The sequence below is a fragment of the Onychomys torridus genome, chromosome 17 (assembly GCF_903995425.1).
Source record: "Onychomys torridus chromosome 17, mOncTor1.1, whole genome shotgun sequence".
NCBI lineage: Eukaryota > Metazoa > Chordata > Mammalia > Rodentia > Cricetidae > Onychomys > Onychomys torridus.
Genome location: NC_050459.1, coordinates 61696753 through 61837119, shown reverse-complemented (window position 1 = coordinate 61837119; position 140367 = coordinate 61696753). Strand labels below are relative to the sequence as shown.

At 49.9% G+C, this 140367-nt stretch overlaps 6 protein-coding genes across 7 annotated transcripts; 1 reads left to right on the top strand and 5 right to left on the bottom strand.

The window, feature by feature from the left end:
* Nucleotides 1-3975: 3975 nt before the first annotated feature.
* Ap1m1 (adaptor related protein complex 1 subunit mu 1) lies at nucleotides 3976-25039 on the bottom strand. The gene is made up of 12 exons (XM_036166509.1): nucleotides 24814-25039; nucleotides 18443-18599; nucleotides 12831-12898; nucleotides 11671-11801; nucleotides 11296-11443; nucleotides 8617-8743; nucleotides 7367-7509; nucleotides 7033-7104; nucleotides 6586-6744; nucleotides 5036-5161; nucleotides 4715-4790; nucleotides 3976-4556 (listed from the first exon to the last, which is right to left on the bottom strand). Exons 1-12 carry the CDS (start codon nucleotides 24853-24855, stop codon nucleotides 4534-4536), a joined length of 1272 nt encoding a protein of 423 aa, XP_036022402.1. The 5' UTR covers nucleotides 24856-25039; the 3' UTR covers nucleotides 3976-4533.
* A 2243-nt stretch (nucleotides 25040-27282) lies between these two features.
* Fam32a (family with sequence similarity 32 member A) lies at nucleotides 27283-32806 on the bottom strand. The gene is made up of 4 exons (XM_036166875.1): nucleotides 32671-32806; nucleotides 32457-32598; nucleotides 28320-28373; nucleotides 27283-28111 (listed from the first exon to the last, which is right to left on the bottom strand). The coding sequence occupies exons 1-4, from the start codon at nucleotides 32742-32744 to the stop codon at nucleotides 28043-28045; spliced, it is 339 nt and encodes a 112-aa protein (XP_036022768.1). The 5' UTR covers nucleotides 32745-32806; the 3' UTR covers nucleotides 27283-28042.
* Nucleotides 32807-63589: 30783 nt separating this feature from the next.
* Cib3 (calcium and integrin binding family member 3) lies at nucleotides 63590-72901 on the top strand. Of its 2 annotated transcripts, XM_036166929.1 has the most exons (6): nucleotides 63590-63648; nucleotides 63823-63857; nucleotides 66245-66356; nucleotides 70092-70239; nucleotides 71518-71713; nucleotides 72880-72901. In XM_036166929.1, exons 1-6 carry the CDS (start codon nucleotides 63598-63600, stop codon nucleotides 72899-72901), a joined length of 564 nt encoding a protein of 187 aa, XP_036022822.1. In that variant the 5' UTR covers nucleotides 63590-63597. The 2 variants fall into 2 exon arrangements, with proteins under 2 accessions (XP_036022822.1, XP_036022823.1); XM_036166930.1 differs by lacking the exons at nucleotides 63823-63857; nucleotides 66245-66356 and having other exon boundaries at nucleotides 63598-63648.
* Nucleotides 72902-75023: 2122 nt separating this feature from the next.
* Hsh2d (hematopoietic SH2 domain containing) lies at nucleotides 75024-84247 on the bottom strand. The gene is made up of 7 exons (XM_036166897.1): nucleotides 84223-84247; nucleotides 81438-81551; nucleotides 81003-81149; nucleotides 79052-79141; nucleotides 78107-78272; nucleotides 77489-77614; nucleotides 75024-75597 (listed from the first exon to the last, which is right to left on the bottom strand). Exons 3-7 carry the CDS (start codon nucleotides 81125-81127, stop codon nucleotides 75115-75117), a joined length of 990 nt encoding a protein of 329 aa, XP_036022790.1. The 5' UTR covers nucleotides 81128-81149; nucleotides 81438-81551; nucleotides 84223-84247; the 3' UTR covers nucleotides 75024-75114.
* Nucleotides 84248-89243: 4996 nt separating this feature from the next.
* On the bottom strand, nucleotides 89244-108965 carry Rab8a (RAB8A, member RAS oncogene family). Its single transcript, XM_036166406.1, has 8 exons — nucleotides 108769-108965; nucleotides 101342-101402; nucleotides 98824-98884; nucleotides 95677-95754; nucleotides 94363-94452; nucleotides 93874-93939; nucleotides 92561-92611; nucleotides 89244-90403 (listed from the first exon to the last, which is right to left on the bottom strand). Exons 1-8 carry the CDS (start codon nucleotides 108890-108892, stop codon nucleotides 90311-90313), a joined length of 624 nt encoding a protein of 207 aa, XP_036022299.1. The 5' UTR covers nucleotides 108893-108965; the 3' UTR covers nucleotides 89244-90310.
* Nucleotides 108966-117787: 8822 nt separating this feature from the next.
* Tpm4 (tropomyosin 4) lies at nucleotides 117788-136239 on the bottom strand. The gene is made up of 8 exons (XM_036166481.1): nucleotides 135993-136239; nucleotides 131897-132030; nucleotides 127355-127472; nucleotides 126482-126552; nucleotides 124474-124549; nucleotides 123893-123955; nucleotides 123743-123812; nucleotides 117788-118673 (listed from the first exon to the last, which is right to left on the bottom strand). The coding sequence occupies exons 1-8, from the start codon at nucleotides 136122-136124 to the stop codon at nucleotides 118591-118593; spliced, it is 747 nt and encodes a 248-aa protein (XP_036022374.1). The 5' UTR covers nucleotides 136125-136239; the 3' UTR covers nucleotides 117788-118590.
* Nucleotides 136240-140367: the final 4128 nt, after the last annotated feature.

Here is a 140367-nt window from a genome sequence, read left to right as displayed (position 1 = left end):
ACAGAGTCAGTTCCAGGAAAGGTGCAAAGCTACACAGAGAAACCCTGTCTCAAAAAACAAAACAAAAAAATTACAGTTATGAAGTAGCAATGAAAAAATTTTATGGTTGGGGTCACCATGACATGAGGAACTGTATTAAAGGGCTGAAGCTTTAGAAAGGTTGGGAACCACTGCACCAAAAAATTAAAAATAAATTATCGGCTACTTGGTACCTGAATTTCACCTTAATTTAAAGACAGAAGTCGTGCTCTGCAGTGGTGCACGCCGTTAATCCCAGCACTCAGGAGGCAGAGGCAGGGGAATCTCTGAGTTCGTAGCCAATCTGATCTACAGAGTGAGTTCTTAAAAAGTCAAAAATCGAAACAAACAAAAACGTGCTGAGCATGGCGTTTCACACTCCCAATCTTAAAAGAACAAGCCAGGGCTGAGCTGTGCTTCACTTGGCAGAGCATCTGCCTGGCTTGCGTGGAGCCCAGGATTCAGTTCAAAGCACTGGGTAAACTGGGTATGGTGGCACATGCCTACAATTCCAGCCCATGGGAGGTGGACGCAGGAGGATCCTGAGTTCGAGGTCATTCTTGGCTACATCAAAAATCTGAGGCCAACCTGGGCTACATGAGACCCCGGCTGTTCTTGCAGCGGGTGGGGGTTGAGCTCCCAGCACCCACATGATGTCTTGCATGTGATGCACGAACACACGTGGAGATGAAACACTCACAAGAACACCCAACCAGTCTGCAGGTCACCCATCCCCCTCCTTGTCTGTGGACTGCTATTTCTAACCCGTGTGTGCCCTCTAGTGGCTGTAATTGGAAGTCTGCACATCACAAGGATAGAGTATGCCTTTCTCCCCAGGGACAAAGCAGAGACAACCAGGCCTTGGGGACACAAGCAGGAACCAGGGACAGCTGTGTGTGTGTGTGTGTGTGTGTGTGTGTGTGTGTGTGTGTGTGTGTGTGTGTGTGTGTGTGTGTGTGTGTGTGTGTGTGTGTGTGTGAAGCTGGAGTGACAAGAAAGATTGGGTACGATTTTTGAAACCATGGCACAACAGAGCAGGCTGTGTCTCAGGAGCAAAGGATGGGAGGGGCCATGTGGGGACAGAGGGGACCAGCAGGGTGGGGAGTGAGTGTTGTTCTCTGAGGGCACTGGGGAGCCATGGTAGGCTTTTGAGCAGGGGACAGAGATGATCACAATTACAGTCTTATATCATTTTGTGCCTCTGGTGGGGGGTCGTCTTGTGTGTGGTGTGTGATCTGGACACCTGGCCATGTTTACTGATTTCACTTTCATGGTCCTGATGCTGCAGCCGGAGCCCTGTGCATGCTGGGTGGTGCCCACCAGGACTGCCCCATTTGAGGCCACTGTCTGAGGAATGTGGTTCAACCTTTGAGGACACTTAAGTGTGTAACTGGGGTCGGGGCTTTCCCTAAGTTGGCTAGAAATGTCACTCAGATATATACCCCCCTTCTTTGAAAAGCCTGTCTGTCTGATTTTTTGAAGGTCGTGTGTATTTTTTCTCTGGCTGCCTTAAAGATTCTTTTTTTCCTTTGCCTTTTATTGTTTTTCTCACTTTGTGTTTTACCAAAGTGTAGCTGTAAAGATGAGTAAATAAATAAATGTAGTAACTTTTTTTTCTTTCTCCAGACAGGGTTTCTCTGTGTAGCCCTGGCTGTCCTGGAACTCACTCTGTAGCCCAGGCTGGCTCTGAACTCATTGATCCACCTGCCTCTGCCTCCTGCATGCTGGGGTTAAAGGTATGTGCCACCGCTCCTAGCTTATGTCCTAACTATTTTGAAAAGAACCAAGAAGATGGAATAGTGGGTAAAGGTGTTACCTAGCCTGATGACCCAAGTTCAACCCTGGGACACACATGGTGGAGGAGAGACTGCTTCCTAAAAGCTGTCCTCTGACCTATTCACCAAACAGATCATAAAAAAGACAAACTCCAAACCAGAAAGTGAGCCAGGTGGTGGGGTACACCTTTAATACCAGCACTCGGGTGCAGAGGCAGGCGGGTCTACACATACAGACTGGCTTGGTCACATTGAGAAATATCTCAATAAACAAAGCAACTTGCTCTCCCAGTGGTTGATGACTACTCACTCACAAGTGAGCCCTCCACGCAACCCAGTCCAGACCTGGCTCCATTTCACGTGTGACTGAGCATGGCAGGCTGGGCACAGGCACGCCTCAGAGGCTCGAACCTTTAAACCCAGCACCCGGGAGGCAGAAGCAGGATAGCTCAGTGAGCTCAAGGCCAGCCTCGTATACATAGTGAGTTCCAGGACAGTTAGGGCTACATCGAGAGACCCAGTTCCAAAACAACCCAAACCACCACCACCAAAAAGAATAGAAGTCTGTCTTCAGGGCTCTAGAGACTGACATGTCTGGCACCTTCTCACGTCATCCCAGGACACAAGGGCAAAACGAGGCAAACTCCCTCCATTGGGACTTTTTTCTGTGTAGTGTGGCAACAGAGTCCAGAGCCTTATGTGTGCCAAACCAACTTTTTTATTTTGAAGATTTATTTTTATGGGTCCAGGGAGCTGGCTCAGTAGTTAAGAGAATATGCTCTTCTCACAGTGACCTGAGTTTGGTTCCCAGTACCCATGCTGGCTTACAGCCCCTCTGACTCCAGTTGCCTGGGCCATCCAGTGCCCTCTTCTCCCCTCGCTGGGCATCCATATACATATGTACTCACCACACCCACAAATAAGAAAGCACATAATACATATCTTTAAATCTCTATTTTATGTTTATGGGCATGGGTGTTTTATCTGCATATATGGATACATGCCAAGTGCATGCAGTGCCCCAAAGGCCAGAAGAGGGGACTGGGTTCCTTGGAACTGGGTGCCAAGGTGGAGCTCGGGTCCTTTGCAGGAAAGCCATCTCTCCAGCCCTTTCACCCACGTCTTATTTGCTGAGTCAGGGTATTACGATCCTCCTGCCTCAGCCTCCAAAGTGCTGGAGTCATGGGCATGGGCCACCATACCTGACTCAGTTGCTTTTTGTTGTGAGCATGTATGCCAGCTCATGTGAGGATCAGAGGGCAACTTTTGGGAGCTGATCATCTGTCTTACATGTGAGTCCTGAGGATTGAACTTAAGTCCTCAGACTAGGCAGCAAGCTGGCGTTAGTCTCACATTGCCTGGCAGGTTGCAGATCAGCTTTCCTCTGCCTCCTGGTGTCTGTGTTCTGAGACACTGGTGCTCAAACTTGCTGCCTGCTTGGAGCTGGGCATCCCTACACCCTCTGGTGACCCAGCCAGTTCCTCTGCCTTTCAGCTGCCATTTCTTCTTGGTGTGCAGGGTGGAACCAGAACCCTGCACATCTCTATCGTCACATGTGCATGTGGGTTTTGGGTGGCTGGACTGAAACAGGATGCATAGAGCCACAGCCTGCCGACCTGTGGAGGATGACGGGGTGCCAGGGCAGTCTGGACTGGGCAGTCCTCAAGCCACTGATGGGAAAGGCAGGGCCAAGAGGCCTCCATGGTGGTGGCAGGCTCTGCTCTAGGCCCTGAGCCTGGAGCTGGCCTTGTTGCACTGGGAAGGTTGTTGTTGGCTGTGGGAGGTGTGACGCGCATGACACACCCTAAGTAGGCGTGCAGTGACAAGAGGCAGGAGAGAGGCCGCAGAGCGCAGAGCGAGAGGGTGCTGGGAGGGCAGAGCTCACAGACACACCACAGAGACAACTTCCAAGCCCATTGACCTTGGTAACCAGTCTGGGGGCAGAGCCCAAGCCTAGATTCGTGGGAACGTGGGAGTCTCCAACCAGACCACCAGAGGCAGGCTACCACCCGCCGGAGACAGCAGGCTAGAGACCCAGCGAGGATAATCTACCCTGTGTCCCTCAGAAGGGCTCCAGCTACCCAGGGGAGCCGGCTAGTCCCCTCACTGTGAGACCTATTTGCCACAAGCCAGGGTGCCCAGGTGGGCCTGCTCCACAGCACACAGAGAAAGGACAGGCGGCAACTGTAACAAATGGTCTTTAATGTAACTGTCACACACAGGGGTGGAGGGCAAGGTGGCCTTGTACAGTGACAGGGACCCTCGGGGACAAAGGCTGAGACCATGTACCCTCTCGGGGAAACACTGATGTGGCCAAGGGCTGGCACGGAGCACAGGCAGCCAGGCAACTATCCTGGACGTGGACCAGTGTGGAGGGTACGGCTGCTCCAAGTGCTGCGTGGTGACTGCACAGGACACATGTAGACAGGACAGCGGCAAATGACACCATCAACATGCTCAAATGGTAACCAAACAAGTCCCTGGTGGTGGGTGAGGATGGCGCCCACAGGTGAGTGGCACCAGGAGCCGAGGCTCAAGCTGGCTTGTCTCTGGGGATGGCTGGCCCGCCGTCCTTCCCATCCTGGATCAGAATGGGACCAGGGGAGGGTTCTGCGTGGGTCCACGCAGGACTGAGAGGAGGATTGCTGCTTGTGTCCAGAGCCACTTCCCAGCTTCGCTTTCGGTGCGTGTGGCAAGTGCATCCTGAGGCCGGGTGGGCTGGGGTGGTTGCAGAGGCCCCTCACTGGGTCCGGAGCTGGTAATCTAGAAACATGGGGCACCCACCCTCAGCTCCACACGGGGACATGGGGCACCCACCCTCAGCTCCACACGGGGACATGGGGCACCCACCCTCAGCTCCACACAGGAAACCCCAGCCCAGAAAGACCTCTGCAGGTCCTGCCCAGGCAGGCATCGCTCACCTCCGTTCTGTGTGATGTAGCGAACCCAGGGAAGGGCCTGGTAGCCACTCTTCTCAATGATCTTCAGGTAGCGCACCTGGACACAAGAGCCCTGAGTGTGCCGCGCCCCTACTATTACCCACCATCCAAGGGGGCAGGCCTGGCACAGCATGAGGGGCTGTCAGAAGTGGCCAAGACCCAGCTTTTCAGGGGACCATAATGTGTCCCTTACCCACACACCTTCTGAGAGGCCCCAAGGAAATAGACCCCATGCCAGAATGGGGTTTCTGCTGTGACTCTGGGCTCAAGTGCCCCAGGCGGCCAGCCCTGATGCTCTCATACCTGGATGCCAGAGGTAGTGAAATAGGGGATCTCGAACTTGACACTGATGGGAGGCTTGCCCTCCTTGTCTTCGGCTTCCACACTGGGAAGACCAAAGTGGGCCCGCATGAGGTACTCCTTGCCACCCTGGGGAGCCAACGCAGGAGGCGGTTAGGCAGCCACCCAGCTGCCTGGCCCACAGCCAATGTGCTGTCTCCCAGGCTGGCCCATGGCTCCCAGGAGCTGAAGCCGGGCAGGCTGTGAAGGGGCTCCACCAGCTCCTAGGGAGAGACAGGGCGCTGCCAAGCCAGACTGGCCACGGTGGGAAAGGGAGCCTGGGGCCACACTGGGGAGGGTGGTGTGTTCCCTCGCACAGCCCTCCCACTTGCTCTCAGAACAGTGTAAGATAAAAGCAAAAGGTCCCAGGGGACTATGAACAGGCAGTGACAGCAGAGAGCGATGGCTGGGTGGGCTAGGTTCTCAGAAACCCAGCAATACAAGGAGGGGGTTTGAGAGCAGGCAGTCAGGACTGGCTGGGACCCTGGCCTGCCCTGCCCTGGCCAGGTAGAGCTTTAGGTCCAGAGCTGGCTGTCTCCTGTGCCTGGCACTCCGGCTCTAGCTCTATCTGGGACAACATGGCCTGTGGTCCCGAGCTCAGGCTGAGGGGTGCAGAAGAAGCTGTGAGTACGGCCTTGCTTATGAGCTGGGGTGCAGGAGGACCAAGCCTTCGCTCCTGCACAGGTTCTCACAGCAGCTCCCAGCCATGAAGGACACCGTTTCATCTCCATGGGAGATGGTGAAATAACATTCTAGCTCCAGGAACCCAACAAAGTGAGGAGGAAATGGGGAAGATCTAACCATAGGAAAACACAGGCAGACTGAGTATAAGCTGGGTCTGGTGACTTGGCATTCAGGAGACAGAGGCAGGAGGATGGTGGCAAATTCAAGGCCAGCCTGGGATACATGGTGAGTTTGAGGTCAGCCTGAGCTACATGGTAATTTTTGGGCCAACCTAGGATACATGATGAATTTCAGGCCAGCCTGGGCTACATAGTTAGGAGGTCAGTTTGGGCTACATAGTGAGTTGCAGATCACTGAGACTACCCAAGGAAACCCTGTTTCAAACAAAGTCCCCACCAAACAAAATTATGAAACAGAGTCCATGTGAACAGAGAGTCTGTAGAAAATGGCATCCCAGGTTGCAGTGGCTGTGTGGGAGCTCCAAGAGAAAGCTCTCCTGGGATGGATCTGTGGCCCGCCCTCCCCCAGCCCTGCTGGGGTGTAGAGAGGGGCTGTATCTGTGTTCCTGGGACCAGGTTGCCACTCCCCAGGGCTGCTCCTTGCTCCCAAAAACGCTGTCCCAGAGGTGGAACAGCAGTGGGTATGGGGGGAGTGTTTTATTTTTTTATTTTTATGTGCATTGGTATTTGTCTGCATGTGTCTGTGTGAGGGTGTCAGATCTTGTGAGCTGCCATGTGGGAACTGAACCTGGGTCCTCTGGAAGAGCTCTTAACTGCTGAGCCATCTCTCCAGCCCCATAGTTAAGGGCATGTGGTGAATATGGGGCTCACCGGGAAGGACTTGATGGACCACACGATCTCGCTGTTCTCAGGGACCCACTTGACACTCCCCACTGTGGTCTTGAACTTGGGTGAGTCGGCATCATTGGGGACTGGTATGTGGATCTCTACGTTGTTGGCTGTTGACCGCCGCTTGAACTGGCTCTTGGCCTGCAAGGAGGCCCCGGGCAGAGGCTCTGGAGGATGCAGGGAAGGGAGTCTCGCCACCCCCTGCCCAGGCACCTTCCAGGGTGACACAGTCCCTGCCTGGCAGTGGTCCCCACTTTCTACCCCCAGGCTTTTCCAGGCAGTGCCCACACCTGATTCTCCTCCTGTCCCAGGCCTCCATGGCGCCCGTCCCTCCCTCCAGGCAATGGGGAGTGTCTGCAGGATGAGTCTATCTCCTGGTTCCTGTTGCCGAGCCAGCGCCGGTGACAGGCTGCCCACCCTCCCACTGACCTTGATCATGTACTCGATTCGGCTGTGGGAATGCTTCTCAATCACAGACTCAATCCAGATCAAAGGCTTTACCTGTGAGGAAGGAGGAAGGTGCTCACACCAAGTCCCACTTCCTGAGGGGAAACAGGCCTGTTCTTTCAGGAGACCAGTGTGCAGGCAAGCAGTGGGGCAGCCTCCCTGGGCCCCTATGAAGGTGGAGCAGCTATCACTGCCCAAGAAGTCCAGCGCTGATGGCTAAGGCTTCCGCTCACTTCCAGGGCTGGAAGGTGGCCCAGAGGGTGCACTAGAACTAATGCTGAGCTTCCCTGGGAGCCTGCAAGTGGGAGGCACTCACGTGCGTGTTGAGGCGGTAGGACATGAGTTCGAACTCTCCGTCGGGTGGGATGAAGGAGATGGTGCGGTCGTTCTCAAAGCGCGACAGCCGCACACACTGGTGGAACTTCACGTCCTCCAGCTCCACTGACTTGCTCTTCCCTCCTGGTGAGTCAGGGTGAAGCTGGCACAGGCTGAGAGTCCCTGTGTCTGCTCTGGCTCCTACTGCTACGGCTACCTCAGCAGACCAGAGCCTGCCCCATACCCACAAGACGTCCCTTTGTATACACAAGGGGCCAGTTCCTAGACAACTGCCTGTCATCCTCCTGCCTCCACATCTCAGCCTGACACCGGCATGGAGTCCTGGGGTCTGGGCTCCCTGTGCCATGCTGAGTCTTCAGCAGCCAGAGAGCAGCTGGTCAGGACATATTTGCTAAGTGGCTGTGGGTGGCACTACGGTGTCCCACCCACTCCAGAGGGCCCAGGCAGAGCTAGCAAGTCTGGGTGGCTGGGAGGGGCCAGGAACCTGAACTAGGGCCTAGGTGATGTGGCCAATGAAGGACCACAGAAGCCTAGGCACGCCCACCTGTGGAAGCCTCACCACAGAAAGAGCCCAGTCTCGGTATGTGACCTCCCAACAGCCCCCAGACAAAGGGAAGGGGACAGAGGATGGGGCCAAGCTCTACTCCAGGCTCTGACTGGGGCAGGCTGGGCCTCACAATGGTGTCTAAGTACTCAGAACCTTAGCCCTCTGTCACTCTCTTGACAGTTTCACGCTGTTGTCCAGGATGGCCTCAAAATCACCATCTTCCCACCTCAGCTTCCTGAGAGATGGGATGACAGGCAGGTCCAGCACACTAGCCTGGATCCTTTTGTCTTTTTGGTGCTGGTGGGTACTGAACCCAGGTCTGCTAGGTCAGTGTTGACCAATTACTGATCTGCAGCCCTAGTCTTTGCAAGTCTCTGTTACCTCTTATTACTGGGTTTGGGAAGGGGCGTGTGCTGCGTTGTGTGTGTGGCAGTGGGAGGACAATTTGCAGGAACTGGCTCTCTCCTCCACCACATGGCCTCAAGGGATCACACTGAGGTCGTGGGGCTGGGCAGCAAGCACCTTTACCTACTGAGCCACCTCAATGACCCAAGACACTTTCTTAAACCTGGCACTTGAAAGCAGTTGGCGGTTCCACTGGGCAAGCATGCACTTGGGGTCAGGTGATGCCACTTCCCTGGGGCAAGACTGATTCAGCCTCTGCACTGTTCTCGGTTACTCACGGCCTGTGTTGTCGAAGAGAACCTTGTCGTTGAGGCCCAGGCGCAGCTCAGGCATGCCTGAGAGGAAGACCCGCATCTTGATGGAGCCCACAATCTCACTGCGCAGCACGTTGCCATTGGCACTGACCTGGGGACAGTGGGAACCATGTAAGGTGTGACCTCCATCACTTCTGGCTCAATTGCAAACCCAGCTTTCTCCCTAGTGTTTGTCCTGAGGAGGACAAACAGATGAGCTGGATGCAGGCATGAGGATTCCGAAGCACGGAGGACTGGGGATACCCCACTTCCAGAGGGAGGGCACTCGCCTAAGCAGATGGAGACCCAAGCCCAGTTTTATATGCACAGCAACTGGACTAGGGTGTTTGGTGATGTCATCATGACAGCACCACAGGGGGCCTACTTGAACTTAGACTGGCCATGGGCCACCAGCAGACACCACCTCTCGGTGGCACCAAGGTATATGAGACTGTCGAATGATACAGCAAACGTGGCTGCTGCTTCACCAGCATGTTTGCCAAAGTTGCAGCCCAGTGTTGAAAGGATGGCACAGGAAACGAGGGTGCCGGGCACACCAGCACAACCCAAAGCACTCGCAGCAGGCTTGTGTCAGCATACACTGCACTGGGTGATGACAGGGAAGCCTTAGGGACTTCCCAGGCCCTTGGTGGTCCTCAAGGGAGCACCATCTGGAGTGTGACCCATCATTTACCAAAATATCGTCATGCAACACACAGCTCTGGGTGCTTTGCAGAAGCCACTAAGATAACCACACCACGGGACAAGGGCAGAAGCACAAGGAAGAAACAAGGGAACCCTCAAATGTCTCCAGGACAGGAGACGGAGGGGAAGGTAGAACAGCAGACCTTAGTCCAGAAACTCTCAGAGTGCAGGTGATCTAAGCACACCAATTACAAGCCGGAGACTGGGCTCCCCGCCGCACAAGCACAGGGGCCTCAGTTCAAGTCCCCAGAGCTTAGGTAGGCACCTGCAATGGAGGTGGGACAGAACGCCTGGCCTCGAGGCCGGCTGTGTACAGCAACAAACAAGCAAAGGGCCACCTCAGACAGGGTGGAAGGTCAGGACTGACACCCAAAACTGTCTGCCCTGTGCCCTGTGGTACTCATGCACCTGCACATTCTCTCTCTCTCTCTCTCTCTCTCTCTCTCTCTCTCTCTCTCTCTCTCTCTCACACACACACACACACACACACACACACACACACACACACACTCTGAAAATTTTTGCCTGATGTGATGGTAACTCTTGACTATTAACCCGACAGGCTCTAGTCACCCAGGAGACGGGAGTTTCTAGATTGGGTTGACTGAGGTATGAAGGCCCATCCCACAAGCTGGATGAGTGAAAAGGCGGGAGCCAGCACCATGGCAGCCTTCCTGGCTCTGCTCCCTGACTGACAGCTGTCACTCTCCTGCCCCTTGACTGACTGACTGACGGCTGTCACTCTCCTGCTCCCTGAAGGTGCACTTGTCAGGTGTTCTGTGACAGCCAGACAAGTAACTAACACACCCTGTGTGCACAGGTCCTGGGGTCCACACCCACTACCACAAAACCCACACACCAAGCAAGGGACACAAACACCAAAAGCTCAAGCCACCCGTGACCTCAGCATTCTAGAAGAGTCTTGGGGTGTGCGGTCTGCTAGGGTGGCAGTGAGACTCCAGGTCTCTTGGTGACAGAGCTGGCTCCCTGACGTTATATGTTTATGGGTTGGCCTGTTGTGTGTGCATGTGCCTATGTGTGAGCATGTGGAGGCAGAGTTCCACGTCAGGTATCTTGCCCTCTGGTTCCCTAACCTTTGAGGCATCCTTTGTCTCTCCTGAGCTGGAGTTCTCATGTTGGCTAGGCTAATCCTCCTGTCCCCGCCCCTCAGGGTTGGGGTCACAGAGCACGCCACCACACCCAGCACTCATGTGCTGGGATCTAAACTTGGGTCCTCAGGCTTGTACACAAGTGCTCTGCTGGTATACCTATTTTTACTTGAAAATGTTATTTTTACTATGTATGAGTGTACACGATCTGTGTCAGTGTGCCCCTACCTTTCTGTGGAGATCAGAAGACAACTTTGTGGTGTTCTCTCCTTTCACCTTCTGAGGCCTCTGGAGTGGAGCTCAGGGCCTTAGGCTTGAGCAGTACCTTGGCTCACTGAGCCATTTCCTTGGCCCTGTATTTCTTTAAATTGTAATCATTTATTATTTGTGTGTGTGTGTGTGTGTGTGTGTAAGCGTATGCACAACTGCGCAAATGAAGTCGGAGGATGACTTGCAGGAGTCACTTCCTCTCCCACCGTAGGTCCTAGGATGGAACCAGATGGGCAGGCTTTGTGGGAAGCCCCTTCTTTACCTGCTGAGTCATCTTGGTGTTCCTTCTATTTTTGTTTTTCTGAGACAGTGTGGCCCGGGAAGGTCTGGAACTTGAGGTCCCCCTACCTCACTGTCCTGAGAACCACCACAATGTTGTCCCCACAGCTTCTAAGTGAGAGGGAGGCTGGCACAGAGGGAGCAGGGTCTCTGGTGGCCAAGGCTGAGCTCTGCCACCTGCTGCAGGTAGCTAAGGTTACCACTTACACGCCCATGACTTTGCTGGCTTTCAGTTTTTTCTCTCTGACTTCCACCCTGGAAGATGGCAAGTTAGGAAAAGGAGAGAAAGAAGGTTGCTTACCAAGAGGTTAACGGCCTCAATGACGTCCAGGAACACTTCGTTCTTCCGGTACTTGATTCCCTCTGAGCGCCAGGACACAGCATTGGTGACAGTGGCCGGGGGCCGAGGGGCCCCCGTTTCCAGCTTGTGGCCTTCCTGAGTGATGTACCTATGGGGCCACATGCTCAGTCACAGAGGTGACATGAAATGTTAGGCTTTGACATTGGAATGAGGCAGGGGAGGCCCAACCACTAGCATCCCCTGCATCAGCCCAGCACTCCAGAGGCAGAGGCAGGATGATCAGGACCCTGTCTCAAAATAACTAAAAAACAGCAGGGACAGGCAGAGCAACCTGCCTGCCCTGCTGGGCTGGCAATTGAGAACACATGCACTCACTCCTGCAGGATCTTGCTGTCTGTGGTCTGTGGGTAGCCAAAGTCCATGAGCTCGTCCAGCAGCTCGTAGATGATGACAAAGTTGTCCCGGATGCTCTCCTCCTCCAGCTCTTTAAAGTACTCGGAGAAAACCTGGGCGGAGCGCAGCAAGGCAGGCCTCAGCCCAGACACGAGGGCCATTCTGGCCTCCCTGTGGGTGACGCTCCCCGTGGGTGGTGACACATGCCCTGAACTCAAGGGTCTGGACAGGGACCACAGGCACTGGCCAGGAAGAATGGCCCTGTGTCAGCACTGCAGCTGCGTCTGTCACCGGCTCTGACTCAAGGCTGCCGCTCACCTCCCTAAGGTGTTGGCTGTCTGGCTGTAGGCAAGCATCTCCATTTCAATGGGTAGCTAGGAGGCTAAGGAGGGGCCCAGAGGGTACCTGGAGGCCTGTCTTCATACGGACACTGAAGCAAGCTGGTTATCAGAACAAGTGGGAAAGGCCAGCACTGGGGAAGATACGCACCCACATCCCTGCTCATCCCAGCACCCCAATCATATCCTGCTCGCCAGAGGTGGCAAAGCTGGGCTGTTCACAGTGGGTCTGCTCAGAAGGAAGCCACCTGGGGACTCTCCCAGTGGGCTCCTTGCTCCATCCCTAGCCCTCGGCTAAGAGGCACCCAAGAAGGGAGGGAGGAGAGACAGAGAAAGGGTTCCTGACCCCCAGAGGCACTCAGTGGAAACTCAATCCCAGCCCTGGAGCCCCTGCTCAATCCCAGCAGCAAAAAACCCAGATTGCCCATAGCTCCGCTGCCTTCATCCCAGCTGACTCAGCAGCCAGAGGTTGCTTTAAATCCAAAGGTGTCCTGGGTAAAGCTGTGCACTAACCAGCATCAGACTGCACATGGCCACTTGTCCCCAAGGCCCAGTCCGTGCACCTAACTGACCCCAACCCAGGGACAGGGCCTGGATCTCACTATGCACGCTCCTGTCCCGTACATTTGCACATGATGCCTCCCCATCTTGATCACTTTCTTGGGGATGCAATGAAGGCCAAAGACCTCACCTGCAAGGAGGCTGAGGTTTCCTAGCCTAGGCTCACCTGGGTACACAATGCTACAATCCCTCCCTCCCTCGCCCTTCCCAGGGGGAAGTCCCACTGCTGGGGGCGGGCCTTACCTGCACCACCTTGTAAAGGAAGGAGAATACCAGCGACACACAAGCGTTCTTTTTTGAAGTGGCGACCACTGCATGGTGGCAGAGTCAAGGAGCCTTCTGGGCCTGGGGTATCACATCCTAGACTCCCCATGTCTCCCTGCTCCAGCCATCCACTGGCCAAGCCTAGGACTAAGCCCCAGTCTGAGCCAGGCCAGGGACATATGGTAAGCAGTCAGTGGAGCCTGGGGGACACAGGAAGTGGGAGGTTTAAGGGGTGGCTTCTGGATGCTGCATTTAGGAGCAAGACTGGAAGAGCCCAGCTGGGTGAGGAAGCGACCAGAGTCAGGCCTGTCTGTGTCTTTCTACTGTGCAGCGGCACTTTCCCTGGGAGACACCACACAGTTCTACTCCCCCAGAGAGGGAGCTCAGGGCAGGCCACAGCATGGGCCATTCCCTTCAGGTGCCCTTGGAAGCTGCCCACTAGTCCATATAAAGTCTGGTCACAGGGGAACCAACATAGGCTGGAAAATAGCTAAGTCTGCTGGCATTCCTGAGAAATATCCTGCTATTTTGTATGCTCTCTAAACACATGAGGCCTGTTCTTAAATACGACCTGGGCAAATGGATAGGACACATCCATCCATCTATCCATCAACCTGTCCCCTAAGAAACTGGCAGATAAATTTCACAGGGCCTATGCCTATGAGTAAGGAATGCAAATATTTCCTCACTAGTGTGGAGACAGCCACAAATCTCTTATTTTCATTCAAGTTGAAGGGACTCTAGCCAGCCCAAGCATGGTAAACATGGATCTGGCAGGCCTTGCCCTTCTCCCCCATTCCCTCTGCCTTGCTAAAAACCATTAGATTATGCTGTGGGATGTTTTGTATGTTAAGTGTGTTGCTTTGATTGGTTAATAAATAAAACACTGATTGGCCAGTAGCCAGCAGGAAGTATAAGCGGGACAAGGAGAGAGGAGAATTCTGGGAAGTGGAAGGCTGAGGCAGAGAGACACTGCCAGCTTCCACCATGACAAGTGAAATGTAAGGTACTGGTACATGGCAACTTATAGATGAATAGCAATGGGTTAATTTAAGATAGAAGAACTAGATAACAAGATGCCTGCTGCAGCCATACAGTTTGTAAGCAATATAAGTCTCTGTGTGTTTACAGGGTTGGTCTAAGTGGCTGCGGGACTGGCAGGTGAGAGAGATTTGTCCTGACCGTGGGCCAGGCAGGACTGGAGAAAACTCCAGCTACAAGATTACATTCCTAAAGCTAGCCTCCAAAGTCTATTCCGTTATTTGGCCCACTTCCTCCTCCTGAGGGTAACTATTAAGGTCCAGCTGTCAAAGTACTGAAATCCAGCAATCAAAAGCCCCTTTGGCTCACCGAATTAACATATCCAATTAAAATTAAGCCCTTTATTCTAACATGGGTTCCCCCTCTACCTTTATAAAATGCCATTTGCCTATGGGCCAAGTCAAGTCCTTTGTCCCCTGGGACAAATATCCCTTCCCTCTCTGTCTCCCTGTTCTCCATCTCCTGTCTCTGTCTCGTACTCTCTGCCCTCTGTCCCACTGGGGCAAATACATCTCCTTTGTGCTGAGAACTTGGGTCTTGGGGGTCCTGAGCCCATACAGGTCCCTTCACAAGTGAGCAGTAGGGAAGCCACCTTTAAGGATCTCACCCAACTAAGTGTTATATGTGGGTGTCCATGAAGACTAGACGTACAGAACTCGGCTGAAGACAACCAGGTGCAATAGTACTTGCAACACAACTGAGGCTTGGCTAACTGAAAGGAAAAATAGGGGGCTGGAGAGATGGCTCAGTGGTTAAGAGCACTGGTTGCTCTTCCAGAGGACCCGAGTTCAATCCCAAACACCCACACAGTGGCTCATTCCCAGCTATAACTCTAGTCCCAGGGGGATCCAATACCTTCTTCTAGCCTGCATAGGCACTGTGCACAGACATACATGCATTCAAAATACTCCTACACATAAAAATAAAAAGTTTTTAAAAATTAAAAATAAAAGGAAAAAACCGGGTTGTTAAAACAGAGTTTAAATACAAATGGTACCTTACATGATGGAAAGACACTCCCAGAGGCCATAAGGTTACTACTGAAAATCCCAGTGCCAGGAGTGGGCTGCCTAAGGGGCACTGGAGCATGGGGCTCTGAAAGGCCTCCTCCCCATTTCCTCTGCCTTCCTAAAACCCTTAGATCACATGCCTAAAACCAGCCACCAAGGTCCAGCAATCAGAAGCCCCCTTCCCCTTTACAAACCGCTATTTGCCTATGTGCCATGTCCACGTCCCATCCAAAGGCAGTCCTTTGTCCCTCCGGAACAAACACCCCCCCTCCTTCCCCGCCCTGTCTCCTTTACTGCAGCGTCGAGTCCGTTCTGTCACAGACCTCCCCGTCCTCTCATCTTTAAAATGACACTGTAAGGTCATTTGCTGCTGTTTTCTGCTTGAATCAGAAAGCAGTCATTTTAACTTGTCTTCCCTGTTTAATAAAGGATCTCTCTGTGAAAACAGGTGTCTGAGTGTGGTTTGTGCCTCACACAGGGTCCAGGAGGAAGCCCCTGCTGTGTGTGGGTCTCCTTCCCTACCTCCCTGTGACTTGCTGGCCAGGGAATCCCGAGGCCCCACAAACCATAAAGGCTATTGATACTGCTGGTGGTGGTACGCCACAACTAGAGGAAAGACCCTACTGCTTAAGACATTGCACACTTTGACTGCAGGACATGGAGAAATAAAGTTAGGACTGAACTGGAAATTCCCACCCTGCTGGCTGGCTTTTATAAGTGCCAGAGGGGCCATGCACGATGCTGGTGAACTGTCACCAACATTTCTGCTCAGCTATGGACCCTACATGCTAAAATACCGACATGATGGGCAACACTTGCCTGACTGTGAAGTAGTGGCTTGGCAATCATGGATAAGACCAATAATAGCCTTTCTATTAGCTTTCAGGTCTGCTCCACAAGAGGAAGTTCACATCTGATATTATCTGCCAAGACAAAGACCTGTGGCTGGGGAGGTTCCAGGTCCTAATGGGAAAGCAACTTAGACTGTTTTACCATGTTGATGTGATGTACCTATCAACCGCTTTCTAAACATGTGTGTTCACCAATCACCAATGTTGCCAGCCTCAACTCATACACAACTGGTGAAACTCCTTGTTAGAATTCCTGGCCACTCCCCCAGCTGCATGACTGCATATGCACAGTTCAGTAGCCAAGCAAGGGGTCTTATATCTTACGTCATCTGTGCGCAACGTGGTCACGCAATCTGCGCATGCATGGTGTAGCTCCATAAGCCCACATGTGCATGTGCAGGGAAATCCTTAAAAAGCTGGTTACAGACTCCTCCCTTCTCTCTCCCTTCTCCTGATGTGTCTTTTCAACAGGCTTGGCCATGCTCTCTTCTGTCCCCACCCCCAATAAAGCTCTGATACTGGATTTTGTCATGCCTTGTGACCTTTCCCCTCAGAGTAAAAGCGCCTCATTTAAAACCAACATTCCCCACAGTGGCTTAATTTTTAGCCATAGGTGGACATTTGTAGTTATCCCTCCAATGTCAGGGATCATAGTGGACCAGGGGCTGGGAAGAATGTTAAAGCTGGAGGAAGGAGTGGAGTGTTGTATAGCAGTTTCCTCTGAGATAAACAGTCCATTCTGTAGGGAAACTTCTTAAGCAGTAAACAACTCCAAATAGCTTCAGGAAGTCCCTGAAACTGAGCAGATTCACTAGGCTTCTTCTTCCCAAGAGTAAACAAGCAAAGCCACAAAGAAGACTCTGAGACCAGATCAGCTACTTGGAAGCAGAGACCAGCAGAGGTAGCTGCCTGGCAGTTTAGACCAGAGGCACTTGGAAGGGAGACTCTAACCTGCTGAGCTGCCTGTAGACTGTGCAATGACTCAGGTTTCCAGCTTTCTTGAGCTGTCACCTATGCTAGGGTGGGCTTTGGAGATGCATTTGTCTTTGAGTCATCTCTGCTCCTGTAAGTGACCCCTCACCCACAATCCTGTATGTAACTGTAGTAAATTCATTGGTTCACTAAGTTGGACTTTGCTGGTATCCTTACTTTGGTCTATCTTGAGCTACTGATATAATGTCTTCCCAGCAAAAGTTTTGTCACAGGGCTGGAGAGCTGGCTCAGAGGTTAAGAGCACTGACTGCTCTTCCAGAGGTCCTGAGTTCAATTCCCAGTAACCACATGGTGGTTCACAACCATCTGTAATGAGATCTGGCGCCCTCTTCTGGCCTGTAGTCATACATGCTGTCTACATAATAAATAAATCTTAAAAAAAAAAAGGGTGGGGGGTGGGTTGGAATTTAGCTCAGTGGTAGAGCACTTGCCTAGCAAGTGCAAGGCCCTGGGTTCAATCCTCAGCTCAAATTTAAAAAAATTAAAAGGTTTTGTCACACAGCACCTTTCTGGCCTTGCAGATCGCACTAGGCCAATCATACTCTCTACAGAAACCTCCAGATCTCCCCAGCTGCCTGAGGCTGCTAGACTCACAACCACTGGCAAAATGTGCCTGCCAGCCCTCAGGAGCTTCCTGCTTCCCTTTCTCATCAGCCTGAGCTATCAGGGAGGCCTGTGGCCAGTCTCCAAGTCCTTGTTTATGTCACACCACGCACTGGGTAGGAAAGGCCTGGGAAGGAGGGAAAAGGCCGTGTCCACTGGAGCCTTGCCCCAGTTATAGAACAGGATCCAGGCATAAGCTGGAAACTCACAGGACCACAGCGGGGTGTGTGTGTGTGTGTGTGTGTGTGTGTGTGTGTGTGTGTGTGTGGTGGAGGATGCCCCAGTGCAGTGTGTATATGTGTGTGGAAGGGAAGCCCTCTTATGCCCCTGCTGCCACACTGTGGTACTATAGTGGCAGGGACTCATCTGCTGGTCCAACTAAGCTCAGCTCACAAGCGCCTCACCTATTCCTGCAACTGGGCAGCCATAGCCTAGAGTATGGCTTCAAGTGATAACCATCTTTCTCTTAGGGATCCCAAGCCACCTATATCCTCTCCAGAGCTATCTTCAGGACTTCTAGAGATGGGCATGAGTGGGGGCCACTTATCACCACAGCTAACCTGTGGCTCCAGGAGCATGCCTGGGTGGGAGGGCGGGGCAGGAGCTGCAAGGCCAGAACACGTGTCCATAGGAGGAGGCAGCATCTGCCTCTGTTGGGGGCACACACACATTTACTTACTGACCCTGAGGAGGCCTGCAGCTGCAGGGCTGGTGCTCCCCACTGCTTACTACACAGCCCAAGCCCCGAGTGGTGGGTACACTCATTTCATGCTTGGTTTGAGGCTGAAGACGGGCTGGGGATGCAGGGCACACGAGAACTCCCCGCTCCTACTCCGACCCCACTTCCCTCATCTCTCCACCCCTGCCTCTGACAATCTGGCCACCCCGTCCAAAGACCAACCCTGTTAACATGACAAGTCTCCAACCAAAGCCAACCTTGGGCCCAGCTGGCCCCCACTCTTGCCATGTGTCCCTCCCCTAGACTGCAGCTCTGGAATACTTAGCATTCCCTAAACTGTGCCCTCTGGCTGCCCAGATGTCCTGGGCCAGCGGGCAGGCGCGTCCCCCCAGCCCCTGCTCCGCAGCAGGATACAGTACAGGTTGTTGTGCTTAATCCACATGAAGCGGACGCCGCCATGGGCCAAGATAGGCGACAGCATGCCCTCCTCCTCCTTCTCCATCAGGATCGGCATGAAGTGTTCCACTTCTGACATGTCCACATCTCCACGGTAGTTCCGGCAGATGAGCACCTGTGATGGGAGGACACAAGGGTGGCTTCCACTCTTGGTGCCGGGCTAGGGGTGGGGACCCTCTGTGAAGGGGCAGGACTTCCACCCCAGGCAAGTTCCACTACAAGGCTCTCCTGGGGCAGAGGGCAGGAGAGGAGAGGGACTGAATCCCTCAGACACCAGGGCAGGCCCTGCGCCATGAGCGCTCCATGCAGACTGCTGGTGCCCTTGCCTCTCCTGACAGCGTCAGACACCCAATCCCCAAGGAATCCAAGTTCATGGAACCCCACTGAGGCCTGCACAAGTGCAGCCCTGCCCTGGTCTTCCTCCTCACTGCCTATCACCAAGAGGACTGTGGAATGAGGACAACCACAGTGCAAAGACAGTGGTCCCTCAGAAAGTGAGACCAGAGTAAGACATGACCCAGTGGTTCCTTCTGGAGACAGTTACAGTAGAGAAGAAGCTATGTGTGTCAGTGGACAGTCAGAGGAGAGGAGAACTGGACCTAATGAGCCCAGGCTAGTCTCAAATCCACTATGTAGCCAATGATGACCCTGAAATCCTGTTCCTCCTGCTGCTACCTCCTGAGTGCTGGGATGACAGGAGTGAGCTACCACTCCTGGCCCACATATATGAATACTTCAGTGGCTGAATTTTAAACAGACCCAGACCAGAGGAAGGACATGTCTTTCAACAGATGCACAGAGCATCTGGGTCTGTAACGTCCCAAAGCACTCCACAGCTAGGTTTCAAGACCCCAGGATTCCAGAATCTGAGGGCCCTCCAATCTCTACACTGCCTTGGTATCTGTGGACAGCCTGCTCTGACAAGAAAGATGCCTGTAGCTTTTGCTTTGTTGAAATGATTTCACTGTGTAGCCTAGGCTAGCCTCAAACTCATGGCAATCCTGAGTGCTAGGTATAGGCATGAAACACCAAAGCCAGTTCAAATTCAACACCTTTGTGTGTGTGTGTGTGTGTGTGTGTGTGTGTGTGTGTGTGTGTGTGTATAGAGAGTCTGAGTGTGGAGGCCAGGGGATAGCATGGGGTGTTTTCCTTAACCTTACATACTGAGCAGGGTCTCTCATTTGAGCTCAGAGCTTGCCACCTCAGCTAGGCAGCATGCTCCTGGGATCCTGGGGCACCATACCCACCTGGCATTTATATGGGCTCTGAGGATCTGAACTCAGACCATTATAGTTATATAGCAAGCACTTTTCCTGCTGAAAATACTCTGCCAAGCATGGTGACACATACTTCTAATCCCAGTGCTTGGGGGCAGAGACAGGGGGATTCCTGTGAGTTTACATAGTAATCTTCAGACCAGACAGAGTGAGACTCTGTCTTTAAGAAAATCCCATGGGCTGGAGAGATGGCTCAGAGGTTAAAAGCACCGACTGCTCTTCTGGAGGTCCCGAGTTCAATTCCCAGCAACCACATGGTGGCTCACAACCATCTGTAATGAAATCTGGTGCCCTCTTCTGTATACATAACAAATACATCTTAAAAAAACAAAACAAAACAAAAAATCCCAGTTGCTGGATGGCGGCGGCTATGAGCCAGAAGGTGTTGGTGGTGCATGTCTTTAATCCCAGCACTTGGGAGGCAGAGGCAGGCAGATCTCTGAGTTTGAGGTCAGTGTGGTCTACAAAGTAAGTTCCAGAACAGCCAAGGCTACACAGAGTAACCCTGTCTTGGAAAAAACAAAAACAAACCAAAACCAAAACAAACAAATAAATGAATAAATCCCAGGGTTGCCAGGCATGGTGGCATACTTGGGAGGCAGAGGCAGGTAGATCTGTGAGTTCAAGGTCAGCCTGGTCTACAGAGTGAGTTCCAGGACAGCCAGGGCTACACAGAGGAACCCTGTCTCAAAAGACAACCAACCAACCAAACAAATAAATAAATCCCAGAGGTTGGAGAAATAGATCATTGCTTAAGTTCAATGCTGTTCAGAGGCCCAGGTTCAGTTCCCAGCATCTACATCAAGTAATTCACAACTGCTTATAACTCCAGCTCCAGGGGATCTGATTTCTTTTGACCTCCATGGCACCTGCACTCTTCACACCCAATCTCTCCCTCTCTCTATCACACACAAACACAAAATTTTGAAAAATCACTATTTCCCATCCATCTCTATCAGCTGAGCACAGACACAGAGCATGACTACAGGCCACTATGAGAAGCAGGCTGCGAGGATGCCCAGGGTAGGCTCTACCCTCAGAGTCACTGTGCATACTCAAAGAGAACAGACAGAAGCGCACCCTGGAGGACCCCAAGGAAATGGAATGGAAACATGAGTGGCTGAAGCTGTGGGGAGGGCTGAGGACTGCCCTGGTTACTCAGGGTCCAGTGCCCATCTTGTCACACTGCCTGCTGTCAGCATGGCTGGCTGGCTGTGTGACAGTGCTTAGCTCTCCCAAGCAGCCATGCTGTACAGGCACCACCCGCCTCGGAACCTGTCATTTCAGAAAACATTCCGTCTGTTGCTTACAGCAGGGGCAGTGCAGTGAAAGGGGTTCCTTTCCTAAGCCCTTGGGTCCTGTGGGGACATAGCAGCCACTGAGTAAGCTTCTGGGTCTGATGCCCTGGCCGAGGGCCTCCCTTGCCCACTCCTGTTCCTCTTGCTATCTCTTATATGGTAGGCTGGTTTGACAGGTAGATGACAGTGCCCAGAGAGGTGGAGCGGCCTGCCTGAGGTAACACAGCAGGCAGAGCAGAGCCAGGATCTAAGTGACACCCTCACTTCCTGTGCCCACTTTCCCCTGCGAGGTGTCCAGGGACTAGACTGGACTGGTCAAAGAGCCAGGTCACCTCACCAGGGTTGTCCAGGAGTTGGCTTGCTCAGCAAATGTGCACCATGTGCCCATATGGTAGCTACCACCATGGTAGCAAGGCAGACATGGTTCCTGCACTGTCACAGCTGTCTGGACAGAGATAATGGGGAAACCTTTCCGCTAGCCCCATCTTCTCAAAGTGTGATGGGGTGGCAGGGGGTGTTAGGAAACCTCTAGGGACTTAGGGAGGGAATCCGCCTCTGAGCTGGTGTGGCACTGAGGGGACAGGTGAGACACTGAGGCCGCAGCTCCTCTCTCTGCCATCCTCTCACTCCACGGTCCTTCCCCATGAAGCGGAAGAGGATTCAGCTTCAAAAGAAGCTAGAGGGATCAGGAAGCTCAGGGCAGTTGCCTGTCCCCAGGGGAGGGGATGATTATCACATCCCTACTGTTTGCCCTGCAGCAGTTCCATTTACCTCTGAGACCCATGGCCTCCAGGATGCCCTATGGTCCCACAGCAGCTGCACTCTGGACATCTTCCAGGTACACCCTGTCATTCACAGTCCCTCTCCACCACAGCAAGTGACATGCTGTCTTTCCCATGGCTCCTTTTCCTTCTTAGCCCAGCACCCTCACTGAGTTCTGTCTGACAGCCAGGCTTTGCTCTGGACATCTAAAGCCAGTGTTGAATGAGTTGGGAGTATCTGCTCTTCTCAGGAATGTCCCAGGATAAGGGAACAGACAGATAAACAAGCTTGTGATGCAGTGAGCAGCCTGGGCCAGAAGATGAAGTGTGGTCAGGGTAGGGAGGGCTAGAATACGATCTCAGCCAGGGCAAGCAGGAAAGGCTTCCTGGAGGAGGTGCTGTCTGAGTTGAAGCCAGCTCTCCACAGGACCAAGTACAAAGGCCCCCAAGGCAGAAGCAGACCGACTGTCCAGGGACCTGCTTAGAGTCCCCACTGGCTGAAGTGGAATGAGCCAGGACCATGTGTACAGAAAGGCACCGGGCTGGGGGGCTATGAGAACTCAGACTACAAAGGTCCTTGTGAATAACAAGGGGCAGCATGGGGTTTTGTTTTCAGGGTCCAGAAGAACAGCATTGAGAAAGAGGGGAAACCGAGACCTCAGCACCCCAGACCTAGGGTCCCCAGGGCCACGCTGCCAAGCAGGGAAGCTGCAGGGAAACAACAAACAGCAGTCAAGTGCTCGTGAAAGACCCCTGCTGTCCAAAGATGGCCACGTGAGATCCCTCGGCAGTCAGAGGCTCAGCCTGGCACACTGTCAGGAGGTGGTCTTCATTTCTGGAAGGAAGCAGAGAGATCTAGAGCCTTCCCGGGAAGTTTTCCAGAGGCAGGTCTGCTCACACCCCATCCTGGGGCCTCCTTCCATTGGAGCCCTAAGGTGCCACCACTAGTCTGTGGCTGCCTTATACCTTGCATGCTAATTGGGACACCTGTCACCTCCTCAGAACCAGCTCAGGTGCCCAGTTCTGCCTGGAAGTCTTTTGTAACTTTGTCTGATTGCCAAACAGAAGGCAAGCAACTCTTAAGCTGCTGGTCCAACGGTTTCCTGCTAGGCCAGGAAGCCTGTGGAACCTAAATAGCATGCTATGTGGATCCTGTGCAGGGGTAGGCCTGTCTCACTCTATAATAACCCAGATAAGACTCTTGGGCCAGCCAGAAAGGCAAAGCTCAGAGAGGCCACGGGTTTGTCTATGGTCACATACCTCAGCTGCAGAGATGGTTTGAGTCCACACATGAATCTAGCTCTATAGCTTGAGTCCAGGATGGAGCACCTGCTAGGTGCCAATGAGGTGCTGGCTAAAGGAATAAGCAAGCCATGACAGGCAGCCCATTGTACCTCCAGGCCAGGGCAGAAGGCAGAGCATGTGCCACAGGCCCAGGGAACATTGTGCCTACCCAGGTTCCCAGAAGGCTGTGGAGGAAACCCAGATCTGGGACTCACCAGGTGTTGACCTTGGGTGGCGTCCAAGGCAGGCACATACTCAAGGGACTAAGGCAAACGCTGGGGCTGGGGACTCCACCTCTACGCTGAACACCTCCAGCTCTTCCCTGTGGGCTGGACACCAGTGTTCTCTCACTGATGAATGTTGGACTTGTTTACTATGGCCGGACCTGTTCTGGTAGCTTCCCAGCATTAGAGGTTGGCCACCTGCCTTCGACCTTGATGGACCGAGGGAAAGCGATAGCCATTTCTGAAGGCTGAACAAACATTCCTGTAAGAGGCTTTAGTGGTGAGCACACTGTGGCTCCCCGACTCAGCACTTCTTGAACAGACTTGAGGCACTGGGTTATATCCTCAGCATTACAAAACCATAAATTAGCCGTACCTAGATCCCATGTAAAAGAGCCAGGTGGTGGTGATGCACACCTTTAATTCCAGCACTCCTGAGGCAGAGCAAGCCTATCTGAGGTCAAGGCCAGCCTGGTCTACAGAGTGTGCTCAGGACAGCCTGGGCTACACAGAGAAATCTTGTCTTATAAAACCAAGGGGTGGGGGTTAGCCAGGTGCTGCTGCTGGGAAGTACAGACAGGGAGATCCAAGTGACTTAAAAGCCCAGGTAGCCTCGCTGAATCAGTCTGGTGACTGAGTTTGATAACAAGAGCCCATGTAAGGGTAGCGGGGTCTCCTTCCTCCACACACAAGTGCCAACCCGCACCAACACACACAAATGACGTTTTCTTCCACGGATGCTCCTGGGGAAAATGCCCGCGTCCTGCTTCTGACCAGGGCCTTCATGTCTCAGCAGTCTTGTTTTTCCCCAGACAGGAAAGCTCTTTCTGACTCCCAGCTGGGGCTGCCAGTCCCTTATGAACACATGGCCTCAACAGTCATTCATTTATCTGTGCTTTTCCAAGTGCCTGAGCTTAGCTGTTGAGGGCTCTGCCCACCACGGCCCAGGGCTTAGCGCCCTGCCTGGCTTCTCTGAAAGCATCAGCTGAAAGCAAGGACGCGTGGGGTGGGGCTTTCGGCCGGCTCCTTCCCAGCGACCAGTGTGACTCTGGGCAGTCTGTTCCCCTCGGTAAAACCGCGTTCCTATCACCCTCCTCTCTTAACTCAGTGTCACAGGACGCCCGCTGCTCGAGGGAGAAAGCGCTGAAGCCTGCAGGCTCGGAGGGAGGGGCTGACCGGGGACAGTCCCCACCACGCCTCCGGCCAAGGGTCGCGGGGTCCTCAGCTTCCGGTCCAAAGTAGAGGCCAAGCCCCGTACCCGGGCGCACGAGGCGGGAAAGGAGCTAAGCGGACGGTTACCTAGCAACCACAGCCCACCCAGTTAGCTAGAGACGGGGCGGGACTCGCAAAGACCACCGGCCGTTTCCTAGCAACAGGGCGGGCCGGCCGGCTGGCCGGCCAGTTACCTAGCAACAGGGTGGGTCCCGACAGGGCGAGGGCTCCGCTGTTGCTTGGCAACGTGGAGGGTGGAGAGCCCTTCAGTACCTTGCCTTTCAGGTCCAGTACGTAGACGGCGCTGGCGGACATGGCGGCTTTGGAAGGCCTCGGCAATAGCCGAGGGCGGCGGCAACGGCAGGAACTGCCGGCGTTCAGCAAGGCCCGGCGCGCCCCGCGACACTTCCCCTCCACTTCCGGTCCATGGAGCAGCGCGTGGACCGTTATGTCCGGTCTGAGGGGAAAGCCTCGAGTGCGCAGGTGCGCAACGGAATAAGTGCAGGCGCAGTACGAACTTGGTGGCCGCACTTTCCGTCCACAGCCCAAACGGGCCGGAAGTAAGTCCCAGTGGGCGGGCCCTCTGGTGGGCGGGGCCTGGGCAGGGCAACTTCTCTTCCGTGGCTGGCAGACCGGCGGTGGAGGAGGGTGGACGCTTTCAAACTCGCTGCTGTAGAGAGACTCTGAAAGCGGAACCGATTTGGGTCAGCCTTGCATCCGGCCGAAGTCTAGTAAACTAATGTCCGCTCACCGGCTGTGATCCGCTGTAAGGTGGCGATTAAAGGAAGTCAGTCTCTGAATGGCAATCAAACCTTATCAGTAGTTACCTGTCACCTGTCAGTGTCAGCCTGTCAATGACTGCCCCACCCCGGCTTGCCCCAGGGAACCCAGGCGACTAGCACGTGTGTTACTTACCGCTGTGCCTAATGTAGTGTGGCCGATTACCCCATTTTCTTTTAATTCTGTCGTTCTTAACCGCCCCCCCCCCATCAAACCAGCACCTCAACACCCGCCCCCATGGTTTTTTGTTTTTGTTTTTCTCTTTGTGTCTGTGTTCCTGCACACACAGGGAGGTCATAGGACAACTTGCAGGGGTCATTTCTCTCCTTTCACCATGTGGAGCCCACAGATCAAACTTAGGTCACCAGTTTGGCAGCAGGAGCCTTTACTTTCAGGTCTTTTCTCCTTCTTCTTCTTCTTTTTTGCCCCTTTTTCAGTTTTTAAAAAGTAATTTTAGGCCGGGCGGTAGTGGCGCACGCCTTTAATCCCAGCACTCGGGAGGCAGAGCCAGGCGGATCTCTGTTAGTCTGAGGCCAGCCTGGGCTACAGAGTGAGTTCCAGGACAGACGCAAAGCTACACAGAGAAACCCCGTCTCGGGGGAGGAGGGGGGGCAATTTTAGGACTGGAGAAGTATTCACTCTTAACCACCGAGAGGTGGTTCTCAACAGAGAGGTCTGTTCCCAACACTGACATGTGGTACCTCACAACTACTTGTAACTCCAGTTCCAGGTGATCTGATGCCTCTGGAAACCTGCACTCATGTATGCACACCTGAACACACAGACACATAACTTGTCTTTTTTTTTTTTTTAAGTAGTAAGTTTTAGTGAGGGATGTTAGTGTGTGCCTTCAATCCCAGCACTTGGAAGGCAGAGGCAGGCAGATCTGTGTGTTCTAGGTCAGCCAGGGTTACCTAGTAAGACCCAGTTTAAATTTTTTTAATTTATCCTTTGTCAATTTCATACGTGTATATAGTTTATATTTCCCTCCACTGTTTCTTTAAAAACATTTATTGTGTGTTTTCGATCATGTGGAGTTCAGAAGACAACTTGTAGAAATCTCTCCTACCATGTGGATCCTGGGACTCAGACTGAGGTCTTCAGGCTTGGCAGCAAGAACCTTAGCTGCTGAGCCATCTTTCCAAACTCCTGGTAGGACTGCAGGTTTGCAGCCTGGGCCATAGATCCTTGGTAAACACAAGCCAAAAAAGGGCGTGGTGGTGAACACCTTCTATCCTAGCACTCCAGAGGTACAAGCAGGGGATCTAACAGCCCAGTCCACATAGAGTATTTCAGGCAAGCCAGGGTTGCACAGTGAGACCCAGTCTCAACCTCTGCCCCTCACAGACCAAAAACAAAACAAAAAAACAAATAACCCCAAATAACTAATCCCATATCACTGAACTGTCTTATTTTGTCTCACAAAATTCTTCAAAAGATTGTGTATTTTGTATACTATGTTCAAAGGAAGAAAAAATTCATATAAAATGACCTTGGGCTATGTGCACAGGCACAAATAGAAATGAAATGTATGCAAACTTGTGACAATCATTGCAACATCTCATTACATATGACAAAATTAATCTGTTACCCAAATCTGGAAAAATTCCCAAATCCAAAATGGTCCTAACAGTTGAGACAAGGCATGCACCTCCCACCTGCCATCTCTCTCAGGCAGGAACACAAGCGGCATAAATGTGTCCCCTGGACTATAACTTAGTGGGTAAAGGCACTTACAGCTAAGTCTCACAACCTGACTTAGATCCAATCCCCCCAGGATCCATACGGTGGAAGGAGAGAGCCAATCCTTCAAGCTGTCCTCTACACATCGTACATATGCACACACAACACATACTGTGTAACACACACACCTTTAAAAAACAAAAGCATCTAATTTCCCTGAGAAGTTTTGTGCAGTGCACTCTTCATGGGATGGACAGCACACACAGACAACACTCAGACTCTAATTTATGACTGGCACTTGCTTTATTCTACATGTCAGCTCCAGGGATTCCTGGCATTCTTGCAGTATCCATGGCAACAGAAGCTGCTTCTCAACAGTGTGTGCACACAGGTTCTCCAAGTGGTCCACCTAGACTCTCAGATGCCGAAGCTCTGCAGCATCTGCACCAGGGCCCTCTCACCACACCAGGTCTGCTGGCACTTTGCCCTGGCATTGTCTGGCATTTGGTGTCCTTAAGCCAGCAATGGCAAGCAGGCTCATAACACATGCTATATGCTTAGAGCACCAAGTACCATCATTGAGAACTGGATTGATTAGTAATGTCTGCAATGGCAGCCACCAGGTGGACTGTGGGACAGGGTATGTGCTGAAGAGCTGTGTCCCATCCTTGCTTTTCAGGTGGCTGTTGCTCGATGTAGGCTGTGTGGTCTGATGTCCAGGTGGTCCACAGGCAGGAGCATCCTGTCCTGGTGTTGTGGTACAGGTGAAGAAGACAGATGCTGCAATGGGGTGGGAAGGGTACCCTCTTTCCATGGCCTTCACCCAGAAATGACCCCAGCCTGTCAATCCACAATGTTGCAGTCCAAATAGGAAAGGGCACTACGCAGAAACCAAAACCCAGTGAAAGTACAGCCTGACTTTAATCAAGTTTCAGAAAACCTGGTCTCAGCAGATGCACCAGGCAGCTGTAGAACATTCTAGAAAACACCGAGGGCAGCAACACAGCCAACCTGGCCCGTTTTTTGCACCAGGGTAAAGTTACTTGGTCCAGCTGACTTTAGGAATGTCATAGTGCTCTGTGAGTGTGTCCAGGTGTCGGTTGAAGTCCTGTGGAAGAGAGACCACATCAGTGAGAACCAGGTGGGCAGTGCCCCTGTGTGCCAGCCCATCTCACACACTCAACTACAGGTCTCACAGCTCCCCAAATGAGCCTGGGGAGGCACCATGTCTGAGGGTGTGCTCCAACAGTCCAAGCCGCACTGCCCTGGGCTCTGGGTACCCCATGGCTCAGGTTCCCCACAGGTGCAGGACTCACCTCCACTCTCTGCTTATGGGTCTTGGACGCCTTCTTCAGGATTCTTTCCATTTGCTGGAGAGAGAGAAGACTGGGGTGAGCCCTCATGCCCCACACAGCCCATAGGCACTCAAAGCAGCTGTGGGTGCACAGCTGCCTCTCTCCCGCCACCCCACTCAGAAGGGGCGCCTGCTTAGTCTCCCTGCAACCCCTGCATTCCTCATGGTCAGATCCTGCCAGAAGCTGGGCGTTGGCATTGTGCTGCCTGGGGCTGGAAGGAAAGAAACCACTCCCCTACAAAGCAGAGAGCACAGAGCAAGAGGCCCCAGGGAAGAGGGGCTAAGGGGACAGGACACAAATGAATGTTCAGTGTCCAAGTTTTCATTTGTTACCAAGACAAAATACCCCAGCAAAAAAGCAACTTGGGGAGAAAGGGTTATTTGGCTTGCTGTTTCAGGTCACAGTCCACCATGGAGGGAAAGTGCGGGCAGTCTGGGGGCCACGACTCAGGAAGAGCAGAGAAATGGGTATGAGCATGCTTCGTGCTCAGTCTTCTCTGCTCTTACACAGCTCAAGACCCAAACCATGGGGCAAAGAGCTTCAGCTCAGTGGTTACGAGTACCTGCTGCTCCTTCAGAGTCAGCACCAAGATGGAGGCTCACAATATTCTGTAACTGCAGGTTCAGGGACCCTACACCCTTTTCCAGTCCCCTTTGGCAGCATGACACACATATACATATGTCTGCACATATATACAAACAAAACATTTGTACACATAGAATTTCAAGTCTTACACCCAGGGATTGGTGATGCCCACGATTGGCAAGGATGGCAGGTCTTCCCATCCCAGTGCAAATCAAGACAGTCCCTCATTGAGACTCTCCTCCCAGGTGATCCTAGCTTGTGTCAAGTTGTCAGTTAGGGTGCCCAGGAGGGCCACAAGACCATAACCAGTCAGGCCATGTCTTCATTCAGTTGCAGATGCTAAAAAAGTGACTCCACTCAAGTATAGGCTAGACCGGAGAACACTAGTGGTTAGGAGACAGAGGATGGGGCTAGCAAGACAGCAAAGGGGCAGTGGATCCCAAGTGTCACAGCAGAGTGCAGTGCCCAGCACTTGTGGATTACTACACATCCCAGAAACTCGGTGGGCCAGCTGGAGGAGTCCAACACATAATCAATGCCCTTCATTAGATGGAGATGGTGCCCTCCTGGGTTTGCTCAGCACATGGGTATCATGTTACAAGACTACACCCCACAAGTTCAAAGACTACAGGTTGTTTAAAAAAGAAAAGAAAAGAAAAGAAAAGAAAGACCTATGCTGGGTGTGATGGAGCACACCCAGCATCCCCATACTGGGCAGGCTGAAGCAGGAGGACCAGAGAATCCCATCTCAAAGATGAGGATGAGGGCAAAGGCCTTGTGAGTTCAATCCCTGGGACCCACATGACGTGAGGGAGAACCAACTTCTCCAAGCTGTCTTCTGACCGTCACACACTAGCACAGATGCATGCGTGAACATACAAGCACAGGTGCATGCACACAGACAGAAATTTTTAGAAAGATGAGGATGGAGGCAGGAGCAAATGCTCAGTGGTTAAAGCACGGCAGGTGTCCAGAGGACCAGTTCAGTTCTCAGCACTGACACAGCAGCTCACAACTGTCCTAATTCCAGACCCAGGGGACCTGCTGCCTTCTTCTGGCCTCCTTGTGCACTGCACTCACATGGTGCACTTAAAATAACAATACCGGCAAAACATCAATGCACACTAATATATATACAATATATACATATATATTTATATTTGCTGGGAGTTTTTTGTTTTTCTTTTTAGGGAAGATGAGGACCAGACTGCAGAATTGGGAACAGGGCAGAAAAGGCAGAGCCTGGGTCCCTCCACCTGATGCCCCCACTGTCTGCAGCTGACCCACTCTACCCAAAGGGGCCTTCTGTCTAGCAATCTCGTCACCCTGGTCCACATCCTTCTCCCACCTCTCATCACAATCACCCGCAATTTGAAATAACAAGCTCCTTGCCCCGAGGTCCAATCCTCTTCCGTTTTTTGTTTGTGTTTGTTTATTTAGTTTGGTTTTTCTGAGACAGGGTTTCTCTATGTAACAGCCCAGGCTGGCCTCGAGTGAGATCTACCTGCCTCTGCCTCCCGAGAGCTGGGATTAAGGTGTGGGACACCCAGCTGTCCTTTTCTGTTGTTTGATCGTCACGTAGCACAGTGGCTCAGAGACCCTCCAGCACCCGCTCCTATTCCACTTCACCCATGTCTGTCTGTCTGCAGTCTGTTTGGTCCTATCCCCACTCATCCTCAGGCCCCAACTCTGAATACAAATGTTTGAGGTTGAAATGGTTGAAGATTAAGAAGCAGACTGTGGACTGTGAGATGGATCGGTGGGTAGAGGTGCTTGTCACCAAACCTAACAACCTGAGTTTGATCCCGGGACCCACATGGTGGAAGGAGTGAATGGACTCCCACAAGCTGCCCTCTGACCTCCACAAATATACTGTGGCATTCAAGCACAAACACTGGTAACAATAAGTAAAAATTTTAAAAATATGGTGGTACGACTGGATTTTATAACAAAGAATGTGGTGATTGATTAGTGACGTCAGAGGTAGCAACACAATGTAGATATGTCTGGAAGGATCACATGCTGCCTGAACACCCATGTCTTCCAAAGAGGCACTGCTTTTTGCTTTTTGAAAAAGGGTCTCATCCTGCAGCCCAGACTGGCCTGGAACTCACAATGCTCACCACTCCTGGCTCCGAAACGCTTTTCCATTCCTTCACCTTTGTCCCCAGACAGGATCTAACCAGCCATCCTTCCTCCTCAGGCCAACTGCTGTCATTACCATCACCCATGGCTGCATCAACTGCTCACCCTGTCCAATGGTGAATGTCAGCCCTAGCTGTGACCCCCAGGTGACAAGGGACAGAGAAGTCACTTGTTAATTCTCATTACACCCCTGCAAGGGTGACTTCAGTCCTCCTCTAAGCGAACGGAAATAGGCTATCCCTCTTAGAAGAGGCATCGGACCCAGGTGTGCCCTGCCAGCCCAGCAGCACTAGGATCCAAGTGATGCACACACTTTGCCCAGGACCAGTGCACAGGAACACCAGGCTGATATTCGGGAGAAAATCACTTCTTTCTCTGTACAAGTGTAGCGGTGGCCCTGGCCTCTTCCCACTAGATGTTAGTGGCACTCTCTGCTTCAGAGGGAGTCCAAACACCTTCAGATCCTCATCTGAGGAGAGGGACTGCCTTCAGAGGAGAACCACAGACCTGGGAGGGGTGTGGCTCAGCTGAGGCATGCACTGGGTCCTGGGGACAATCCTACACTGCAAAAAGTAAGCCACAAACATAGGCTTATTTTCCGTCTACAGCCTGGCAGGCTGAGCCTTGGTCTCACTCTGACCTCTCCTCTTCCTCAGGGTTTCTAATCCCAAGAGAGTATAACTTAAGGAGGCATTACGACCCATGTTTTAAAGCAGACAGGCTGCTGAGTACCTGTCATTCCAACAAGCAGGACCACTACAAGTCTAAGGTCATCCTGGCTACAGAGGGAGTTGGAGGCCAGTCTGGGCTACATAGACAGCTGGTACCTCAAAAACAAAAGAAAGCAAAAACACCCAAAATAACTAGCATGGCCTTGTGGGCCACAAAAGTCATTCCAGGAACCAGGAAACTGAGGCAGGAGTTCAAGGCCAACCGAAGCTAGTTCCAGGAGAGCCTGGGCTCCATGCACACGCGCGTGTACACGTGTGTGTACACACACACACACACACACACACACACACACACATCCCGCCAAACAACAAAACCCATTTGAAGCTACTGAAGAAAGTTGTTACGGAAACATACTTCGTGGTAACTTAAGAGCAATGAACATGGTTATCAACAGCAGTCGGAAAGTGGTGACACCCGCCTGTCCTCCTAGTACACCGGGAGGCTAAGTGAGGCAGGACTACAAGCCCAGGCGCAGGGAGAGTTGGGGGACGGCCCGGGCTACACCGGGAGTTGGGGAAGGCCCGGGCTACACCGGGAGTTGGGGAAGGCCCGGGCGACGCCGGGAGTTGGGGAAGGCCCGGGCTACGCCGGGAGTTGGGGAAGGCCCGGGCCCCGGCGGCCTCGCCCCCGCCTCACCCGCTTCTCCTGCATCTTCTCGAAGGCCGCCTGCGCCGGCGTCCGCTTGTCCAGGCAGCGCCTCTTCTCCTCCTCGCTCTTCTTGCTCGTCCCCATGGCCTCCAGCAGCTTGGCCTTGTCTTTGTCCTTCTTCTTCTTCTTCCTGGGGGAGAAGGGGCCGGTGAGCGGGGCCGGGGCCGGGCCTCGGGGACAGACCGCGGGCTCCGGGCCTCACCGCTTCGTCACGCCGAGCTCCGCGACACCTTTCAGCTTCAGGGGGCCCTTCTGGACCTGCTCGTACGCCTCCATGGGGCTCGCCCGCCGTGCGCGGAAACCCCGCCACACTTCCTGTTTGTAAACAGCACTTCCGCCCGACGCCCGCCCCGCTTCCTTCTGATTGGTCAGCTGGGGAGTCCTATGCATACGCACGGCCCATAGCTCTGGCGCACTTCCGGTCTCACACCCGGTGGGAACCGTCCGGCAGCTTTGCCGGCCCAAAGCCATAGTTCCTGTTTGGGCATCGCTTTGGCTTTGTGGCTTGAGAAGTCGTAATTACTGTTGTTTGTTTGTTTTCCAATTAAAAAAATTACATTTACCCAGCACTCCAGAGACAGAGGCAGGAGGATCTCTGAATTGGAGCCAGCCTGGTTTACATAGTGACTTCCAGGACAGCCAGGACTATGTAGAGAGACCCTGTCTCGAAATCAATAAATAGAAGTAAGGTTAAATCTTAAGAGTTACATTAAACATTATTTACTTGTATATGTGTATGTGAGTGTGTGTGCACACAGAGAACACATGTGGAAGTCGGAGGACACCTTGCGGGAGTCTGGTCTCTTTTTCCACCCTTTGGGTTCCCGGGAATAGAAAGATGCAGTCAGACTTGCAGACCAGAACCTTTCCCTGCTCAGTCATCTCACTGGCCCACAACTCCTGATGTTGTGTGGGTTTGAGGGCAGAGAGGTCATGCTAAATGAGTCTGATTAACCTTGAATTTGCTGTGTAGACAGACCTCTCTGGGCTCTGCCTCAGCATCTAGTGAACTGGGACTTCAAGTGTGTCCACCGTGGCTTGTTCTGTTAGGTTTTATGGAGGCCACGCTGGCCTCAAACTTGCCACGTAGCAGATGGCATTAAACGGTTTTGTTGTTGTTGTTTTGAGACAGGGTCTCACTATGTAGCCTTGGCTGTCCTTGTATTCACTCTAGACCAGGCTGGCTTTGATTCAGGGAGAACACCTGCCTCTGCCTCCCGAGGGCTGGGATTACAGGTGTGCGCCACCACGCCCAACAACCTTACTTCTCAAGTGCAGGCATCACAAATGTGCTGGGGTTTTTTGTTTTCTTTAGCAGTTGTTTTGGAGGTTACATTTATGTGTGTGCTCTATCAAGCAAGCAGAGGTCAGAGGGCAACTGCGGGTTTGCTCCTTCCACAGTGTGTCCAGGAAACCAGCCTTCTGATGCTATGTATCCCATGCTGACCAGTGACCCCTGCTTCTGCCTGCCTTAGTGCTGAGTGACAGACTGAACCGCGTTCCCAGCCCACTGAACTGCGTTCCCAGCCCACTGATTATGCTATGTAATGGCTATTCTATTCTTGGTTGTCAACTTGACTCCATTTAGAATTGACTAAAACCCAACTGGGCACACCTGTGAGGGATTTTTTTTTTTTTTTAAATTCAGATCATTTGAGATGGAAGATCCACTTCTAATCTGGGCCACACTTTCTGCTGGCAGACTGTATAAAGCATGTGGAAGAAAGACGCATTGAAAGGGACCCCTGAACAGCAGGGCTTCCTCCCGGACCCCAGATTAGGCACAAACCACACCCAAACACCTGTTTTCACAGAGAAAGCCTTTATTAAGTAGGGAAGAAAAGTTAAAGTAGTTACTTTCTGACTCAGGCAGAAAACAGCAGCAAATGACCTTGCAGTGTAATTTTAAAGAGAAAAAGGGAGGTCTGTGTTAGGATGGACTTGGATGTGGTGATAAAGGAGATAGGGGCTGAGGGAGAAGGGGAAGGGAACAAGGGAAAGGAGGAAGGCATATTTGTCCCAGAAGGACAAAGGGCTGCCTCTAGCTAGAAGGGAGACAGATGTGGCACATAGGCAACTGGCAGTTTATAAGGTAAGATGGGAAGCCCTGTGTTAGGATGAGGTGTTTCATTTTAATTGGGGATGTTAATTAGGATAGCCAACATGGGCTTCTGATTGCTGGACTTTGGTAGTCAGCCTCAGGAGAAAGAAATGGCCAAATAAGGGAATGGACTTTTGTAGTTAGCTTTAGGAATATAATCTAACTGTTTTTAGCAAGGCAGAGGGAAGGGGGAGAAGACCAGTGTATCATGAATCCTAATTGGTCTTAATAATGAAAACCTGGAGCTACATATCAGGGTAAATGCTGAAAGATCAGTAAAGGAGCCAGCCACGAGAGACTTCTTACCTCCACAGAATCCTCAGCCTGGGAGGGCCAAGCTCCTGTCTCCACCCCGCCTTATCACTTCCTCTCTCTGCCCAGCCATATCACTTCCTGTTTCCTCCTCCCGAGTGCTGGGATTAAAGGTGTGTGCCACCACTGCCTGGCATCTAATGATTAGCTCGGCACTCTGAACTCCAGACAAGCTTTAGTTGTAAGAGCACAAACAAAATACCACATTTCCCCTTTTTTGTCTAAAATAAAAAGAACAATATAACTAATATAAGAAAAACTATATACAATGAGTACAATAATATATACAATATATATAGGCAATAAATCCATCAACAATATCTGGTCTATAAACATTTGAAAAATTCAGAGAAATATCTGTCCTATCTTGGTGAGTCTAAAAGGTTGTACCTAATTCATTTTCTATTCTAACTTGCGTTACCCAAACTATCTCTTAATGTGTCTCAACCTTATATACTTTACACCTCTTTAGTGAATTTCTTTTATGAATCTGGTAACAAGGAAAACTATAACAATAGCTCTAAAATATTCAACTGCATCAGAGACCCAAGAAGGAAATAATATTACCTGAGTGAGCAGGAAATGCAAGCAAGCAACTTCCAAAAATTGTGAGAAATGACAGAAATAGCTGGCTGCCTGTACAATCACCCAAGGTTACTTTGTAACATTGGGGCATTCATCTTTGGCCTACAAGCCTCGCATATCTGACAGACTTTTCTGTGAAGCAGGATATTTGAAGGGCTGCCCTACCTTGTCTTGGCAAGGTTCAGCCGTCCTTTCTTTTGTGTCCTGTTTGTCCTATTTGGACAGCATACTGTCAGCAGTCCAGGCAAGGGCACTTTCTTGCCCAGTGGCTAACTTTTGCCACAAAGAAAGTAAACTCTATATGGAATTTCTTCAATGCCCACCATCTTCTCCAAAGTAGATTGGTGCTGCCAGGAGCAGATATTTCTCACTGTCATTAAAAAAAAAAAAGAAACTAAGTTATTACAACATCTTAAGTGTCATATTCTGTAGATCTCTGAAGTGTTTGAAGATGACCTGTTTATATAAAATATATCTGTTTGACCTTGAAAACATACCTAACTTGACTACAAGTTTGATTGTAATAGGTGACTAACTACTAACTTGCATTTCCTTATTATCCTAAATAGTTGGTGATAAGTCTATGTACCCTGAAGGCCTCTCTGCCAACTCAGCAATCCAAATTAAACTGAATCAGACCAAATTGGAAAAGCCCAGGTTTAATGGGTAAAGTGTTCCTGAGTGATTCCCCAGCCCCTCAGAGAGGAGACCAAAATGAGAGACCAGAAGAACCACATGCCTGTTTTCTGGGATGCAGCTTATATATGCTGGAGTGGTCTTGAGCCTCTCTGGGGGAGGAGCTGTGTTAGGCGGGCTTTGAAGGGGCGGGTTTAGGGAAACAGATGGGGAAGGAGAGTTGAGGTGGATCTTCCACCAGAACATTCCAGACTCTTTGGGTATAGGGATGCCAGTGTGCCAGGGGTTGGGGTGGAGCTCCCACCCAAAAGTTGGTAATAATAACTTTCAAGAACTTGAAATTGGCATTACATTGTTAAATGAGCTGTATAGGTACAATACCATGAACAAGAGTAGAAATGTATATACAGTATGTTCTAACAGAAATAATCTCAAATTTGTATCAATATACAAAGATCCATATTAATGTAAAATATTTAAAACTAGAAGTTGATTTTTTGGTTTAAAAGTAGATTCAATAATCTATCTTTGTATTTTATTTCTATATCCCTCCTGTTTCTTTTCAGAGTAATCTACTCTTATATCCTATCATATCAATATCCCCTTTTCTTCTTCTCAAATAAGAATCCTGAATCTAAACTCCTTTGTGCAGCTTTTCTCCTGACCATTACAATAACAACTTGTAACCAACCACCCTAAAAGATGACAAATATCCATAACCCATTGAAAGACCAAAAAACCACCACCCCACCTCTTGGGAATGTGGGCATTGTGTTCTTAAGTTTACTTCCTGCTGTCTGGGGGTGATGGCATCTTTAGGGGATCCTGAAAAGAACAATTTGGGTTACTTGTCAAGTCCTGGGAGAGGTATCTGTATCATTTATTGTCCAGTCTCTGTGTAATGGGAAAGTGCAGGGCTTATCTCAAGTCCTGGCTTGAGTACACTGTGAGGCTGGATCAACTCAGCTAGTCACCTTGAGATTGTCCTGAGCAGTTTGTAGTCCAAAGCTGATCTTTGGGTGGTGTTTGTCAGCTTAGTGGCATTATCAGTGTCTTAATGGAATTGTTGTTGTTGTGGGGCCCCATTATCTTTTTAGAGACTTCAAAGGCTGATGTTAGGCATGGTCATGGTTCATTGCTGAAAACTTAAACATTTTAAATGTCATATGCAGCAGATCTCAAAAAGGTTGAAGAATCAATATTTTATATGTACATCCAGAGTACAAAAACTTAATTCCTAGTTACCTGATGAAGACTCAAACCTGAAATCATGTGTAGGAAACTAGATGAAGCATTTCTCTAGAATTAATTAGTGCTCTGTATGACCATTAATATCATGACAAAAAGTTTAAAATATATGTGTATATATTAATCTTATAAGTTTTGGGATAATATTTATACTTTAAGAGGAGCTCTAAAGAGTTAAAATAAAACCAAAGGATTATGAAATTAGTGACAATAAAATAGTCCTTTAATTTTTGGTTTTTCTTCTGACATGAGACAAAGATTTTGGATTTTCCTTTAACAACATGCTTGGGTTCAGAGAAGGAGAGAGCCACACTCCAACTCCAAACCAGCTTAAATTTTTAGTTTGACTGGGCCTACAAAAAGACCATTTGCATTATGTGTCTATAGAGTACAGCAGAAATGAACATTTGGGAAGATTTATGAAATTTCCTGTTAAAGATGTTTTATACCAATAGGCCAATTTACTCTTTTTCTTGGGGAATTATCTTTGGATGATTCATCCTTTTTCTTCAGATGTCTCATTTGTCCAGTGTTCTTCAGATTCCTTAGCTGGATGCCTTTATCTTCCTGAAAAGACAAAAACAAAAACCCTTTACCAACCCTAATTTGGGGGAGTTTCCTTTTTGGCAGGTTATATCTGATCAAATGAAAAGCATTTGTTAGTCTTAAAGTTTTAAATTTAACAGTCATGCTAGTTGATGAACTATCACCTCTTCTAATTAAGAGTTTGTAGATAAATTTCTAAATGGTCTTATTAAATAAAAAAACAAGGAGCCAGATATAGGGTTAAAGCCTGAGAGAGATCAGAGGAATAGGAACAGCCACAGCTAACCTCACCTCACCAACTCTGCAGCTTCCAAATGCAAGATACTTCCTGTCTACCCATGTCTATATGCCTTGCTGTTCTGCCTTCTGATTTGCTGTCTGTCTAGGTATATCACTTCCTCTTCATGCCCAGATCTGTCACTTCCTGTCTGTTTGTACAGACCTCCAGACCTCCATGGTTAACTAGTGTTGGAATTTAAGGCATGTGCCACCACACAGTGGCTGTTTCCAGTATGGTCTTGAACTCACAGAGATCCAGACAGATCCCTGCCTGCCAAGTGATAGGATTAAAGGCGTGTACTACTCTTACCTGACTTCTTTGTTTACTTAGGCCTTCACCCACAAACAGCAGAAAACAATTTTAATAACAGGATGCCCATATTCCTGAGAGGTGTGGGGTGGGTGGTTTTTGGTCTTTCAATGTGCTTCGGATAATCATTGTTTAGGATGGTTGGTTACAAGTTGTTATTGTTAATGGTCAGGAAAAAGGCTAAACAAAGTGTCCTGGCCAGCGGGATCTTCAGCGGAGACCCTAGAAGGGGGAATGGCAAATAAAAGGGACAAGAGGCACAAAGAATTGACAGCAAGACAGGTATTCTGATCAAGCTGCAAAATTTTATTTTTCTCAGGCAGGTTTTATAGCAAGCACACCAGGAAGCTTTCTTTGGGAAAAGATCAGGGGATTGTTGAGTTGCTAAGCAACCCAAACACAAAACATTGTTACTAATTGTCAGTGTAGCAGAAAGATAAGGAAATGTTATTTTCTAATAACTCGGGACTTGTCCAGGCATGTCACAAGTTTTTGGTTAGTGGCTCAATACTGGAGAACAGAAACTTAACTCAGGCAGGCAATATGGCATGGGTCTTATAATTGTCCTCGGCAACAAAGGAGATAAGATTTAAGGTCCTTGTTTGAGGGGGGAAAAAAGAGGATATAGATAAGAGGTAGATTATTGAATCTACTCTGAAGAAAAAAAAAAGATATAGAAATGATAGAATAAAGCATTGATTATTGTATGTACTCTGAAAAGAAAAAGAGAAAGGAGAGGCAGAGAGATGCCACCCAGCTGCCCATGGAGCAAGATGCCAGCAGACCAGTAAAGCCACGGAACATGTGGCAAAACATAGATTAATAGAAATGGGTTAAATTAAGACATAAGAGCTAGCTAGCGAGGAGCCTGAGCCATTAGGCCATACAATTGATAATATAAGCCTCAAATGATTATTTTTATAAGTGGCTTTGGGACCCTGGGGCCAGGCAGGACCTAAAGAAACTTCTGGCTACAAGAATTCTCTCTTGTTCAAATTGAACCTTTATCAATTTTGATGATATTCATAGCTTTTCTTTTCCCAAGGAAACAAAAACAAAACCTCTTCTCCAACGTAACACATATCCGGGTTTCCATTCTGAGGTCAACACATCTTTAAAGTAAACAGGCTGATTAATTCTGTAGTTTTTTCCTATTATCCAATGTCTCTCCACAGCTGTTGTTCCTTTCTCATTAGCACTGAGAAAATTCAAAGTTAATAGAGTATTATGTAATCTATTTCTGAAGGTTTTTTTTAATCCCTTTCTCTTTGCTTAGCATATCCTTTAGAGTTTGATTTGATCTTTCTATAACTGCTTGGCCTGTAGGATTATGTGGTATACCTGTAATATACTTTATATTATAATAAGCAAAAAACTGTTTCATTTTAACAGAGACATATGCTGGTCAGTTTTAATTTGTGCAGGTATACCTATGATGGCCATAACCTCTAACAAGTGTGTAATTACAGAATCAGCCTTTTCAGAACTCAGAGCAGTTGCCCATTGAAATCCTGCACATGTATCAATGGTATGGTGTACATATTTTAATTTTCCAAATTCTACAAAATGAAACACATCGATCTGCCAGATTTCATTCCTTTGAGTACCCTTTGGGTTACCTCCTGCAGGCAATGGAGTTTGGTTGTATAGAGAACAAGTAGGACATTTCCTTATGATTTCCTTGGCTTGTTGCCAAGTGATGGAAAATCCTTTTTCAAACCTTTGCTATTGACAATTGACATGATGTGTTTTATGAAATTCAGAGGCCTCCATCATATTTCCTATCAATAGTTGATCAATCTCATCATTACCTTGGGCTAGAGGTCCTGGCAGACCTGTATGGGATCAGATGTGTGTTATATATAAGGGATGATTCATAGTCCTGATTCTTTCTTTCTTTCTTTCTTTCTTTCTTTCTTTCTTTCTTTCTTTCTCTCTCTCTCTCTTTCTTTCTTTTTTTTTTTTTGAGCTGAGGATCAAACCCAGGGCCTTGTGCTTGCTAGGCAAGTACTCTACCACTGAGCTAAATCCCCACCCCCTGAATATTTCTTGTAACTGAATAACGAAGTTAATCCTGATTCATCAGAAATAAATTTAGCAGTTTCAATGTATAACACAACTCTGCATACTGAGAGTCAGTAAATATGTTAAGAGGTTCTGTAAAATCCATTAATACCATCAGAATAGCACATAATTCTGACTTTTGGACAGAATCATAAGGACAGAATCATGAGCCACTTTACTTAACTTTTCTGATTTGTAACCTGCCTTTCCTGATTTATTTGCATCAGTATAGAATTTAGGGGTTCCAGATATTAGTGTTCCCCATACAATGGGAGGAAGGATCCAGTTAGTTCTCTTTATAAATTGAATTCTCTTGCTTTTGGAATATTTGTTGTTAACCTCTACCTCCCAAAATTACTGCAAGCTCTTTGCCAAAGTTCACTTTTTGCTCATAATTTGTCAGTTTCATCATTAGTAAAAGGTACTACAATTCCTGCTGAGTCTATTCCTGTTAATTGATGGTCTCAATTTTCCTTTTAGAATCAACTCAGAGACATTTTCCACGTAAGTTTTAAATTTTTTACTCTGTTTATGTGATAAAAAAGATCTTCCCTCTGCATTAACAATCCTGTAGGAGAATGTATAGAGGGTAAAATAACCAGAATGCAGTCAAGCCCTGGATCCAAATGACCCACCTGTGCATACTGTACTTTCTTTTCCACTAAAACCAATTCTCACAGCTTCAGCTGATAATTCTCTTGGATTATTTAAGTCCTTGTCACCATTTAAGGTTTTGAACAAATTAATCATCTCGATTTTCTCCAATAGTGGGCTGTAGATGGGAAATGTCTCCCAGCAATCTTTGAAAGTCATTAAGAGTCCACAATCAATATTTCCTAATTTGTATCTTTTGGGATCTAATTTTTTATAGATTTATTTTAGACCTTAAATAATTAATAGAATCTCCTCTTTGTATTTTTTTCAGGAGGAATTTGTAACCCCCAACAAGGAAAATTTTTCTTTACTTCTTCAAACATTTTCTCTAAAGTATCTGCATTTGAATCAGCTAGTAAGATGATGTCCATATGATGGTAAACTGTAGATTGAGGAAATTGCTTATGTATCATTTCCAATAGATGACTTACAAAATATTGGCACAGGGTAGGCTATTTAGCAGTATCTGTGGGAGAACCTTCCATTGATCTCTCTCTCTCTCTCTCTCTCTCTCTCTCTCTCTTGGTTTTTCCAGACAGGGTTTCTCTGTGTAGCTTTGCGCGCCTTTCCTGGAACTCACTTTGGAGACCAGGCTCCTGCCTCAGTGAGGGACATTGAGATCATGATGGGAGGACGTGCAGAGATGACTGGCCACACTAGTGGAAGCCCATGAACTGTGGACTGGTGGCTGTGGAGCCCCCATGGGACTGGACTAGGCCCTCTGGATACGGAAGATGGTTGTTTGGCTTGAACCGTTTCGGGGGCACTCAGGCAGGGGGATTGGGATCTGTCACTGGTCTATGGGCAGGCTTCTGGAATCCAGTGCCTGTGGTGTGACACCTTGCATAGCCTTGGTGCAGTGAGAAGGGGCTTGGACCTGCCTAGGCTCAGTGTGCTGGGCTCTGCTGACTCCCCATGGGAGATCTTGATTTGGGAGATGTGGGGATGCGGGGTGGCTTGGAAAAGAGGACTGGAGGGTGGGAGGAAGGAGGAGGGGGGTCTGTGGATAGCATTGGAGTGAGTAGAAATTTTCTTAATAAAGAAAAATGAAAAAATAAGATCCGCCTGCCTGTCTCCCAAGTGCTGGGATTAAAGGTGTGCGCCACCACCTCCCGGCTCCATTGATATCTCTTAACAGGCTGAGAATTATTAAAAGTAGGCACTGTGGAGGCAAAATTTTCTGTCTTTTTCTTGTAAAGATATAGTGAAGAAACAGTTTTTTAAATCAATAAGAGGCCATCCTTCAGGTAAAAGAGAAGGCAAAGGAATTTCAGACTATAGAGAGCCCATTGGCTGAATCGCCTTATTAACAACTCTTAGATCTGCTACCATTCTCTATTTTCCAGTTTTGTTTTGTTTTTAAATAACAAACACAGGAGAATTCCAAGGGCTGGTTGATTCTTCAATATGCTGAGCATTTAGCTGATTCTGAACCAGCTGTTCTAAGGCCTGTAATTTCTCTGTTGTTGAAGGCCATTGCTCAACTCATGCAGATTTGTGCATCAACCATTGTAAAGGTAGGGCTGTTGGTGCCTTTGAAAGATCAGCAGCTATTGTGCTCTGTTCTTGTACAGCCTGAATGGTCAGTGACTGTTCTTTATAATACCTTATAATACTTTTCCCAGAAATATACATTAATTTATGGTTTGTTTCTGAGATTGGAGGAATGTTAACCTAAGTATTCCATTGCTGTAACAAATCATGTCCCCATAAATTCATTACTATGTTAGCCACACATGGCTTTAATTTTCCTCTCTGTCCTTCTGGCCCTATACATTCATCCATTTTGCACTCTGTTTTAACTGAGATAATGTTCCAGTATGTAGTGGATAGCCATCCCAGCATTGGCCTGGAAGTTCCAACCTCCACTGAGGCTTCAGTAATGATCATGCCCACAAGGCGGAGCAGAGGAGGGAGTGGAAGACCGAGGAGCAGGAGGAGGTGGCTCTCTTGGTGCCGGGACGCTGGACGCTGGAAGTGGACCAAGCAGAGTCTCCAGAGAACACCGCCGGACTACCCTATACCTTTGCCAGACCCTGCAACCTACCCCTTCATTTGTAAGTTACCCCACAAAATAAACCTCCCATTTAACTACGTGGAGTGGCCTTAATAATTTCACCAATATCTGGCGCCCAACGTGGGGCAAATTCCAAAGACCCAGGTGGCTCCCTCCCTCAGCCTCCTCCCGGCTGGTGGCTGGCGGGCACCTAAACCCGCCTGCAAAGTTCCATTTAACCAGGGGACACCTACACGGTCCCATTCCCAAAAAAGGGAACAGCTAATCCGGTCTCAGTTCCCCAGCTTAGCCCCTAGACCAGCGAAAACCGCTGTGAGTGAGGCATTCCCACTCCTCCCTGAGTGCCGGCTCCCCGCCATCTTGGCTCCTGCCTTCAGCTGCCACCAGCCAAGGTCCCTAGCAGGCCTTGCTTTGGAGCTATACCAATGCCTCCTGCTGGCTGAAAAGTGCTACTGCACCCCCCAAAACCACGGAAAGGTAAGCTTCTTTCAAGTAAAAGTACTTGATAATTTTACACCTTAAAACTGACTAACAAATTTTGAGTAATTCTTATAATATGGCTGACAACATTACCTCACAAGAATTTAAAAACCTTTTTGCCTGTATGATGAATGACATTTTCCTGGAAATATACGACCTCCCTAAGACATATCTGGCCTGTACCATTTTGACATTCATTGTAATAATTCACACAGTGTTCAAACACTGGTTTAATAGTAAGAACAAAGATGAGTCATCATTGGGACTGATACAGGCTTTAAAAGATAGCAATGAGGACTTACATAAAAAGATTCTCTCTCTGGAATCTGCTAAGCAGAGTTTACAAAACAAGCTTGTACCCAAAATTGCTTTTATTGATAATAAATATGAGTATTTAATGGATAGAACACTAACTCTCTAGAGTGAAGTTGTAGCTACTCAGACACTATATAAGGAAGAATAATTATCATTACTTGATAAGATAAGGTCCATGGAATCATGTGTTTCAGAAGAACATAAAAACTTCCATGATTCCATGAAAAATCTGGAATCCCTTACAAGAGAGGAGGTTTACTCCCTGGAACAGACCCTAAGAGCTCGTTTACAAGCCCTGGAGGAAACTCTCAATAAACATGACAAGGGACCTAATAAGCAGAAGGGCAAGACCATACAGGTTGTAACATCTCCAAATGGCTCTCATACAATGGCTTATCCTGTTATCATCCATGAGAAGCCAGCAGATGACACACACCCCGAGCCATATACGACATATACATTACAACCAATTTCAACAAGGGACTTTAAAAATATAAAGGAAGCAGTAGTTACATATGGGATACACTCCACATATGTAAAACAGATGTTAAATTCATGGTCTACCTCACATAGAATCATTCCAGATGACTGGCATCAGTTAATTTCAGCTGTTCTAGAATATAGCCAGCAGTTACAGTGGAAAAGCTGGTTGAGAGAAGAGGCAAGAAATTTAGAACAACAAGGTAAACTCAGAGGTTTTGAGATCTCCCAAGATAAAATACTTGGTGAGGGATGTTTTGCTGACAGGAATGTACAAGCCATTTATGATGAGCATACAATATCCCTATGCCGTACAGCAGCTCTAAATGCTTGGGAAAAAATTCCAGAACCTGGAAAAGCAACTGAGGTATACACAAAGATATTTCAGGGACCACATGAACCCTTCACTGATTTTTTACAAAGGCTGAACACAGCTATAACAAAAGCTGTATCAGATAAAGAATTAAGAAAAGTATTAACTGAGTCCTTGGCATTTGACAATGCTAATGCAGAATGCAAAAGAATACTTACACCATTAAAGATCAGATCAGCTCCTTTGGAAGAATGGATTCAGTATACTAATGGTGTTGAATCTTTTAACTACAGTAATGAGGCTTGGATAGGAGAGACAAATCCCAGAGATGAAAGAAGGCCCCGTGGTACCAAATGTTTTAGATGTGGTACACCAGGTCATATAAGTAAACACTGTACATGGGGTAATCCTAGAAGTAATACTCCTTCTAGGAATAGCCTAAACAGGAGACCCCAACCACCTCCTGGATTATGAAGAAGATGTGGCAAAGGCCGACATTGGACCAGTGAGTGCAGATCAAAAATAGATATATGAGGCAACCCTTTACTGGCAGGAAACGCCTCAGGGGGCCTCTTGCAGGCCCCCAAATCAAATGTGGTAAGAACATTCCCGGCCACTGTGGAAGACATTCCTCTCCAGGACAACTGAATAAACCAATGCCTATTGTAAAAACCAATACTGCAATGGATGATAAAACAGCTCTGATAGATGAATCACAGTTTACAAAGAACACAATAAAACAAATATTTTGGCAGACTTCCATAAATGAACAAAGACCAAAGCTTAGAATTCGAATTAATGGCTTGATTCTGGAGGGCCTGGTAGACACAGGTGCAGATGTGACTATAATTACACCCAAATCATGGCATCCAAATTGGCCTCTTCAAGAGGTAGATGTCCAACTTTTAGGAATTGGCACCCTATCTCAGATAAAACAGAGTTCGAGATGGGTTGAATGCATAGGGCCAGAAGGACAGAGAGGAAGGCTGAAGCCATATGTAGCGAATGTAGCAGTAAATCTATGGGGCCGAGATCTGTTACAACAGTGGAATACCCAGATTAAAATTCCTACACTCTCAGAAAAGGAATACAGGCCAATGCATGTTTCTAGGAATAATATCATAACATGCTATAAAAACCAGTCACCAACCATTCAGGCTGTACACAAACAGAGCACAACTGCTGTTGAACTCTCAGAAGTACCAACTGCCTTACCTTTAAAATGGCTAACTAATAAACCTGTCTGGGTTGGACAGTGGCCTTTGACAAAAGAGAAGCTACAAGCTTTAGAACAGCTGGTTCAAGAGCAGTTAAATGCTCAACACATTGAAGAATCTACCAGCCCTTGGAATTCTCCTGTATTTGTTATTAAAAAAAAGTCTGGTAATTGGAGAATGCTGACAGATCTGAGAGCTATTAATAAAGTAATTCAGCCAATGGGCTCCCTACAGACTGGGATGCCCTTGCCCTCTCTGCTACCCAAAGAATGGCCTATAATAGTTATTGACTTAAAAGACTGTTTCTTTACCATACCATTACAAGAAAATGATAGAGAAAAATTTGCCTTCACAGTTCCTAATTATAACAATTCTCAGCCAGTCAAGAGATATCAATGGAAGGTCCTCCCACAGGGAATGTTAAACAGCCCTACCTTATGCCAATACTTTGTGCAAAAACCATTGGAGATAATTCATGTAAAGTTTCCACAATCCATAATTTATCACTATATGGATGATATCCTATTAGCTGATCCAAAGTTAGACACATTAGAAAGCATGTTTGAAGAAGTAAAAAAAGTTTTGCCTCGCTGGGGACTGCAAATTGCTCCTGAAAAAATACAAAGAGGAGATTCTATTAATTACTTAGGATATAAGATAGAGTTACAAAAAATTAGACCCCAAAAGGTACAACTGAGGAGAGATCGATTAAAGACTCTTAATGATTTTCAAAAGTTGTTAGGAAGCATTTCCAACTTATTGGGTATCATGGGAATACCCAAAGATGGACTACAAAATTTGGCTAATACTCTAGAAGGGGACAAAGAATTAAATAGTCCTAGAGAATTATCAGCCGAAGCTGAGAAGGAATTGGCTCTAGTAGAAAAGACAATTCGAGAAGCACATGTGGATCGTGTGGATCCAGAACTTAAATGCATTCTTGTCATATTCCCTTCCAGACATTCCCCCACAGGTATTTTGATGCAGAGGGAAGATATTATATTGGAATGGATATTCCTACCACGTAAACCAAATAAGAAATTAAAGACTTATATAGAAAAGATCTCTGATTTGATTCAAAAAGGTAAATTAAGACTTCGTCAGTTGACAGGAATGGACCCAGCAGAAATTGTAGTACCTTTAACTAATGAGGAAATTTCATCACTATGGAAAGATAATGAATACTGGCAGAGAGCCTGCAGTAACTTTTTGGGAGAGATTAACAACCATTATCCCAAAAGCAAGAGGATAGAATTCATAAAGAAGACTGAATGGGTCCTTCCTCACATTGTACAACATAAGCCAATTTCTGGAGTCCTCACATTCTATACTGATGCAAATAAATCAGGGAAAGCAGGATACAAATCAGGAGACTTAAGTAAAGTGATACAAAGTCCATACAGCTCTGTACAAAAGACAGAACTGTATGCCATTCTTATGGTACTGATGGACTTCACAGAACCCCTCAATATAGTCACTGCCTCTCAATATGCAGAGAGAGTTGTTTTACACATTGAAACTGCTGAATTTATTCCTGATAATACAGAATTAACTTCATTATTCATACAACTGCAGGAAATCATCAGAAAAAGGGAACATCCTATATATGTAACACATATCAGATCCCATACAGGTCTGCCAGGACCTCTAGCACAAGGTAATGATGAGATTGATCAGTTACTAATAGGTAATGTGCTAGAAGCCTCAGAATTTCATAAGAAACACCATGTAAATAGCAAAGGTTTAAAGAAGGATTTCTCCATTACTTGGCAACAAGCTAAGGATATTGTGAAAAAATGTCCTACTTGTTCCTTCTATAACCAAACTCCATTACCTGCAGGGAGCAATCCAAAAGGTATACAAAGAAATAAAATTTGGCAGATGGATGTGTTTCATTTTGCAGAATTTGGAAGATTAAAGTATGTACACCATACCATTGACACCTATTCAGGATTTCAGTGGGAAACTCCTATGAGTTCTGAAAAGGCTGATTCTGTGATTACACACCTATTAGAAGTTATGGCCATCATGGGAATACCTGTACAAATCAAGACAGATAATGCCCCAGCATATGTCTCCAATAAAATGAGACAGTTCTTTGCTTATTACAATATAAAGCATGTTACAGGTATACCACACAATCCCACAGGCCAAGCAGTCATAGAAAGATCTAATCGAACTTTAAAGGATATGCTAAATAAACAGCAACAGGTAACAATGACTCCTAGAAATAGATTGCATAGTGCTTTATTAACCTTGAATTTTCTCAATGCTGATGAGAAGGGAACAACAGCTGCGGAGAGACATTGGACGACAGACAAAACTCCTGAGCTAAACCAACTGGTTTATTTCAAAGATATGTTGACCTCAGAATGGAAACCTGGATATGTCCTACGTTGGGGAAGGGGTTTTGCTTTTGTTTCCACAGGAGAAGAAAAGCTATGGATACCAACAAAATTAATAAAAATTCGATTTGAACAGGAGAAACCCCTTGATGAGGAAAAATAAAAGATCATCCACCAATGTGACATCTCCTCAGGTTGTAAGAAAAATTTAACAATTAAAGGTTGGGGTAGGCTTCTGTTTTGTCTTTCCAGGATAATGGAAATACCCATCTTCCAGAAATCATAAGGCCTTGGATATCTGGATGTTTACAGCAGAAAGAAAGAATCTATTGGTACCAATCTACACAGGGTAAGATATCACTGTCTAACATCTATATCTCTATCAATCTAGAATAGTTGTGGTTCCAATTTAATTATAAACCAAGCTGGCTTTGGAGATGGAACTGGCTCACTCCTTCTCTAAACCCAAGCATATTGATAAAAAAAAAAAAAAAAGGTTGAGAGATTCTTCAGTCCCATATCAGAAGAGCCCTCTGGTGTGAGACAGAAGGAAACCAATTATAAGGGACCATTATCTTCAAGATTCTAATTCTCTCCATGCTTATTCTTGATTTGTTGGAATCCTTTCTTACATGTCATGACATCTTTAAATCCAAACCTTCCATTCTGATAAAAAATAAGTTTTTTTCCAATAGCAATCTCTGAAGTCTCCAGAAGGAAGATGGGGCCCCAACAACAACAACAACTCTACCCAATCCAGAATGATACCATGGTAATCATCATCATACTACACTTCTTGCCAGAATTTCAGACAATCTTACCCATTACTCTAAGAGTTGCTGCAGAATCTACAGTTAGTCTAACTGAGATTTAACTATCTGAGCTTTCTCACAATACCCAACAGAGATACCATCACCCCCTAAACAGCAGGAAGCAATTCTAAGAACACGATGCCCCTTATCCCTTAGGTTTCATATTTCTCAGGGTTATGGATAATGGTTCTAGGGTTGGGGGTAGAAGAAATGGTCAAACTCAGTACTCTCCTTAAGGAAAGAAAATATGTCTCAAAAAAAAAAAAAGGGAAAAGAAGAAATGGAATGGATATGTATAACATGTTATGGTAGACTATCACATACATTAGTAAACAAATTTAGTAATATAGCAGCCTTTGTACTGTTATGAATTCTTATATGTTGATACAAATATAAACTTTTTATATTCCTATTTAAGATAATTTGTATATTGATACAAATACAGAACTATGTTTGTTATATTATACACATATTTTTACTCTTATTTGAAATATTTGTATATTGATACATATGTGAATTTATGTCTGTCATACTGTATGTATGTTCTACTTCTGTTTAAGATATTCTGTATACTGATACATATTTAGGATTATTATCATATTGCATATTGCACTATTCATTCCTACCTCTGTTAAAGATATTTTGTGTATTGTCACAATTTGAAGTCATTGTCCTTTTACTGTACAATTGCTTACAGACTCTTTGCCTTATTTATAGGAAGCCTTAGTCCTTAGGTTGTTTAGGTAGATGAGACTTACAGAGTTATTGTCACCTATGCTTGTCACCTCTATAATTATGTTAGTTAGGTTATCCAGATTTATAAATACATAGGTCAGATGGACAGGTAATCTTCAAACACTTCATGGACCTAGAGAATATGGCATTTAAATAATTTAGCATTCTGTTGACGTGAGACACAATTGCTCCTGGCAGCACCAATTTGATCCCAAGAGAATGTTGGGCTTCTAAGACATTTCCATTTGGAAGTTTGTCTTCTTGGCACAAAATAGCCTACTGGGCAAAGAACTGCCCTTGCCTCAACTGCTGACAGTACAAATGCTGCCCTTTCTGGACAAGCGGGACACAATGAAAACGACCACCATACTTTGCCAAGACAGGGTAAGATGGTCTTTCAGAATTCCTGCTTCTGAAATGGTCTGTCAGATACTCTAGGCCTGTAGCCAATTTGAATGCACCAACGATACTGAGAAACGTTAGGTGACTGTCCAGGCTGCTAGCTGTCTCTGTCTACTCTTGCAAGACTCCCGAAAGTTGCTTGCATCCTTCTCCCATTTCTCAGGTATTATTACATTCCTTCTCAGGTCTTTGATGAGGTTGGAGATTAGCAGTTATAGTTACAACTTAGTATATATACATATATAATATCTTAGATAGAATATATTATGTGTTAGACTCAGGTTCTTTAGGATAGGATACCTTTTGGAATGATCTTTGTAACATGCCACCTACCCACGCTCTAGACTTCCCTGGATTTTACTATGTGTTTTTTGCTTGACATTGTTTGCACTTATTGTAATTCCAACTTATCTAAGTCATTATCCCTCATTACTCCTGGACAATATTTGATAACCATCTCTTTGTGTATAGTCTTGTATTAGGTTAGAACTTTCTTATTTAGACAAAAGGGGGAGATGTAGTGGATAGCCATCCCAGCATTGGCCTGGAAGTTCCAACCTCCATTGAGGCTTCAGTAATGATCACGCCCACAAGGCGGGGCAGAGGAGGGAGCGGAAGACCGAGGAGCAGGAGGAGGTGGCTCTCTTGGTGCCGGGACACTGGACGCTGGAAGTGGACCAAGCAGAGTTCTCCAGAGAACACCGCCGGACTACCCTATACCTTTGCCAGACCCTGCAACCTACCCCTTCATTTGTAAGTTACCCCACAAAATAAACCTCCCATTTAACTACGTGGAGTGGCCTTAATAATTTCACCAATACCAGTACCTAAAAGCTGAATATTTACCTCCTGAAGAGGCCAGTTTGGATGGCAAGTATCTGGTGGAATTATTGTTACATCCACACCTGAGTCTACAAGACCTTCAAAGACAATGTCATTTATTCATATTTTTAATTTTGGTCTTTGTTCATTTATAGAAGTTTGCTGAAATATTTGCATTTCATGGTTTCTTCTGAATTTTTTCTCTCTCTACAGGTGTTCTATCATCCATAGTAGTATGGTTTCTTACAATAGGCATTAGGTTCTTTAATTGCTCTGGAAAGGAGTTTCCTCTATAATGACAGGAGATGATTGAACCAAATTTGACATGGAAGCCTGCAAGAGGTCCCTCAAGGTGTTTTCAAATGGCAAAGGCAAAAGGTTACCTTGACTGTCCCTTGTTGATCTACATTCATTAGTCCCATGTCTGCCTTTGCCACACCTTCTGCATAATCCAGAAAGGAGGGGCATTCTGTTGGAATTATTATTAGAAAAAACTGCGTTTCTAGGAACACCTTGTTTACAATCTCTTTTTAGGTGACCTTGTTTACTGCAATTGAAACACTTGACATTTTGATTTTTCTTCAAACATCTGGAAATCATCTCTCCTATCCAAGTACCATCATGGTTATGAGATTCAATATTGATCATATCTTGGATCCATTCCTCCAAGGGTACTAATCTTGCCTTTAATGGCCTAATTACCCTTTTGCATTGTGCATTAGCATTTTCAAAAGCCAGAGATTCAATTATTATTTGTCTAGCTTCTGAATTTGGTATCATTCTATTTACTGATAAAGTCAATCTTTGTAAAAAAAAAATCAGTGAAGGTTTCTTTTGGGGCCTGCATAACTTTTGTAAGTGACTCAATTTTCTTTCCTACTTCTGTCTCAAGTATTCAAGGCTGCCTCAAAGCATAAAGTCAGGGTGTGGTCATCATATAGAGATTGCCTTTCTACATTAGCATAATCTCCCTCTCCAAGAAGTTGGTCTTGGGAGAGTTCTATATCTCTAGCCCTACTTCATTGTTCAATGGTCTTAGCCTCATCTTTCCACCAGTTCTTCCATTGTAATTGAGGACCAGGCTCCACAACTGCTGTAACCAAGACTCTCCAGTCTTGAGGGATAATTCTATTACAAGTTGACCACTAGTTTAACACCTGCTTCACCAAAGGTGAGTGCATGCCACATGAGACTATGGCTTCCTTGAATCTTCTCAAATCTATCATTTGCACAGGAGTCCATTCAGCTCTTACACAGCCTTGGGGATATCTATCATTTGGCAGTTCCTGTAAGGTTACTGGATAAACTAAGGTTGACTGAAAACCTTAGGCTGATCCTCTGTAACCTTATAATGCAATGCTGAGATTGCTTCTCCTTTAAATTCCTATGTCTGGGTCTGAATATTTCTATGATCTGTTTTAATACTTTTTTCTAAAACTTTTATCTTGACACTCACATTAACCAACTTTTTAAATGATAAAACAACAGATAATATTTATAATTGACATTACATAAATCCCATCTAAATTAATTATCCTATCATTTAACTGCTCCATTTTCAAACTGTCCAGCGTTTTATCATACAGAGACGTAACGCTCTCCATCGTAATATTGGGGAAAAAGCTCTCTCTTCTAACTAATTCCTCTCTTTAAGAATTCCCAATTGTCTCACCAGATCTGCTGACAATGATGATTCAGATGTGAGGCTGACTGCTGCTGTGTAGAGCACTAGAAGCCCGAGCAGGTTTCCAGGCAGCTACCTAGTGTGGCAGCAGTCAGAGGAGGGGGTCCAGGGAGAACCCACAGTCCACCGGGAGAGAAGACGCCAAAGAGCCAGCCATCTGATGGGGACGTGTGAAAGTGGCCAGTTCTTGAGGTTTGGGAGCCCGGAGCCTGAGGGGTTTGCTGTAGACAGCAACGGAGACTTGGCCAGCGGCAGTGACTCCAGCCCTGGCGGCCACCGGCAAGACGCTTTTTTCTGAATTTGTGCCCCACAACTTGGATGCCAGATGTAGCGCAAATCCTAATTGGCCTTAATACTAAAAACCCAGAGCCACATATTGGGATAAATGCTGAAAGGTCAGTAAAGGAGCCAGCCCCAAAAGAGACTTCTTACCTCTACTGAATCCTCAGCCTGAGAGGGGTGAGCTCAGGCCTCCACCCAACCTTATCACTTCCTCTCTCTGCCCAGCCATATCACTTCCTATTTCTTCCTCCCGAGTGCTGGGATTAAAGGTGTGCGCCACCACTGCCTGGCCTCTAGTGGCTAGCTCTGCACTCTGAGCTCCAGGCAAGCTTTATTTGTGAGAGCACAAACAAAATATCGGCACAGGCAAGGCCTGCCAGAACCATATTTGCCGTGCTGGGACTGGCTAGAGTCCTTTCAAGCAGAGTCCTTGCAGGCAAGTCCATCCCTTCCCTGGCAACAGAGTCTACTTCTTCAGGGTTCTGGAGTACACTGAAGACCAGCTGAGACATCCAGCCTTGTGGACTGAACAACTACTGGATTCTTGGACTTTCCGTTGGCAGACAGACTGCCATTCTTGGATCATCTGGACCACAGCCTGAGAGCTGCTCTAATAACCCCCTTTTACATATTCATTTTATCAGTTCTGACCAGCAGAGCTTAGCACAACTGACACCATGTTGAAAGCATCTTTCTGACCTTACAGCACAGACCCCAACACCTGGCAAAAGAGGCCCACAGTCCAGACGGAACCCATCAACCACCGAGTCCACAGCCCAGGACCAGGAGAGCCCTGAGTGCGCTAACTTTGCTGTTTCTCTCCTGTTGTTTTGTTCTTTCTGCTCTTGCTAACCAAAGTGTGTCAGCCAGGGTGTGTGTGTGTGTGTGTGTGTGTGTGTGTGTGTGTGTGTGTGTAAAAGAGAAAGAACTTGTGGGATGGTGGTGGCACCACACTTTTTAATCCGATCACTGGGGAGGCAGTGGCAGATGGAATTTACTCTGAGTTTGAGGCCAGCCTGGTCTACTGAGCGAGTTCCAGGTTAGTCAGGGATACACAGAGAAACCCTGTCTTGAAAAAACAAAAAAACAAAATAAAAGACAAAGAACTGTGAGTCTTGGGGCTGTGTAATTTGGGCAAATTTACCATGCAGGCTCTGGCCAGCAACAAAGACTTTCTTTTCAGCTTAAGAGTATGTGGGTTTATATATAAAATATATATGCTATGTATGTGTGTTTTGCTTGCATGTATGTGCAAGTAAGTATATATATATATATATATATATATATATATATATATATATATAAAATTGTTAATAAAAAGCTGATTGGCTGATAGCTGGGCAGGAAGAGATTGGGTAAGTCACCCTGAGACAGACAGAATGCTGAGATGAAGAAGGGTGGAGTCAGAGAAGTTGCTGGTAAGACAGAGGATGAGTTGGACACAAAATTGGATAGAGGTACAAGCCACGAGCCTGGGGGCAGCTCATAGATAAATAGAAATGGGTTAAATTGTAAAGCTAGTAAGTAACAAGCCTGAGCTATTGGCTGAGCATTTATAAATAACCTTAAGTCTTTGTGTTGGTTGTTTGGGAGCAGGTGGTCGGGACAGGAAAACTCCACCTATATATGCCTGCTGTCCAGGGAAGGCAGAAGAGGGCATTGAATTTCCTGGAACTGAAGGTACAAATGCTTGTGAGCTGCCATTGGTGCTGGGAATTGAACCCAGGTCCTGCTGAACCATCTCTCCATCCCCATACAGTGTGTGTGTGTGTGTGTGTGTGTGTGTGTGTGTGTGTGTGTGTGCTGAGAACACTTAAAATCTCTTTAAAAAAGTTTAAGGCTAGGGGCTGGAGAGTTGGCTTAGCAGTTAAGAGCACTTGCTGTTCTTGCAGAGGACCCAGGTTCAGTTCCCAGCACCCACATGGTGACTCACAACCATCCGTAGGCATACAAGTGGTGCACACAAGAACAGGGAAAACACAGCACATTTTAAAAAGTAAAAGAAATGCAATGATATAAAATAAAAAAACATGTCAGAACTAGCCAGGTTTGGTTGTTCAGGCCTGCAATCCTAGTACTCAGAGGAGCAGGAGGCAGGAGAATCAACACTAGTGTGCCAGCCTGGTCTACATAGCAAGTTCCAGGCCAGCCTGGTCTACATACATTGAGGAGTACAAAGGAGACCCTGTCTCAAAACAACAACAACAGAAAAAAATCCATGTGTGGTGGTGCACACCTTTAATTCCAGCACTCCAGAGGTAGAAGCAATAGATATCCCTGTGAATCTGAGGCTAGCCTGGTCTACATAGCAAGTTCTAGGCCAGCCAGAGGCTACATAGTAAGACTCTGTGTCAAAAACAAAATAATAGCTAACCATTTATTGTTATCAATTATAGTCACATGCTGTACCACAGATTGCTGAACTTATTCCTCCTACCTGTAGCTTTGTGCATTTAGCCTCTACCCTAATCCCCAGAAGCCCCTCTTCTATTTTCTGCTCAGATGAGTTCAAGTCTACCCTCCCCCAGCCTTCCTTTTCTTTTAAATCAACATGCTGGGGCCAGAGAGAAGGGTCAGCAGTTAATACTATTCCCAACACCAAAACGGTGGTTCACAGCCACCTGTAACACTAGCTTCAGGGGGTCCAACACCCTCTTCTGAGACACACACACACACACACACACACACACACACACACACACACACACTTAAAAGCAAAATAAACCATTAAGGAATGTTCATATCTAGACCCTTAAGAGAAACTGCAGCGCAGCGTAAATTAAGGAACTGCTTCGTTGATTTGGTCTGAGTTGTGTTATGCCCTCAGGCTCAGAAAGACTCGGCATCTCAGGCGTTCCAGCAAGTGAAGGCAGGAACCACAGATGAGGAAGTGGGCTGTGTGCGCCATTGACAAAAGGTCTTTTGTAAGAACAGTGTGGTCATTTAAAGTACATGTGTAGAGCAGTTTTCAGAAGTGGGGTGGGGGAAGGAAGAGGGCATGTTTGTGGTGCCTGCTCATAATCCTAGCACTGAGGAAGCAGAAGCAGGAGGATTTTGGAAAGTTCTAGGCCAGCCTGGGCTACAAAGAGAGACCCTGTCTCAAAAACCAAAACCAGTGAAAGCAGGAATGGGTGAGCCTGGGGTTTGCTGGTAGAGTGTGTGGGTGGAGGCAGAGGCAGAAGGATCAGGAATCAAGGTTATTCCTGGTTACATAGTGAATTTAAGGTTAGCCTGTGTACCTGGTGTGTGTGAGTGTGTATGAGTGTGTGTGTGTGTGTGTGTGTGTGTGTGTGTGTGTGTGTGTGTGAGTGTGTGTGTGTGTCTTCATAAGAAGTCCATGTTAGGTAGTTTGTTAGTGTAGGAAACTGACTAAATACTGTGGGATAAGGATGGAGAGACGGCTCAGAGGTTACGAGAGCTTGTTGCTCATGCAGCAGACCCAGGTTTGGTTCCTAGAACCCACATGGCAGCTCACAACCACCTGTAACTCCAGTTCTGAGGGATCCAGCGCCCTCTTCTGACTTCCATGGGCACTACATGCATGTGGTGCACATACACACATGTAGGCACAGCACCCATACACATGAAGTAAAGAAATAAATCTTTAAAAAAGCAAAATACATACCGTGAGCAGGAATAACCCCTATGTCACCCTCCCTTCTCCCTTTCTTTTTCTCCCTCCTCCTCCTCCTCATCTGTTTGCAGTGCTGGAGGCTGAATTTGGAGCTTCTTGCATGCCAGACATCAACTGTTCCACTTAATTATATTGTAGATGTAATGGTCTTATTAAATAAGAAACACAGAGCCAAATGCAGAGTTCACAGCCCAAGAGGTCAGAGCAGTAGCTGAGAGCTGAGACCAAGACTGCCTTCTTACCACCTGCTGCCAATGCCATCCTTCCCCTCAGAAAGAGGCCTACGTCCTGTGTGTCTGTCCTTTTACTGACTTTCTGTTCTGCCTTCTCATTGGTTGTAAACCCAACCACATGACCTCCTCGTCACTGCCTGTCTATACAGACCTCCAGGTCTCTATGGTTGGTATTGAGATTAAAGGTGTGTGTCTCCAAGCTGGCTGTATCCTTGAACACACAGACTCTGCCTGCCATGTGATTGGATTAAGGGTGTGCACCACCACTGCCTGGCTTCTGCTATGGCTTGCTATTAGCTCTGACCCCCAGGCAACTTTATTTATTAACATACAAATAAAATCACATTTCAGCACAAATGAAATATCACCATATTATATTCTCAGGCCTTCCCCCCCCCCAAAAAAAAAAGATTTACATCTTACTATTGTTTTTGTGAGAGCATGTGGGTGTGTGAGTTGGTTCTTGGCTCCTACCTTTATGTATGTCCTAGGGATGTAACTCATGTTGCCACAGCTGGCTGCACCTTACCAGCCGAGCCACTGGGCTGGCCTCTCTCATGCCTTTTCTCTTTAAACAGTGCTGTGAGCCGCAGAAATATGAAGTAGGGATTCAGCTGACTATAGAAAAGGCTATTACCTGGAAGAGTTAAGAGTGCTTCAAGAGGATAAAGCCAAGACTCAAGGAGTCTTGGTGATACTGGCTTTTGAATGTATTAGCCGTTTCCTGCAGTGAATCTCTTGGGTGCTATTGCAGCTTTCCCATTTGATTCTTCTCCCAAGAACTTCTAACAGTCTGGTTGAATCATTCATTGGACACAATTTCCCCTATACAATTGGAGTATTTGGATAACATCCCCCAACTGTGCTGACAGCAGGCACACAACCAAGACCCCTAATTTCAGGCCTTTCTGTAATTATTGCCATTAGCAACATCCGGCCAGGACCATCTGTGGGTGTATGTATTTTATCTGAGATACTTCCCAGACTTTCTAAGGACAGACTGCAGATAGATAATCATCCAGACTATCTGTTAGTTCCTGAAAGATTGTAAAAATTTACACTGAGACAACTGCCCAAGCTAGCAGATGTGCTAATTAAGCTTAATCCTCCTTTTCCCAAGTGTTATCTCTAGGTTTTTTTTTTTTAATCTCCTTTTAACAATTAACTCAGAACTAAAGGGTTTTTACATACCAGGTTCATCTAGCTATGACACAGGTTGCCTAGTTACCGAGTACACTTCCCCCCCCCTGCCAGAAAATGGTGCAGTGAAGATAAGCTTGGGTAGATATGGCTCCAAAGGAACATAAAGCAGTTTTACTTTCCTTTTTTTTTTTTTTTTCCGGAGCTGAGGATCGAACCCAGGGCCTTGCGCTTGCTAGGCGAGTGCTCTACCACTGAGCTAAACCCCCAACCTCAGCAGTTTTACTTTCACTCGTGACTTAGCGACTTGCAGAATCCTAACATTTTACCTAACTACTTCTAAGAACATAGTCTGAGCACATAAATCCCCCTTTTAGATCTGTTAAGCGAATTTAGCCCTCAGCTGATTCATTCCTCGTTAGTCTCTTCCCTTTTGGGTTGCTATGATAGCTGACAATTTCTGCTCTTTGTGTGGATCTTATCGCCCTCCCCCGTTTGACCCTGAGGGAATTCAAGCCTGGTGCCCTTGCCTTGGCCAGAGTATTGCTGATTGCATGGGTTTAACTGAAAGCCTCAGAGACTTGGGGAGATCTGTGATGGAGAACAAAGATGGGGAAAACCAAGACAAGGTATTAAGACAGAACTTAGAACAGCAGGAAGATGCAGAGAGAATCAGGCTAGGACGGAACTAAGTCTGAGAACAGGAAAGAAGCTGTGGGGGGAGAGCTGACTCAGAAGAAGAAAGTGAATGGACTAAGATGGATTCATGTGATAGCTTTAAGATTAGATTCCTCAGTTGGTTGTTAGATTCTCCCACAGACCCCGGGAAAAGGCTATCAAGGGGCTGGACCCCTTGATAAAACAGGTTCTCATTATGTAGCCCTGGCTGTTCTGAAACTCTCTATGTAGACCAGCTGGCCTTGAACTCATAGACAGTCACCAGCACCTGATTCCTGAGTGCTGGGATTAAAGGCAGGCACCACCATGCCCTACTCCCTTTCTTGGTTTTTGAGACAGCATTTCACTAAGTTGCACCTGTACTTAATCCATATCCCAGGCTGGCCATGAACCTGGAATTCTCCTGCCTCAGTATCCCCACTACTGCAATGACAGGCACGAACCCCCACACTCATCTTCCATACCTAGGCAGGTTTGCATGGTGGGGAACAGAGCACATCCGCAGGAGGCAATGGCACCTGTTTTTCCCAGTGTCACCTGCAGGGGGCATCAGGCCACTGCCCGATGCCAGGTCACAGGCTGACTGGGACCTGGGGAAGACAGGACGAACTTGTGGGGGTGGTTCTTGAGGACTGCTGACATCTGGGCACCTCACAAATTAACAGAGGTGTCTGAGTCTGCAAGATGGCTAAGCAAGTGAAAACATAAGCTTGGTGACCTGAGTTGAATCCTTAGGAGCCACAGGGTGGAAAGAGAACCAACTACCAAAAATTGACTTCTGACATGGTGCTGGTTAGTTTTTTGTCAGTTTGACAGAAGCCAGAATCATCTGGGAAGAGAGAACCTCTATTAAGAAAAGACCCCGGGCTGGAGAGATGGCTCAGAGGTTAAGAGCGCTGACTGTTCTTCCAGAGGTTCTGAGTTCAATTCCCAGCACCCACATGGTGGCTCACAGCCATCTGTAATGAGATCTGGTGCTCTTCTCTGACCTGCAGGCATACATGCAGGCAAAACATTGTATGGATAATAAAACAATCTTTAAAAGGGGGGGGGCTGGAGAGATGGTTCAGAAGTTAAGAGCACTGTCTGTTCTTGCAGAGTTCCTGAGTTCAATTCCCAGCAACCACATGGTAGCTCATAGCCATCTGTAATGAGATCTGATGCCCTCTTCTGGCATGCAGGCAGAACACTGTCTACATAATAAATAAATAAATCTTAGAAAAGAAAAGAAAAAAGAAAGAAAGAAAGAAAAGGAAAGAAAAAGAAAAGAAAGAAAATACCCCTGAGCTAGGTGGTGGTGAACGCCTTTAATCCCAGCACTCAGGAGGCAGAGGCAGGTGGAACTCTGTAAATTTGAGGTCAGCCTGGTCTACAGGGAGATTCAAGAATAGCCAGAGCTACACAGAGAATCTTTGTCTCAAAACAAGCACTCAGGAGGCAGAGGCAGGTGGAACTCTGTGAATTTGAGGTCAGCCTGGTCTACAGGGAGATTCAAGAATAGCCAGAGCTACACAGAGAATCTTTGTCTCAAAACAAACAAAAACAAAAAAGAAAGAAAGAAAGAAAAAACCTCTGTCAGATTGGCCTGTAAGGAAATCTGTGGGGTCGTGCCTTGATGGACTGTTGGTGTGGGAGGGCCAGCCAACTGTGAGTGGTCTGAGCCCTGGGCAGATGGCCAGTGCTGTAAGACAGTAGGCTGAGGGTCAGAGTCATGCTCGGCAGTTAGGAACACTTGTTGGTCTTGCAGAGGATGGGGTTGGATTCCCAGCACCCACATGGTGGCTCATGGTCATCTGTAGCTCTGGTTTCAGGGAATCTGATGCCCTCTTCTGACCCTGTGGACACCAGGCACATACACACATGTTGCACATACATGCATACATATCATAAGATAAAATAAATCTAAAGAGAAAAGAGCAGGTTGAGCAAGCCATGAGGAGTGAGCCAGAGGAAAGCTGCATTCCTCTACGGTCTCTGCTCCAGTTTCTGCGCCTGGATTCCTGTCTTGAGTTCCTGCCATCATGATGGGATGCTGAACTCCCATCATGGTGGATTATAAGCTGTAAGATGAAATATGCCTTTTCTTCCCCAAGTTGCTTTTGGCATCACAGTTACAGAAAACAAACAAAGGAAGACTTCCATAAACAGACCCTGGCATTCACACACACACACACACACTTGCTCTCTTTCTCGAAAGAAAGAAAGAAAGTCAATCAGTCCTGCTCTTTCCCATCCAAGCAGCTTGGCCTCAGAGGTGAGTGTGAGTGACTTTGGAGATCCTTACCTGAACACCTGAAGCGGTGTGTCCCTGAGGCAGTGTCTTGACTTCTCTGAGCTCTGGCCCCTCCTTTATAAACTAGCAATGCTGACAAGATGAGAACAGCAGTCACTGGTGCTCTGAATAGGTTTATTCAGATTGGTCTCCTTCATGCTCACAGACATTCCTTTATGTAGAACATCCTCATATACGGCTAGGGAAACTGAGGCATGGGTGTTATCCAGCCTCTGCTCAGTGATGCATTGTTGGTTCTGTCAGTGGCCTCATTACAGTAAGGACTGAGCGACGACTAGAACAGAGTCAAAGGGAAAGAGAGGAAGAGGAGGGAGAAGAAGGAGATGGGAGGAAGGGGGAGGAGGGGAAGAGGAGGGGAGACAGGAGGAAGAGGGGGAGGGGAGAGGTGGGAAAGAGGGGGAGACAGGAGGAAGAGGGGGAGGGGAGAGGCGGGAAAGAGGGGGAGAGAAGGGGAGACAGGAGGAAGAGGGGGAGGGGAGGGAGGGAGGGAGGGGAGGAGATGGGGAGGAGGAGGAGGAAGAGGGGGACAGGAGGAAGAGGGGGAGGGAGGGGGAGGTAAGGGGGAGAAGGAGGAGAAGGAGGAGAGGAGGGGAGAATGGGAGGAAGGAGGGAGCAAGACCGCCCAGATCTTTACACAGCACTAACGCTGAGCAGGCTGCATGTGGAAAGAAATGTCTACAACTACAGGCAGAATGTCTGACCTCTCCTCTGCACCCTAGTGTGACAATGATAGCTTCTGACAGCTTTCCCCATTGTCCAGGGAAGGAAAGGAGGCCATCAAAGGGGTGGGGACGTGGGGACGACCACCCAAGATGAGCGATGGATGTGGACCCCACTAGGAAACCTGCTACTTTGTCATCTCAAAGGGAGGAAAGAAAAATGACCTATTTAACCTTTTACCACATCCCCCGATTTCAGTACAAAACACACCCAAACGGCCTCTTAGAAATGGCTTGTTGGTTACCCACACCGGAATTAGAACATCAGACCCTATCGCTGTAGAGACTCTCTGGCTGCTGGACACAGAGAAATCAAGCTGGAACTGACCGGAAGCGCCCTCCTTGCTGCCCAGCTTTCACCATTCCAGACTGCGCTATGCCAGCGGTCGGTGTGGGGGAGCTGGCACCAGCAGTTTTACTGAGCTTTGGATGCTGAGTGCTGCACTGCTGACCTTCTGGGCCAGATGTGCGCTGCTGCAATAGTGGCTCAGATGTTAAGGTACAACCAACCACTTTCTGCTTGGCACCGTAAACCGGGTCAAAAGCACACAACAGCATTTTCTCAGTAGAGGTTCCCTCTTCCCAGATGACTCTGGCGTGCATCAAATTGACAAACAGTAACCAGCACAGCACAGTTTCTGAGCTTTAGACTCTGGATCTCTTTTGTCATCTAACTCAGCACTTAATGCAAGGTCAAGGGTGCTTGCCTCACGCTTCATCTAGCTTCGTTCATTCCTGCATTCCTAGGGCCCAGAACGGGCTTACGACCAATAGGCAATCAATTACCCCTCTGTCTCCTGTTTCCTTGTGTAGTGCATGTGTATCTTCCTTTATCACCCACATCTTTTCTTTTTGAGACAGGGTCTCTCACTAATCACAGAGCTCACTGATTGGCTGGCCTGTGAGCTCTGGGGACCCTCCTGTCTTCTTCCACCTTAACCCCCACCTCACCCACCCTCACCACTAAGGTTACTGATGTGCACAGAAAGTCCTTTATCGGCTGAGCCGACTCCCTAGTCTACTTCCCTCCCTACAACCTCCTCCTGCTCCTCCTCCTTTTTTCCAAGATGGTTTCTCTGGGTAGCCCTGGCTGTCCTGGAACTCTGTGTAGACCAGGCTGGCCTCAAACTCACAAAGATCTGCCTGCCTCTGCCTCCCAAGTGTTGGTATTAAAAGCATGCACCACCATGGCCTGGCTCCTCCTCGTCCTCCTCCTCGTCCTCGTCCTCCTCCTCCTCCTCCTCCTCCTCCTCCTCCTCCTCCTCCTTCTTCTCTCTCTCTCTCTCTCTCAAGATCTAACTATGCAGCTTCAAGCTGACCTTGAACTCATGACCTTCCTGCCTCAGCCACACCCACACCCAACCTGTGTCTGTCCCCCTCAGACTGATGGTTTGATATAGATGCTAATGCAGTTTCCATTTCACAAACCCGGGTGCAGAGAAGTCAGACAGTTATCCAAGGCCACACAGCTAGCAGGGGGAAAGCTGGGATTTGAGCTGGGGTGTGTGTGTGTGGCCTTTCCCTGAAGGTGTCCTAGACCACCAGTCTCACCAGACGGTGATGAACCTGGCTCCTCGGGGACCTCCCACAGCCCTCGTTCCTCACCTGTGGACACATTCAAATGGTTGCCCAGAGAGAGCCAGGCTGTAACTTGAGCCTCTCTAAGCTTGGGGTGACGGGATGGGTTGGGCGGGTGACAGCCAGGGCATCTGCTCAGACACTATGTGCCTGGTTGCCCCCGGGAAACCACTTGTAATTTCAGTTCCCGTGGATTCAAGACTGCGGTCCCCAGCATGGGCAACAAGCAGACTGTGTTCACTCATGAGCAGCTGGAGGAATACCAGGTGGGTGTGGGTGGCGGGTTCTGCCCTCTGGCACAGCTTGGTGTGGGACACAGGCAGCCAAGAGTCTCCGCAGAGCCTTGTTTGTGGCATCAGGCTGTCTGAGAGGGTTTGGAGTGACTGGAGGGGTTCATGGAGAGATGCAGGTCTGGGTCAAGCCAGTTTCTCTCCCCACAGGACTGTACTTTCTTCACGAGGAAGGAGATCATGAGGTCAGTGGGGAGGCGACACCCCAAAACAACTTTCTAGTCACTGCTGGACCTTTGTGCAGTCTGTTGGTTGTTGTTTTGTTTTGTTTGAGAAGGAGCTCAGGCTGGCCTCAGACTTACCTCTCCTCTTGAGTCCTAGGGTCTCAGGCGTGTGCCCTTGTAGCTGGCTGCAAGTTTTTGTTTTTGTTTTTTGAATTATTATTATTGTTGTGGGGAGCATGATTTGTGAGTGTGCGAATGTGTGTGCACATGTACCAGGGTGCATGTGTAGATGTCAGATGACATTTTGTGGGGTTGATTCTTTTCTACCTCCTTTGGGTGCTGGAGACAGTCCAGATGGTTCAGATGTTCTCTTTCTACCATGTGGATCTCAGGGGTGAAACTCGGGTCACCAGGCTTGGCGGCAAGTCAGCAAGTGTCTTTACCAGATGAGTCATGTCATCATTTTGGTTCCCCTGGGTTTTTTGTTGGAGGTTTTTTGTTGTTGTTGTTTTTGTTTTTCAAACAGGGTTTCTCTGTGTAGTTCTGGCTGTCCTGGAACTCGCTCTGTAGACCAGGCTGGCCTTGAACTCACAGAGATCCACCTGCCTCTGCCTCCTGAGTGCTGGGATCACAAGCATACTCCACCATGCTCTGTGTCCTTTGCAATATGTAGGAAGTCAAGATAGCACCATCAAGGTTAAAGCTTTGATGTGGGTGTTGCCTCCAGGTCAGTGGACTGAGGCAGATACTGTTGGCTGAGAAGTCACATCCTGACATACTGGCAGAGTTTTTGTGCTTAAGGAATTTGTGCTTTTACCCAATGGTAGCAGGGAGCCACGGAAGGTGCTGGAGCCTTGGAGAGGCACATTGGCATTTTGAGGTTGGGAGTCCAGCTCTGAGCTGTGAGTGGTGTGAAGGTGGGTGGCTCCTGAGTGACTGCAGGTCCCTGGACAACAAATGAACCTCTGGTCACCCTTCTGTCTGCTGGACCATTATCTGTGAACTGGGAGCTGTGAAACCCAAGCCAGCTGGGGTTCAGCTGTGGGGCGCTCAGGGCTGAGCCCCTCTTGTGTGGGCACAGGGCATCCATTATTGATGGGCACACCTCTCACCCATCAGCCCATTGTCTGTGTGAGGACAGTTGGCAGGGTCACTTTGGCCATCATGATCAGATTACCGGTGGGGAAACTGAGGCCTGGGCATGGAGGACTTCTGTGTCCAGGGCAGACAGGCAGAGTCCTGGTGAGTCTGGCATTTCGACTCACCCAAGCTTCCAGATTGCCAAAGAGAGTAACCGAGGCTGTGAGAAGAGACGGACTCACTGGGTACCACAAAGAAAGGCAAACTCTGTGGGTCCTCAACATGGCTCAGCATAAAAGTCCTTGCTGCCAAGCCTGAGAACCAATTTCAGACCCCAGGGCTCACACTGTAGGAGAAAATCCACTCCCATTAGTTGTCTCCTGACCTTGATACATTTGGGCTGTAGCACGCACACACGTGTACGCAAATCAATACATAACGTAACTGTAAAAGTACGTTTAAAGGAAAGATGAACACACTCAGGGCATGGCCTGGAGGACCCCAGACAAGGGGGTGGGACATTTAGGACTGCAGCTCACCAGCCATTCTCAGATATGTAGTCATGAGAAAACCCAGGGACATCCTTGTTCCTCCGAGAAAGTTCTTAGCAGCTTGGGGACAACAGAGATGTCAAGGATGGTCTCTTTGAGGAGGGTACAGTGTCACCAGTGTTTTGTAGACTCCCTTTTTAAAAAAAAATCCAACCAGAAGTGGTAGCACAAGCCTGCCATCCCCACTCTTGGGGAGCTGAAGCAGGAAGAGCGTGAGATAGCCTAGGCTATATACAGAGACGCTGTCTCAAAAAAAAAGGTCCGGTTTGAACACTAGCTGTTTGTGCCCTGCCCCATTGGGAAAACCTGCCTCCTAGTGTGGAGAGAGTGAAGGAAGCCTGAAACTTGGGTGGAGGGGTCAGAAGAGACAGGATCCTGCTGATGTAATAACGAATCATATAGGTTATAAAGCCAGGTCCCTCAAATATTGGTTATGGAATGATGGATCAGTCATTAGCGCCTCCTTCTTCTAATTCCATCTTGCGGGTCAACTCCTGTTCCTACTTGTGAGCCCAACACCAATGCCTCCTCCTCCAGGAAGCCCTACTTCCTCCTTACCTTGTTTCTGCTTCCCCTCTTCACCCTGGCCTTGTCTGGGGAGGGAGACCGGTGCCCATTTCTGGTTCTGTGTGCTCCAGGGTCAGACTCTGGCCTGAGGCTCTGGGGACCCAGCGTCCTTCCTTGTGGAGTGAGTAACTGCAAGGGGGTAAGAAGAGGGACAAGCCCCTTCTGCCTCTTGGCTCCCAGCCTTCCCTGGCTTCTCTCTCCCCACACCAGGCTCTTCTATCGCTACCAGGACCTGGCCCCCCAGTTGGTGCCCCTCGACTATACCACCTGTCCTGAGGTGAAGGTTCCCTACGAGCTGATTGGCAGCATGCCAGAGCTGAAGGTATGGCTGGGCTGTGGGGACAGAGGGGAAACAGAATGCAGACGTTGTGTTCCCATGAGGTAGAAGCTGCTGGTGTCCCCCTTTCACAGAAAAACAAAACTGGGGCTCAGAGAGACACAGCTGCTACAAGAGAAGCAAGGTTGAAACTCGGTCGTGGGCTGGGGCATGGTGGCACACGTCTCCTCGAGAGGCAAGCAGGTCTCTGTGAGTTCGAGGCTGGTCTGGGATACATTGCAAGTTCCAGGCCACCCACACAGTGAGCTCCTACCTCAAAATAAAACAAACAAACAAATAAATAAATAGAAAAAGGGGGAAAAGGAAGGAAGGAAGGAAGGAAGGAAGGGAGGGAGGGAGGGAGGGAGGGAGGGAGGAAGGAAGGAAGGAAGGAGGAAGAAGGAAGGAAGGAAGGAGGAAGAAGGAAGGAAGGAAGGAAGGAAGGAAGGAAGGAAGGAAGGAATCAGAAAGACAAAGTGTTTAGTCACAAGTTGGGAAGGAGACATCCAAAGGTGTGGGAGGATAAGAGAGGAGTGTGTGAATGTGAGAGGGATGATTGTGAGGGAAATGTGTGTATGTATGGGCAAAATATGTGTGTGTGTGTGTAGATGTGTGTGTGTGTGTGTGTGTGTGTGTGTGTGTGTGTAAGGGGGATGTGTTTGTGTGGTGGTGGTGGTGTATGGGTGTGTGAGAGATGTGTATGGAGGGGGAGTGTGTGTGTATGGAGATGATGTGTGTGTCAGGGGAATATGTATGGGGAGTGTGTGTGTGTATTGGGGAATGTGTGTATGTGTGGAAAGAACCACTTGTAACTACAGCTCCAGGGGATCTGATACTGTCTTGCGGTGTCACTCAGAGGTGATGTATGGCACTAGTCCTGAGGAAACATGAATATTCATCTACTCTCCCAGATGACAGACCACAGTACAGATATTCCCAGAGCCCAGAGCCCACCTTGGTGAACCAATGAGTTTTATTGGGGTTCCGTTTTGGTCACTGTTCTATTGATGTGAAGGGACACTATGACCACAGCAACTCTTTTTTTTTTTTTTTTGAGACAGGGTTTCTCTGTGTAGTTTTGGTGCCTGTCCTTGATCTTTCTCTATAGACCAGGCTAGCCTCAAACTCACAGAAATTCACTTGACTGTGCCTCCCAAATGCTGGGATTAAAGACATGGCAACTCTTACTGAGGCTTGCTTACAGTTTCAGAGGTTTAGTTCATTATCATGGCAGGAAACCAAGGTGGCACACAGGCAGACATGGTGCTGGAGAAGTAGCTGAGAGTTCTACATCCCGATCCACAGGCAGCAAGAAGGAGAGCCATTGGCCCTGGCTTGGGCGTTTGAAACCTCAAAGCCCATCTCACATGACACACTTCCTCCACATTTCCTCCAACAAGGCCACACCTTCTAATTCTTCTCAAGTAGTTCCACACCCTGATGACTAAGAATTCAAATATATGAGCCTATGGGGGCTGTTCTTATTCAAACCACATCTGGCTTACAGGAGCAGAAATGACTCACAGACAGCCGCATCACCAAAGCCCACCCCAGCACAAGTGACATCTCACAGAGCTGGCATCCTGGAGCACACTGCACACCCTGCAGGTGGCTCAGCAGGTTGGAGAATGTCCCTTCCAAGTGACTCAGTTGGCCTAAACCTCTTCATGTCTAAGCCTCTTTTAGTGGCCCAGCTTGTCTGAGAGCATCTCTCAGCAATCCTTAGAGCATATAAACTCTTGGAGAGGAAAGGGCCAGTGAATCTAGTTAGTTTCAGGGACTTCCTGAGGCTACTTTGTGTGCTTCAGGTATTAATGAACTGCCCTGCAGGATGGAGTGTTTCTCTTCCCCTTCACCAGTGGTTCTCAACCTGTATGTTGTGATTCCTTTGGGGATTGAATGACTCTTTCACGGGGGTTGCCTAAGACCATTGGGAAACATAGGTATTATGATTCATAATAGTATTAAAATTATGGTTATGAAGTAGCAATGAAAAAAATTTGATGGTTGGGGGTTCACTACAACATGAAGAACTGTTTCAAAGGGTCAGAGCATTGGGAAGGCTGAGAACCTAGAGCATCTTGTATTTCTCCTCCCTTTCTACATCTATGCCTTAAGAAGTAGTGGCACACACTTTTAATCCCACAACTCAGGAGGCAGTGGCAGGAGAATCTTGTGAGTTGGAGGCCAGCCTGGTCTACAGAGCGAGTTCCGGGACAGCCAGGGCTACACAGAGATACCCTGTCTCAAAACAACAAGAAGAAGGGATATAAGAAAGCAATATGTACACACACACACACACACACACACACCATTAAAATTAAATAAACCTTTGTTTATTTTTAATTTTATTTTGCTTTTGGTTTTTTTTAGATGATCTATGCAGCCCTAAAACTTACTACATAAATCTACCTGTCCATGTCTCCCAAGTGCTGAGATTAAGTGTGTGCACCATCACACCCAACTTGCTTGCTTTTCTTTTCTTTCTTGCTTTCTTTCTTTTCCTTTCTTTTCTCTCTCTCTCTCTCTCTCCCTCCCTCACTCCCCCTCCCTCCCTCTCTCTCTCTCTCTCTCTCTCTCTCTCTCTCTTTCTTTCTTCCTTGGAGCTGAGGACCAAATCCAGGGCCTTGTATTTGCTAGGCAAGTGCTCTACCACTGAGCTACATCCCCAACCATCCCCAGCTTTATATTTTATCTTAAAAAAATATTTTATAGCCGGGCAGTGGTGGCACACGTCTTTAATCCCAGTACTCGGGAGGCAGAGGCAGGCAGATCTCTGTGAGTTCGAGTCCAGCCTGGGCTACCAAGTGAGTCCCAGAAAGGCGCAAAAAGCTACACAGAGAAACCCTGTCTCGAAAAACCATATATATATATGGGGGCTGGGGATTTAGCTCAGTGGTAGAGTGCTTGCCTAGCAAGCGCAAGGCCCTGGGTTCGGTCCTCAGCTCCGGAAAAAAAAATTATGATATGTGTATGAGTGATTTGCCTGCTTGTATGCCTATACACCATGTGCATGCCTTGTGTTTTCAGAGGCCAGAAGAGGGTGTTGGATCCCTAGGAACTGGAGCTACACATGGCTGTGAGCCACCATGTGGGTGCTGGACCTGAACTTGGGTCCTTTGGAAGAGCAGCCAGAGCTCTTACCCACTGAGCTATCTCTCTGGGCCCTAAATCTAGTTTTTTTTTTTTTTTTTAAGATACTACATATGTGAATATAATTGTCAAACAATAAGTAAAAAATTATTTTAAAACTAAAATGAGAGAAAGAGTGAGCAAACACAGACACACGCACTCACGCACACAGGATACAGCTCTGCATGTGTGAAATCCAGTCTCCAAGCCTGGAACCACACACACACACACACACACACACACACACACACACACACACACACATGCAGGCACGCACTAAAATTAGAAAACTCGAGGAGTAGTCATGGTGGACTTGGACAGGCCCCCTACACCTACAGGATCACCAATCTCCCCTCTGGAAAGAGGTACAAGCCTCAGAAAGTATCTGATTGGTTAGTTTGAGTCACATGTTCCTCAGTTATGGCTGGCAGGTGGATGTCAGCTTCTGATTGGCTTCCTTGGATCACAAGCATCTTGTGGAACTGAAAATGGGGTGCACAGGTGAGAGCAGCCTGACTTCCTGTCCCAGACCCCTGGGGAACAGGGCAGGGATGACACTCGGGGTCTGGGGAAGCCCTGCAGAGCAGATATCTGCCTTCCTGTCCCCAGGATAACCCTTTCCGCCAGAGGATTGCACAGGTCTTCTCTCAAGATGGAGATGGTCACATGACCTTAGAGAACTTCTTGGATATGTTCTCAGTGATGAGTGAGATGGCTCCACGGGACCTGAAGGCTTACTACGCCTTTAAGATTTATGGTGCGTGCAGGGTCCTGGGGTGGGAACCAGTCAGAGACCATATAATGCTCATCTCCCCAGAGACTCCAATGCCCACCTATCCAGGGCCTCCACCCTATCCCAGACCTCCTTGTACACTATTCCAGTCACATTAGGCTCATCCTTTCTTGAATTTATCAAATGCTTCCAGCCTTAGGACATTTGCTTTCGCTGTGCCCTCTGCCCACAGCACCATCTATAGCTCCTCACTGGGGGATCCTACACAGGGGCTCCACCCCAGCCATGCCCCCGCCCCTCACTGGTTGGTTCTAGGCGGGGGCTCCACCTCTGAGCCATATCCCCATCTGTCTCTGTTCAGAGTGCATATATCAGTATTTTCTGAATGACGGCATGTGGAATAACAGCCTGGCCCATAATAGGCACTTAATACTCACAAGTGAGTCAATAAAGAACAGTTGCTAAGGTACACAACACACAGTAGGTGCTCAGTAAGTGGACCAATAAAACTGTCCCAGGCCCCAACAGCTCACAGACCCCATACGTGACGATCCCTCTGTTGACTGATTCACTTGTGCTCCCAGGCATAACCTCAGTGTCCCTGACCTCGGCCACATCTGCTGTGGAGGTCATCAGGAGTGTGTGTGCAGCTCCTTGGGCAGGTGCAGGTCTAACCACTTAAAACAACTTTTTACATTATTTATTTAGTTTAGCATGTGTAGGGGAGTTAATGAATGACCAATCACTACCACAGTGGCTGGCAAGCAGTAGGTATTCAATACATACTTGATGGGTTAGTGAATGAATAAAAAGCAAGTATGGTGCCTGGTACATAGTATGTACTTAACAAATACTTGTTAAGTGAATAAATGCCTCCCCCCCGCAAAAGTTAACATATATGCATGTTATACATATATATACAGTAGGTAACTAGTAAACATTTCTCGAATGAGTAGATATGGGGCCTGGCACACAGTGAGTGCGCAATTAGTTGGCTGAATGGATGGAGAGATGAAGTTATCCCAATGGCTGGCAAACAGAAGGCACTCAATAAATGCTTGCTTAAGTAAGAGAAAATCAGTCATCATGGTGCCTGACATACAGTAGGTGTTGTATAAGTAAAAGAAACGGTTGTCACAGTGGCTGGGATGGCTCTCAGTGCCTACGGCGCGAAGCCCTAGGGTAATTGATAGGTGATCAATAACCGGCACTGAGTTCCGGGCATCCCTGTGCAACTCCAAAGCATGGGACAGACATGTCCCCTGCCACCAGGTGTCCCCAGCCCTACTGTCGGCCTCACAGACTTCAACAACGATGACTACATCTGCGCATGGGACCTGGAGCAGACGGTGACCAGGCTGACCCGTGGGGAGCTGAGCGCTGAGGAGGTGACCCTGGTCTGTGAGAAGGTACTGGATGAAGCAGACAGTGACCATGATGGGCGGCTGTCCCTGGAGGACTTCCAAAACATGATCCTGCGGGCGCCAGACTTCCTCAGGTACAGGTTCAGACCCAGGCATGGGAACTCCTGCTGTGTCATCTGAGACCTCAGGGAACTTCCCCAGACTCTGTGGCTTCAGCCCACTCTGTCCAAGAACCATAACCAGGAGGCTGTGGGCATCTCCTTCAGACAGAAGCAGTGTTTCCATTACCTGCCAAGAGTTTTGCTGTGAACTGTTCACACAGCTGTCCTCAGCAGTCTGGGGTAGGGTCAGAGCCCCAACTGCAGGGCTGGGGGGTGGGAGGTAGGTGCATAGCTAACACAGAGTTGGTAGACTATGGGCCAGGGCCACATCCATCCATTCCTATGTTTGGTTTACTTTTTCTCAGAAAAGGTCTCACTATTTAGACCTAGCTGGCCTGGAACTCTCTATGTAGACCAGACGGTCCTTGAACTCACAGAGATCCACCTGCCTCTGCCTCCCGATGCTGAGGTTAAAGCCCTCGGCCATCAATTGAATCCTAAGCACTTCCGTTTATCAGAGGAATAAACTGAGGCTCAGAGAGGGCTGACAGCCAGTCTGGGAAGAGGCTGGGGTGTGAATGCTTATCCAGATAGGTGCCTAAGATCCCCGTGGAGATCTGGGCATGGTGACACACATACCTGTAGTTGAAGCACCCAGAAGTCTGAGGCAGGAGGATTGCTGTGAGTTCCAGGGCTTCCTGAACTATGAGCCAAGGTTTTTGAAAGCCAAAACTAACCAAATGAAAAGCAGGTCTCTGGGGCTGGTGAGAGGGCTCAGGGATTAAGAGTGATTGCTGCTCAGGCCAAAGCCCTGGGTTCTGTTCCCAGCACCCACATGGTGGTTGACAACAGCCTGTAACTCCAGTCCAGGGGATCCGACGCCCTCTCCTGGCCTCTGCAGGCTCCTGCATGTAGCATACTGCATATACACATATCCAAGCACGTGCGCGCGCGCACGCACACACACACACACACAAATAAACAGGTAAATATTTTATAAAATATAGTGTGAAAGCCTGAGGAATGACCCCTGGTGTTGACCTATAGGCTAAGTCTCATAGGGGAAGAATTACTGTCTGTGATTTCTAGGGTGTCCATATTCCTGTAGACCTCTGCTTGCCTCTGGGTCTAGAAGAGAGAGTGTTGAGGACCCAGTATCTATTTTCGAGCTATCAGTGATGCCTGTTTTCTGTACACAGCACCTTCCACATCCGCATCTGACAGTGTCCGGAGGACGAGGCCTGGCTCTCACCCATCTTGACTCTGATCTCTCTGAATAAACAGGAATCAAACCTGCCTCAGGATCTTTGCTTTTTGCTGTGTGGCTTTGGGTGTGGCCACACCCACTCTGAGTTGCTATCTTCCATTCATACAACAAACTGATTTCTAGACCTCAAAGTCTACAGGGCAGGGACTTCACAATTAACATATGAACATGTTAACATATTAACATGTGTCCAAGGCCACACCCTAGCTCCTTTCCAGAGGCCAACTTGAGCCCACAAGTGCTTCATTTTTCACTCACACCTCCATGTCTTGTGAATTCCAGGAGCCCAAGGTTGTCCCAGGGTCTTTGTGTAGGACACCCGCCTTCCCACTAGGTGGTTATACACCACACAGCCCAGCCGCCCAGAATCTTCCCAGACCACTCACTCCAGTGATTAAAAGCGTCAGGTTCTGGGGTTGGAGAGATGCCTCAGCTATTAGCAGCACTTGCTGCTCTTGCGAGGACTGGGTCCTTGGGTTGGGTGCCAGCAGCTATGTGGTGGTGGCTCTCAACTGCTTGAACCTCCCATTCCAGCAGACCTGATGCCACCTTCTGGCCACCATGGGCAACTGCACTTATGTGCACACACTCACCTACATGTACACATTTTTAAAAAAGATTTATTTATTATGTATACATTGTACAGAAGAGGGCTCCAGATCTCACCGTAGAACAGCCAGTGCTCTTAACCGCTGAGCCATCTCTCCAGCCCCCCACATATACACATTTAAAAATGAAAGCCGGGCGGTGGTGGCGCACGCCTTTAATCCCAGCACTCGGGAGGCAGAGCCAGGCGGATCTCTGTGAGTTTGAGGCCAGCCTGGTCTACAGAGTGAGATCCAGGAAAGGCGCAAAACTACACAGAGAAACCCTGTCTCGGGAAAACAAAAACAAAAACAAAAACAATAAAAATGAAAATAGTTCTAGCCGGTTGGTAGCACACGGCATTAATCTTGTCACTCAGGAGGCAGAGGCAGGTGGATCTCTATCAGTTCTGGCACAGGCAGGACTACATAATGAGACCCTGTCTCGATGATGGTGGTGATGAGGGTGGTGATAGAAGCCCAGGTCCTCCCTGCCTCTTTTCTGTATGTTCCTCCTGCGAAGGGAAGAAATGGGCCCAGAGAGGTCTATGTTCATCGAAGCTCACACAGCACTTTAATGTAGGAATGCCTTCAGAGGCCACTGCCAAGCCCCACCCTGGACAGATGCCTTTGTGGTTTTTGGTTTTTTGGAGGGTGGATGCGTGTGCTCATGTGTGTTCTCGTGCAGGCAGACGTCAAAGGACAAGTTTGGCTGTTCTCAAAGGCTGTCCATGTTGGCTTTCAATTTTTTTAAATAATATTATTTGTTGGCATGGACAGGGGCACGTGTGTGGAGACCAGAGGGCAGCTGATAGGAATCAAACCCAGATCCTCAGGCTTAGCTGCAGGTGCCTTTACTGGAGTCATCTGGCCTGTTTGGGTTGTGTTTAAACACTGGTCTGGAATTCACTCAGTAGGCTAATGTGGTTGAATGTGAAATGTGGAGCCCATGGATACAGAAGGCCAACCCTGATCAGAGAGGTTGGGATACAGGCCTGAAATGTGCTGTGCCCACCAAGTCACTGCGGTAATTATTTTTAAAGTTATATTTACTACGTGTGTATATCAACACATATATGTGGAGGTCCGAGGGCAACTTTCAGGAGTTGGGGCTCACCCTCCATCATGTGAGTACCGGGGATCCAACTCAGGTAGTCACACTTGCCTGCAAATGCCTTTACCTACTTAACTGCTGGGCCATCTCAGAGTCTCTAAAGAGGTACTTTTAGCAGAGGCAGGCGGATCTCTGTGAGTTCGAGGCCAGCCTGGACGCTCGAGTCATAGGGCTTTGATCCTGCGCCACACGCCTGATGTCGTCCCCCAGCAGGTTCGTGGCCCACAGGTGCGCAGTGAGTCTCTGTTTTACCCTCTGGCTGGTGTCTGGCAGCCTGGTCTACAGAGCGAGTTCCAGGAAAGGCGCAAAGCTACACAGAGAAACCCTGTCTCGAAAAACCAATAATCAGGTCCCTCTGCTGGCAACTGCAGAATTCAGCCCCGTAACCTCTTTAACACAGCTCTCTAGTTGTGAGGACAGGGGTGGGGACTGGAAAGAAGAGGCCGGTATCCAAGATAGGGGGGTGCTGTCAGTACCCAGGGGCGAAAGGTGGTGGTGGGAGGTATTCCTCAGGTAGCCAGTCCTGGGCTTCTGGCAAGTCTACAGGCTCTGGCTTGGTTGCCTGGACCGACAGGGCCCTCACCACCTTTCCACGCCAAGCCTTGACCCCTGAGACCGCCTCCCTCCAGCTGGCAGGCCTAGAGGCTGTGAAGGTGGCTTCTCTGCTTCTCCAGGCCTGGGGCTCTGAGGGGTCCGCGGAGTGGCGAGCGCTGTCCCAGCTGGACGCTCGAGTCACAGGGCTGCGATCCTGTGCCACACGCCTGACGTCCCCCAGCAGGTTCATGGCCGACAGGTGTGTAGTGAGTCTCTGTTTTACCCTCCGGCTGGTGTCTGGCAGCGTCCTCAGGTTCTTCCACAGTCTCTGTCCTGCCTCCCCAAAAAGTGCTTTTGGGGAGCAGGGGGCTGATGAAAGCTTTCTATCAGTTGCTGCAGAAGGCTTCCTTTGAGGAGCCTGGAACAGGGAACAGGGAACGGAGAAGGGGAGGCCCGGGGGCGGCTGATCAGCAAAGCTCCAGGCAACCCCACAACCTTGCCTCAGGGCACTGGAGCTCCCAACCCCGATCCCTGCCCCATCCTGCCCAAGTGTGTGGCTTCACCACTGCTCCCAAGGTTTGGCAAATTTTCTCAAAAGAATTACAGCTAGGCTGAGGGCATGGCTCAATGAATTTACCCAACATGCTTTTGGGGACCACTTCTATTATCAGCATTTGCCCCACCCATCTCTGAGGGCAGGGGGGGGCGATAGAAGATAGGATCACTAAGTACCCCTGAGGTCCCTAGCCACAATGGTCCATGTATTGCCATTTGTCACTCTGTTCTGTAGACACACCAAGCCCCAGGGCCTTTGCACATATCTCCCGACTCTGGGAATGCCCTTCCTGAATCTCTGTGTCTAGCTGCCCTCATCCTCATATCCCAGCTCCCTGAAACCGCCTCCAGGATGTCTTGTCTGCACCCAAACAGATTCCAAAACACCACCTTGTTTCATCCCCACCACTGTCAGAACTTCCCCCAACACAGGAAGCCTGGAGTACAACATGGCCTCAACCTAAAGGCCCCAGGAGCCTTGAGGAGCCACAACACACATATCCATCATTTATTCACCCATCTACACTGAAGATTCATTAGCCTGGCTCCTTCAGATGGTGACCTGGCCAGGCCTGGGGGTGCATGCCTTTTTTTTTTTCTCTTTAAGATTTATTTATTTATTATGTATACAGTGTTTTGCACCAGATCTTACTATAGATGGTTGTGAGCTACCATGTGGTTACTGGGAATTGAACTCAGGACCTCTAGAAGAGCAGCCAATGCTCTTAACCTCTGAACCACCTCTCTAGCCCCCTGGTGGTGTGTGCCTTTAATCCCAGCACTCAGGAGGCAGAGGCAGGAGGATCTCTGTGAGTTTGAACCAGACTGGATTACATAGGGAGTTCAGGACAGCCAGGGCTACATAGAGAGACCTTGTCTCAACAGAAACAAACAAAAAATATGCCAGGTCCTCTTGGAGGGGTGAGGACAGCGGTGCAGAATGAGCCACCAGGGCCGCAAGGTTTGATGGGAGAAACAGAAGGGAAAACAGACACTCCCAGAATAAACCAAAGCCTCTCAAGTCGGAAGAAGAGGTTCTCTGCAACGACCACACCAGGTGATATGTGTGGGGAAACTTAAGATCCAGGAACTAGAGAGGGAGACCCTTGAATGGCTTCTGAAAGAAGAACCCTGGCAAGTGCAAAGGCCCTCTGGAGGGTCCCAGGAGGGAGGGTCCCAGGAGGGAGGGTCCTAGGAGGGAGGGTCCCAGGGTGGCTGAGGGTCTGAACACAAGAGGTAGCTCAGGGGGAGAAGCTGAAGTTCCACAGTTCTTGGTTGCTTCTGATGGGGTAGAGATGGAACCCCGGCCTTAGGCACCCCTGACAAGCGCCCTACAACTGAGCGACACACCAACCGAGACTGCAACGTGGAAGCCAATCACTGGGAAGTTGGTTCTTTCTTTTCTTTCTTTCTTTCTTTCTTTCTTTCTTTCTTTCTTTCTTTGTTTTATTTGTTTGTTTGTTTGTTTTTGTTTTTCGAGACAGGGTTTCTCTGTGTAGCTTTGCACCTTTCCTGGAACTCTCTCTGTAGCCCAGGCTGGCCTCGAACTCACAGACATCCGCCTGCCTCTGCCTCCCGAGTGCTGGGATTAAAGGCGTGCGCTGCTGCCGCCGCCGCCGCTGCCATCACCACCACCCCCCGGCTGTTTTTTTCTTTAATTACGTAGCTACCTTTAAGAGAACTCTTTCTAGAAAGGGCCCGCTCTAGCATCTTTCTCTGCCAGACCCAGGCTGGAGGTGCCAACAGGGACCTACCTCTTCGGGAGGGCAGGAAGAAGGCCTCTGTACATCTGTGGGGCCACGACCTCCGCTTTCAGCATCCTGAGCCAGGGCATTCGAGTACAGGAAGAGATTTTCGTAGTCCACGTTTGCTGGATCCTTCTGCAAGGTGTGGAAGAGACATAGGGCTCAGACTCAGCAGTGGGAAAGGCTGGGATGGGGAGAACCCTGGTGTGGAGGCCTCTAAAAGCCTGTAGCTGGTGGCCACGCCCACCAGCCTCGGATGAAAGAGCCCCGCCCACAGTGTCTAGGCCACGCCCACCAGCCTCGGATGAAAGGGCCCCGCCCACAGTGTCTAGGCCACGCCCACCAGCCTCGGATGAAAGGGCCCCGCCCACAAGTCTCAGATGCAGGAAAGAGCTCCAACTACAGCAGATCTTAGGCCACCCGTCAGCCATTAGAGGAAAGAGTCCTTCCCACAGCAGGTTTAGGCCACACTCATCATTCATAAACTGAAAGAGCCCAGTTCACATCAGGTAAGCCACGCCCACAAGCCTCAGAGGAAAGCCATTTCTGCAGATGAACCCCTGTTGATTCCATGCTAGGCGGCCTCTGGCACTCCCTGGCCACCAGCTGGGGTCCCCTCGCCCCCACCTGCCCGCAGGCTTGCGTCAGCAGCTCCCCGTAGGGCCGAATGGGTTTCTGCTGGTGGAAAGTGACCAGGGCGTCCAGAGAGGCGTGGGTTACGTGGTCCCCAGCAAGGATGAAAGTCCCATCGTCTGACAGCTTCACCATGAAGTGACGGCAGCAGGTCTGGGCCCTGTGGAGACACTGCTGGGGTTGGGATGCAGCCACTGTGCCTAGATTTCCCCGGTTACCACGCAGGGTTTCTAAGGCCCACCAGAGTTCTTGGGTGGATGAAATAAGGGGATACACGCTAATTGCGGTGTCTGCCTGTCATCCCTGAGTTGGGAGGCTCAGAGCAAGAGGATGGAGGGTTGGAAGCCAGCCTGGGCTACACCGTGAGACTCAGTCTCAACCAAATAGTAGTAGCAAAATAATAGTAATCTTTTCATTTTAAAGACACCATCTCATGGAGTCTAGGCTACACTTAAACTTACTATGTAGCCAAAGAGGACCTTGAATTCCAGATTCTCCTGACTCAGCTTTCCCTGTGCACTCCCATCCTACATAGCCAGTTCAAGGCCACATGGCTATGAAACCCTCTCCCAAATAGGAAGACAGAGATAGAGAAGGAAGGAAGGAAGAGGGAAAAGAAGGAAGGAAGGGAGGAAGGAAGGAAGGAAGGAAAGAAGGCAGGCAGGCTTTCCCATGAATGCTCTAAGATGCCAAAATCAGGCTTTGAGGCCCCAGGAGCTCGCAGCCCTGACTTCCCTGACCCAGGCTCATGTCACTAATTTGAAGGTGAAGTGTGGAAGGAGGCAGGGGCCACCCTCAGATCTCTGCCTGTCCTATCTTCAGACACAGGTCTCAGGTCTGCCCTGTGTTCCAGGCCTGCACACTGGGCAGGCCCCTTATGCATGAGGTGCCTTTGTCCCTCTCCTGGAAGCCTGGGCCTAACCTCCCCCATGGCCTTACTTGTAGGAAAGGGTGTAGCCCACATGGCTGTGGCTGACTCGGATGAGAAAGGTCCCCAGAGGTTGTGACTCCAGCAGGTTCTCAGCAGCTCTGCAGAGGCACAGAGGAAGGAGATGGCTGGATATGGAGGCGGGCAGGCCAGCACAGGGAATGGCTTAGCAGCCTGGGCATGCAGCCCAGCTCTCTCACCTCTATGTTTTGTGCATGCCTGTCCACCCTCACCCCTCTGAACAACGCACAGAGCAATCTTGGACCCCCACGAGCATCGGGCTACCTGTACATCTCTCACTTAAGAATGGGATAAGTTTCCCCACCCCTAAAAACAATCAAATTTAGTTCCTATTCAAGTGTATTCCCAGGGTGTTGAGGAGGAACTGAAGGGCTCCGCCAAGCCTGTCTGCCTGAGTTCAATCCCTGGGACTCACATGATAGAAGGAAGGAACCAATTTTCACAAGCTGACCTCTGACCTCCACACACATAATAAATAAAATACAACAAAAATGTAAATATCTCGTTACAAAGAAAGAAAAATTCTGACCCAGCCACAACTGGTTTAGTGTGCATGTACATGGCAAATGGTGTCCTTCAAGGGCTTTTGGGGAGAATCTTACACTGTGTATAACTGGGCATGCATGTGACTAGAATCAGATGCATTATAGAAGAGGCAAGCACCTGTGAATCAAAACGGAACCACCCACAGTACACTCCCTCAGCAACCAAACGCCTTCTCTTGGAGTGCACACCTTTGGTCCCAGTACTCAGGAGGCAGAGGCAGGTGGATACCTGTGAGTTTGAGGCCAGCCTGTTTCAAGGACAGCCAGGGCGGTCAAATGTGCTACGGCATATTCAGAAGTCAGAGGACAGTCCACAGAGGTGGTTTTCTCCTTTTGCCTTGTGGGTCCCAGGAATTGAACATGCATTGTCAAGTTTGGCTACAAGCACCCTTACCTCTGAGCCATCTTGCTGGCCCCTGTTGTCAATCTTGACAGTGTAACCCAGTCTAACCTGTACCTTTGATTGCTTTGTCTTAATGAGACAGTTTGGCTGCTTTTGCAAATTCATGTGAGCCCTTACATAGGAAGCCAAGAGCCTGGGAACCTTGACCCTGACCTGGGAACCCTGACCCTGACCTGGGAACACCTGACAGGCCTGGAGCTTGCAGACCTGCACTTTCAGGCTGCCTTTCTTTTCTTTTGGGGGAAGGGTCTCATGTAGCTCAGGGTGGCCTCACACTCACTATACAGCTGAGGATGACCTTGAACTCCTGACCCTCCACCCTCCACTTCCCTCTGAGTACTGGGATGACATTATGCCTGGTTTCTGCAGAATGGGAACAGAACCAAGGGCTTTGTGTATGTCAGGCAAGACTCTACCAACTGAGTCACAAACACTCTACCAACTGAGCTACAAACACTCTACCAACTGAGTCACAAACACTCTACCAACTGAGTCACAAGCACTCTACCAACTGAGTCACAAGCACTCTACCAACTAAGCTACAAGCACTCTACCAACTGAGTCACAAGCACTCTACCAATCCAGCCATAGCCACAGCCTCTGAATAAGTAAATAATACCCGGCCTTTCTTGGTGGTTTGAAGCTCTGGGTTGTGGACACTTGGACCTCTGATGTTGACCCTGAAGTAGATCTCCCGGGCCCTGCCTGCCTGTCCCGGATCTGACATCCTCTCAGGTGGACACAGTACCCCAGGTGAAAAGCTGGGGTTATGATCTGGCATACTGAGTCTAGAGCCCAGCTGTGCTGTGCATCTGCTGTGTGACCTCAGGCAGGTGTCTAACCTTATCTGTTCCCATGGCCAGGAGCTAATCTGAGAATGGTGTGAACGGGGAGGGGCTTGCCCCTGGGTACACCCCCAAATGTTCACTGTGGTTAGGGGTGACAACTAAGGAGGAGGATATGGCAGGATGGGGGTTACCATTACGTCCTTACTCTCGAGAGATGGTGCCGTGGAACCACTCCGGGATCCCGTATTGGGCCAGTGAGTCCACTTGAGTGTGCACAAACCAGTCCAGCCGAGGGGGCAGTGGTGGAGGTAGCTTCCCGGCTTCTGCCATGGCATCCGAGGAAGGCGGTCACCTTGGGGGAGGAGGGAAAGAGTCTTCATACCTCACCTTATATTCTGAGAAAGGGTCTGTCACTAAAGCTGGAGCTGGTCACAGAATCCCAGGGGTCCCCCCCCCCCCCAACCCCCACCCTGTCTCTGTTGTCTCCATGCCTGCTGGAAGGCAAATTTGAACTCAGGCCTTCATGCTCACACAGGAAACATTTTATGGAGTAAGCAGGCTCTTGGTTTGGTTAAGGAGACAAGCTAGCCTGAAAGGAACCGGGTAGACAAGGATGGCCTTGAACCCCCAGCCCTCCTACCTCTACCTACTTAGATGACAGCTCCTCCTGTGTGCTGTTAATTCACACTCATGTTGGTTGATTTACACTCAGGGTACCAAAGCTTTGTGGGCTGATGACGTAATGGACATGGTCCTGAAATGCAAATCAGTATTAACTGTTAAGCTGAAGGAAAACCAGCAAGAAGCTCTTCCTGGGGCCTCAGTCACTCTTCATTCAGTCCCTAGACCTGAGCTTGGTGTGCAGTCCCCACCTCCAGCCCTGGATGAAGGGCTGATCCCACAGGGAGAGGTCTGTTGACACAGGGTGCCTGTGCTGACTTTCTTCCCAGACAATAAACTCATTCCCTCAGGTGTGGCCCAAAGGCACTCAGAGGAACGTCATTAACCAAATCCATTAATGAACACTTGATAACCAAGCTGCACACTGTCTCTGTCTCCATTTCCTGTTCCCTCTCTCAGCTGGGGTTCCAAGGAGGTGACCTGTCTCTTCCAGGCTGGGGTCTCCCCAGGATGAGGCCTGGGATCACAGGCCTCAAAGCATCTGGAATTAGAGGCAGATTATCCTGGGTTCAAATTCTACCCTACAGACTTAACTGCTTGGGGCCTAACTTCTGTCGTTAGGTGACATCTTTGGAAGGGATGGCTGGGACAAAGTACTATATAGTCAATATGTTGTACATTATATAGATTGCTTACACACTTGTGTATATGGAAAGGTGAGAGGCAGCCTCTTTCCTTTCCGATTTATTTTTATTTTTTGAGACAGAGTTATGGAGACCAGGCTGGCCTTAGTATAGCCAAGGATAACCCTGAACTCCTGACCCTCTCACCTCCCTGTCCTAAGTGCTGGGATGACAGGCCTGCTCTATTGAACCCAGTTTACACTGTGCCAGGACCCCAGGCTATTGCCACATACCCGTAATCCCTGCACTTGGGAGGCTGAGGCAGGATTGCCATGAGCTCTTAGCTACCAGGAAGATGCTGGGAGACCCTGAATTAAAAACACAAGGCCAGATGTGGTGGTGTACATCTGCCATTTCAGTACTTACAAGGTGGAGACAGAAGGATCAGGAGTTTAAAGGCCACTCTTGAAAATAATAATAGTGGAGCTGAAACTCTCCTATCACCTGGTTTTTATTTATTTTATTGCTTATTTATTTTTAAAAGGTTTTTATTTATGTGTATGAGTGTGTCTGTGTGTGTGTGTGTGTGTGTACGTGTGTGTAAATGTTTATCAGCCGTGTGTGTGCAGGTACCACTGGAGGCCAGAAGGTAGTACTAGATCCCTGGAGATGGAGGTACAGGTGGTTGTGAGCCTCCCAATGCAGGTGCTGGGAACTGAACTCAGATCCTCTGCAGGAGCAGAGTGCACTCTTAACTGTTTACCCTTCTCTCCAATCTCATTCTGATATTTAAACAGTTTTAGTGTAGCCAGGCGGCATGGTGCACGCCTTTAATCCCAGCACTCGGGAGGCAGAGCCAGGTGGATCTCTGTGAGTTCCAGGTCAGCCTGGTCTCCAAAGTGAGTTCCAGGACATAGAGAAACAAAAACAAACAAACAAACAAAAAAATTAGTGTGTATGTGGGGGTGTCCAAGTGTATGGACACACATGTGTGCAGGTGTGTGTAGGCCTGAAATTGACATCAAGTGTCTTCTTCATTCATTCCCCCCCTTATGTATTGAAGCAGAGTCTCTAAATAAGCTGGAGCTGACAGCTTCGGTGAGTCTGACTAGCCAGTTGCCCTGGGGCTCTTCTGCCTCCACCTCCCACATGACAGGATGACAGGTGGCCATGGATTGCCTGCCAGACTTTTCGTGGGTTCTGGGGATCTGCACTCAGGTCCTCACGCCCCCTGCCAAGTGTTTTATCTACTGAGCCATCTTGTCAGCCCTTCCCTTTTCTTTTCTTTCCTTTTTTTTTTTTTTTTTTTCCTGAGACAGGGTTTCTCTGTAGCTTTGGAGCCTGTCCTGGACTAGCTCTGTAGATCAGGCTGGCCTTGAACTCACAGAGATCCACCTGGCTCTGCCTCACGAGTGCTAGGATTTCAAGCGTGCGCCACCACCGCCCGGCTACTTCCCTTTTCTTATTGCAGGCGCAGACACCTCCGAGGTGCTCCAGTTCTGACAGTGTTCATGCAGATTGGAGTCCCGGCCCCCAAGGGTGCAGCAGGCAACCCTGTCCGGGCTGAGACAAAGTCACCTACCAAGGCATCTCCCAGAATGTATCCCGTCATGAAGGGACTATATCTGCCTCTGTATAAAATACAGCTGAACCCAGTCACAAGCTGGCACAGAATTCTCTTTCTACCCCAGAGCACTGCTACACTTCTTTCAAGACCCAATGCAAATGCCCTTTCCTCCAGCCAGCCTTCCTGCCTCCCTTGCCTATGAAAACCCCTGACAATGTTCCCTCCCCTTGAGATTCCCCATTGCTCCTTCCTCTGCTGGCTCCAGCTGGATCCCAAGGAGCTGGAGGGACTTCATCTCTCTCTGCTTACCCTCATTGCTTTCTTAGGACACAGGGATAGTGGGTTGTTGGTTTCTCTGAAACAGGTCTCACTATGTAGCTGAAGCTAGCCTCAAACTCATGATCTAGCCTGCCTTGGCCACCACAGTGCTGGAATGGCAGGTGTGCTAACCGTGACAGAGCTTGCAAACGGTTCCCTTCCCTGGTAAGCCTTTCCCTTATCTCCCAGCCCCACTCCACCCAGAGCTGGAGCCACAGAGGCTCTGCAGTTGGGGAATGTAGGGATGCAGGGATGCCAGGATTCCAGATGTGGAGTTCAGGATGTAGGATACATACCTTGGAGAGCCTGGGCTGTGTTCCGAAGGGCTCTTGAGCTTGCAGCTGGAGCCTAAGTTTCACTTCAGGGTCTGCACGTCAGAGGGGCAGGGCGGGCAGCCCCAGGCAGTTCCTGTTTCCTCCAGCAGGTGAACAAGGGCGGGACCAAGCTCAGGGTTTGTATCTGTAGCAGAAGCTGATACTGGCTCCTGCCAAGTGTTTGCTCAGTACCTATTTGCTGCCAGCTCCATGGATCCCCTGAGACAGCTGCAGCCCCTCCTTCCCTTTTGAGACACAGTCTCATGTAGCCCAGGCTAGCCTGGAATTTACCATGTAGCTGAGGATGCCTCCACCTCCTGAGTGCTGGCAGGCCTGTATCATCATGCCAAGACTATGCAGTGCTGGCAATGGAACCCAGAACTTCATGCTTGCTAGACAAGCACTCTGCCAACTGAGCTACGTTTCCTGCCCTTATTGCAGCCCCGAGGTAGTCATCTGTCAGGAAATGGGGGTGTGGCAGTCAGAAAGTGAAAGGGGGCAAGTAGGCTGCTCAGTGGGTATGGAGTGCAGGAAGAGTGTGTAGACAGAGAACAGCATGTGCAAAGGCCCTGAGGTTGGAGAGACATTGAAGGACAGACTGCACACACAGCTCTATCTTGCCTTCCTTTGCAAAACATGCTTGGAATGACATTCTATGTTGTCTCCAGACCAACAGAAAAGCGTGATGGCTCAGGTTTATAGTCCCAGCATTTAGAAGCCCGAGGCAGAAAGATTTGGGGATTCCACGTTAGCCTGGGATACATAGGGAGACTCAAACTCAAAATCCAAACAAAACCAAAGCAAGAAAACAAAACCAGAATGTCCATTTATTTTATTGTTTGTTTTTTAAAGACAGGGTCTCACGGAGCCCTGGCTGGCCTTGAACCCACTGTACTGAGGCTGAGGCTGCTGCGAAGGCCTGCTCTTCTGGCTTCCACCTCTGGAGTGCTGGGATCGTAGGCCTGACTATGGGACCCAGCGCTTCATCACCATAGGCGAGCACCTTGCTAACTGAGCTGCAGGTCCAGTCCATGCCTGACTTCTCTCTGATTTTAAAATGAACTAAAACATTGTGTGGGGACTCCTGTGCATAGCCTGGGTCCTGGGTGATGTGTCCCTGTGCCTAACAGGCAAAGCTGACTTGGATGTGAACAGCCTGCCAAGTGGCAAAGCTACTTCCTCCCTCCAGGGCATCTGGAAGTTGATACCTTCTAGGATGGAGCTGGGAGTGTCTCTCTCTCTCTCTCTTTCCTCTCTCTCTCTCTCTCTCTCTCTCTCTCTCTCTCTCTCTCTCTCTTTCCTCTCTCTCTCTCTCTCTCTCTCTCTCTCTCTCTCTCACACACACACACACACACACACACACACACACACACACACACACACCACACTCCGCTCTTCCCAGGGTGGTGTGGGCTTGGGAGTCTTTGGGCTGACAAAGGCCCAACAAAGAAGGAAACCAGGGTTGGCCCCATGATAGACCCACTCGAGCAAAGGGCCCAGGGCTCAGCTGAGTCAGTTCATCTGGGCGATTATTGTGACTTAATTTGTTGGCTTCTGACTCGGCTCCAGGGAGATGGGCTCTGATTTCACTGGCTGGGCCAACTCCCTTGATCCTCTCATGCTTGCTCTGGCTTGGTCCCCAGCTTCCATGGTGAAGGACAGAAGAGTCCAGAAGTAGTGTCATCTGGACAGTCAGGCCTTTGGGGTTCTTACGTGCACGGGGCTCAGTCTCAGAGAACATGAGCTGTTTCAGCTTAGCTCTTGGGCTGCGGTCTTCCACAGGATAGCATCTTCCTGTCAGCAGTTAATGCAGAATTCCCCCACCCGCCATGTCTGTGGTTCACACACAGCTCCCAGAGGAAGGAAGGGGGCCGTGGTGGCCACTAAGGCAGTGTAAACAGGGGTGCCTGGTGGAAGGTAATGGGGACCCTGAGGTTCCTCTCCCTCTGTGTCAGCTTCTTTTGTTGACCTCATAGTGGACAATCCTCAGGGTAGGTAGCTGCAGCCAAACCGCATCAGTTTGGGCCACAGACTCGGGACAGGAGGCAGGTAGGGAAGGGGCAGAGCTGCCATTTTATACTTCTCTCTGCCTAGGGCAACTGCTTCTACTCCTTCCCTTGTTCATTCATTCATTTCACAAACGTTGGCTGGGCTCGAGTTCTGTGCAGGTACCATACTACATGTCAGGGTTGAAGCAGAAGAAATGATGGCGTACCTCTCATCCCAGCACTTGGAGAGGCTGAGGCAGGAGGAGAGCTAGATTTGTATCCTATCTCAAAAAAGGGAGGGTGGGCAGGGGATAAGATGGCTGGGAGTGAGGGGGTGCACTGGCTGCTGAGCATGATGACCTGAGTTTGGTCCCTAGGAATCACAAAGTGACTCCTCCTACAAGCTGTCCTCTGTCCTCTGAACACATATACACAGAGAAAAAAATATTTTTTAAGTTAAAAAAAAAAAGGATCTACTACTACTTTGGGCTTGAGCTGTGAGCCGAGCCCAGGAACCTTGGAAGACACACTCAAAACATGGCACCACATATTGGAAAGAGGGAAGTTCTGCCGCAGGCTATAACTTGCATAAACTAATAACTTGCTGCTGCTGGGTATGATGCCTTGAATGGCAGCCCTTGGGAAGCAGAAGCAGGTAGATCTCAATTAATCCAAGGCCAGCCTGTTCTACATATCAAGAACAGGCCAGCTAGGGCTACACAATGAGACCCTGTCTCAACAAAACTAAACACCAGAAGCTGTTGCTGAGCAACAGCGGCCAGGCACAGAAGGGTGTGTGTCATTACAACTGGCATACAGCCAGAGCAAGCAAATGCATAGATGGAAGACACGCTACCCGGGGCAACTCACAAGGGGGGCAACAGGAAGTAGTGCCTGCTCATGGGGACTGAGTGATAAAACACTCTAAACTTGACTTTGGGGAAGATATTTTAAGTCTTCGATTATGTTAAAAATCTGTCCAAGGCCTGGAGAGACGGCTCAGTGGTTAGGACCACTGGCTGCCCTTGCTTGCATACCAAGATTTGGTTCCAAGGATCCACATGGTGGCTCATTTGTAACTCTGGCTCCAAGGGATTCATTCGATGCATCTGGCCTCCATGGGCACCAGGCATGAATGTGGTGCAGACATACATGCAGGCAAAACAAACACAGAAAAATAAAATTAAAAAAGCCCCCCCCCAAAAAAAAGCCTTCCCCAACCCTGTAAATAGTCCACACTGGCCTCACAACCCTCCCCCTCCTGTCCTAACTTGCCCAGTGCTGGGGAAGACTGGCTGGGCTCCCACGCTCTGCCCCTTAATGCCGTTTTTATCTGGGGTCTTTTTGTTGGCATTACCCTCCTGTTACATTGAAAAGCATCTCTCTGCTCAAAGACACACACTATTATTATTCCTGGAAGACTCTGGGTACCAAACCTTGGCCTTGAACCCTGCTCTATGAATGCTGATGTGGAACCCAGACCGCACACATGCTTGGCAGGACCAGATGTGCAGAGTTCCTTCTGAGGGCCAGATAATACTACAGGGATGTCAATTACGGTGCGTATAGGATGTTAGTTTTTATGTGTATGGGTGTTTGGCTAGCATGTGTCTGTGCACCATATGTGTGCCTAGTGTTAGAGCCCAGATTTGTCGGTACTCTGGGACTGGAGTTAAGGATGGTGGTGGGCCACCAGGTGGGTGGTGGAAATAGAACCAGGGACCCCTGCAAGAGCAGTGTTCTTAACCCCTGTAGGAAGGTTCTTAGTGTGCCTTTGTAGCCATTGTTCACCTCTTCATTCTAGCCCCACCCCACCTCATCTTCCTGGCTCTCCCCACTGTCCTGAGGTGGGTGCTGGGATCACTCCATGGCACACATGGTAAGGGAGTGGTGGCCTGAGATCTGAGCAGGCAGCTTCCTCTTACCCATGGCATATAAAGGACTCAGAACAAAGATAGCAGGGTTTGTGAAGATTGCCTGCCATCCCAGCACCCAGAGGCTGTGTCAGGACTGCTGCAGAATTCTAGAGCAGCCTGGGCTTCATAATGATCCTTGGTCAAAAACCACAAAAGGCAAATCCAAAACACCCTTATCTGGATGGCTCAGTGTGGTGCTATCTGCACACACACAACGGTCTGTGTGAAGCATGCACATGCTCCTTGGGAGGAGGGAGGTCCTGCTGACACCACATAGGAGTCTCCATGATTGCCCCATAGAAACCTGGTGCAGTGCAGACACTACCCTTATCTGGCAGATCACCCCTTCACATGTTGGCAGTCTGTTCATGCAGGGTGAAGCGCATGGTATGTGACTGCTTTGGCAGAGGATTCTGGAAGCATCTGCCCACTTTCCTTATGCTCCCTTGCTCAGCCTATTAACTCCATGCCACCCAAACCCTGACAGTTTCTCTGTGTAGCCCTGGCCTCAACTCAGAGATCTGCCCATTCTGCCTCCCGAGTGTTGGGATTAAAGGCCTGTTCCATGTCTGGCTGCATTAGCTGACACCCCCCCCCCCCCCCCCTTACAATGATTCATCCTAGCTGAATGTGTGCCACAGTTTGGCTAGAGTGTGGCTGGAAAGGCTGGAAGTCTGGGTGGACTTTTAAGAGGCAAGGCCTTTGGGGTGTGGTGGAGCGCTCCCCAGGTAGGAAGCAGGCAGTGAGAGCCAGAGGGATGTCTGTAGTCAAATAGTATTTGCCGGACAAGACAGGGCTGTGAGTAACTCACAGCTGCTGTGACTGCACTCCCAAGGCCTGCACAGGACCACACCAACCAAACTGCTAGCATGGTTCGGGGAGGGGCTCACGAAGTCCCACCTCCAGCTGAGGGATGGCTGCCGGGCCATCTCTCCAGGCCCTAGGCCACTTTTATAAAAGGCATCCATTGAACCTGCCACCAAACCCAGCGACCCGGTGGGTACTGGGTGGGCGAAGTACTTCTTTTCAAATGCACTTCAATCTGTTTTCGAGTGCATGGTCAGTGTAAGGGGAACGTAAGAGAGCCAGGGAGGGCGGCTATTGCTGGTACGTTGGTTTTAATTTCAAAAAAAGGGAGATTTTGGTGCTGACAGCTTGGACTGACAGCAGCTTAGGGAAGGGTTAGCGTGAGAAGGAAGGGGCCCCAGGCAACACCCCTCCCACCAGGACATCTGGTCCCAACCAGTCTCTCTGGCAGGACAGAGCTGTCAAAACACAACTGGGTAGACAGTGACAACCCACCAGACTGCAGGGTGGCACTGTGCCGTGGAATGCCTGTCTGGGTCTCAGGGACCAGGTGCCCTGTGGGGCCAGGGCAGTCACGCTGGTTCCTGATCGCCTGGGTATGCTGCTAGAAAATCAAAGGCGGAATCATTTCATGGTGTTAGGAATCTGGAAAAATAAAAAATCATCTCAGCTAGAAAAGGAATGTCCCATTGGAGCCAGCCAGAGGATGAGAAGAGCGGGGAGGCGGTTTTGGTGCCATTGAGGCAGGTGGCCCAGTGACAGTAGTCGTGGGTGAGTGATGGTGATGCTGGGGTCCCCTCAGTGCTGGACCACAGACTCCCATCCTGCTGTGGCCACGAGAGCCGTCCACTTCTTCCAAAATCCTCTACTTGGATTTCCCTTAGTCTGTGCTTCCCTTTGGTTTGACACGTATGAAGACAGGGACCTGGTTCCTTGTCACTTGTCCAAAACTGAGAACAGGTGAAGGCAGGTGTCAGGCTTGGCCTGCAGTGGCCCCTGTGGCGGTGCTCAGGGTATGGGGCCAGGCAGGCTAGGCACCACCACTGGCCTCACTTCTGTGGTGGAGGGACAGGGACAGAAGGCTGGAGATGGTGGCTGCCATGCCCCCACCCAACCTCTCTCCATCTGTGGCGGAGACACAAGGGATGCATAGGCCTGACTGGCGGATGACACAGGAAAAACAGCAAGATTCTAACTCGTTCCATCTCTGAAGGTGGAAAAGACCAGACGGTTACTAAAATAATCATTTTCTCAATTGTGTCCAGGCAGCCATATCCGAGCAGCGGAGGTGGAGGCTCGCCCGGGGCAGGCACAGTCAGCTGGGCTGAGCCAGGCTCAGAATGGGTGGCGACCTTGTCCTCACAGGAGGCTGCACCGGAAGAAGCTGGTCCTCTTCTGCTGCTCCACTGTGATCTTGACCCCATGGTTGCTTCCCTGCGGGCTGTTCCCTTCCTGAAGTCACAATTGTGCCTTGTTACTTACTGTGGACCGTCAGCACCACTTACTACCTGCATACAGCTGTCAGTCATCCAGTCTGTCTGCCCACCACTGTCCCACTAACCACTCCATCACCCCAGATCCCATCACCCATCAGTCATCCAGTCTGTCTGCCCACCACTGTCCCACTAACCACTCCATCACCCCAGATTCCATCACCCATCAGTCATCCAGTCTGTCTGCCCACCACTGTCCCACTAACCACTCCATCACCCCAGATCCCATCACCCATTAGCTATCCACCCCCCTCTCCATCCATCCGGCCATTCAACTATTCCCTACTAACAACTCAAGAGCCCACCCATCACCCTTCCCACTCATCCTCCATTGATCCCATCCACACAAACTCTTGCAGTCAGCCACCCTCTTCCAACCATCCCACTATCTCCTGACAGTTCATTCACCTTCCGTAAACTCAAGACCCGTCTTCATCTGCTGTCCAGGATCCCCAGGCCTTCACTCCCCACCCCCAAACACCCACACACCTCTCTCCACACTTTTTTGTTCCTTGTTCCCTCCGGGTATTGAACTGAGGACCTACTGGATACTGGTCCTTCCAAGTGGCTCTCCCAATGAGCCACATTCCCCAGCAGTATAAACCATCTTTTCTCTCCTCTGCCCTTCCTTCATCCCTGGCCCCTTCCATCTGTCTACCCATCTATCTATTCCCTGTGCCCCAGTGGTGCCCAGGTCCATGGGCTGCCAGAGACATAGGACCTAAATTCTAATCTTTCTCTTATAAAGAAAGCTCTTAAAAAATACAGTGATTTATTTGTGCATGAATGTGTGCTCTTACACACACGAATATGCACGTGCAGGTAGGAGAATAACCTGTACAAGTCAGTTCTTTCTTCCCACAGTGTGGGTTCTGGGTATCTTTATACACTGAGTTATCTGCCCACCCAGGACTCTAATTCTGACCATGTTATGTTGAAGTAAAAACAAACATACAAAACATACAAACATACAAACATACAAACAGCAGGCAAACAAAGCTGCAGGAGCTGTAGGCTGCACCCGTCTGGTTTACTGGTTTGCAGGAATGCTGCTGTTTGGATGTGAGTGTCGAGGAGATGCCACGGAGATACCTTACGCCTCAGTGGCCACTCACACAGCCCAGGTTGAACGATGTAGGAGACTTGCAGGGCAGGCTACGCTTGGCAGGAGCTGTCGGGTGATCAGACTTTAACGTGCCTCAGTACAGGCACTCTCTGTTCTCTAATCACACAGATGGGTCTGGGGAAGGGCAGGTGCTGGAACTGAGGCTCAGGAAGGAGGGTCACATGTGTCCCCCAGGTCCCAGGGTTCAGGGACATACTCTGCTCAGGCGGGAGAGCCTTGCTCTCTTTGCTCAGCAAGAGTTTGACCTCCAGCCAGGTGGTGGCGGTGGCGCACGCCTTTAACCCCAGCACTCATGAGGCAGAGGCAGGTGGATCTCTGTGAGTTCGAGGCCAGCCTGGGCTACAAAGCTAGTTCCAGGAAAGGTGCAAAGCTACACAGAGAAACCCTGCTTTGGGGAAAAAAAAAAGAAGTTTGACCTCTAGCACCACATAAAAAGGCAGGAATTGAGGCTGGAGAGACAGCTCAGCAGGTGAGACCACCGGCTACTTTTGCAGAGGACCTGGTTTGATTCCTAGCACCCATGTTACACAGCTTACAGCTGCCTGTAACTTCAGATCCAGGAGAGCTCATGCCCTCTTCTGGTCTCTGAGGGCTCTAAGCATGCACATGCTGTGCAGATATTCAGGCAGGCAAAACACCAAACACATATAAAAATAGTAAAATAAAATCATGAAACAATGACAAACAAGCCAGGGCGGTGGTGCTTATAATGCCAGTGTCAGGGCTGGGGAAACAGGAGGATCCTGAGGCCGTCTAGAATCCCAACCTAACCAGCTGGCTCAACGTTCAGTGAAACCATGTCTCAAAATCGAAGGAATGGAAGGAAGAAGATACCTGATACATACACACACACACACACACACACACACACACACACACACACACACACACACACGGAAGGATGGTAGACTTGGGCAGTGATGTACTCCGGTCAAGGATGGCTGCATCCTACAGAACCCCACATAGAGACCTAGGAAGTACCCGACTCACCAATTTTTTGTCCATTTTTGCTTTGATGTCCCTGGCAAGAGTGAAAAATGCCTGTGGAAAGAGTAGGCTGTCAGAGCCCTCTAGTGGTGGAATGTGGTTATCTGGAGATGAGGGAGAGGTTCCAGCCAGCGCTTTCTCCTGTTCCCAATTGGGCCCCCATCTGTCACCTTCTGTAGAGTACCTTGGAGACAGAGTCCTGCTGTGTGGCCACTTCCCCTAGACCAACAATCCTGCATTATACTCCGTTGTTCCTTGACACGGAGTAGTCAAAGGTCCCGGGTAGTAACTAACTGGTTCTGAAGGGTCTGGAGGACCTGGAAGGAGTAGCTATCCCTGGCTGTGTCTGCCCATGCCAATCCCCTACCCTTTTATTTTAGAGAAGTTCTCTCCTAGCCCAGGTCGGCCTCAAACTCCTGTTTCTCCTGCCTCTTCTTCCAAAGTACCGGGCTGACGGATGTCACCCGAGACACCTCACAGGTGTCGCCAGCAAGCCTGGCCCCTCCTCTCTCTTGAAAAATACCCACAAATGCCAGTCTGCTTGCCCACTGCCTCATGGAGAGAACATGCAGAGGCAGGTTGGATTTCGTATCTCCATGCAGGGTCGGTGACTTGGGAAGTGGTGCCAGGGAAGAGGGCGTGGAGGTGTTGCCCTTGGGTGGTGAGCCTGGCCAGGGAGAAGAGAGCCTGATGGCATGAAAAGGGAAGGGAATGCAGTGACGGCTGGGGAGGATGGGCCCACTGGGTGGTTTATGGGAGGAGTTGGGGGAAGGGAAAGGAGTGGGCACCGGCCTTGGCAACTGTCCTCTGGGTACCTTGTGGGGTGATGTAGATGATTTAGTTTTTTGTTTCCTGATATGGTCTTGCTGTGTAGCCCAGGCTGGCCCCAGCAATCCTCCTGTCTCAGCCTCCTGAGAGCTGATTACAGGTAGCTCTGCAGGTCTGTTTTTGAGTATCATTAGGCTGTGTGGGAGAGGCTGAGGGGCAGGGGCCAAGCTGGCACTGCCTCTGGGACCTGGCTCCCTTCTGGGGCTGTGGATTAGCAGTGTGGCTGAGATGAACGCAGCTGGGCCTATGTACTGGGTCTGCTGGAATATGAGCTGCAGTTTCTGTCATCTGCTGAGAGCCAGTGACATGTGTCCTGAGTGTCCAACAGAGGGCACTGCAGAGGCCCTATCAGCAGCACTGGACTGGAGCCCCTGGGCCAGAGGCCAGCCCCATTGGATCTTCCAAGCTGAATCTCCCAAAGAAAGGCCCCCAATGCCCCCTGAGCATTGATCCCACAAGCCTGTGTCTCCCTGGAACCTGGGACTCACATTCTCCACATTGATGTTGGCCTTCGCACTGGTCTCCATGAACTTGATCCCGTAGTCAAGTGCCAGCTGTAAAAGGGGACACATGAACACAGTGAACTCCCAGTGTTCCCTAAGGCATGGATGCTGGCGTGGGGTTGGCACAAGGCTCAAGTAGTGATAGGTCAGAACAGGCTAAGGGTGTCACCTCCATTGTGTGATGGTACAGTACCAAGTGGGGAGGGAGCTAGGAAAGGAAGGTGGAGGTAGCCTGCACCAGCTGTTCTTTCTGTGCCTGGTCTTGGTGGGTTCTGGTGACATGACTGAAGCTCACTGCCAAGTTCTCATTGCTAGCCATGAGCAACCTCTGTCCTCCAGCCCTGCCTGGAATTACCACCTCACAAGGCTCTCTCCTCCATCCCAAGCAATCCAGGATGGCATGTCATCTTCTGCTCAAAAGACTATGAAGAGGCACGTGGGTCCCCCTGGGGTGGGACTGGTTCTGGCACCCACCTTTTCTCCCCGCTCCTTGGACACCTGTCTCTTGTCATTCACGTCACACTTATTCCCCAGGATCATCTTCTCCACATCTGCGGAGGCATGCTGAGGAGAACAGGATGATCAGGGTCAAAGCAGCACGGGGGAACTACTCAGAGGCCGGCAGCCCATGTCCCCAGTTGTCAAACCCTTCTTGACTTTTACAAAAACTTCTGTGGACCACAGTCGTCATGCTCCAGGGTTCCCAGAATGGACTCTGAGAGACCTGACCCATGCCCTCCCTGCTCTTCTGTGTTAGCTTATGTGTGTGCACTTGCATGCACATACCATGCACATGCAGCACACCATGTGAAGGACTACTTGGAGTCAGTTGTCTCCTTCCACCATATGGGTTCTGGGACTTGAACTCAGGATGTCAGGCTTGCTGGCAAGTGCCTTTACCCATTGAGCAACTTGCCAGCTGAAGCCCCAATGCCTGCTTAGACCTTTTTACTCTCTCTCTCTAGGTTTTAGAAACAAGGCTGTGCCTAGAACAGCCAAAACTTCTAAGTTCTTGATGAGCACCCAGGCTTGGCCCAGCTCTGACTTCTCCCCTAGGGATGGCTCCCTGCAGAAGAGAGGTCTGAAAGCAGCTCTGCTGTGAGGGAACACTTCTCCACTCTCCGCCATATCTCCTGTCCACCAGAGGGCCACACAGGGCTTCCACGCCAACTGCAGGACTCTTCTTTTGGCCAGGATGGCAAGGCCTTGGCACCTACACAAGCCCAAAGCAATTGCTCATAATCAAAGGGCCTGCCTCTCGGCCTGGCCTGGGTGTCCACCAGTCCTGGGTCCACAGTGACGTGCTCTGTTGTGGCTTTATAGAAGGGTAAAGTTCTTGACATCCTAGACCCAATGCCCCACCTGCTTAGTCATCAGGTGGAGCTGGCCAGGAAGGGTATGGGGTGTGGCAGCACCTGGGCAACTAACTAACTGGTCAGAGGACAAAGTCAGCTTTGGAAAGAGAGGTTGGGCTGCTGGCCTCCTTGACCCTTCGGGTCAGGATCTCTTTCTATGATTACCTCACACTCTGTTGTTTGCAGCTCAAAATGTTTGTAACATGCGGTCCAGACACAAGTCTCAGCTGCTCTAGAACCTTCTCTCTCTCCATAGAGTCAAATGCTCATGTGAACCCAAGCAGAAACGATTGCAAGATCAGTTGGGTCCTGGGCCAATGGTGATTTTGGGCAGATGGCAGGCATCTTGGTCCCATTCCCCACTCTCTGCCTGTCCCCCATGTTCCTAGCTCTGGGGTACAGCCTCAGGAGAGGAGGCAAAAGATGCCCTCACCTCTTCAATGTTCCGAATCCAATTCCGGATGTTGTCGAAGGACTTCTCATTGGTGATGTCGTAGACCAGCATGATACCCTGGGTGGGGAAAGACATGGGCTTTGAAGGGCCCCACGGGGCAGGCAGTGTACCCATCAGGAGTGGGCATGGCCATTGCCAGAGATGACCACTGTCTCAGCCAGTCTGTCAGCTCCCCCCCTCCACGGTGACCTTTCTGACTCCCAAGCTAGACCTTGCCACACCCTCTGTTACAAGCCTTGCTGGCTCCTTATGCCAGCAGGAATGTGTGCCTGGACTCCCCAAAGGCCTCCAGATGCAGCCAGTGCCTCTTTAGGATACCTGGCATCATACCCACTTCGTGCCAGGCTTACAGCAGGCAGGAATGAGGCTGGGGTGTGCACTCAGGCCCTGCCCTTGGAGGGGTCAGCACCCCAGGATAAGTGGTCTAGTCAGATCCCTAATGAATGTGAGAGGACACCTGACAAGGTCTACAGGTCCCAAGAGATCCAGAAAGTGGCCTCAGCCAGCCTGAGCATACTGCCTCACTGCTACTGTGGAGGAAAAACTGAGGTATAAGGAGATGAGATCTTTTTGATTGAGACTGAAGTCCAGGACACCTGCGTGCTGGTTCATGCCTGAATTCCCAGCACTCAGGAGGCTGAGGCTAGAGGACTCCTGTAAGTTTGAGACCAGCCTGGGCTACATAGTAGGATCCTCTCCTTCTCTCACCCTGCTCCCCAACACACACACACACACACACACACACACACACACACACACACACACACACACACACAGGGCTTCAAGGCCCATAGTTGGCTCTAGCCTAGGCCCTGCTTGCTTCTCTCCCCCAGGCATTGGCTACTGGGTACAGTCCTGTGTAGAACGTAGCATCCCATCTCTAAGGCCAAGGAAGCGAGCAATCAGCAGGGGCACAGCACAATGGCATGCACGTGTGAGGCCCGGTTCCCTTCCCAGCACTGAAACAGGGATAAACAAGGTAACACGAGCAGTCTGGACAAGCTGAAGCAAAGGCTTACCAGTCTGAGGTACAGAGACGGCGGTGCCAAGAGAAAAACATGCCTTTCATACCAATACTCAGGAGCAGGGAGTATCAGGTAGCTATCTGTGAGTTCAAAACCAAGCTAGTCTACATAGTGAGTTCCAGACCAGCCAGGCTGCACAGTGCCACCCTGTCTCAAAACAACAGTAAAGGGAAAAATTGGGCTGGGAATGTGGTGCAGCTGGTAGAGCGTTACCTAGAATGCATGCAGCCCTGGGTCCATACAAACACTGCGACCCAGAATGGTAGCACAGACCTGTCATCCCAGCACTCAGGAGGCTGAGAAAGGATCTGAAGTTCCAGGCCAGCCTAAGCTAAGCAGCAAGAACGTGCTTTAACAAAAGAACACTGAAGGACACTGCCACCATCTCGGTGATCCAGTTCTTGGGGACTGTCAAGTTTCGGGGTCCTGGCTGCAGAGCAGGGCTCATGTCCACACCTGTACGCAGGGCACTGCCGTGATCCAAGGAGATAGCTTGGCTAAGACCAAGGGTGCTATGTGGGACAGGGTGTGGGGATGGGGCAAGAAGGGGCTCAGGGTGACTATCTTAGCCCAGAGAGGTCCAGAGAGCAGAGGTACTCCCAGACCCCAGTGCGCTAAATGAGCAAAACAGGATTAATTTTAACGAGAGCGCTAAGGTTGCAGGCCACAGGATTGAGTTTCCAATGTTGGCTGCACTTCCTGGACGCTCTAAATACTTAATTTAACGTTACCATTCACGTCTTTTGCTCCCAGGCTCCTCAGGTGTCTCCATGATTTCTCAGGCATCAGGCCTGCACAAGGACTTAGACACACTGTCCTCACGGTGTGGACAGCCTGCTGGGAGGAACTGGGGCCTATGGCCCTCAATGACAGGCAGCACAGGTGACAGGGGGAATGGGACTCTGGGCAATGGCCATCTGTTTTCACAGCAGCCGGGGCATATTCCACTTCCTCAGAGGTGACAGAGCTGGGAGTGTGATGCAGAGTTCTGGGCGGGACGGCGTTGCTCCTGCCCCCTTTGTCTCTTGAGGCCCAGTTTTGCGTAGTCTCACCCAAGCTGCCTTCTTGCTGCCTCCCTCACCTCCATGGAAACACATGGGGTGAACTTGCAGGCCCAGGTGGAAGATGGAACAGCGATAACCCAAGTAGACCCAGCCTTCGGGTTTTTCTACGGAATTCCACACTGGTGTGGCCGTGTGGCCTTCTCAGGACTGAGAGGCTGGCCCGGGTTTGTCTTCCCCTGAAGGATGCGCTTCCTGGAGCTCCTATCCTTCAACAAAGGATATTCCTGCCATTTAAACCCTGCCCTGGGTCTGAGGCCTGGAGTGTGCGATGTATGTGGAGATGGCGTTGCGGGGAGCCGGTCAGGACACGCTGACCTCTTTAAAGCCAGTTTGGTCCTGAGTTGCCCGAGGAGTTGAACTCAGTCTCCACAGGACATAAGGCTTGGTCAGGTGTGGCGGCATCACCTGTGATATCCTAGCCTAGGGAGGGGGGAGAATTGTGAGTTCCTGGCCAGCCTGGGCTACATAGGCTGCACAGAAAGGCTTGTCTAAAAACCAAATCAAAAGTGGGGCTGAGGCAGTATCGAGTCCGTAAAGTGCTCACTACATAAGCCTAAGTTTGAGCCCTAAACCCACATGGTGCTGCCTTGCACTGCATTGGGGAGGTGGAGACAGGCTGATCCCTGGGGTTCATCGCCCCTGCAAGTTCCAAGCCAGAGGCACTCAAGGAACAATGCTGGAGGATGACCTGATCTCTGGCCTCCACACTCATGTACACATATGTACGTGAACCCACATGAACACACACACACACACACACACACACACACACACACACACACGTTTTTAGAACACATAAAATATGCTGGGTGCAATGGTATACATCAGTCATCCCAGCACTTGGGAAGTTAAGGCAGGAGTTTTGAGTCCCAGGCCAGCCCAGGCTACGAAGTGAGTTCTAGGCCAGTCTGGGCTACATTCGGGATTATTTCAACAAGATGAAACACAGCAAAAGCCAATCACACAAGCCTTGTCCTGCCACCAGCTCACACTTGTTTCCACTTGTAAAGCAACAGAAACAACGAAGTCAGTAGTACCATGGCACCCCTGTAGTAGGCTGTTGTGATCGTCCGAAACCGCTCCTGGCCAGCTGTGTCCCTAGGAAGAAGGATGGAGGATATTAGTGACATCTATGGCTTGCTGCGTCTTTCCCTCGTCCCTCCTCCTTAGGAAGCAGTCACCACTATTCCCACACTCTGCCACCATCTTCATGAGGGAGGTGGCATCCAGGGAGGGGCACCTGAGTTGGTGCGGCCAGGCCTGGACCAGTACCGGGCACATGAGGAAGTTATCCCGGCTGGCACTGGGGAGGCTTAGGCAGGATTTTGAGTTCCAGGCCAGCACTGTCACAGAATGAAAAAGGGACAGGGTGTGCCTGTGGTACAGTGTTTGCCTAATACATATAAGGTCTTCAATCTCTAAGACTGGGAGGAAACGTGATCTAGTGAGGGACATGCCTTTTGTCCCTGAGTCCATGGCTCCTCCCGAGGGCTCTGATTTCTGAATTACACAAAGAGGCCTAGTGCTGAGTCGAGTTCTACCTCTTGCTTTAACATCTTCTTATCTGATTGTGAGTGCCACAGTACAGATATGGAGTAACTTGTAGGAACTGGCTCTCCTTCTACACTGAGGGTCCTGGGGATCGAACTCAGGTCATCAGGCTTGGCAAAAAGCACCTTTACCTGCTGAGCCCTCTCGCTGGCCCCTTGGCTTTGAATCTTATTTTACTGTGGCACAGGGGATGGAAGTAAGTGTCCTGTATGTGCTAAGGCCAGTGCTCTGTAACTGAGCCTGAAAGCTCAGTTTTAATGTTATGTTTAGTTCTGAGATGACTTGCTGGTGGCACCTGCAGGGACATACATGGTGACGAATGTTAACTGCAGCTCAGGCCAGCCTTCCAGTGACTGAGAATGCTGAGGGGCAAGGTGGGAAGGGAGGAGCCAGGGCAGGTGGCCTGGCTTGCTGGACTGTGTCACTTTGGACTGGGGCACAAAGGCTCCCTCATGGCCACCCTGTTGGAAGTGGAGAACTTCTATGGATCCACTTACCATGTGGCTAGTGACAAGGGCACCCAGGAGGCTCCCCCAGAGATATTGGCAAGCCAGGTGATGGCTCATGCTGAGATTAAAGAGAACTGACCGCGTCCTGGGGGAGGGGCACCTAGGCTCTCTGTCCCCACCCAGGGGTGCCTGGCTGGTGTGTGACCACACCCTTCTGTTTGGTTCTGACACAGCTTCTCACTGTGCAGTCCACATTGGCCTAGAACTTGCTGTGACCCTTGCGTTGCCCCATGAGGGTTGGGATGACAGATGTATGTCACATGTCCCACTGGAGCATGCTCTTTGAAGTGACTTGGGTCTGTTTGCCCAAGGCTGGCTGGATTCAGCCTCCCGGATGCTGGACTATCCCCAAGTCCACACCAGTGATGGGGACCTAGATGCTCACACTTCCCTAACTGACTCTGGTGGTGAGGCCTCTCTCAGGGCCTGGCCTTAGCTTCAAGGTTGTTTGTGGGTTTCAGGTCCACACACCAGGAAGTGAGGCCTGGGCTCTTTCCTCAGGGGAGAGAACAGGAAGTGGTATGAGGCTTTTAAAATTTGGGGTGAGGCTGTGAGCTCAGAAGGGAACTCCCAGCTGGGTGCAGTGGCACACACTTGTCATCCCAGGACCTGGGAAGCCAAGGCTAAAGACTCAAGTTCCAGGCCAGCTTGGGCTACATGGTGGGACTCTGTCACAACAAAAGAGAAAGAGGAAAGTTGTAGCCCAGGTGTCTTGTGCTACCACCTCTGCCTACTCCCCAAGATCCTTGGGCAGACAGAGCCACCAGACTGACATGGTGACAGGAGCCATGGCTTATGGCCTATCTGCTGAGCACTGGGCCTACAGGATCCCCTCCATTTCCACATGTGAAAGCTTCTGGAAGTATTTTCACTGTCTCTGCTGTCTTTGCTACCTACCTCCTGGCATGGAGGGCTCCCTCCAGGTTCAACATAATCCTGTGCACCCTGGGATACTGAACTCACTGGACAGGGAATTCTTCCCCCACAGGTTAATGACCCTTAACACCACTGTTAGGCTCTAGTGTCCAGCAGAGCATGGCTGTCTGGGCTGGGTATGAAACTCTAGAACCTTCTGAGGAAAAGGACGGTGTGCCAGGGTCTGGTACCAAGGAATTTTGCTCATTTGGTAGAGTATTTGCCTAGCATGTACGGGGTTGTGGGTTCATCCCCATCAGTGTAAACACCAGGAGCTGTGACACACACCTGTCATCTCAGCACTCAGGAAGGAGAGGCAGGAGGATCAGGAATTCAAAGTCATCTTTGGAGCTAGATGTAGTGTGCACCCCTTTAATCCCAGCATTCAGGTGGCAGAGGCAAGCAGATCTCTGTGAATTTGAGGCCAGCCTGGTCTACATACATAGTGAGTTCCAGGACAGCCAGGGCTGCTTCACAGAAAGACTGTCTCCAAAGACAAAAAACAAAAAGCCTGTATGTGGGGAGGGGCACCAATGGTTCTGCTCCAAGCTGCAGGGCTGCACAAGGCCAAAGAACTCACCATATCTGCAGTTTAATCCTCTTGCCATCTAGCTCTATGGTCCTAATTTTAAAATCAATTCCTGAAAGAAAAGGAAGAAAAGGAAGAAGAAAAGGTGTTATTAAGGTCAGGTCACTTCCTGAGCTGCCGGCCTAGGCTGGTGACAGGGGCTGTGGCTCATGGAGCAGCATCTGGGTGCTGGGTCCTCAGGAGCTCAGGGTTCTCTGTACCCCAATAAGACTGGAAGCTTTTGGAAGTATGCTCCCCTACTAGAAGCAGAGCCTGAGACTGTGGGGCTAAGGGAGCTGGAAGGAAGCTGACAGGTGGTGGGAGGTGGACAAAACACTGGAGGGGGGGTGGAGGGCATCTCACGCTGGCCCCACCCTCCACCACCCTTGCCCAGCCTTACAGTGGGCACCCTAAAGCCTTCCACAGACCAAGTCCTGCACAAAGCATCCAGCACTGCAAACAGGCCGCATCCTCTCTCCCTAGCCACTGCACAGGTACACTTACTTACTTATTTATATTTTTTGAGACAGGATCTCACGTAGCCCAGGTTGGCCTCAAATTCACTATATAGCTAGCCTTAACCTCCTGATTTGTCTGCCTCCACTTCCTAAGTGTTGGGATTACAGATATGTGTCACCAAACCTGGTATATACAGGCTTTCTTCTGTACAGATGGACTGCTAGCTACTGTCCCAATGTCACCTCCTAAGACCCCTTCCTGATGGTGCCAGCTCTCTACCTCTGTACCCCCTCTGCTGAGAGTGACTTGGAAGCTCTTCGGTGCCCTCTGTTACATCTCTGCCCCCTCCAGCCTTCAAAATACATGATGTGGCTCGGGGTAGGACACTTGCATAGCATGCACAAGGCCTGGAGTTCCATCCAGAGCCGCAAGGCAGAGGGCAATGTGGTGGATTGTGCCAGATACACCAACACCTAGGAGGTGGAGGCAGGAGGATCACGAGTTCATGGTTACCTTTGCCTACATAGTGAGTTTGAGGCCAGCCTATGTTATATCAGGACTCAAGATCAACCAAAACCAAAACCAACCCTAACTGTAAGTACGTCCTGAAGCTGGACCCAGAGCTTCCAGGGAGCCCAGCAACAGACCATCTCAAGGGGATATTGCTTTGTCATTGAGCTAAACGAAGGATTCACATGATAGACACACTGTAGAGAAGCCTCAAAGCCACAATGCTGAGTGAGAGAAGCCAGATAGGAAGACCACATATGGAGGACTAGGCTGACAGAGCAGGCAGATCCAGAGGGAGGACTGTGCCTGAGGCTGCCAGGCTAGGGTGTGGGGAAGATACAGGGCTGAGGGGCATGAGGGTGCTGGTGTTTCTTCTTGGCACAAGGAGACATTCTAAAATTTATTATGGTGATGGATGTGCAATTCAAAGCATACCAGAAGGTGCTGAGCTGTATGCTTTACATGGGTGGATCAATGAGATGTCAGTTATGATAAAGTTATTGTTTTTTTTTTAATTTAAATTTAAGGGCTGGCAAGATGGCTTAGCAGATAAACAGACTTGCTGCCAAGCCTCACGACTGGGTTTGATTTCTGGAACCCACACATCACTGGCCCCCAGAGGCTCATGTATTTGAATGCTTGGTCACCAGAGAGTGAAACTGTTTGAATGGATTAGAAGGATCAGGAGGTGTGGCCTTGGAGGAGGTGTGTCACTGGGGGTGGGCTTTGAGGTTTCAAAAGCCCAGCCAATCTCTCTCTTGGCCTGTGGCTCAGGGTGTAGCTAGCTCTCAGCTACTGCTCCAGTACCATGCATGCTGCTCTGCTTCCCGCCACGACGATAAGAGAATAACCTCTAAACTGTAAGCCAGCCCCAGTTAAATGCTTTCCTTTGTAAGAGTTGTGTCCTGGTGTCTCCTCCCAGCAACACAACGACCACTGTGACACCGGCCCTCTGTGCAGCCCTGCTGTCCCCTGGCAGTACCCTACACATCTTAAGTATCATAGGGGCTTTCTCAAAATGGCTTTGTGGGGGCCTTCCTCCACCATTACCACTCCAACACTGGACATAGCATAAACACCCATCCCATGGCATGCAAGAGAGGCTGAGGACCCTCTACCTACATCAAGCCCGATGACATTCAAATTCTTCTCATACTATGACATGTTGCTTACACAGGCACTCTGACTATATTCCATAGATTTTTTTTTTTTATATATATATATAGTTTGGGAGGTGAGGATGCACTCCAGGAGACAGCTCTACCATGTGGGTTCCAGGAATTGAACTCAGGTTGTCAGGCTTGGCTGCAAGGGCGTTTAGCTGCTGAGCCATCTCATTGGCCTACATTTTTTTTAGACAGGACTTCACTGTTTCATGAACTTTCCTGGAGATACTAACAGGCCTCTATTCAAGTCTAACAACAGAACAAAGGAACAATTCCACCCAAGCCCGGCTGGGTGAACCATGTGGACTTGTTTATAGGAACATGGGTAAGGAGGTCACTGAAAGGTGCATGGCAGACCTCCATCGCTACATGGATGGAGTCCACTCTTACCTTACACATATGTACTTTAGCACTTACTGAGACTCCATCAGCAGACGTTGTAGGCAAAGGTCTGCTGAGCCTCCCTATCCCACCTTCAGTGAAGGTCAACAGTCACATTATCAGGGCTCTAAGGTGTGAATCTGAGACTAGCCAGGGCTACATAGAGAGACCCTGTCTCAGAGAGAGTGAGGGAGGAAGGGAGGGAGGAAAGGAGGGAAGGAGGGAGGGAAGGAGGGAGGAGGTAGCTCTTACACTCAGAGGACAGCATCACAGACCCTGCAGCCCAAGCTGACCTGGAAACTCACAGTGATTCTCCTGCCTCAGCCTCCCTAGTGCTGGGATTACAAGCACCATGCCTGGGTCCTCTGTAGATTTTCAGTCCTGTCTAGAGGAGACACAGACTACCCACTGTCCAGGCTTGCAAATGGCAGTAGGTAAAGATGCTTGCCAACAAGCCCATGACTTGAGTTCAATTGAAAGTGGAGAACCAACTCCTACAAGTTGTCCTTTGACCTACACACACACACACACACACACACACACACACACACACACACACACACATACACACACACACACATACACACACATACACACACACACACATACACACACACACACATACACACACACACACACACATACACACACACACACAACCAAATTAATAAATGTTATTTTAAAACTTTTTAAAATATGGGGCTGGGGCTGTGGTTCAGTTAGAAGAGGCTTGCTTAGCCTGCACATAGGCCTCGGTTCCAACCTTAGCACCACAAAATAAACCAGCACTTGGAGGTGGAAGAAGGAGGTGAGGCGTTCAAGGCCAGCCTTGGCTACAAATAAGTTTGAGGCTACTTGGGAGGCTAAAGTAGGAAGAAAGATTAAGTCTAAGAGTCCTAGGCCAGCCTGGGCAATCTCTCTCTCTCTCTCTCTCTCTCTCTCTCTCTCTCTCTCTCTCTCTCACACACACACACACACACACACACACACACACACACACACACACACCACACACACACACAGCTGGTGAGATGGCTCAGAGGGTAAAGACACTTGTCACATAGCCTAGGTTTGACCCAGGACCCCACATGATGGAAGGAGAGAACTGACTCCTGCCAAGCTGTCCTCTGACCTCCACATGCACTATGGCAGAAACACCCCCACACAAATAAATAAATGTGATCAAAATAAAAAAAAAAAATCAGGCCGTGACTGGGGCTCACTTGGCAGACTGCTTACCTAGTATCTTGGGACTCTACCCCCAGCACCCAAAAAACTGGGTATGCTGGTGTATCTCAGCAATCCCAGACCTCGGAAGATGGAGGCAGGGGATTAGGAGTTTAAGGTTATCCTCAGCTATATGGGGACTTCGAGGCCAGCCTGGGCTCCACGAGGTCTCATTTCAAACAACAGAAGGATGGTCAGATAACACCGCTACAGTGTCTGCTAGGGAAGTAGGCGGGCTCTGAGCCTGCCTTGAGAACTGATTTCAGGGGGCTGCAGGGCCAGGTTCACACCACAAGTAATTCATTCAGCTCTGGAGAACAATCTACCACAGGGGCACAGCTTCCAGAAAAAACAACACTGAACATACCAAGTACAGCTGGCTGCCAGTATAGATGAACCTTCCTGCATAATTTTAGGACTAAGAGGCCGGGGCAGACTCTCCCAGAGACATTACCCAATGTGTCACACATGCCCAGTGACACACAGAAGTCCAGGGTCACTGTATAACCAGCCCTGGCCATGAATCCTGCTTTAGTCAAGAGCTCTCCTAGTTTCTATTAACACAAGAATTGAATTAGGAACTGTAAACTTTATGGGGCTCTAACTTCAAGGTCAAGGAGATTAACTTTCCTAGAAGATAGAGGACTGTGGGAATGTGATGCTAATTTGGGGAGGGAGGGATCCTGGTTCAAGTGTTACTTCCACCTCATTGGGTGATCTGAGTTACACCCACCTCACTGGGTGATCCTGATTGAGTTGCACCCACCTCACTGTAAAGGAGGGCCGTCTCCCAGGGACTCTGAAGGACTAAGTTGGTTTTCTGCCCAAGAGTTTTAAACCATCCAAATGGAGATGGTCAGTGGTCAGATGTGTGGTGGATCTATGTGAGGCCCTGGGCTCCATCTCCAGTAAAAAAAAACCCGAACAAACACATGTGAGACGTAAAATGTGTATTACTGGCCTACAAGAAGGCTCAGCGGGTAAAGGTGTTCCCCACCAAGCCTCATGACTTGTCCTTTGACCTCCACATATTGGCCACAGCACACACGTCTACATGAACACACGAACACACACACACACACACACACACACACACACACTGACCAAATTAATCAAATTAATAAATATTATCTAAAAACTTTTTAAAATATTGGGGGGGGGAGGAGAAGGGCTGGGACTGTGGTTCAGCTGGCAGAAGGCTTGCCTAGCCTGCACACGATCTCAGTTCCACCCTTAGCACCACATAAACCAGAGAGATAGTGGTACACACCTGGGTCCTGGGACCCTCTTTGTGGAAGAAAAAAACGAACTCCCACAACTTGTCTCTTGACTTTGGCACATGTGCACTCACACTAAATAAATGTAACAAAACCAGTGGAGCAGAGAGGCTCGTATCTGTAACCCCAGCATTGGGAAGACAGGGCCAGGCAGATTTTCTGAGACCCAGGACAGCATGGTTCACACAGCGAGTTCTAGGCCAGCTTGTTACAAACAAACAGAGGCGAGGGACGTGGATCAGTCCACCAAGTGCTTACCACACAAGCATGAGGACTTGAGTTTGATCCCTAGCATCCATGTGAAAATACCTGGGCATGGTGGCATGAGTTTACAATCCTAGCACTGGTGATACAGACCAAGAAGGGTCCTGGGGCTAGCTGGCCAGCCAGCCTCGCCACTTGTGAACTCCAGGTTCAATGAGGGACCCAGCAAAGATGGTTTGGTGGGTAAAGGTACTTGGCCGCAAGCCTGGCCACCTGAGAGCAGTCCCCAGGACCTATAAGGTGGAAGGAAAGAACAAGTTCCCACAAGTTGTCCTCTGACCCCACATGTGCACCAGCATGCACGTACCCTCTCAATAAAATAAAATAAAGAAGCAAGGTGGAGAGTGGCGCGCGCGCGCGCGCACACACGCACACGCACACACACACACACACACACACACACACACACACACGAAAGCAAACACAAAACACCCTGAATGAATGTGTTAGTGCTGACTGGGAAGTGTCTGTGCTGAAAGCAAGCCGGAGCCTGTGGGCAGCTACTGTCATTTCCTGCTTGGTCCTCACCTAAGGACAACCCCAAGGCTGGACGTTTGGGTGGGGAAGAGGAGAAGCTTCAGATGCACCTGTACCCAGAGGTGCCTAAACCCTCTCTTTCCTCCTGACGGACCTCTTCACTCTTCATATAGATCTAGTCCTCAGCCACCCAGGGCACCAGCCAGGACAGACAGTGCCACAGCTACTCTAAACCAAATCAGATCAGAGGGTTAGAGCTTGTTCAAGGATGAACACCTGGAATCCAGGTGTGATTTTTCTGTCAGGTTCTCTGTCCTTGACACCTGACACGTGACTGTTTTAGAGTGCCCACCAGGAAGGAGAGCTAATTGATTGATGGTCTGGTCAGGGAGACAATACAGCTTAGTTGACATGACACAGAAATCATTCTCTAAGTTTTCCTTTTCTTTCTGAGCCAGAGTCTCGTGTAGCTAAGACTGGCCTTAAACAGTCTATGTAACCAAGGCTGACCTTGAACTCCTGAACCCCCTGCTTCCACCTCCCTAGTGGTGTTCACTAGCACATCTGGTTTCCAGGTGCTGGGGATCGAACCCAGGACTGCAACAACTGAACAACAGCTTGGCTTGGATAAAGCAGGCCTAGGGCCCATTCTCTTGTTCCAGGGCCATACAGCAAGCAGATCACTCTGTTTGATGGGAGTTACTTCCAGGTCCAGCCTTCTCTTTGGTCTTTTTTTTTTTGAGCTGAGGATCGAACCCAGGGCCTTGCGCTTGCTAGGCAAGCACTCTACCGCTGAGCTAAATCCCCAACCCTGGTCCAGGCTTCTCAATTCGGGCCATGACTATTCATGGCAAGGAGCAAGGTCTGCGCCATTTTTGACGTCAGAACTTGGGCTATCACAAGCCAATTCTATTCAGCTGTACCGTGAGGCAGCCCTGGGGGAAAGCTGTTCAGAGAGTGACAGGTGGTGTCCTGAGCCTGTACAGTCAGGGAAGCCAAGGCTGCGTGTGGCCATGGCTGATGCTAGTTTCTCCTCGGAACTTCTTTTCTCATGTCCCCACCGGGGTGACAGGTGCTAGCCCACTCGTCAGGCAGAAGGCAGGAGGACTCTGGAGTCCCGACTGAAAAGCGGATTGACGGTGCTGACCCTCTCTGGGACAGCTGGGCCTTGAGTTTGGGGGTCAGGCACCCCTGGGTCCAGATCTCCTCCCTGACACCTGTAGACCGTGGCCTTCGGTGCGTGCCCCTCCCTCCCTCCCTCCCGAGCGTCACGGCACCCAACACGAGAACACCAGTGTCTGATACTGCACAGGCCGAGCCTGCCACATAGGACACGATGCACGAGGTCGGGTGTCACCTCCATGCCTCGGTTTCCACTTCTAAAAGACGGGGATCCCCCCAGGACAGTCTCGGGGCTGCTGCGAAGACAGAGTTGACAGGCGCCGGGACCCCAGCCCAGCGCAGGCTCTCCCCCAGACGGCAGCCTGCGTGCTCCCGTCTGCACCTCGTCCCGCCGCAGCCGGGGCTCCCCTCGGGGGCTGGAGGCCGCTGCGGCTCCCCGTCAGGCCCCGCGACCCTCCCGGATCCTCGGCTCGGGTGGATCCTGAGTCGATCCCTCAGCCCAGCCCCACAGGGGCGCGCCCAGCCCGGGCCCCCGGCCGCCCCAAGGCCCCGCTACCTATGGTGGAGATGAACGTGGAGTTGAAGGCGTCCTCGGAGAAGCGGAACAGGACACAGGTCTTCCCCACCCCCGAGTCCCCGATCAGCAGCAGCTTGAACAGGTAATCGTAGGTCTTCGCCATATTACACTCTCTCCCCGACGGGAAGTACGGCCAGCGCCTCGCCACTGGTCGCTAGACCCGTCTATCATCTCAGATCCCGCCCCCAATTGGCCCTCGGCCCGCCGCGCGTCACCAAAGCCGCCGCCCGCCCTCCCGAGCCCCGCCCGTCGCAGGGAGCCCGAGGGAAAGAGGCGAATCCGGCGCAGAGCCGGAAGCAGCCGGACCGCACAGCTCATTGGCTGACCCTTGGGGTAGGGAGGTCTGTGATTGGCTAGTGGTGAGAGTCGGAGGGTCAGGGCTTCAAATGACCAGAGGTGGGTGTGGCTACATCCTGGCCCCGCCCTCTCACCCCCCCAACCCTTCAGTGGCCTCGCCCCGCCCCCGACGGGAGGGACCCCAATAATTCCGCGCGCTAGTTGCTGAGGGAGCCGGAGGGGCGGGCTTGGTGAGAGTGCGCATGCGTGCCGGGAAGACGGTTGGCTCCAGCAGAGGGCGCACGCGCGCGGAGGACGTCCGGTTTCCCGCCTTCACGGCCCGCGCAGTCGCAGTAGGCGCTGAGGCGAAGCGCGGGAAGTGGGTAGGTGGCTGTGTTGATCTCCGCAGGGGCGCAGGGGCGCAGAGGTGCAGGAATGCAGGGGTGCAGGAATGCAGGGGCGCAGAGGTGCAGGAATGCAGGGGTACAGGGGCGCAGAGGTGCAGGAATGCAGGGGTGCAGAGGTGCAGGGGCGCAGAGGTGCAGGAATGCAGGGGTGCAGGAATGCAGGGGTGCAGAGGTGCAGGAATGCAGGGGTGCAGAGGTGCAGGGGTGCAGAGGTGCAGGAATGCAGGGGTGCAGAGGTGCAGAGGCGCAGGGGTGCAGAGGTGCAGGGGCGCAGAGGTGCAGGAATGCAGGGGTGCAGAGGTGCAGGAATGCAGAGGTGCAGGGGCGCAGAGGTGCAGGAATGCAGGGGTGCAGGGGTGCAGGGGCGCAGAGGTGCAGGAATGCAGGGGTGCAGAGGTGCAGGAATGCAGGGGCGCAGGAATGCAGGGGTGCAGGGGTGCAGAGGTGCAGGAATGCAGGGGTGCAGGGGCGCAGAGGTGCAGGAATGCAGGGGCGCAGAGGTGCAGGAATGCAGGGGTGCAGAGGTGCAGGGGTGCAGAGGTGCAGGGGCGCAGAGGTGCAGGAATGCAGGGGTGCAGAGGTGCAGGGGCGCAGAGGTGCAGGAATGCAGGGGTGCAGAGGTGCAGGGGTGCAGAGGTGCAGGAATGCAGGGGTGCAGGGGCGCAGAGGTGCAGGGGCGCAGATGTGCAGGAATGCAGGGGTGCAGAGGCGCAGGGGTGCAGAGGCGCAGGGGTGCAGGGGCGCTGCCTGGGGTGGGCTCCAGCTCGCTCCCCAGCCTTGGCCCTCACCACTGGACCACGAGGGCGATCCCAGAGGCCTCAGCGCGGGCGGGGGTTGACAGGGCAGCGGCAGTTCCGAGCCATGGCAGCCTGCCTGTGCCTGCTGCTGCTCCACACACTTATAAAAACTGCCAGGTCCTTCACCCCACACCCGCCCGGTGAGGTTAGTAGTCTTCTCATTTTGTGCTAAGTACACCGGCGCCAAAGGTGAAGTGACTTTCCCAGGCTTTAGAGTGGCACTTTCCCCCTTTTTTAGATTTATTTATTTATTATGCATACAGTGTCCCTGCAGGCCAGAAGAGGGCGCCAGATCTCATACAGCCACCATGTGGTCACTGGGAATTGAACTCAGGACCTCTGGGAGAGCAGTCGGTGCTCTTAACCACGGAGCCGTCTCTCCAGCCCCCTTCTGTTTTTTTATATGTGCTTTAAAAAGAATTGTTGAGATGGAACCCGGTATAACGGGAGAGCAGTGACCATAAAAAAAAAAGAAAAAAGAAAAGAAAAGCGCCACATTAAGAGTAACGGATAGGAGTTGGGGATTTAGCTCAGTGGTAGAGCGCTTGCCTAGCAAGCACAAGGCCCTGGGTTCGGTCCTCAGCTCCACCAAAAAAAAAAAAAAAAAAAAAAAAAAGATTAACGGATAAGGAGCTGACAACATGGCTCAGTCAATAAAGTCACTTGTTGCCAAGCCTGAGAATCTTAGTTCGATTCCTGGTATGGAAGAGAGAACCAACTTGTAAGTTGTCCTGTGACCTGTACACATAGGTCCTGTGCCACCCTCCTCTTCTCCCCTGTGGAGAGCAGCCTCAAGATTACCACTAGGGGCCGACAAGGTGGCCCTGTGGTTAAGATGCCAAGCCTGGCTACATGGTGGGAGAAGAGAACCAGCTTCTGCAAGCCGCGCTCTTGCCTTCACAGGTGACATATGCCAAGTAAACAAATGCGATGAAAATATTACATGGATTTTATTATATGAGGGCTGAGGAGATAGCCCAGTGGGTGAAAAACCGCTGGCCGAGTCTTAGACCACAGACCGGCTCAAGCCTGTCTTCACCCTCGTAACTTGATTGTGTATGTAGGCTCTAGGAGAACACACACCAAGATATCTGATGCTGCCTCCTCAGAGGAATAACATTAATTAAATGGCCCCTTCCCACTTCCCCTGCAGCCTGCCAGCTGGGAATCAGCCTGACTGCAAGCTCTTCCTGTAGACTACTCAACCACATGGCATGGAACCACTCCCTGTGGACCCTGCAAGACCACCCTACTCTGCCACATTGACCTGAATTCTGAGTTCCTGCCATGCTGTCTGCCTGCCTATGGCCGCAGGATCTGAACCTTTAGAACTCCTGCCCTGCTACTGCTTGTCTATGTGTTAATAACTCTCCTAATAAATATTTTTCCTGAAGGGATAATCTGTCTCACTATCCCCCCGGAAGCTCAAATCGAAAACCTTTCACAGTGTAAGATGAGGACTGAGTTTGAATCCCCAGGACCTACATTAAAAGTTGAGTGTGGGGCTGGAGAGACGGCTCAGAGGTTAAGAGCACTGACTGCTCTTCCTGAGGACCTGAGTTCAATTCCCAGCAACCACATGGTGGCTCACAGCCATCTGTAATGAGATCTGGTGCCCTCTTCTGGTGAGTGTATACATAATAAATAAATAAATATTTTTAAAAAGTTGAGTGTGATAGAACTCATCTGTAATTTTTTTTTTCAAGACAGGGTTTCTCTGTGGAGCTTTGAAGCCTGCCCTGGAACTCACTCTGTAGACCTGCCTGCTTTTGCCTCCCACTGCTGGGATTTAAAGGTGTGTGCCACCACCACCACCTTCATCTGTAATTCTAATACTCATAAGGTCAAATGGAAGACAGGAGAATCTCTGGAAGCTCAAAGGTAAGCATGTCAGCAGTGTACAAAACAAAACAAAAAACCCCTGTCTCAAACAAGGTAGAAGTCAAGCACAGACAATTGAGGTTGTCCTTTGACCTTTTCATACACATGGACACACACACCTCAACGGGACGACATAACAAAAAGCCAGTTGGCAGAGGATTGGAAGCTCTTTTCTACCTGGACTGTCTGTAACAACCATGTGCAGAAAAAGGCCACCATATACACATATGGGAAAGGATAGTCACGAGTCTTGTAGGCCAGTGCTCTTGAGGAGGTGCCTGTTCCCTGCTCACAAGCCCATTCTCATCCTCAGAAGCACTATCTCTCTCTTTCTAAACTGTCTAGTTTATGTCCCCGGTACAATCCTTTGCCTGGTGTATAAGAGCCTGGAAACCCGAGCAGGTGGCCCTGGGACGTACCTATGAAAACAAGGAGGTCTTGTGCATGCCAGGAAGTGCTTGGATGCTGACCCTCATTCCCAGGCTAGACATTGGTCTCTGAGTCAGATCACCATGGAGTAGTGGCAAGAACTTGATCCAGGGGTTGGGGACTTAGCTCACGGTAGAGTGCTTGCCTAGCAAGTGCAAGGCCCTGGGTTCCGTCCTCAGCTCTGGAAAAGAAAGAGAGAGAGAGAGAGAGAGAGAGAGAGAGAGAGAGAGAGAGAGAGAAAGAAAGAAGCATTAGTGATTCACCTAAGGATATGTGATGCCCACGTTCTAGGCCTCAGCCTCTGGGGCAGTTACTTCTCTTGACTGCCTCTGCAAATTCTCTTTTCTTGGTACTCTCTTCATGGTAGCTGCCTCTCTCTTTTGTAATCTCCACCCCACCCCCCACTTCACTAAGCACTGCAGAATCTGTAGATTCCTGTTTGTATTTCAATATTGGTCTTCTGCAAGGTTCTTTCCATCTGACTGTCATTTTCTCGATGCTTTTTCCTGTAGCTTCTAATATCTCCATGGTGATAATTCTAAATTCCTCATCCAGGGGACAGTGAGATAGTTTTGTGGGTAATAGTGCTTGCCACCAAATGTGACAACTTGAATTAGATTCTTACAGTCTATGTGGTGGGGATTCAAGGTGGCCAGTGTGGAAGGGAGAACAGGGTGCAGTGCCCGTAAGCTGTGGAGGTGAAGCCTTGATGTTCTGGAAGCTGGAGCAGGAGGATTTGAAGCAGAAGATAGATAGATGAGGATGTCATCTCCTCCATCCAGAACTTCCTCATCTGTGTGGCTCTGCTGGGAGTCACTCCATATATCTTAAAGTATAAGAAGATTGGGAGTCACATGAATGACTTCATGCATGACATGAAGAACTTGTGACAGTTTCTCCTGTGTGTAGAGGTCTTGGCCTAGAAAGGGGTAAGAATGATTGAATGGACATAAAAATTCTACCCGTTAACAAGTCTGGCTGTGGGAACTGACTTTCATAGCTGAAATATAGAAAAGACAAAAAGATGTCTTGTGGTTATAGTCCATCCTTAGGCCTGTGGTGTCTACTTCTGTGAGTGCTGATGGAGTTGTAAGTAGTAGCAAACTATAAGGGGTTGTCTGAAAGAGTGCTGTCTTGGCGGTCATTTCTGTTTACATCTTCTGTTCAGAGTGTGTTTATGAGGGGTCTGATGGAAGTCTGCATATACTCACAATGACCATCAGTCTTTAATAAACATCCAAGTGGTGGGAGAAGAGACTCAATTTCTGCATGCTGGCTTCTGCCCTTATAAACATGCTATGGCATGTACCACATACACAGACCCAACACACACAAAATAAATGAGTAAATAGTGTTAAAAAAATAAATTACTCATCCATTGCCCATGTTTAATTGCTTTCTGGTCATTATCCAGACTAGCTTGTTCTAAATTACCTTGTGGGTGAAACTGAAATAATTTTTGAAACTTTTAAAAATCTCTCTCACATCCTGATTCTTTGTGTGCATCTGCTGTGTGTAACAGTGTGTATGGCTGTGTGTGTAGGCCAGAGGTTGACATTGTCACGTGTCTTCCTTAATCATTCTCCACCATATTGTTTGAGACAGGATCTCACTGAAGCTAAAGCTTGCCAATTTGGCTAAACTTCCTGGCCGGAGAGCCTCCTGTCTCCACCTCCCCAGTGCTAGGCTTAAAGGTGCAGACCACCATGCCTGGCTTTTTCACATGAGTGCTAACGACTGAACTCAGGTTCTCAGGCTTACTCAGCGAGCACAGTACTGGTTGAGTCATCCCCCTAGCCCCCATTCTGGTTCTTTTTTCTTTTAAAGATTTATTTATTAGGTATAGAGTGCTCTGTCTGCATGTATGACTGAAGGCCAGAAGAGGGCGCCATATCTCATTACAGGTGGTTGTGAACCACCATGTGGTTGCTGGGAATTGAACTCAGGACCTCTGGAAGAGCAGTTGGTGCTCTTAACCACTGAGCCAGCTCTCCAGCCCCCCAATCTGGTTCTTAAAGAGGTTCAAATCCATTTCCATTGCCATAGTCACATCTTAACCCCTCCCTGTCCACGTTGGAGTCCACTCTGATGTGCTCATTCTAATGGTTACCTAATAGCCATCCTTGCCTTGTCCATCCCACACAATCTGGTCCTAACTCCACTCTCTTCTCTCCGTAGTTCATAGCACTGGGGACTCCTCAAGGCTGGGACAAGTCAGCAAACACTGGGCCCTTTTTATTGTTATGTTAGCCTTCTTAGAGTCTCAAAACTTGCCAAACTTGACAATATCCTAAGTCAACACTAGAGATACCAGGAAAGTTTTCAATTACAGTCACACTGGAGAGTACCCTCCCTGGCTCCAATTCTCCCATTGTGGTGGTGAGCAAAGCTGAACACTTATTGAAGTGCTGAGGCACAAAAGTGACTAAAACCATCCTGAGTTTAGACTTCAACCCAGTGGGATGAGGAAGGAGAAAAGACCCGTGTAAAGTAAGTACTTTGACTTTTATGATGATAGTATGGCACTCAGAGGAGAGGGTTATGCTATTTAAAGATAAACTCATGGTCCACACTGAATAGGACGCTCTTAATTGTATTTGGTTAAGAAACTGGTTTGCATTTTGTACTAATGTTTTGAAAGCTCTCGTTTCTCTCTCTTGAGACAGGGACTGAAATATCCCAGACTGGCCTGGAACTCAGAGATCTGCCTGGCTCTCTACCTCCTGAGTGCTGGGACTAAAGGTGTGCACCACCTCACCTGACTTTGTTGGAGTCAGGTTCTCACTCCAGCTAGCCTGTAGCACTACACCCAACAAAAACTCTCCATTTTCTTCACTTCCTTAACCCCCTTGAAGGTAAGATTTTGACGCAAAACACGTAGTGACTGACAGGCTTACTCCATGTCCATACCACCCAGCCAAACAGGAAGGTCACTTCCCCCTTATAGCAACTGCTGTCCCAGATATTCTCCTTTTATATATATATATATTGAGACAGGGTTTCTTTGTGTAACAGTCCTGGCTATCCTAGAACTCACTCTGTAGACCAGGCTAGCCTTGAATTCAGAGATTCACCTGCCTCTGCCTCCCAAGTACTGGGATTAAAGGCGTGCGCCACCACCGCCTGGCTCAGAGGACAACTTTTATTTCTATTTTATGTGTGTATACCTGCTTATCTGTATATGTACCATGTAAGTACAAGTGCCCTTTTGAGGCTAGAAGTGTTATTGGACCCCTGCAACTGGAGTTACAGACAGTTGTGAGCTGCCCGGTGTGGGTGCTGGGAACTGAACCCGGGTCTCTTCCAGAGCTGAGCCGTTTCTCCAGCTCTGAAAGGACGTCTTTTGGGAGTTGGTTCTCACTTTCCACGGTGGCATCCAGGAATCCAGTTCAGGTGGTCAGTCTTGCACAGACAACACTTCGGAGCCGTCCTGCCAGCCTCTACCCTGGGTCAATGACATTTTCTCACCCTGCCTTCCTCCTGTAATACCAGCCAGTGTTTCTGAAATTAAATGCTAAGCAGGTTTCCTAATACTGCTGTTTATTTCCATTTCTGACCCACCAAATTGCAGTTTTTATCATGTGGATCCAGTCTACTTTCCACTCTTCTATTTTCTGCTTGGCTTTGTGTGTACCACAGGAAGCCTGGTCCCAACAGGCTGTGTGTTTTCCTAAATAGGACAGTAGAAACCTTTCCCGCTCTGCTCAACCCAGTTTAGGCGTCTTGAGTGACAGAAGCTGTGTGCTTTCTCTGAAGTATGGAGATTGTCATCTTTGTGCCAGTCACAGTGTGAGGCAAAGAAGCTACTTACAGAGCCCTGGCACAGTCCCTCACTTTACATTCTGCTAACATTTGTTGAAGCAAAATAGCCTGTGTGCCTGCACATTCTAAAACACAGCTGGGAGCTGTGGGAAAGGCAATTGCTGCCAAGCCTGAAGATTCCAGAACCCAGATGGTCAAAGTAGAGAATCAGCTCTTCCAGGTTTCCCCCAACCTCCACATACTCACCATTGTGTGCATTTAAATGCACAAGTGCACATACAACAAACATGAAAAATATTCTACACAACTCAACCCTAAAGACATTCCTTCAAAGGCTCAGGGAACGCTGCAGAAGAGGGTGGAAACAATGTAAGAGCTAGAATGTTAAAGGGCTGGGAAACGACATCATCCGGGCAAGATAGAGCTATCAGAATCATAACTCTGAATTACTACAAAGTCCATATTGGGTGTGCACAAGAATGCGATGGTCAACAGCCAGGTGTTGATGGAGGAGGGCCCGGAAGCCCCATCCCTCAGTGTGGAACTAGCTTGATGACAGATTCAGAAAAGGGGGGAATAGTTGTATACCCACTGATGATCCCACCAGGTTCCAGCAGAAAGTTCCAAATCTACAATCACAGATAGCCTTGGTTTAACTAAATATATTACAAAGCAAAACCAAAATGAGACCAGTAGGGATAGAGATGGGGTGTAAAGGAGTGGGGAGGAAATAAGGGTGCGTGTGGAATAACCAGAATGTATTATATATAACCACAAAATGGTCAAGGAACTGAAAAATAAACCCATACACATTGTTTATGCAAAAATTTATTTGACCAAAATGTAGAAAAAGTGATATCACATATGATACAATTGCAAGAATCTAAAGAACAGAGTAGGTTTTATTCAACTGCACAGTTTGCTACAAGTTCACCTCCCTGGTAGTGTGATGCTTAATAAATAGGAGTGAGGGGCAGGGGTTCGGATAGGCTAGAAGCAAGGTGATTTTCAGTCAGAATTGTAAACTCGAGTTGTCCCCATGCTGCTAGGGAATGTGGAATGTTTCAGTCTGAGATGTTAACTGAGAAAGCAAAACTACAACAGAGCAAGAAGAAAACGAAGTGCAGCTGACAGAATACTCCACATCCAGTTCGGTCAGGAGTTTCTTGGTCTTTACCAGTGTCATTCCCGAAGGAATTCAAGTCTCGGTAAGTCAGGCTTCCATTTGTTGTTCCCTGAACAATGGAGATGAAGTCTAACCACTTTCTTTTTCTATCACCTTGCTGCCCAAGAGACCTTTTGTTGCCCAGCATTTATTAGAACAGTCCCCTCAATGTATCGATGGCTAATGGTCTTTTTGTTTGTTATTTGAGACAGGATCTCACCATGTAGCCCTGGCTGGCTTAAAACTCACTCTGTAGCCCAGGCTGGCCTCAAATTCAGAGATCCATCCACCCGCCTCTGTCTCCCACGTGCTGGGATTACAGGCGTGCGCTCTGTGCCTGGCTTTGCTAGCAGGCTTTGACAGGACGGATGTGAAAAGGATTGGACTCTGCCATACTCCTTGCTGAGCGTGTCATTAGACCGCAGCAGACAAGTCCTGGAATAAGACACTTGCTCCTCAGAGAATAATTTTAGATTGAAGGAAAATGTGCATGGAACTGCATCAAGGATCTGTCTGAAGACACATGGGCAATCACCCCAGCCTCCTCACCTGGAATGCTTACAGGAAGTTTGTTCTGCACAGTGGAGTGTGGAGCCGACTCAGCATGATCAGGCTTGACTTCCCAGAGCAGCCCATTTTTAATTTTTGCTCTAGGTGGAAAATTCCTACACTTTTTCTTGTGACAACCCCCAGCCTCCCATAACTTCCCTAACAGTGACCAGATACTATCAGATACTTGAGCCTGTGCTTGAAAGTGTGGGGCTGACTAATTCCCAGGAACCAAATGCCCTCAGCCTTAAGCACCTACACTCAGTGTGAAATTCCCTGCCTACTTTAGGAATAAATGCAATTTAAGAACAAGACTAGCTGAAGAAGCTGGTGCCATTTGAAAGGAAAAGGAAGGAAACTTAAGTGGTGCTCAAAGCTTGTCTGATACAAAATATTTGGTCATGAATTCATTATCTGCTTGGCATTTCCAGCAAGGTGGAGACACAGTAACAAGAGGAACTTCTTACAAGAGAGGAAGACATGGCACACTCTCTGGAGTCGCATTGGTGTTGGAACAGGACTCTTCTGATTTGGGTTAGATACAGTTAAGTTCGTTTAGTGTCTGATCCAGTGTCTGATGTAAGCCCACATTCTCTTCTTTGGCCTGGGCAAGTTTTTCTGTTAAGGATTAAGACAGGAAGGAAAAATGAATTAATAAGCATCTTTGTTAAAGGAAGGAAAAGGGGGGCACCTCGAATATCAGTGAAAGTCACAGCTAAGAAAGTATGGTATGCTCTAATCACAGAATACCATGGAGTAATAGGGATCAAGGACCAAACAAGATAAAATATGGAATATTAGGCTGGGTGTGATAATGCATTATTTGAATCCTAGCACTCAGGAGGCAGGTAGATCTCTTAGTTTGAGACTAGCCTGATCTACACAGTAAGTTCCAGGCTAGCCAGAACTGTGTAGTTAGATCCCGTCTCAAAAACAAAAGACAAATAACAAAAATGTCTATTAACAGCCTGTCTTTGTGATGTATACCTGACACTCCAGCACATGTGACCTCGTCTTACCACGGCCCCCACCCCAAAGAAAAATCCTGGGTTGGTAGGATTCCTCATCAAGAAAAGAAAAGGCACTTGTTGCCAGGCCCGATCATCACGGTTTTATTTATTTTTATTTTTATTTATTTTTTAATTTATTTGGTTTTTCAAGACAGGGTTTCTCTGTGTAGCTTTGTGCCTTTCCTGGAACTTGCTTTGGAGACCAGGCTGGCCTCGAACTCACAGAGATCCACCTGGCTCTGCCTCCCGAGTGCTGGGACTAAAGGCGTGCGCCGCCGCCGCCCGGTGGTTTTATTTATTTACTTGAGATAGGGTTTCTCCAGAGACAGGGTTTCTCTGTGTAGCCCTGGCTGTCCTGGAACCCACTCTGTAGACCAGGCTGGCCTTGAACTCACAGAGATCCACTTGCTGGGATTAAAGGTGTGCATCTCCCCTTCCATAATCAGTTTTATCTCTGGGACTCACATAATAGAAGGAAGAGAGGTGACTCCTACAACCTGTTTTCTGACCTCCACACACGTACTGTGGCACATGAGCACCTCTCCCATAAACATACAATCTACAAATAAAAATTTAACATCCCAAACGTTTCATGAGATGAAAACTCAATTGACCAAATGCCCTGTATTTTCCTTTGCTAAACTCAGCAATCCTTGAGCCAGAGCACTTGTACTGAAGCCCTAAGTTGTACCATTAGAGCGAGCCGTTTAACCTTTCCAGGCCTCAGTTTTCCCATCTGTGAAATGGAGAGCATAACACCAGTGTGTGTAATATAGGCCTTAGGAGAACTAACTAGGATATACTTCAGAACTCAGGAGGTGCTATACACATAAAAGATTTTGGTCCTAGATACAGGTGACTTGTTAGGAAAATATAAAATCCTACAACCCATTTTTTCTTTGGGATGGTGACTGTTGCAATCCCAGGCACACAGTGTTCACCGTCTGTGTGCCTCTGGCAATGGAGTCAGATCCCAGGTAAATGACACAGGGCTGAACCTAAGTCAGACTGCAGGCAAACTACTCAATAACTGAGCTGGCTAATAAGTTTAAAAAAGACAGGGGTGGCTTGTGAGGTGGCCAAGGCTCCCGCTGCCAAGCCTCAAGACCTATGTTCCATCCCCAGGACCCACATGGTAGGAGAAATGATCCCTCCTGTGTGTTCCCCACATCAATAAATAAATACAATAATTTGTAAAAGCTCTGCATGACCAAGCATGAGAGAAAACTGGTTTGTGTGAGCGATGGCCGATAAAGGATCAGTCATTCAAATACTGGAAGAAAGCGAAAGCCTCCTAAACTGTGACAGGATCAACCTGGAAACTTTCAGGGAGAAAAACACCTCAGACTGCAGCCTCTCCAGCGCCGCAGAAGCTTTTATGTGACAAACCACTATGACTGGCCCACCCAGGCTGGGTGAAGACTTGTTAACTGGATGCTCTTGGGAACCAGCTGCTCCGTGTTCTTAAGACAACTCCTGGAAATCCAGACTGCACCTTTGTTTAACAGAAAAGCTAAGTGGCTTGTTCAGCATTGCACAGCTCAGTAATGAAGCTGGGATATAAACCACCTTCTACCATTAACCTTGGTCCCCCATTCCAGCATGTTTTGTTAATTAGGTCTGAGATGAAAGAGGCCCTGTACCCCACTCCCAAAGTCCTCCCTATCCTTGGGACCCTCAACACCGTTCACACAGACAACAGAAGGGGCTGAGCTCTACTGTCTGTGGAAGCTCCTGTAGGGCTCTAGAATGATCAGACAGACAGGAAGGGATGGTTATTTCAAAGGGTGGAGGCTACTCATGTCTGGAAAAATGTCAGGGAAATACGAGCAAACAACAAAGGCACGGTCTGTAATCTATCCCAGGGCCTATGCAAAACATAGGGCACGGATTAAATGCCCACCCCACCCCCCAAATACACAGGGTTCTGTGTAGCCCTGGCTGTCCTAGAAGTAGTTCTGTAGACCAGGCTGGTCTCAAACTCACAGAGATCCGCCTGTTTCTCCCTCCTGAGTGCTGGGATTAAAGGTGTGCACCACCACCGCCCTGCTTACAAAATGGGTTAATGTAATGGCACACAGGATTGGAGAGGCTGGTGGTGGAGAGGTTAGAGTTGGCAAAATGAATCTTTGTAAGGTCGGTCAGAGGTCAACCTTGGCTACTCTTCCTCAGAAGTCATCTGTCTGTGTGTGTGTGTGTGTGTGTGTAGGTGCCTGCAGAGGTCGGAAGAGGGTGCCAGATCCCCTGGAGCTGGGGTTACATGTAGTTGTGAACTACTTGATCTGGATGCTGGGAAATGTACTTGGGTCCTTCGAAAGAGCAAGTGGTGTTAACCCCATCTCCAGCCTCCTTACCTTGCTTTTTTGAGACATGGTCTGTCCCTGCCAGAAACTCACTCAGTAGGCTAGACCAGATGGCCAGCAAGCCCGGGGACCTTATTTCCCCCCTCCCCAATGCTGACTCTACAAGCCCAAGTCACATCCTGGCTTTTTTACAGGAGTTACGGGGACTGAATCCAGGTCCTCATGCTTGAAAAGCATGCACTTTAACTGACCAACCAAACAAACGTACATGTCGTAGGGGTGATATGAGGTATTGGTGGTGATAAGGTTAGGGAAAGGTAGACTCTGAAATTTGAGTTCTCTGGATGGATCTCTGTCCAATCTCCAGTCATGTTAGGCAGGAACTTTCAGTGTCTGCAGCCCCCTGGTTATCCCAAGTACTATGGAAACATGTTCACCTTAGGTAACGCTGGGACTTGGGAGAACCCCGCTTTATCGCTTGTCTCTCTCCCCCACCCCACTTCTGAGTATGTGCACATAATGTGCCCACCCCTTGTGCATGAGCAGAGCACACAGGCTCTACCATTCAACCATATACTGAGACAGGGTTTCATACCAAGCCCGGAGCTAGGTGGGCAGCCAGGGAGCCCGGGTGAGCCTGTCTCCACCGCTTTCCACCACACCCCCCCACCCCAAGTGCTGGAGTTACATTATCGTGGGTCTATGTCCAGTTTTCATGTGGGTGCTGAGGATTTGAACTTGGATCTTCCTGCCCGGTAACTTTGTCAATTCATCAGGTTCACCTTCCTTCTACTGCTAATGGGTGTTATATCCCTTGTGTGGCTTTCTAACGCAGGGTGGGAGGTGACCTTCCCCCAGGGACAGGGCATTGGCTGACTGTTCCCTAGACAGTGGAGATGTGGGGACTCCGGTCATCATCCTCAGTGTAACAGACAGAACAAGAGTTGAATTGCAACCACTTGAATTCATAGCCCAAACCCCAACCAAGGGTAGCCTCCTTTTATTTGCTGACTCATCAGACACTCTCTATTAAGAAGCAATGGGGGTTGGGGATTTTTAGCTCAGTGGTGGAGCGCTTGCCTAGCAAGCACAAGGCCCTGGGTTCGGTCCTCAGCTCCAGAAAGAAATAACAAACCAACCAACCAAACAAACAACAAACAATAACCCCAAATAAACAACAAACAAAAACAAACCAACCGAACAAAAAAGAAGCAATGACTGAGTTTCCACTCTGATTAGCTGCTGCTGTGTTTCAGGACCCCTGCCAGATTGGCTTTTGGAATTATTTTCAGAAAAGGACCACGCCGGCATTGTTTTTCTTTGGGTAAGGAGAGCCTCTGCCTCTCATCCCAGCCATGGTCAAAGGCACCTTGTTCCAGCTCAAAGATGAGGTGGCAAGGACAGAAGATGAAGATGGCCTGTTGACATTCCAGTCAGTCTGACACAAAGGCCAGGAGGTGGGTCTCTGGAGTGTGGAGGCACCAGAGGCAGGGGCCACCGGAAGATGGCCAAAACCCAAGGTGCCCTCAGAGAGAGGTTTTGTCACTGAGGGCTGGTTCAGATCCTTCATGATAGCTATTTCCTTGAGCTTTTGGGCACTCTGTCTACATGGTGGTGTCCCCAAGGAGGGAGTCGAAGAGAGAAGACAGAAGGTTGAGATGGAACAGTGTAGACCAACAGGAGGAAAAGTGAGTAAACAGTGTGACCAAGACAAAGTTGAGCCCCATGTCAAACAAACAGCTATGGAGTGAATACGGAGAGGTCTCAGGTTCTGGACCGGGGTAGCCTAGATGAACTCTTAAAATAATGGTGAGCTAGGCCTGGTAGCACACGCCTTTAATCCCAGCGCTTGGGAGGCAGAGGCAAGGCCAGCCTGGTCTACACTGTAAGACCCTGTTTTAAGATAAATAACTCCCACTACCATCACCATTGGGCCCAAGACGACTTCTGATGATCTAATGATGTCATCCTGCATAGGTCACCCTTTGGAATGGAGCATTTTCCCTTATATGGAGAAGGGATATGAAGAATGAGTTCCACTCCCTTCCTGGATGAGACAGCCTGGAGGATCCCAACCCCAAGTGTCTGGAATTTCCGTGCTCTATCTTGAAGAATAATAAAGTCACTTCAAGAAATGCTGAGTTGTGTGTGGCCCCAGGGAACCGCAGCCCTACAGCCCCTTTTTCCTTTTCTTCACACTAAGATAAATAAGCCTGGCCTCTGGGAGAGAGGCCAGCAAGAACCGGAGGCATTTGAAAAATGCAAGGCATCTCTGTGAGAATTCTGAAGACCTCACTGTGGAAACAAAGGCCAGCTCTGTCCCTCCCAGACCCCTCACCCAACTTCTGTGTCACTTGGGGGTGGCGATTCCTACCTTCCAGGTCATCGATTGTCTTTTCCAGTTTGGAAACTGTCCTCTCTGCAAACTCAGCTCGGGTCTCAGCCTAGGGAAGAAGAGAGTCACTACCCTGTTTCAGATCAGCCCCTCAAAAAGCAGGACATGGCTGGGTGAGGCCACACTCACCTCCTTCAGCTTGTCAGACAGAAGCTTAATTTCTTCTTCATATTTATCCTCCTTTTCAGAATACTGTGGGAGAAACCAAAGGGCAGTTCTTATAAAGGGGGAAGGAGGCTGGAGAGACAGCTCAGAGGTTAAGAGCCCTTGATGCTTTTACAGAGGGCCGTCCGTGTTCAGTTCTCTGCACCCGCATGGAGGCTCACAATCATCTGTAACTTCAGTGCCAGGGAACCTGACACCCTGCAGTGTAGGCACATATGGCAGGCAAAAACACTTGCACACATTAAATAAATACTCTCAAAAAGGAAAAAAGGGCTGGGGCGGTGACTCAGCAGGTGAAGCACTGCCTGGCAGTGAGGACCCCAGCATCCACATAAAGGCCGTGTGGTTGTGGCAGCCTGTCGGTGGAGATGGGATTCCTGGAGCAAGCTGGCTGGCGAGAGCAGCCAGCTAGATGAGCTTCAGGTAAGAAACCCTGCCTCGGCAAGGCTCCCATTAACAAAGGTCTGCATGCTGACACCCTGCATATGCCAGGTCACCTAGACTGAAGAACAGGACAAAACGCAGCAAGCTCCCCTCCATCTGACCTTTTCAGAAGCAGCCTCCAGTGACTTGAGGTTGTTAGTGACGTTCTTGAGCTCCTCTTCCAGGTCGCCACACTTTCTGCACCAAGACAAAAGATGTGTGTTTTCTCTTACATTTCAGCAGGCAATTCCCTTCCAAGAAGCCTCCGTTCCCCAGGGAATGCTGGGAGCTTAGCAAACCCTCTCCTGCCAGGTACAGGCAGAGGCAGGGCAGGAGAGCATTTGGAGGGCTTTTAAAGCAAACTGGGCATCTGCCAGGGATGAGGCAATAGGGACTTGTGAAATCTGTGACTGGCCGGGCCTTCTCAGGAAGGTGTGCAAAGGAGATGAGGGCGGGAAGTGGGAGATGGCATTCAGAGTTCATACCGCACACTCCAGGAAGCAAGCCTAGAATGCACCTGTGAAACCAGGGTGCTCCCAGCCCTGTAGGGCTCTCTGTGGAGCTGGATCCCTGGTCCAAGGCCAAGGGGAGAGGTGTTTTGTTTGTTGGGACCTGTGGGATTCTAGCTAAACTACCTGAGTTGGAATGAGTCAGGCACTAATATCAATATCAGAAGCACAGCCCTGAAACATGTGGGGCACCTGCCATCTACAGACAGCATTCTGAAGATCACATGGCCTGGCTGGGTATGTGAAGTTAAGTCAGGAAAGTCCAAGTCCCAGGCCAGCCTGGCTATATAGTGAGACCTTGTCTCAAAAATAGAAACAGCCGCTGGGCGGGGGTGGCACACGCCTGTAATCCCAGCACTGGGGAGGCAGAGCCAGGTGGATCTCTGTGAGTTTGAGGCCAGCCTGGTCTCCAAAGTGAGTTCCAGGAAAGGCGCAAAGCTACACAGAGAAACCCTGCCTCGAAAAACCAAAATAAAATAAAATAAAATAAAATAAAATAAAATAAAGTAAAAACAGCCAATAAGGAACACTGAGGAAGTGTGTGTGTGTGTGTGTGTGTGTGTGTGTGTGTGTGTGTGTGTGTAAGAGCCAGAGGATGGGCAGGAGAGCTGTGAAACGCTGTCTTCTGCACAAGACAGAGTTATTGCGAACTTACCGCTGCAGTGGCTACCCACACAAGACCTGCACAGGACGGGGCCTGACAACATTCCATCATGGAGGAGGTATGGGCTCATGAGCCCCACCCTCCCCAAGGAGCTATTAGCAGTCAATGGCCTCTGGGGGAGGAGGAGCCACATTTTTAGTGGGGTAAATAACCCCTACCCATGCTCATGCTAACATAGATGTCTAATAACTATAGCAGGTCACACACAAGGAGAAATGAAAGTTAGGAGGGGCACAGGGAGAAAGGGTCAGTGGGAGAGGGATAAACGAGGGTGTGGGGGTGCGACAGAAACAAAGTAAAATGTGTGGGTATACATATATAAATAAAATTGTGAGCCCAGTGGTGGTAGCGCACGCCTTTAATCCCAGCACTCGGGAGGCAGAACCAGGTGGATCTCTGTGAGTTTGAGGCCAGCCTGGGCTACCAAGTGAGTTCTAGGAAAGGTGCAAAGCTACACAGAGAAACCCTGTCTCGAAAAACAAAAGCAAAAACAAAACAACAACAACAACAACAAAAAAAATTGTGAGGAACAAAAGTTTAAAAGCTCAAGTGTGGGTGTATGCCTGTCACTCCAGCAGTCTTGAGTCAGAGGCAGGAGGATTAGGCATTCCAGGCTACAAGAGACCCTGTATCAAACAAACAAAATCAAAACAAACAAACAGTAGCCTTGTCTGGGAGCAGGAAAATTTGGGCTCTCGATGCTGTCCTGGGGTCTCAATCCAATTTCCCAGTTTCTTGATGGGAAAAGGACCCAGCAAAGCTTCCCTTGGTAGTAAGAACCATCAGTAACCATCTTCTCTCAGCTGATGAGCAAAAAAGAAGGGATGAGCCCTGAACCCTGGATGCTCAAGTCCTTGAGCAGAGGCCCCAGCTGCAGGCAATTCCCAGCACAGCCCACTCCCTCCTCCCTCCTCCCCCGGAGCCGGATGAGCAGCTCAGCCCCGTTCTGCCACTTACAGTTCGGACACCTCCGCACGCTCTTCTGCTCTCTCCAGCTCACCCTCCAGGATGACCAACTTACGCGCTACCTACAAAGACAGAAGGGCCAGCTGAGACCCATCCCCACTACCAGGCCATTTCCTTGCAGATGTTGGTCCCTCCAAATCTAAGCGCTCTGGAGCCTGCAAAGGATGGAAACATCTCAGGTCTCCAAAGCGAGGAAGGCAAGGGAAAGGTAGAGCTGAGTCACTGACCATGGAGGAAGAAGGACCAGAGCCCAGTGTGGTGGTGACGCTGTCCTCCCTGTTAGGGAGGTCCAGTTTCAAAAATACAACAAAACTGGGCATGATGCCTTGCAATCCCAACATTTGGGAGGCAGAGGCAAAAGAATCTGGAATTAAAGTTTATCCCTGGCTATATAAGAGGGAGTTGGAGGCCAGCCTGAGATTCCTTAGATCCTTTCTCTAAAAACAAAATTCAGCCATGTATAGTGGTTCATGCCTATAATCCCAGCACTTTGGAGTTGGAGGCAGGAGGATTAGGACTTCAGGTCATCCTTCCATTCTTCTCTGTAGGGGGAGAAAAGCCTGGACTGCAGAAGAACCTTTCTCAGGAAAAAAAAAAAAAAGATAGCCAGGCATAGTGCTTCACACCTACAATTCCAGCACTTGGGAAACTGAGGCAGTGGACAGAGTCAAGAGTTCATGGTTAGCCAGGGCAGCCTGAGCAAGTGTGTAAGCCTGTGTCCACGAAGATAAAAAAACGTGACCGCAGAGCCTGCCTGCCAGGCACGACCCGGTATCTCATCCAGCTCCTGAGTGTGGGCTTCCCCTGGGTTCCTCTCTGCATTTCCTCCCACTTCCTGTGGCCACCCCCAATGGCCGCACTCACCTCCTCGTACTTGCGGTCAGCCTCCTCGGCGATGTGTTTGGCCTCTTTGAGCTGCATCTCCTGGATCTCCATCTTCTCCTCGTCTTTCATGGCTCGGTTCTCTATCACCTTCATGCCTCTGCAAATGGGGTGGGGTGTCAGGGCCAGGTCCTCAAATGCCTCCACCCGGCCCCCGGGCAAGGGTGAAGACCTGCTGTCAACTTCCATATTAATTTCACTGAGAAGCCCTCTGGTGCGGGGCACTGAAGCCTAGTCCTCTGCCAGAGCAGCAGTGCGCTTTACTGCAGAGCCGTCTCTCCAGCCTGTGGTATCTTTTGGGGACAGGCCGTGGTATCTTTTGGGGACAGGTCTCACACTGAACCTGGAGCTTGCTGCTCTCTACAGACCGGCTGTCACGGAACCCCAGGTCACGGCCAAAGGCCTTCAGTCTTTGCCTCTCCAGTGCCAGGATTAGACACACATACCCTTAACAGCTTTTATGTGACGGTGGGGACACTTATGTCAGGTTCTCAGGCTTGTGAAGCAAGCTCTTAGCCACGACTGTCTCCCAGACCCACTTTTACTTTTCTGAGACAGGGTCTCATATCCACCCCTCCAACCACCCCCCCCCCCCACCCCGGCTGACCTCAAACTCACTGTGCAGTGAAGGATAGCTTTGAGTTCCTGATCCCCCTGCCTCGACCTCCTCGGTGCTGGGGTGACGGTCTTGCATCACCACACCTGGCTTATGTGGTGTTGAGGATTGAACCCAGCTTTGTGCATGCCAGGTAAGCATTCTTATCAACTGAGCTGCAATCCTACCTCCCAACACCCCTTTTATCAGGCTACCTAGCCAAGGCTACACCTGCCTCAGCCTTTGGGAGTACTGTAATGACAGACATGCATCACCACATCACCAGCTTTCAAAATCACACCATGCAGGGGGTCTACTACCCCCACTTTATAGACAAAGGAACCTGAGGCAGAGAAAGGCTCAAGGTTATGGAGCTGCTAAGCAGCAGAACTGGTCCCACTCCTCAGGGTGCACCCCTGTTTGTTTCCTCTCAGTGAGCCAAGCCCGAGCATCAGCAGTCAGTATGGAGTGTGCAGCCACACCTGCGGGAATGTTGAGGAGCAGGTGTAGTAGGAACTGAGGGGAGAGCCACAGAAGGCTTTCTAGAGCCCTTATCTCCGTGAGGCTTAGCTAAGCGGAAGAAGAGAACTGGAGGAGGCTGGCAGGTGAATGGCTCATGTCTGACATCTCATCACTGGGAGACTGAGACAGGGCTTTGAATTCCAGGCAAGCCTGGCTCTATAGCAGGATCTTGTTTCAATAAAACAAAAGTTAAAAAGAGAAAAAAAAAAAGCAAACAATAAAGCCAGAGTTTTACTGTGTGTGGTGGTGAACACCTTTAGTCCCAGCTCTCAAGAGGCGGAGGCAGGGGGATCTCTGAGTTCCAGGCCAGTCAGAGCTATACAGTGAGACTTTGTGTTAAAATTATCAAAAGAGAAACAAAGAAATAACCTCCAAACCAATCAACTAACCAACCAAAACCAAAAACACACCCCAGAGTCACAGGAGTGAAAGAATACGCCTGTGCCCAGGATGGGCCGGGTGTTTATGCTGGGGGGACAGGGAATTACTGGAAGCTTCCAAAGCCACAGCTGAATGGAAATAAAATGAACAAGCTGCCGTGCAAAGACCACAGGGAAGGCAGGCACACCCGGGCAGCCAAACTGCTCAAAATAAACTAGTTTTCAAAGGCATGCTCCACATACCTGGCTTTCAAGATAAACTTTTCTTTTGGACATGCAGGGGCTAGAACTCAGCACAGTGTGAATCCTAAGCCAGAGTCCTATGACTAAGGCCCACCGGCAACCTTTGTGCACAGCCACAGCACAAATGGGAGATTCCTCCTGCAACAGGCCACTGTTAAAAGGAGGGCACACTAGAACCGTTCGTGGGTAGAAGGGATGGAGGATGCACATGGACTTCCTGTTTGGACTTGGATTCCACCTTTAAGATATCTCATTATGCACATGCAAAAATCCCCAAATCTAGAAACAACCAAACTCCTAAGTACTTTCTGTCCTAAGCTTTTCAGATAAAGGACACCCAGGTCAGAAAGAAGGATGTCTGAGGGCAGCCAGAACAACTCAGCTGCTTCTTGCTCTGCTGAGCTGTGTGGAACAGAGGCGGTCATAGGGAGATGGCTGTAGGTCAAGTGCTTTCCCTCAAGCCTGAGACCTGCTCCTGCTCCCCAGCACCACATAAAAACCTGCTAGGGAGGTGGGGACAGCATTCCTGGAGCTGCTGTCCAGTGAGACCCTGTCTCAAAACACAAGACAGAGACAGCTGGGGGGTAGTGCTTGTCACCACCAGGTCTGACCAAGGGGAGCACCACTCCTACGAGATGTTTTGACCTCCACATACGTGCTGTGGCACACAAATGAAATATACTCAAATGGGGGGGGGATGCTGGTGTGGTGGGGCACGGGGCACTCTTTTTGATTCCTGCACTTGGGAGGCAGAGGAATGTGGATCTCTGTGAGTTCTAGATCAGCCTGGTCTACACAGGAAGTCCAAGGACAGTCAGGACCTGTTTCAAACACACACACACACATTATTAAAACTGTGGAATATGACAAAACTCCTGATTTATTTATTATTATAATTCTACATTTATTTGTGTGTGAGTGCATGTGCCCCAGCACAAGTGTGGAAATTGTAAAACACTTGTAGGATTGGTTCTCCTTCCGGTGTGGGTGCCAGGCACTAACTGAACTCAGGCTGTCACACTTGGCAGCAAGTGCTTTTACCCACTGAGCCATCTCACTGGTGTAGTTTTTGGTTTTTAATATTTATTTTATTTTTAACTCTGTGTGTGTGTGTGTGCTATGTTCCCTGGAGTTCATGTTATAGGCAGTTGTGAGCTGCCCAATATGGGCACTGTGTGTGTTCAGGGTGTGCACATCTGTGCCATGGGCAACTTGCAGGAGGTTGGTTCTCTCCTTCCACCATGTGAGACCAGGATTGAATTTAGGTCATGAGACGTGGCAGCAAGTGCCTTTAACCACTGGACCACCTCGACAGCCCAAGTGCACTAGAGTGGAGTGTAGAGCCCGGGCCTCTCACAGGTAGGCAGGAGCTCGCCATCCAGCAGCACCCCAGCTCCTAGTCGGTGTCTAGTGTCTGCTTTATGTCACAGCAGCACAATCTGCAATCAGTTCTTTGGGAGGAGCCTGTACTGGGAAACCTTCAGTGCCCGGCCGGCCACACTGTCCATGGCTTCTGTAACCATGCAGTCTACCCTCTGCCCTCCAAGCCGAGACACACCAGACTCACTCACGCACTCACTACAGGGGACGGTGGGCCAGAGCTCCCCGTGGAAGCCTTTTGGCACAGACACCACCAGAGCAGCACAATCAGCTGTACACACAGTGATGGCTGGTTATGCACTGTCCCCAAAATACAACTGTGGTCATCCGAAAGCCTAAAGCTTGCCACAGCTATGGGAACCGCCATTCAGGCACATGGCAGAGATCTGGCCGCTGGTCCTGGGATGAAAGTGTGCACTGCTACACTGTCTGTTCATTTACTTCCTCTTCTCCACATCATCTAGAAACTTCGTTTTCTCCAGAACGGGGACCAAAGGCACCCTGGCTTCCCCAGAAAGCAGCAGCACACTGGGGCCCCAGCCCCACACCTGCTCATTTCTGCTTTTCTCTGCCTGCTGGAATGTGTTCTCCTAGGCCATCATCAAAACAAAACAACAACAAAAACCCAAGCTGGGCACATGGAGGACCGTCTGTCACCCCAGCATCCAGGTAGCTGAGGCAGGAAGGTTGCTAGGAGTTGAGGCCAGCCTGGGCTACATATGTCGACCCTGCCTCAAACAAAATGAAACAGTAAAGGGAATTAAAAACAACAACCACTTTCTGCTGGGCGGTGGCGGCGCACACCTTTAATCCCAGCACTCGGGAGGCAGAGGCAGGCGGATCTCTGTGAGTTCGAGGCCAGCCTGGGCTACCGAGAGAGATCCAGGAAAGGTGCAAAGCTACACAGAGAAACCCTGTCTCGAAAAAACAAACCAAACAAACACCACCAACAAAAATCCCCCAAATCACCGCACAGAGTGTGGTGTTTAGAGGGCTGTCACACATCTTAAACCCCATTGGCTTTCCCTTCAGCTCTGAGGTTACCAGTACCATTTCAAGACATTTTTCCCCCATACATTTTATGTGTATGAAGGCCAGAGGAGGATGTCAGGTGTCCTGTTTATTACCCTGTCTTATTCCCTTGAGACAGGGTCTCTCACTGAACTTGGAGGTAGACTGGCAGCCAAGGGCACCAGTGTCCTCCTGTGTAAACACAATATGTTGAGGATTTAAGCACTTATATACTGAGCTATCAGCCCTCATACACACCTTTTTAAAAGTCAGGAAGGGCCCCCTGGAGCCCAGGCTGGCCTGGAACTCCCGATGCTCCCCAGCGTTGGGCCCACTGGGGTGCACCACCACACCTGGCTCCACCCCAGTTTTCCACAGGTCCGAGCATCCTACCTCTCGCTCTCATCTGCGGCCTTCTCTGCCTCCTCCAGCTTCTGCAGGGCTGTGGCCAGTCGCTCCTGAGCGCGGTCCAGCTCCTCCTCCACCAGTTGGATGCGGCGGTTGAGAGCAGCCACATCTCCTTCAGCCTGGGAAGTCAGAGGTGCAGCCAGATTGAGAAGCGGCATGCTGGTGAGCAGCAGCCCCCCACCACCTTCCCTCAGTGACCCGGATGCCCTGCCACAGCCCACCCAGGGGCCCAGGCTCAACAGAGTCCACTCTCATCTGAGTTTAAATGTGATTTTTAAAAATTATTGATCTGTGAGACAGGGCCTCACGAACTGACCGGGCTGGTCTCCAACTCAGGGAATCCTCCTGCTGCAGTCTCCCAGGTGCTGACACTATTGGCAAGTCACAGCACCCAGCCTCTCTGGAGAACATAAAATTCCAGTCCCCTGAAAACTGTGGGGAATTCACACTGTGACTGATGGCCAACCTGTACAGCTGCCCTGCACCGAATAAGAATCTAAGCGCAACAGGAGAACGGGACACAAGCCGGGCCGGCTCACTTGGAAGGCAGAGGCAGGGGGATCTCTCTGAGTTCCAGGCCAGCCAGAGACACACAGTGAGACCCTGTCTCCACCAGAGAAAGGAAGAAAGAAAAGTTAGGCCTGGTGTTACGTGCCCAACTCTCTGAGTAGTGCCACCAGCTCTCGGGGTTTCGCTGTCTGTGATTGCTGTAGCTGGAGAGGGACCCGGGCCTTGTGCACACTCAGCAAGCACAGTGCCCTGGAGGGGCACTCCAGCACCGCTGGCAGGCTTTCCAGGGGCCCTTCACACACAGCATGCAGAAGAGCAGGGGCTCTGGGGTCAAGTGGCCGGTTGTGCCACTCTCTGGACCTGTATCTCTCAAAGACCGAACACTTCACAGGACTAAGGGTTATGACCAAAGGCTGTGTGTGGCTTATCCCAAACACAGGAGACTGCGGGGCAGGGAGGGAGCTCTTACTGCTACGATTTGCCATTATTTTTCTGAATTACATTCATTCGGGGTGGTGTGTGTGTGTGTGTGTGTGTGTGTGTGTGTGTGTGTGTGTGTAAGAGGGGACCTGTGTAGCAGTCAGAGGACAACTTTCGGGAGTTGGTTCTCCCATTTCACCATGTCCTGGGATCCACACTCAAGGTAGTATAGCTGTTGGCAAGCACCTTTAACAACTGAGCTATCTTCCTGGCCCTGGTTTCACACAAAGTCCATCAGTGCAGTGGTTTTGTTCAGTGACCTGGGGCTGGTAAGTCCCTTCTCACTCTGTCCCTGAGAAGCTTGGAGGCCAGGCCAGTCACCTAGGGATGGCCACCCTCAAGAGGGAGCACAGAAAGTTGGTCACATGAGATTCAATTAGCAGGGCATGGACACATACATGCCTGTGATCCCAGCTCCAAGCGAATGAAGCTGAAGGAGAAATCATTTCAGGCTAGCCTGGATTATTATACAGCAAGTTCCTCTGCCCAAATACCAGAAAGAGGGGGAGCTAGGGAGCTGGCTCAGTAGGTAACAGCTATCACTGCACACCACAAAGACCTGAGCTTAAACTCCATCACACACATTTTAAAAATGTATGCGTGGGTGCGTGGGATTCAGCTGAAGGAGACACAGAGAAAGTCAGGCTATCAGCTTCCTTTCAGGGATAACCACTACACGGGGGCAGTTATAAAAACCAGGGAGAGTCTGAGTCCTCACGGCCCCAGCCCGCAGAGCAGGGAAAGAACAAGGCCAGGCTGCCTGTCAACACAGAGACACAAAAAAGTTTGTGACCCGTGACCCCCATCTCCCAACACCAATGTGTGCCTGCGTGTCTAAGGTAGCTCCTCCCACTATGTGGGTCCTGGGGATCGAACTCAGGTCATCAGCCTTGGTGGAAAGAACCTTTACCAGCTGAACCATCTCAGTGGCCCACGGGAGCCTCCTTTCAATGTCTTGAATCTCAATACCTATCACATTCCAACAGCGAGGGCAGGGCTGGTTCCCGCCCAGTTCAGTTCCTAGTGTGTTTAGCAGAAGTATGCAACTAAGACCACGATCTAACTTGTTAACTTCATTTTCCAAAAAGAACCTTGTACCCATCTGCAGTCAATAGTTTTTCCAATCATGGTCCTAGTAGTCCAGGCTGGCCTTAAACTACATAGGGTGGCCTTGAACTTCTGATTTCGATGCCTCAACCTCTCAAGGGCTGGGACCTGCCTCATCCAGTTCACCCAGTCCTGGAGATGGTCGGTGGCTTTGTGCAGGCTAAGTAAGCACCGCACCACTCAGGGCCAACCCCAGCCTCTAGAGTAGCTGGGGGCTCCCGAGGTGCAAGGCCACACCCAGGGGAGTAATCAGCTTCCACAGTCATACCGAGTTTCTTGATTCGGGAGTTGACTCAAAGACATTAGATTGCTGAAGCACATTCTGAATCTTGGCACATTTTCAGCTGCTTAAAATCGAAAGAGCTTTCGTTCATAAGCATGCATTAACGGCAGTGCATGCGGGCACGCGCGTGCCACACACACACACACACACACACACACACACACACACTTTTTTTCTCTCTCTCTTTCTCCCCACCCCCCAGGCTAGTCATCCTGAGCTCCGCCTCTTCCTGCAATCAAAGTCTTCCACGGGCTACAAAGGGTTTCCCTTATAAGGTAAAAGAGGCTCGCTAGATACTTGTGGCCAAGGAACAGGAAGACGTCGGTTAATCACACAAAAATCTAAATGAAACCAGCTGTTGGGACACAGGCCCAGAAGTCTGCCACAGCCCCCGCCCCCCATTTCTGGTCTGGGTGCTTCTGGCCTGGAATCAACTTGAGACGCCTTTCCACAGGGGAGAGCAGCACACTTTGTCACACGAAGTTTTAAAGAAGCCCCAAGTTTTGCAAAAAAGCATCCCCCGCACCCTACCCCCAGGCCGCCAAATTCCTGGCTTGGCTGGAGACTCGGGGCCATTTTGGAGCTGTCTAGGGTGGGACTGGAGTGTGAAAGGCCAGAACAGCTACTGTGTGGAGCTTCCACCGGGTTCTGAGGCCTCCTCCAGCCAAAGAGGCCCTGGAGGGAATCAAGGTTTCCACTCAGGCCAGCCTGTCGCCCAGACCGCCTTGGGAGGAGTCCAGGCGGCGTCTGCGCTGCCAACTCCACCTGGCCTGGCAGTTTCTAGGGTCCCCGCCTTGAGTCCCTACATCCTGGCTTCCGGGGGCCCTGGACGTCCCCCCAACACCCCTCCCTTGTCTGAGAGGCTCCTTAGCCAGCAAACGCGGCTCTAGTACCCAGGCTGGGGTCTCTCAGAGCCCCGGAAGCGTCTGGAATGCCTCTCTCTAGTCTGGTCTGGACACCCACCTCCTTTAGCGGACTTTTGGGGAGAGAAACGCGAATCTAGTAGTTTGTGGGTGTCAGAGCTGGGTTAGAACCCAGATCCGCCTCCGGTCCCGATCTTGACCCAGAGATGAAGAAGAGGTGCGGAGACCGCTTCCTCTTTCGGAGCTACTCATGCACCGGGGTCCCCGGACCCCCTGCGAAGGCGCATACAGTGGGCGCTCCGACCTGGGCGGGTGGAGAGGTCCCTAGCGGGAATACCCAGGGGTTTGGGGAGACAAGGTGACGGGGTGCGGCAGGCCTGCGCCCTGATACTCCTGCCTCCCACCCCGCCCTCAGCGGACACGTCGCGGCCGCACCCCAGGGACGCGCCGGGAAAGTTCGGGCGCGAAGGAGCGAGAGCGCGCGCCGCCCCCGCCCCCCCCCCCGCGGTGCGGCCGCAGACAATGGGCGCGCGGGGTTCGCCCGGCCGCCCCGGAGAGCCCCGCGCCGTACCGATCGGCGCCCCCTTCCCCCCATTCCCGGCCCGGTCGGCGTACGGCGCCCGCTCTGGGGTCCCGGGGTGCGGATGACCCAGGCGGAGGACTGGAGGAGTGGGGGGTAGAGAGAGAGAGAAGGAGGGCGAGCTGGAAGCGCACGGAGCCGGGAAGAAAGGAGGGCGCGCGAGAGCGCGGCGCGGGCCCGGGAGCGCGCGGGGCTGCAGCCCTGGACGAAAGCTGGGGTCGCGCGGGGATCGGGGCGGCGCGGGCCCGGGTCGCTCACTTTCTCGCGCCGCTCGCGCTCGCCGTCCAGCTCGCGCTGCAGGCCCTGCGCGCGGTCCTCCGCGTCGTCCGCCTGCTGCTGCAGGGCCTGGATCTTGCGCTTCACCGCCTCCAACGAGTTGAGGCCGGCCATGGCGCGCTCGCTCCGCTGGGCTCCGGCGACAGCTGGGCGGCCGCGCCCGGGCCCGCGAGCCTTGGCCACGCCGGGGCCGCCCCCGCCTCTCCCCGCCCCCCGGCCGCTGCCGTCGGTGCCGATGAGGTCACCCCGGCCAGCCCGCGACGTCAGCACCCGGCGGGGGGGAGGGCTGACGTCGGCACCGCTGGCCGCCGCTGCCCCGCGGGCTCCTCGTCCTCCCGCGCGGCCCGCCCTGCCTTGCCCGAGCGCTTACCTCGGAGGCTTTCTTCTCCGCCAGCTCTAGCTTCTCCTGCGCGTCCTTCAGGTCCTCCGAGTGCCTGTCCAGCTCGTCCTCCGTGCCCTTCAGTTTCTTCTGGAGGTGCGTCAGCTCCTCTTCTACCTGGGGACACAGAGGAGAACGAGTCAGCCTAAGGGTGTGGGTCCCAGCTCTCTGGGCCTCAGTTTCCTTATCTGTAAAATATGGACGTGGTGGTGCCCGCCTGTCGCCCAGCGTTTGGGAGGCTGAGGCAGGGGGATCTGGAGTTTGAGGCCCCGCCAAGAAGCAGAAAGCCTTTATGGGCTGGTGAAGGAGCTTGCCGCCAAGCTGGACACCACCAGGAGTCCATCCACAGAACCCACTGCCACAAGCCGGCCTCACACACGCGCCCCCCACACTAATGTAGAAAGTGAAAAGTATATATAGGTCTCTTACAGAGGACACAGGTTTGATTCCCAGCTCCTGTTCCAGGGGATCCAACACCCTCCTCTGGCCTCCATGACACCGTTGCATGCAGGCAAAATCCATACACATAAAGTAAAAATAAATCATACACACATGGCAGAGTGGGCACTACTGAATTCATAGACACCAGTGTCATCACTCTCTAGAGGAAGTCAGAGCCCCACTACAAATTCGATTTTGCATTCCCATTTTCGGAATTCAGCTTTCAGGGGATCGTTGTTTAAGCAAAGTGGAGCCTCTGGGTCTCTCACCGAATTTTACAGTCAGAGAGACGAAGTTTCTGGTCATGTGCAGGCCCGTCTCCCTGCCGAGAACCTTCTGTGGCTCCCCATTGCTCTGGAGAGCCCTGAACCTGTTCCGGTGCCTGGCTTTGAGGGCTCTGCTGGAAGAGACGCACCCCTCAGAGACCGATTCCCTTACAAAACTCAAGTTCTCTCTCCTCCAGTTTTTGCACATTTGCTGTGACTCTGTTTTAATTAACACGTCCCTTAATCTTCTCCAGACCCTAGTCCTGTTAGTCCTGAGGGTTGGTCCCCGACTTCCCGTTCTCTCCCACAGTCACCCAGCTCTTCAGAGTTGGCTCAGGACTCCATGACACCTCCTCGATGCCAAGGCCTCTCCTGTGTCTACTCCAGTGGATCTACCGGTGCGGCCTACTGCGTCACTGTCACCCTAATGCTGTCTGTGGCCCCAAGCAGGCAGCACGCACTGTCCTGACTCCCTCAGCAGGAATCACAGGGTGGCCTTCCCTTGGTTACCCACTGCAGGACTGGAACCCAGTTCTCAAGGTAAACTTGTTGGGGACTGAATGCTCGCACCAAGGCTGATCACTGTGGACAGTAAATTAGTAAGATGATAACCAGCTGAACGAGAGAGAGACAGAGAGAGAGACAGAGACAGAGACAGAGACAGAGAGACACAGGAGAGAACACAAGCAGCCAAGAGAACATTAAATGCTGTCTATCTTTTTTTCCTTTGGTTTTTCAAGACAGGATTTCACTCTAGCCCTGGCTGGACTGGGACTCACTTTGTAGACCAGGCTGGCCTTGAATTCACAAAGATACTGCCTCCTGAGTGCTGGGATTAAAGGCGTGCATCACTGTGCCTGGCTGCTGTCCACTCTTTTTAATTTTTATTTTTGGAGACAGGGTCTCACTGTGTGGGTCAGGCTGGCCCCGAGCTCTTAGAGATCTGTTGCCTCTGTCCTGACACTGGGGTTAATGCTTTGTTCTCTTCTCTCCCAAAGGCAGTGAGTTGGAAGAGGGGTCCTGAGGTACTCCTGGGTGGGTAGGAATAAGGCCCACCCTGGGAGACAGGAGGCAGGCCTGACACAGCTGAAGTCACCCATGAGTCCCAGATGAGGCACAGAGGAGTGCAGGCCCAGCTGGCTTGTGTGACATCCCAAGGCCACCCTGACACAGTCCCAGTCAGCCACTATGACAGATTTGACTAGGCCATCCCGTCTTCCCTAGCACTTTGCGCAGAAAGCCTGAAGTCTGGCTCCTGGCCCCAGTCTTTCCGGCCTTGGTTTCCCCATCTGCAGAATGGAAACCTTTGTCAGGTGGACTCTGAACACTCTAGGGCAGGAAACTGTCTTTGACTAAGAGAGTGAGTCATTTTCCTTAAAGACACCTCCCAGAGCAGGGCTGCCCCCCCCCCATCTTCCTTCTGGACCTGTGGAGTGGAATATTTATTGAGCAACTACTCTATGCCAAGCATGGGTACTCTCAGTGTGAAACAGATTTGACCCCACTGGACTCAGAGGCTATAAAAAGAATTTTAGGGGTTTTTGTATGCTTTAAAAAAAGAGAGAGATGTGTGTGTGTGTGTGTGTGTGTGTGTGTGTGTGTGTGTGTGTTCACTTGAGGGAAGGTGCCTATAGTTGTGAGTTGTCTGACCCAGGCGCTGGCACCTGAATTCAGGTCCTCTGTACGAGTGGCCAGTGCTATTTAACCACATACCCCTGCTCCAGCCCGTTTGATTTTTGAGGCAGGGTCTCATGTAGCCCAGCGTATCCTCCAGCGCCAGGGATGAGCTTGAATTCCTGACCCTTCTGCCTTCACCTCCAGAGTGCTGGGGGGGAGCGGGGGGCAGGCATGCGTCCCGTCACCTGATTGGGTGCCTGGCTGAGTTCCTGATGTTTTGGGAGACAGTACTCAAACAAGAACAGTCGGAAACATAGACAGACTTACAGGCTCACTGAAGCCTCATGTTATAGAGTGGCAAACTGAGTCCCCGAAAGGGGAAGGGACTCCAGGCTCAGTCAGTGCTGGTTTGACTGTACCTTCCGCTGTCAGCCCACCTATCCCCATTGTCCTCAGCCTCCTCCCTCTGGCATCCTGAGGCTGGCCCCAGCAGCAGAACACAGCAGGAAGTGATCTTTGGTATGTGTATGGTGTATATGTGTGTACGGATGTGTGTGGATGTGTGTGCTTGTGTGCTTGCCTATGTGGAAGACAGGTTAACAGCAGGCATCTGCTTCTGCCTCTCTCCACTCTATGTTTTTTGAGGTGGGGTTTCTCACTGGAACTGGAGTCCACTAGTTCGGTTAGCCTCGCAGGGCAGGGAGCTCCCGGATTCCCAGTGCTGGGGTTACAGGCGTACCCTGCTGTGCTGGGCTTTTACATGGGATCTGGGATCCAAACTCAGGTCCTCATGCTGTGTGGCAAGCACGACCCACTCTGCCATCTCCCCAGCCCCCAGGGGTTCGTTGACTGGATCCGTGACACACTCCAAAGCCTCCTGCGGTAGGAGGTGGGTATGAAGAATAAACAGATCCAACAGGAACTGGGTCATTTTCCTTTTGTCCAAATTTCATGCACGAAGTGTGTGGATGTGCTGCCTTCCCTGGCTGTGCTTTGGGCCTCAGTTTCCCTTCCAGTAAAGCGGTCATAGGATACACAGTTTTTGGTGAGGTGGAGGCAGGATGTGGGGCCAGAGGGCAGCAGTAACGGATGTTGCTGCCCTGAGCCGGGAGTGGGCAGGAAACAGCCGGGCTAGTTTTCCATCCTACATCCACACTGGGCAGGCACAGCCAGGAACCGGATCTGGCTGGAGGTCCCTGGGGGCACAGAGGCAGGGGGTGGTTCAGATGGGTCCTGATTGGCTCCCTCTGTCCCTACACAGTGTTAGGCCTTCTTGGGAAGGAGAGTCCAAGTTGGTATCCATACCCACCCCGCAGCCTCTATCATCAGGCAAGACTCAACCTTCTGACCCAGCGTCTCCAGATTTCACTAAGGGCTCAGAGATAGTGGCCTGCAGCCAGGTACGCCTGTCACCCCAGCACTTGGGAGGTTCAAGCAGGAGGGTCGCTGTGGGTTTCAGGCCAGTCTGTGTTGCATAGTTGGATCACGTGTCAAAAAACCATACCAGGGAGAGGATGCAGTGAATAAAGGTGCCCAAGGCAAGCCTGAGAACCTGAGTTCAGTCCCAGGACCAGGTGGAAGGAAAGAACCAAGTCTTTCTAAAAGTTGTCCTTGGAAACACAAAACAGACAAATAAAATGAGAGAGACCTGGAT

What these genes read in the sequence shown, in the direction of transcription:
- Ap1m1 (XM_036166509.1), bottom strand. Translation starts at nt 24,855, where the DNA reads ATGTCCGCCAGCGCCGTCTACGTACTGGACCTGAAAGGCAAG. An exon ending in TACTGGACCTGAAAGGCAAG is followed by an intron (nt 18,600 to 24,813) that starts GTACTGAAGGGC and finishes CTCCCATCACAG; the next exon opens with GTGCTCATCTGCCGGAACTA. An exon ending in CCTACCGCCTCAACACGCAC is followed by an intron (nt 7,105 to 7,366) that starts GTGAGTGCCTCC and finishes CCTTCCTCACAG; the next exon opens with GTAAAGCCTTTGATCTGGAT.
- Fam32a (XM_036166875.1), bottom strand. Translation starts at nt 32,744, where the DNA reads ATGGAGGCGTACGAGCAGGTCCAGAAGGGCCCCCTGAAGCTGAAAGGT. An exon ending in GAGCTCGGCGTGACGAAGCG is followed by an intron (nt 32,599 to 32,670) that starts GTGAGGCCCGGA and finishes CTTCTCCCCCAG; the next exon opens with GAAGAAGAAGAAGAAGGACA. An exon ending in AGAAGATGCAGGAGAAGCGG is followed by an intron (nt 28,374 to 32,456) that starts GTGAGGCGGGGG and finishes CTCTCTCTCCAG; the next exon opens with CAAATGGAAAGAATCCTGAA.
- Cib3 (XM_036166929.1), top strand. Translation starts at nt 63,598, where the DNA reads ATGGGCAACAAGCAGACTGTGTTCACTCATGAGCAGCTGGAGGAATAC. An exon ending in AGCAGCTGGAGGAATACCAG is followed by an intron (nt 63,649 to 63,822) that starts GTGGGTGTGGGT and finishes CTCTCCCCACAG; the next exon opens with GACTGTACTTTCTTCACGAG. An exon ending in CGGGCGCCAGACTTCCTCAG is followed by an intron (nt 71,714 to 72,879) that starts GTACAGGTTCAG and finishes TTCTGTACACAG; the next exon opens with CACCTTCCACATCCGCATCT.
- Hsh2d (XM_036166897.1), bottom strand. Translation starts at nt 81,127, where the DNA reads ATGGCAGAAGCCGGGAAGCTACCTCCACCACTGCCCCCTCGGCTGGAC. An exon ending in CACGGCACCATCTCTCGAGA is followed by an intron (nt 79,142 to 81,002) that starts GTAAGGACGTAA and finishes GTGCCTCTGCAG; the next exon opens with AGCTGCTGAGAACCTGCTGG. An exon ending in GGCTACACCCTTTCCTACAA is followed by an intron (nt 78,273 to 79,051) that starts GTAAGGCCATGG and finishes GTGTCTCCACAG; the next exon opens with GGCCCAGACCTGCTGCCGTC.
- Rab8a (XM_036166406.1), bottom strand. Translation starts at nt 108,892, where the DNA reads ATGGCGAAGACCTACGATTACCTGTTCAAGCTGCTGCTGATCGGGGAC. An exon ending in CCAAGGAGCGGGGAGAAAAG is followed by an intron (nt 93,940 to 94,362) that starts GTGGGTGCCAGA and finishes CCCCTTTTACAG; the next exon opens with CTGGCACTTGACTACGGGAT. An exon ending in CCAACATCAATGTGGAGAAT is followed by an intron (nt 92,612 to 93,873) that starts GTGAGTCCCAGG and finishes CTCTTTCCACAG; the next exon opens with GCATTTTTCACTCTTGCCAG.
- Tpm4 (XM_036166481.1), bottom strand. Translation starts at nt 136,124, where the DNA reads ATGGCCGGCCTCAACTCGTTGGAGGCGGTGAAGCGCAAGATCCAGGCC. An exon ending in CGTGCGGAGGTGTCCGAACT is followed by an intron (nt 124,550 to 126,481) that starts GTAAGTGGCAGA and finishes GTCTTGGTGCAG; the next exon opens with AAAGTGTGGCGACCTGGAAG. An exon ending in TGTCTGACAAGCTGAAGGAG is followed by an intron (nt 123,813 to 123,892) that starts GTGAGTGTGGCC and finishes CTTCTTCCCTAG; the next exon opens with GCTGAGACCCGAGCTGAGTT.